The 144,179-nt window shown below is 44.7% G+C and overlaps 1 protein-coding gene across 6 annotated transcripts; it reads right to left on the reverse strand.

The window, feature by feature from the left end:
• Positions 1–62,216: 62,216 nt before the first annotated feature.
• POSTN (periostin) lies at positions 62,217–118,212 on the reverse strand. 6 transcript variants are annotated; one of them, XM_084835463.1, is made up of 25 exons: positions 118,039–118,211; positions 115,350–115,448; positions 109,917–109,981; positions 109,187–109,344; positions 106,407–106,571; positions 105,294–105,440; positions 100,484–100,625; positions 92,751–92,963; positions 92,386–92,520; positions 91,115–91,263; positions 89,731–89,867; positions 85,508–85,638; positions 82,923–83,053; positions 82,692–82,794; positions 81,508–81,575; positions 79,804–79,849; positions 78,563–78,643; positions 76,477–76,533; positions 75,451–75,546; positions 74,495–74,584; positions 73,687–73,767; positions 72,856–72,936; positions 69,167–69,253; positions 65,645–65,686; positions 62,217–64,201 (listed from the first exon to the last, which is right to left on the reverse strand). In XM_084835463.1, exons 1-25 carry the CDS (start codon positions 118,161–118,163, stop codon positions 64,113–64,115), a joined length of 2,718 nt encoding a protein of 905 aa, XP_084691589.1. In that variant the 5' UTR covers positions 118,164–118,211; the 3' UTR covers positions 62,217–64,112. The 6 variants fall into 6 exon arrangements, with proteins under 6 accessions (XP_084691589.1, XP_084691591.1, XP_084691590.1 ...); XM_084835464.1 differs by having other exon boundaries at positions 62,218–64,198; XM_084835465.1 differs by lacking the exon at positions 78,563–78,643 and having other exon boundaries at positions 118,039–118,212.
• Between the last annotated feature and the right edge of the window lie 25,967 nt (positions 118,213–144,179).

The raw sequence follows: 144,179 nt of genomic DNA on the forward strand, positions 1-144,179 counted from the left end.
CCCCCGCTCTCCCGGGACGAGACTTACCTTGGGCGGATCTTCCGGGCGGCGGCAGCTCCGGCAGCGGTGCGGTGGCAGTGCGGCGGCAGCGGCTGCTGCGGCGGCCGGTCTTCCGACCGGCTGCCACCACCGCCATTTCCAGTTAAAAAAAAAAAAAAGTCGTGATAGGCTACATAAAGATTTACATAGCCTATCACGGCTAGGTTTTAAAAAAAAAACCGTGATAGGCTACGTAAATGTTTACATAGCCTATCACGTCTGACTTTTAAAAAAAACAAAACACGCGCGTACGCAAATGGCGGTGGCCACAGCCGCCGCCATTTGCGTTCGTTATTTTGGCACGTCTTTGTCTACGTACGCAGACGCTATGCTATTTGCGTTCCCCTTATTTTCGCCGTCTTAGTTTACGTAAATCTTGATGTAGACTAAGACGTGCCAAAATAAGGAATGCAAATGGCGGCGGCCGTGGCCGCCGCCATTTGCATATGCACGTTGTTTTGGGGGGGGTTAAGTCAGACATGATAGGCTACGTAAACATTTACGTAGCCTATCACAGCTGACTGCAGGGACGCAAACGGTGGCGGCTACGGCCGCTGCCATTTGCATCCCTGCTAGCCAGCGGCCGGCGAGGATTCCGGGGGGACGGATGGAACACCTCCCCCCCACCATCAACATAATCCACGAACAGGTAAGTGACTTTCGTACATCCCTAGGGTTTTTTAAAAAGGAAATTCTAAAGGCACCATTACAAACAATTCCAACAAGAAGAAAAGGTGGAAGACAACAGAAGAAGCCAAGGTGGCTTCACAAAAAGCTTAAAGATGACCTGAAAACGAAAAGGCACACAAATAAGAAGTGGAAGAAAGGCCAAGCTACAAAAGAAGAGTACAGGCAGGTAGCACAGAATTGCAGGGATGGCATCAGGAAGGCTAAAGCTGAGAACAAGCTGAGGTTAGTGAGGGATGCTTAAAGCAACAAAAAGGCTTTCTTCAGATACATTCATAGTCAGCGACAGAGGAAAGAAATGGTGGTTCAACTATTAAATAAAGATGGCAAAATAATAACAGATGACAAGGAAGTAGCAGAAGTGCTCAATTCCTACTTTGGCTCAGTCTTCTCCCAAAAGAGGGTCTATGACCCCCCTGGCAAAGGTGAAGTACAGGCTGAAGGGGCAGGATTGCAGCTTGAGATCGATAGGCATATGGTCAAGGAACACCTCATTACTTTGAATGAGTTCAGCTCTCCAGGGCAAGATGAATTGCATCCCAGAGGAATAAAGGAACTGGCAGAAGAACTCTCAGAACCACTGTCTATCTTATTTGAGAAATCATGGAGGATGGCTGAAGTGCCAGATGACTGGAGGAGGGCTAATAACCAACTCCATCTGATACGGCGGCTGCACCCCTACCTTCCCGACCATCTGCTCCCATTGGTAATACATGCCTTGGTCTCCTCTTGTTTAGACTCCTATAATGTGCTCTACGTGGGATTACCCTTGAAGATGGTTCAGAAGCTGCAGCTGGTACAGAATGTGGCGGCTTGCCTGATTAAAGGCAGCCGCCAGCGAGATCACATCACTCCAGTGCTGAAGGAGTTGTTTTCTGGGCCAAATTCAAGGTGTTGGTTTTGACCTTTAAAACTCTATACGGTTCCAGCCCAGCCTATCTTAAGGAGCGGCTCCAGCAATACCAGATAGGCCAACAAGATCAGCCTCGGATGGCCTTCTCTCTGTCCCATCAGCCAGGACAGCTAGGCTGGTGAGGTTGAGGGACAGGGCCTTCTCTGTGGTGGCCCCCACTCTGTGGAACCCCCTCCCTAGGGAACTCCACCATGCCCCCTCTTTAATGAACTTCCGTCATGCATTAAAAACATGGTTGTTCAGGCAGGCATTTGGGGTGGGCTAGGGTAATTTTAGAAATGTGATGTTTTTAATGTTGAATTTTCTTGTATAAACTGTTTTTATTGTTGTACATCGCCCAGAGTGGCTGGGTGATTGGCCAGATGGGCGATTAATAAATAAATAAATAAATAAATAAATAAAGTTGTCCCTATCTTCAAAAAGGGTAAAAAGGAAGAACCTGGGAACTACAGACCGGTCAGTCTGGCATCAATCCCTGGGGAAATTCTGGAGCAGATTGTAAAGCAATCCATCTGGAAGCACCTTGACAACAATGCCGTGATTACTCGAAGCCAACATGGATTTGTCAAGAACTACAGGATCAGACTCAAAGAGTGCTTATCAATGGGACCTTCTCAAACTGGGGAGAGGTAACGAGTGGAGTACCGCAGGGCTCAGTCCTGGGCCCAGTGCTTTTCAACATTTTTATTAATGACTTGGAGGAGGAGGTGCAGGGAATGCTGATCAGATTTGCAGATGACACAAAATTGGGCGGGATAGCTAATACCCTGGAAGACAGAAACAGAATTCAAAGTAATCTGGATAGACTGGAATGCTGGGCAGAAAACAACAGAATGAATTTTAACAGGGATAAATGCCAAGTTCTGCACCTAGGAAAAAGAAACCAAATGCACAGTTACAAGATGGGGGATACGTGGCTCAAGGACAAGCGAGAAGGATCTTGGCATTGTGGTAGATCACAAGCTGAATATGAGCCAACAATCTGATGTGGCTGCAAAAACGACAAATGCTACTTTGGGCTGCATTAATAGAAGCATCACTTCCAAATCCAAGGAAGTACTAGTTCCCCTCTACTCAGCACTGGTTAGGCCTCATCTGGAGTACTGTGTCCAGTTCTGGGCACCACACTTGAAGAAGGATGCAGACAAACTGGAGAGGGTTCAGAGGAGGGCAACAAAGATGATCAGGGGACTGGAAACAAAGCCCTATGCGGAGAGACTGAAAGAACTGGGCATGTTTAGCCTTGAGAAGAGACGACTGAGGGGAGATATGATAGCGCTCTTCAAGTACTTGAAAGGTTGTCACAGAGAGGAAGGCCAGGATCTCTTCTCAATCATCCTGGAATGCAGGACACGGAATAATGTGCTCAAGTTACAGGAAGACAGATTCCAGCTGAACATCAGGAAAAACTTCCTGACTTTTAGAGCAATACAACAGAGGAATGAATGTCCTAGGGAGGTTGTGGGCTTTCCCACACTGGAGGTATTCAAACTGAGGCTGGACAGCCACTTGTCAGGGATGCTCTGACTTAGATTCCTGCAGTGAGCAGGGGGTCGGACTCGATGGTCTTATAGGCCCCTTCCAACCCTACTATTCTATGATTCTATAAAGTACTTAGCACAACAGATAATTAAGTTATGGAGCTCTCTGCCCACAAGATGTAGTAATGGCTATTGGCTTAGATAGATTTAAAGGGGAATTACACAAATATATGGAGGATGTTACAGGGGCACTTTGAATTTGGCCTGGAAAGGGGCTTAGAGCAGTGAAGCATCAATGTAATAGGATGATAATGCTCCACTTAGTAATGTAGTAGCTGTGTGCAGCCCACATACTATTATTATCACAGCATTCTAATCTGGAGATGATCAGGGCATGGATCACTAATCCACCTGTCTGGGAGGGATCTTCATGACAACAGAATGAGAAGCGCATATCAGTATTACCCCAATTTTCATGGAATTCCTTTGGTCCATCAGGGACACACGAAGCAAGGTAAGCCGAGTGTACCATACCTTTAAAATATGGTTTTCAGGGGTCACACAGTGCTTAAAAGGAACTTACTTCCGGATCAGGTGGGGGGACTAGAACTGAACATCATCAAACTGACAGGGGCTGCTCAACCAATGAGAGAGGTTTGTTTCCCGCCCCCGTCCAGGCTCCCCCCTGCTACTAGATGAATGCTACTATAATTTTCCCAATGTGTATAGATTTCCCTGAAGGGGCCAAAATCCCCACTTCTCCAGTACAGCATCTGAAGTCTCCCTCTGAGAGCTTCCCTCCACCCCAATTTTGCCACATTCCAGCAATCTGCCGAGGAGTTATTGCTCCCACCCCATTTCCCCCCATGTGCGCACTTTTGCCTTGAAAAGCTGAAAACCCATTTCTCAAAAGCAGCTTCTGAAGGCTCCCCCTGACAGCAGCCCAGCCCCCCAATTTCGCCACAATCCAGCACTCTGCTGTGGAATTATTGCTACCGACTCCCTCTTTCTCTCTTTCTCTTTCTCTCTTTCTCCTTCTCCCTGCTCACAGTGAGAAGCTCCGGTAGACAAGATCGTTATAGACAAGGAACTTTAAATAACAACAGAGAAACAACTTCATCAGTGCTTTAAGGTGAGTTACTAAAGTTAGCCTTTAACTCTTTCACTGCAGGGGAGAGAGATTTATTTCTTATTTCTGAGTAAACATGCACAGAAAGCGGGGGGATATGTTAAAGATTAAAAGGCTAGCTAAGGTGCATGAGTGTCCCAACTACTGCGATAATGTGAGGGGTTGCTGCTGCACTCCTGGGGATTTTCTCAGTGGGAAAAACTACTTCCATTGGGAAAAGAAGAGGGAATGGGGCATCCCACCCCCTTGACCATGTCACTGCCAGGTCACAGAGGCACGCCCAGGATTTAATGCGGGGTGGGGGGGACGGGACATGGCACACTGTGGTGAAACCGCCAGGGAACCACTTGCAGTAAAAAAACGTCGAAGTAAAAGGAGTTTCAGAAAATGCGGCTTTTCAAGAGGGAAGCGGCTTGTTGGCAGTGGATTAGTGACGATGAAGGACCTCAAACTGCTGTAACTTCACAATGAATTGTTTATGAAGACAGTCCCTAGGGAGGGCCACGACTGGCATACTGGCCTAAACAGGTAGAAAGTGCTTCATGTTGCTCCTTCATGTGAACCTGTCCCTTGGGGGGGGGGACCCTGTCCAGTGCAGGACAAAAACTGTCGCAGTGTAGATGCAGGTATCAAGGTAAATGTTGGGGTAGCCCTCCCTGAACGGCCAGCAGTGGGTGGACTTCACGTCTGTGATGTTCCTTCTCTGATTATGCTTCCTGTGACCAATTTGTCTCATTTGCACCAATGCTCAGTCTTGGAATCTCTTTTCAGAATCTCAGCCCTACAACATGTGAAGCACTAACAGTGCTGAGCATGTACAAATTTCCTTTCCCTCAGCACTCTGTAGCCACTGTTAGCTACCACACATCTGGACTTAGAGGGAAGGGTTTCCACAGCCAGACGTTGTGTCTGCCTTTTGGTCTGGTCACAGTCAGATGTTGCTTGGAGAAGAAATCTCTGTAGGCAAGAGTCTGCTTCCCATGACAGATGAGTGTCCAGTCTCTGTTTAAATATATCCAGAGGCAAGGAGCCCACCACTTCCCCAGGCAGTTGGTTCCATTGTCTGACCATTACAAAGTTTTTCTGATGTTTAGCTGAAATCTGCCTTCTTGCTAGGGATGTGCGAAAGTGACTTAGCTGTTCGTGGATTATGTTTATGGCAGGGGGGGAGGTGTTCCATCCCTCCCCCTGGAATCCTCGCCGGGGGGGAGGCACTCCATTCCTCCCCCCCGGAATCCTCGAACGGCCGGCTGTGCTCCGCGGCAGCTCTGTGGAGCAGCCGGCCAGGCCCAGCCAGGCCAGAGCCGTCTGCAGCCGGATATCCGGCTGCGGAGGGCTCTGGGTAAAAACAAAAACAAAAACCCGCATACGGAAATGGTGGTGGCTACGGCCACCGCCATTTGCGTTCCTTCTTTTTCACCATCTGAATCTACGTAAATATTTATGTAGACTATGACGGCGAAAATAAAGGGGAACACAAATAGCGCCCACTATGCTATTTGCGTTCCCCTTTTTTTCGCCGTCATAGTCTACGTAAATATTTACGTAGATTAAGAGGGCAAAAATAAGGAATGCAAATGGCAGTGGCCGCAGCCGCCTCCATTTGCATATGCTTTTTTTAAAAAAAAAAATTTTACCCAGAGCCCTCTGCGGCAGGAAATCCGGCTGCGGATGGCTCTGGCCTGGCTGGGCCTGGCCGGCTGCTCCGCAGAGCTGCCGCGGACCACAGTCGGCTGCGGAGGATTCCAGGGGGGAGGAACGGAGCGCCTCCCCCCACGGTGAGGATTCCGGGGGGAGGGACGGAAAGCCTCCCCCCCCACCATCAACATAATCCGCGAACAGGTACGTGACTTTCGTACATCCCTATCAGTATGTGATTTTGTTGCGGAAAACGATGTAAGGGAGTCACCTATAAAAACTCTCATATCTGCACATTTTAAAAACTTGGAAACGGAATTTTCTAACTTGTTTAAAAATCTTCCAAACAAAGAGGTCCAGGGGTTTTTAAATCCAATTGTTAAAAATATAAAAATCCAACACCTTCCGATTAGTTTGCAAGAACAACTGATTGACATCAGGGAAGATGGAAATTTACTAGCGGAATTTCAACAAAAACCTTTGCATAATTGGTGGATAGGATTCAAAAACGAGTATTATGATTTAGTAAGTGCAGCCAAAGATGCAGTTCTTCCATTTGGATCTACGTATCTTTGTGAGGTGTCTTTCAGCTATGACAGCCATTAAAACCAAGTATCTAAATAAACTGTACTTAGAACCAGACCTTCGAATTGCTGTATTACAAAGTGTTAAACCAAGATTTTAAAAAATAATGAAGCATATTCGATCACATTGCTCTCACTAAAAATATTATTATTAATAATACATTTTAGTGAGAGTATAAAGGTTTTTTGTACCATTAATAAATAAAATAAATTATTTTAAAAATATTGTTTATTTCATCTTTATCTCATCCTTTTTTAATTTCTATTTGTATATGTTTTATAATGCACATAAAATATTAGTACAGTAGTACATGTATATCATTTATAAATAAATATACATATATTGGGGGTGCAAAATTGTTTTACTGATAGGGGTGCGCAAATCAGAAACATTTGGAGACCACTGTTCTAACTTATCAAGATAATTTTGAATTTTGTTTCTTTTTTCTGAGGTATTAGCTATCTTACCCTATTTTGAGTCATCTGCAAATTTGATCAGCATTTCCTCTTCCTACAAGTAGGGATGTATGAAAATCACTTACCTTTTGGGGATTATGCTGATGGTGCGGGGGGAGGCATTCCGTCCCTCCCCCCGGAATCCTCGCCGGGGGGGGAAGGCGCTCCGTTCCTCCCCCCCTGGAATCCCGGCCGGCCGGCTGTGCTCCGCAGCAATTCTGCGGAGCCGCCAGTCTGCTCCGCCAGCAGACAGACATCCGGCCGCTGGCTAGCAGGGATGCAAATGGCGGCAGCTGTAGCCGCCGCCGTTTGTGTCCCTGCAGTCAGCCGTGATAGGCTACGTAAATGTTTACGTAGCCTATCACGGCTGACTTTAAAAAAAACCAAAACAAAATGCGCGTACGCAAATGGCGGCGGCCATGGCCGCCGCCATTTGCGTTCCTTATTTTGGCACGTCTTAGTCTACGTAAACATTTACGTAGACTAAGATGGCAAAAATAAGGGGAACGCAAATAGCGTAGCATCTACGCGCGTTTTTTTTTTTTTTTAAGTCAGCTGTGATAGGCTACGTAAAGATTTATGTAGGCTATCATGGTGTTTTTTTTTAAATCACCGTGTTTTTTTAAAATCACCGTGTTTTTTTAAAATCAAGGTAAGTCCCGTCCCGAGGGGGGCGGGGGGGTGGGCCATTCCGCCACCGATTTCGGGGGGCCGAATGCACTGGCATTCGGCCTCCCCGAGATCCGTGGCGGAACTTTCGTACATCCCTACCTACAAGTTATTAATAGAAATGTTTAGAAGAGTACAGGACCCATGAACGAACCCTGCAGCACCCTACTCAATACCTCCCTCCATTTTGATGAGGAACCATTGGCGAGCACTCTGAGTACGTTCTGCAGCCCGCTGTGGATCCACCTAGTGGTCGTGCCATCCACACTTAACTAGCTTGCCAATCAGACTATCAAGGTGCACTTTGTCAAATGCCTTGTTGAAATCAAGATATATTATGCCCATAGCATTTCAGCAATCTACTAAGGAAGTTACCCGACTGAAAAATGAAGTAAGATTAGTCTGGCAGGAATTGTTCTTGACAAATCCATGCTGGCTTCCAGTAATCACTTCATTAGTGACAAGCTGCCTACAGACTGAGTACTTTATAATCTGGGGGTGTCTCCACGAGTGATTTACTCCGAGCTGGCTGCTTCTGGAGGTCGTTCAGGGCACATGCAGGCTGCCATCCCACAACCACCCTGGAGCTTTTTGTGGAAAAACTGAATTCCCTGAGACTGCTTAAAGTCCAATTATTTCCCTTAAGTCGGGTTCTCCACGCTATAGTTGTGTGCCCCAACCCCTGCATTTACTTTGGGTGTGCTAGCCCTGCCCAGGGATGTGCCTTTCACTGTGACCAAGGTCAAGGGGTGTTTCCTGTCCCTGTTTTTCCCCTCCCTGTCTTTCCCAGCACAAACATATGTGCATCTACTCAGAAGTAACTCCCATTGTGGTCAATGAGGCTTGTTCCCGAAATGCACACTCTTGAAGTTACTGAGATTCCCATGAGTCAAAATAACATATTTAGGAGCCTTAAAGCTGTGTCGAAGTTGCATGTCTTTAATATTTGCTTCCTTGTTTTGGGGAAGTAATTAATTCTCAGCTTCAATCTTCACAGCATCGGGAGCTTCAGGAGAGGGAGAAGGCTGCAGCTGTGTTTCTCTAATGTTTGCTTAGCTGTAAGGAAGGACTGGGGGGGGGGAGGGGAGCCCATTGCATTGGTTGATCAGCCCCTGCCAGTCTGATGATGTTCACTCCAACCCCCCCCCCACCTGAATCTTCCTAAGTATTGATGTCAGACTGACTGGTCTTCGTTTTTGCCCTTTTTGAAGACATTCCTCTGGATTTGCCCTCCTCCAGTCCTTTGGTACTTCATCTGTTCTCCAATTCTCAAAGATGATGGATAGAGATTCTGAGAGTTCATCCACTAGCTCCTTCACCACCCTAGAATGCAATTCATCTGGACCTGGGGACCTGAACCCATTTCAGGTGCTTAGATATTCCTTGACCATCTCCTTATCAATCACAAGCTGCCACACATGCTTGATGGAACACAGGTCCTCTTTTTATGAGAAGACTGAGCTAAATATAGGAGCTGAGCAGTTCTGCATTTTCTTTATCACCTTATAAGCATTTTGCCATCTTCGTTGAGCCATTACTATTACTTTGGTCCTCCTTTTACTATGAATATATCTGAAGAAGTCCTTTTTGTTATTCTTAGCATCCTGTGCCAACCTCTGCTCATCTTGAACTTTAGCCTTCCTGATGCCATCTCTGCAATTCCAAGCTATCTGCGTGTACACTTCCTTGGTGATCTTGTAAGGGAAAAACTGGAGGCTAAAATTTCAGGGTGCCTGTTATTGAATACCCAGGCACACCTACTTTAAACAGCCTCAGCTTGGCCCTGATGCTGTAGGTGAGGTTCCTTTGGGGACTGAGATAGGGTGTCCACATTCACGCAGATTTACTTAGAATGCAATCCTGTGCATGTTTAGACAGAAAAAGGTCTTACATCCATGGCTGGCTGGGGAATACTGGGAGTTGTAGGACTTTTTTCTGTCTCAACATACATAGGATTGCACCCTTAAATTCTACAGATAAGGACTAAAACGAAGACATAAGCTAAATGCATTTAATAAAGAAAGATAGAGAAAAATGAAGTTTAACAAGCACACAGACCTTTCACCCAGCAACAAAGGCAAGGCATACTCATACATCCTACAGCTATATGCCTACCAATTGCGCTTGTACTTTACCAGGAAAGGTAAAGGGACTCTCTCCTTCTCCAAGCGTGACCAGGGAGTCACTGAGGCCTAAGTGATATGTTTACAGTAACGTCTCAGGTTCGGGTGAAAGAAGAAAGATAGACCCAGATCTCTTCCATGTATCACCTTAATAAATACCCTCCCATATTGGTAATCTTGGCAATACATATTCTGAAATTGTTACATCTAATTGGTCTATGTCACATTATAGGTCATCCTATTCCCAGAAAATCCATCATTTGGTCCCCAAAGTCACTTCTCTCCTTGAGTAAGGTGTTGACTATGAATCAGGTGTAAGTTCTTCTTTTATGTGGTTAAAAGCTCTGTTCTTCTTCCCTTTATTTCCAGACAGGGGAATCCCAAACCACAGTGTGTTCTTATCTATGACCCCTTACTTTTTACCCAGTTTCCTTATAAGGAAGACACAGTTGATAAGGTTGGAAGGTTATCAAAACATCTCTCATCAGCATCTAGCAATCTTCTAATACAGTGGAACTTGCTCCCCTACTTGACCCATTACATATTAGCTTTAACTCCCCTGTAAGCACCATCTCTTATCCCTTAAACTCTAAACCCCCACACCCCATATTGTACCTAAATGTAAATTGAAAGGCCCAAGAAAATCCTTACAACCTGTCCCTCCTTCCACCTCCCATAGGTGTCCTTTTTGATTTTCAGATTGTCACTAAGTTTTTTGTGTAACCACACTGGCTTCTTCTGCTGTCTTTCATTCCCCCCTCCCCCACCCCTAACTGGGATTGTTTCTGATTGTGCTTTTCATATCTCCTTTTTTAGGAACACCCATCCCTGTTAAACTCCTCTTGTTTATTAAAATCAGCATTCCTGAAGTTCAAGGTACATGTTTATCTACACTCCACTTTAGTTTTCCTTAAAATAATATAATCATAGAATGGTAAGATTGGAAGGGGCCTATAAGACCATCGAGTCCAACCCCCTGATCAGTGCAGGAATCCAAGTCAGAGCATCCCGGACAGATGGCTGTCCAGCCTCGTCTTGCTGAATGTCTCCAGTGTGGGAGAGCTGCTGACCACCTCCCTAGGTCATTGGTCCCATTGTCGTATTGCTCTGACAGTCAGGAAGTTTTTCCTGCTGTTCAGCCGGAATTTGGTTTCCTGTAACTTGAGCCCATTATTCCATGTCCTGCATTCTGGGATGATGGAGAAGAGATCCTGGCCTTCCTCTCTGTGACAACCTTTCAAGTACTTGAAGAGTGCTATCATATCTCCCCCCAGTCTTCTCTTCTCAGGGCTAAACATGCCCAGTTCTTTCAGTCTCTCTTCATAGGGCTTTGTTTCTAGTCCCCTGATCATCTTTGTTGCCCTCCTCTGAACCCTCTCCAGTTTGTCTGCATCCTTCTAAAAGTGTGGTGCCCAGAACTGGACACAGTACTCCAGATGAGGCCTAACCAGTGCTGAGTAGAGGGGAACTAGTACTTCCCAGGATTTGGAAGTGATGCTTCTATTAATGCAGCCCCAAAGAGCATTTGCCTTTTTTGCAGCCACATCACATTGTTGGCTCATATTCAGCTTGTGATCTACCACAGTTTCAAGATCCTTCTCGCTTGTAGTGTTGTTGAGCCACGTATCCCCCATCTGGTAACTGTGCATTTGGTTTCTTTTTCCTAGGTGCAGAACTTGGCATTTATCCCTATGAAATGTCATTCTGTTGTTTTCTGCCCAGTGTTCCAGCCTATCAAGACCCCTTTGAATTTTGTTTCTGTCTTCCAAAGTATTAGCTATCCCACCCAATTTTGTGTCATCTGCAAATCTGATCAGCATTCCCTGCACCTCTTCCTCCAAGTCATTAATAAAAATGTTGAAGAGCACTGGGCCCAGGACTGAGCCCTGCGGTACCCCACTCGTTACCTCTCCCCAGTTTGAGAAGATCCCATTGATAAGCACTCTTTGAGTCCAGTTCTGTAGCCAACTATGGATCCACCTGATCGTTGTTTCATCTAGCCCACTTTTAGGTAGTTTGCTCATCAGGATATCATATCATACTCTGAGGGTTAGTATGAAGGCATTGAAAGCCATGGACTTTATGCTCGAATAACGTCCCTGCATTTTTATTAAGAGGTTTAACAGGCCCCATTACAGCTGCTATTTCAGTTCCTATTAAGGTCTCATGCACTGTAATAGGAATCTGTAGTCCTTACCTCAGGGCTTTACTTCTCCATCAGTTGAATTCCCAATGCATTTTGACATGGGTCTTTATCAAGGAAACTGAAGAATATAAAATACATGATAAATAACATATAATGTACACCAAAGCATTTAAAATACAATTTTACATGTTTCCAACAATTTTATTAAATAATATGAATTAGCTAATTAAAAACTTCAGAACATGCTGAACTACCTTAAAAATAATGTTAAAATTCTCTATACGTAAGTTTTATAATCTGACAGAAGAATTAAAAAACATGATAAAACACACGCACACACACACACAGTAGGCATTTAAAATACAAATTTATATATTTTCAGCAAAATCTCTGGATACCATAAACTGACTTGGTAAAAACTGCAAAACATATCAACTGGCTTAAAAATGTTGATGAGATCAGATACCCAATGATGATCAAGCAGGAGAATTTATAAACTTACTTGCAAACTCTTCCACATTTTTCTGGAGAATTCCCTCTCCCTTACGTCTTCCAAAGAGGACTGAAAGGTATTTTACCTTTGAAGGCATATGTAGTGTATGTTCTAATAATCTAATTTCAATCAAATTAAATTGGGCTTAATTAAATTCTTTTTTTTCAATCTCAACTCTTAAAGACAGAACGGTAAAAATCCTGTTAAGACATACTACCCCTTGTATTAAGATCAATTTCAAGATGCAAACAAGAACAAGTACTGTATATTGTACAGCCTATTCCTAAAAGGACATAGAGTCAATATTATCATTTAACCTTGAAGGGGTTTCAGTGTCAATCCTCAAGCTCCAAATTGGCCGTGTTTCCATGACAACGGAAGGAGAAGCGAATGGAGGAGTACCATTTTTTTTTTAAGGAATCAGCTTTGCTGCACTTTGGTCCATGCAGGGTTCCATGAGCAGGTTCTCCACACCAGTAAAAATAGCTTCACAGAACATACTTCCGGGTTGGGGTGAGGGTTGGAGTGAACGTCATCTGACTGGCAGGGGCTGCTCAACCAATAAGAGAGGCTTCCCCCCTCTCCCCCCTTTCTCCTTCCCCCTGAAAGTTCAGATGCACCTGCGCTTCAGGAGCAAGCCTCACTGAGCACGATGGGAGTTACTTCCGAGCAGACACACATATGCTTGTGCTGGGAAAGTGGCGGGGTGGGGGTGGGAGAACACAAAGATGGGAGACCAGCCCCCATTTGAACCCGCAGGATCTCTATAGCGAAGGGTCGAAATAGTTACTTCCTTAGGCAATAAACCAAACAAAGGAGACCTGGAGCCTCGAGATTGCGCTTTACCGCATTTCGGGAAATGGGCTTTAAACTGTGCCATGTCTATTAAGGGGGATCTCTGTAAGTTTTGATAGGGGCATTCAGAGGGCAAGCCTCATTGACCACAAGGGGCATTACTTCTGAGGAGACACTAATGGGTTTGTGCAGGGACAGAAAACACACAGGAAACACCCCTTGACCAGGTACATGGTGAATGGCACACCCCTGGGCAGGGCTAGCATACCTTAGGTAAATGCGAGGGTTGGGGCACACAGCAACTATACCGCAGAGAACCCAACTTAAGGAAAAGAATCGGACTTTAAGCAGTCTCAGGAAATCTGGTTTTTCCCTGATAAGCTCTGGGTGGTTGCTGGACAGCCATGACGTCATGTATCCCTAACAACCTCCAAACGCAGCCAGCTCAGAGTAAATCGCTAGTGGAAATACCCCCATTGCTTCCTTTCTGAGTAGTTTCTTCCTACAAAGCTCTTTCCTCTTCTCCAGGGCAATCTGCTCTACGGCCCAAAATAAAATATCCCCTGCTTTATGCCCATGTTATAAGTCATGTTTGACTAAGAGTTCAGCTTCCCTTTTTTGCTTTATATTATTAAAATGCTCTCCAATTCTTATCATCTGCTTGTGAGTAGCCATTCCTACATACATCAAATTGCATGGACAATATAAACCACACCCTGACTGACACAGGTGGTAAAGCGTTGCAAGAAATACTCCTGTTGGCTGTTGGGATCCATGGAGGACAACATCTCACATGTGTATTTGCAGTATACACAATGCCCACGGGGGTGGTGGCTGGGTGGAGTAGTGCCTAATAAGGTTCTCAATATTGTTCCCCTTCTGTCTCTCAAAGTGGTGTCACTGTGCACCAATACGTCCTTGAAAGTATTAGTTCTTTTGTAGGCAAAGACTGGTTTCCTCTGAAAAATGGACATGCCTCCCAAAAATGCCAATAATTCAAAATGCTTCTTCTTATGGACATACTAGTTTTATTATAGTTCAAACTACATAGTTCAAGCTGTCCCGGAAACCACCATCTTTGTAGCCGGTTCACATGCAGAATTCTTTCCCTTTCTAATCCTCTTCCATAGAATGGAAGGATAGATGACAACACCACTTGAGCCTCAAAGTCCTTGAGCTTCCTTCTTAGAGCTTTGTCTGACACAATGCGGTCATTGCACTTGGCAGTATTGTTCATTCTCACAATCATGGCTCCCGGCTGTGTGTTCCAGAGGACACATGTTTTCCCTTCACGAAACATGCTTCAGGACACATGTTTCCCCTTCACGCTCTATGTGCTCACCATGGGGAAGCACTGGTGTAATCTGGCTGCCATGTACAATGTGATGTGGCCCCAAGAGGAACCAGCAAGGTGTCCAGTTACAGCCAAACTGCTGGAAGCTCCTGTAAGGGATGTTTCAGGGAAGTGTCGTGAACCTGGTTCTAAGCTCACCTCATCCAGGAATGTACTAGGTGGCCTTTCGCAAGCCACTCACTCTAAATCTCAGCCCCCCCCCCCCAGTATGGGGACAATAATACGGATGGATTTTACCACGTTGTTCTAAGGATTACTGAAATAACGCACATGGCATTCTTTGATCACTCTCGATCAGCTTTCCTCAAGCTGGTGCCCTCCAGATGTTTTGGACTACGACTCCCAGCATTCCTGAACACTGGCGATGCTGCCTGGGGTTGATGAAGTCCAAAACATCTGGTGGGCACCAGCTTGGGGAGGGCTGTGCTATATAAATGCCAAGTATTATTACTAAACAATTAGGATTTGTTGATCTCTGAAAGGCAGTTCTCCTCCATCTGGGTTGGAATAGCTGTGGCATCCAGAAGAATCCATGACACACTCTTTGGTAAATCTGTCTGGCACCCTACAAAAGAGAACATCATACTACTAGCCACTATTGTTCCTGTGACACTGGATCTGTAGAATTACAGAACACACAATGTGGCTTTTTTGTTTATTAGTTCATTTGTTTTGCACAACAGCAAGGATTTGGAACATGTCACTTACCAGCTGTTGATGTCTTTCACAATCTTAGCTTTTGTTTTATCATCATCCCATAGGCTATTGTAGGAAGGCAGGATTTCATCACTGAACACATGCAACGGATGTGTATTGCTGTTGAGGGGCTTTCTAATCATGTTTTCTAATTTCTCTGGAAGTCATTCACACAGGTGTTTTTTTTTAATTATTAAAGAGAATCTAGACAATATCATTTTTACCAGCCCAATGAGTACTTACTCTCCAGCCACCCAATTTTTGTAACCGAGAAAAATATTAATCTGATTTCAGTGGCACACTTTGCTTTCATAAATTGGTGGTGTTAATGTATCAAACAGTGGTGTTAACTGCATCCCTTTAATTTCCCTGTTATTCTCTCATCTTTTTAAAGACCTGGTTTATAGATTTTTCTGGATTTGTATGGCATGGCAGCATCAGACTTCCATGTTGGACTGGCAAAGTGCTAATACATTTCTGCCATTTCTGTCTCTTCCCCCATTACATTTACAGCCCATGTTGTTGATTTTCAAAACATATTTTTAATTTTCATTACTTTGTTGTTGTGCTGATGTGCAAGTGTTTTAAAAACTTTAGAAACGTTTAAAAGCAATAATTAAAGGGCGGGGGGTTGCTGGTTGTGCCAAGAGCTCTGAGATGGGAGCAGAGGTGTTAACTAGTGATGGACAAATCTTTCAGTTTCTCTTTCTCCCACATTTGAATATTTTAAATCTAAAGTTCATTCTCTCCTGAATATGAAGAACTTCGGAAATTCTGGTGAATTCTTATTAAAAAATGAACTAAAATGAATTTTTCACCCATCTGCACCAGTCCAGTTCAAGAGGTACAGCTGTCCCCAGCATGGATGTTACTGCCTGCCATGTAGCTATTGAAGATGTCAGAAAAAAGAGCTGGCAAAATCACTAACATGATTGAATACATGGGGATTCAAATCTGGTATTTTAAGAGGCAAGCATTCAAAAACCCAGTCCGAATCTAGGCCAAATGGACAAATCTATCTGTTTCCGTTTCTCCCATCCAAATTTTGTAAAATCTCAAGTTATTTTTGTCCCAAATATGAAGAACTTTGCAAATTTTGGTAAACCCTTAACCAAGTCAAACTGAAATGAAATTCTCACCCATCCCTACAGCTAATGGTGGAAACACAATGCCTTATCAGCTCTAAAGAGCCCTACTGTAGAAGCAACATAAGAACATCAGAAAAGCCCTGCTGGATCAGACCAAGGGTCCATCCAGTCCAGCATTCTGGTCACACAGTGGCCAACCAGATGTCGACCAGGAACCCACAAGCAGGGCATCAGTGCAAGAGCACCCTCCTGCCCATGTTCCCCAGTGACTGGTGTACATAGGCATATTGCTTCTGGTTACTGGAGGCATCAGGACTAGGAGCCATTCAGAGCCTTCTCCTCCAGGGATTTGTCGAACCCCCTTTTAAAGCCATCCAAACGGGTGGCCCTCACCGCGTCTCATGGTAGCGAATTCCATAGTTTGACTATGCGCTGTGTGAAGAAGTACTTCCTTCTATCTGTCCTGAAACTCCCACCAATCAGCTTCATGGGATGACCCCAGGTTCTAGTATTACGAGAGAGGGAGAATATAGTCTCCCTATCCACATTCTCCACACCATGCATAATTCTGCACACCTCTATCATTTCTCCCCTTACTCGCCTTTTTCCCAAGCTAAACAATCCCAGCTGTTGTAATCTTCCCCCATCTTTTTTTAGGTGTGGTGACCAGAACTGTACACAGTATTCCAAGTGTGGTCACACCATAGATTTGTATAAGGTCAGTATGACATTGGCAGTTTTATTCTCAGCTCCTTTCCTAATTATGCCTAACATGGAGTTTGCCTTTTTCACAGCAGCCATACATTGGGTTGACCTTTTCATCAAGCTGTCCACCACAACCCCAAGGTCTCTTTCTTGGTCAGTCACCACTATCTCAGAACCCATCAGGTTATACTTGAGGTTGAGATTTTTTGCCCCAACATGCATCACTTTACACTTGCTTATACTGAAACGCATTTGCCATTTTGATGCCCATTCTCCCAGTTTGATGCCCATGAACCTCCTCATAATTCCTTTTTGTTTTAAACACCCTAAATAAGTTGGTGTTACCAGCAAATTTGGCCACTTCACTGCTCACTCCTAAGCCAGAGACTATCTAGCTGTGTGAGCCCTGCAGTACTTGGACCCTATTCCTCTGTCTGACTTTCTGGTGGCCTGAGTATGTGCCTGGGAGGGAGGATATTGGGCCAATTTGGGGGACCTGAGCAGGGGGCAATCACTGTAGTGACGGGTAGAGGGAGATATGGCATTGTGAGGAGGACTTGCCACATAAGGGGAACACAGCCCGGACAGTTAATGGCCGTGCCTGTTGAAGTCCTCCCTGCACCCGCATGTTTGGTGGTTGCCCTATCAGCCTGCCCTCAGGTCTCTGGATGCTGCTTTTAAATGCCAGATTGGTTCAGAATAAGCCCCCCGCCATCCATTACTTAATAGTGGATGAGGTGGTCGATCTGGCATGTATAACCGAGACCTGTGTGGGTGAACAGGGAGGAGTCAGTCTCTCCCAGCTATGCCCACCAGGGAATTTGGTCCAGCATCAGGGAAGGCCTGAGGGCTAGGGTGGGGAGTTGCTGTGGTCTATAGGAGTTCCATCTCCCTCTGCAGGCTTCCTGTCCATGTGACTACTGGTCTGGAAGGTTTGTACCTTGTGTTGGGTCAGCAGGACAGATTGGGGATTCTATTGGTGTACCCGCCCACCCCGCTGCTCAACAGACTCCCTAGGTGAGCTGACGGAGGTGGTCTTGGGTGTGCTGCTGAGATTCCCCAGACTGTTGGTTCTGGGGGATGTCAACATTCATGCTGAGGGCACCTTGTCTGGGGCAGCTCAGGATTTCATGGTCTCCATGACAACCATGGGACTGTCCCAACATGTCATTGGCCCAACGCATGTAGCGGGGCATGCTCTAGACTTGGTTTTCTCAACTGGACATGGAGATGGTGATCTGAAGGTGGGGGACTTTTGCATCAGTCCCTTTGTCATGGTCAAAGGTCTCAGCACTGCCTGCTGAGGTTTAGACTTTCAGCAGCTTTTCCCCTCTGCAAGGGTGGGGTACCTATTAAGATGGTCTGCCCCCAGAGACTAATGGACCTAGATGGTTTGCAATTGATCCTGTCAAGCCCTGGTCGACCTGTGGAATGCAGAAATGACCTGGGCTGTTGACACGATCGCTCCTGAGTGCCCTCTCCAGACTAGGGCTCATATGACTCCATGGTATACCCCAGAGCTGAGAGTGATGACACAAAGTAGGTAATGGATTGAGTACAGGTAGGGATGTTAGAGAATTCCGCCACGGATACCAGGGAGGCTGAATTCCAGTGAATTCGGCCCCCTGGAATCCGTGGTGGAAAGGAGCAACCCGCCCCACCACCCTGCGAAAGCCCCGCGAAATGGAGCCTACCTGGCTGTGGCTCTGGCGGCGGTGGTGGCTCCGGCAGCAGCAGCAGCTCCAGCAGCTCCAGCCACTGCCGGGCTGCGGCCGCAAATGGCGGCCACTACGCCGGCCACCATTTGCATCCCTGGCAAGCCATGATTGGCTACGTAAGTATCTACGTATATATCTATGTAGCCTATCACGGCTCAGGGCAGGGACGCAAATGGCGTAGCCACCGCCATTTGCGCCCCTGTCTTTTGCCGTGATAGGCTACGTAAATATATACGTAGCTTATAGGGATGGCAGAGAATTCCGCATTTGGCCCCCCGAAATCTGTGGCGGAACGGCCTGCCACCCCCCCGTGGATCCCCCCCGGGATGAGACTTACCTGGGGCGGATCTTCTGGGCGGCGGTGGCTCCAGCAGCGGCTTCGGCGGCTGGTCTTCTGACCGGCTGCCGCCATTTGCAGTTTTTGGGTTTTTTTTTTACAGAGACGTGATAGACTACGTAAGTTTTTACATAGCCTAAAACGACTGGGTAAAAAAAGAAAAAAAAAAGGCGTACGCAAATGGCGGCGGCTACAGCCGCTGCCATTTGCATTCCTTATTTTGGGCCGTCTTAGTCTACGTAAATATTTACGTAGACTAAGACAGCAAAAATTAGTCTATGTAAATATTTACGTAGATTAAGATGGCCCAAAATAAGGAACGCAAATGGCGGCGGCCATAGCCGCCGCCATTTGTGTACATGTTTTTTTTTTTTCCTCAGAGCCCTCCATGGCCGGAAATCCAGCTGCAGACGGCTCTGGCCTGGCTGGGCCTGGCCGGCTGCGCCGCGGAGGATTTGCGTCCCTGCGGAGGCCGTGATAGGCTACGTAAGTATTTATGTAGCCTATCATGGCAGGGACGAAAAATACCCAGTGTATGCAAATGGCGGCGGCTACCGCCATTTGCGTACGCTGGTTTTTTTCCCCCTGCTGTGATAGGCTATGTAAATATTTACGTAGCCTATCACGGCTAAGTACAGGGACACAAATGGCGGCTGCTACAACAGCCGCCATTTGTGTCCCTGCAGGGCTGCCCAGTGGCCGGATGTCTGGCTATGGGTGGCCGGAGCTGGCCGGCGGCTCCGCGGCTTGGCCGCGGAGCGGAGCTGGCCAGGCAGGATTCCAGGGGGGAGGACCGGATCGCCTCCCCCCCACCGCAGAAACAGAACAGAACAGAAGGTAAGTGTTCTGTCCATCCCTACATATGCTGCCCAGCAGAGCTTTTTAGGGCTGTCCAGGGCCTTTTACATTCTGGCTCTAAGGACACTATAGGACACCTGCTGTAATGCACTGGCTAGGCACTTCCAAAATAAAATATCTTGCATCCCCCGGGACTTAGACTCCAGTATTACTGCAGGTGAATCTCGTGAGGTATCCAGAGCACTGTCTTGTCCAGTTTTCTTGGAAGAGTTTCAGTTGGTACTGCTCGAGGAGAAGGACAAGGTGCTTGGACAGGTTCATGCAACCACTTCCGTATTGGATCCTTGCCCCTCTTGGGTAATAAAAACTAGCAGGGAGGGAACAGCCAGCTGGGCCAGGGAGGTGCTTAATGCCTGTTTGTGAAAGGGAGGGGTCCTGGGCCACCTGAAAGAGGCGGTGGTGAGACCACTCCTGAAGAAATCCTCCCTACAGCCGCAAAACCTTAATAACTCTGGCCGATTCCAAATGTTCCATTCCTGGGCAAGGTCCTTGAGCGAGTGGTTGCCAACCAGCTCCCAACATTCTTGGATGAGACTAGGGATGGCGGAGAATTTCTCCCCGAATCTTCGGGGGGCCAAGCGCCAACGCATGCGGCCCCCAGAAATCGGCGGTGAAATTCTCTGCCCCCCCGCCACCCCCGGGACGGGACTTACCTTTGGCGAATGTCCCTCCCGGCAGCGGGTCCCGGTGGCGGATCGGCGGCAGTTCATCGCAGGCGGGGGCGGTGGCCGGTCTCCCGACCGGCTGCCGCCGCCGCCATTGCAAAAAAAACCACTAAAGTAAAAAAAAACACACACACCCGTGCATAGGCTATGTAACGATTTACATAGCCTATCACGGATAGATTTCCAAAGTCAGCCATGATAGGTTACGTTAATCGTCACGTAGCCTATCTAGGGGTGTCAGAGAATTTCTCGCCGAAACTTCGGGGGGCCAAGTGCCAATGTATTCGGCCCCCCGAAGTAGTTTCGGGGAGAAATTCTCCCCACCACCCGCCCCCCCCCCCCGGGATGGGACTTACCTTTCCCGAATGTCGCTCCCGGTGGCGGGTCACAGCAGCGGTTTGGCAGGGCTTTGACAGGGGCAGGGACGGCAGCCGGTCTTTTGACCGGCTGCCGCCGCCACCAATCCAAGAAAAGTAAAAAAAAAAACAAAAACCGCCCCCGTGATAGGCTACGTGACGATTAACATAGCCTATCACGGCTAGATTTGCAAAGTCAGCCGTGATAGGCAACGTAAATCGTCACGTAGCCTATCACGGGTGACTTTAAAAAAAAGCGCGTACGGCTAATGGCGGCCTCCATAGGGAGCCACCATTCACGTTCCTTATTTGGTCGCTGTAGTCTACGTAAAGATTACATAGACTACGGCGAAAATAAGGGCAACGCTATTTGCGTTGCCCTTATTTTCGCCGTAGTCTATGTAAATCTTTACGTAGACTACAGCGACCAAATAAGAAACGCGAATGGCGGCTCCCTATGGGGGCCGCCATTTGCGTATGCGCTTTTTTTTTTTTTTTTTTAAGTCACCCGTGATAGGCTACGTGACGATTAACGTAGCCTATCACGGCTGACTTTGCAGATCTAGCCGTGATAGGCTATGTAAATCGTTACGTAGCCTATCACGGGGCGTTTTTTTTTTTTTTTAACTTTTCTGTTGAAGTTTGCGGCCGGGGAGACAGGGCACTTCTTTCAGCCGGGCGAGGCAGGAAGACATCCCCCGCTCACATGAACTTCGGGGGGAGAAGCGAAGCGCCTCCCCCCTGCCGCGAAAAAAGCTGCGGGACAATGTAAGTCCCTTTCATACATACCTAAGCCTATCACGGGTGACTTTGAAAAAAAAAAGAAGCACGTACGCAAATGGCGGCAGCCCATGGGCGCCGCCATTTGAGTTCCTTATTTTGGCACGTCTAGTCTACGTAAACATTTACGTAGACTACAGAGAAAATAACGGCACGCTATTTGCGTTGCCCTTATTTTCGACGTAGTCTACGTAAATCTTTATGTAGACTAGACGTGCCAAAATAAGGAACGCAAATGGGCCGCCTCCATTTGCATACGCGCTTTTTTTTCCCCCCCAAAGTCACCCGTGATAGGCTATGTGACGATTTACGTAGCCTATCACGGCTGACTTTGGAAATCTAGCCGCGATAGGCTATGTAAATCGTCACATAGCCTATCACGGGGTCTTTTTTTTTTTTTTACTTTTTATTTCACGGCCGGGGAGACGGGGCGCTTCTCCCCAGCTTGAATTTCGGCCGGTTGAGGCGGGAAGCCTCCCCCCCTTTGCCTGAACTTTGGGGGGGAAAGCGAAGCGCCTCCCCCCCACCGCGAAGCCAAGCTGCGAAAAGGTAAGTGACTTTTGTACATCCCTAGATGAGACCAATTATCTGGATCCATTTCAATCGGGGTTCAGGCCAGGTTTTGCCACAGAAACAGCCTTGGTCACAATTCATGATGGCCTATGTCAGGAGAAAGAGAGGGGGAGTGTGACCCCGTTGATGCTCCTTGATCTCTCGGTGGCTTTAAATACCATCACCCTTCTGGGACGGCTCTCTGAATTGGGAGTAGGGGGCAATGCATTTCAGTGGTTTCACTCCTACTTGGAGGGTCAGCTCCAGAAGGTGTGCTTGGGGAACACTGCTCAGCCCTGTGGATTCTCCAATATGGGGTTCCACAGGGGTCAGTTTTATCCCCATGCTGTTCATCATCTACATGAAACCACTGAGTGCAGTCATCCGGAGTTTTGGAGTGCGTTGTTATCAGTATGCTGTTAGGGATGTCAGAGAATTTCGCCACGAATCTCAGGGAGGCCGAATGCCAGTGCATTCGGCCCCCTGAAATCGGTGGTGAAACGGTCTGCCCCCCCGCCCCCCCCCAGGACGGGACTTACCTTGGGTGAATCTTCCTGGCGGTGGCGGCGGCGGCGCAGTGGCGGTGCGGTGGCAGCTGGTCTTCTGACCGGCCGCCGCCATTTCCAGTAAACAAAAAACAAAAAAACATGATAGTCTACATAAAGATTTACGTAGCCTATCATGGCTAGATTTTTTAAAAATACCGTGATAGGCTACATAAATGTTTACGTAGCCTATCACGGCTGATTTAAAAGGGAAAAAAAACCCCGTGCGTACGCAAATGGCGGCGGCCATGGCCGCCGCCATTTGCATTCCTTATTTTGGCACGTCTTAGTCTACGTAAACATTTACGTAGACTAAGACGGTGAAAATAAGGGGAACGCAAATAGCGTAGATGCTATGCTGTTTGCGTTCCCCTTATTTTCGCCGTCTTAGTCTATGGCGTTTTTTTGTCGTCTACAGCCATTTGCGTTCCTTATTGTGACACGTCTTAGTCTACGTAAACATTTACGTAGACTAAGACAGCTGACTGCAGGGACGCAAACGGTGGCGGCTACGGCCGCCGCCATTTGCGGACCTGGCCGGCCAGGATTCGGGGGGGGGGGACGGAGTGCCTCCCCCCCAGCCAGAATTTCAGGGGGGGAGGGATGGAGCACCTCCCCCCCACTGCGAATGTCACCCTTCGAAAAGGTAAGTGACTTTCGTACATCCCTAATGCTGATGACACACAGCTCTATTTCTCCTTTTCAGCTTCTTCAGTTGAGGCTGTGGATGTGCTGAATCAGTTCCTGGCTGCAACAATGGACTGGATGAGGACTAATAAACTGAAGCTCAATCCAGACAAGAGTAAGATGCTGTTGGAGGGTGCTCAACCTGTTCTGGATGGGGTTGCACCCCTCCTGAAGGAGCAGGTCTGTAGCTTGGGGGTCCTCCTGGAACCATCCTTGTCACTTGAGGCTCAGGTGGCCTCAGTGGCACCGAGTGCCTTCTACCAACTTATGTTGGTGGCCCAGCTACACCCTTATCTGGACAGGGATAACCTGGCTTCAGTTGTCTATGCTCTAGTAACCTCCAAGTTAGATTACTGCAATGTGCTCTACGTGGGGCTGCCTTTGAAGATGGTTCAGAAGCTGCAGCTTGTGCAAAATGCAGCAGCCAGATTGATAACGGGGTCCTGAAAGTCTGAACATATAAGACCAACTTTGGCCCACTTGCACTGGCTGCCTATATGCTTCTGAGCTCAATTCAAGGTGCTGGTTTAACCTATAAAGCCCTACATGGCTTGGGACCGCAATACCTGACAGCACACCTCTCCCGAAATGAACTGACCCATGTGCTACGTTCAGCATCTAAGGTCCTCCTCTGAGTGCCTCCTCCAAGGGAAGCTTGGAAGGCAACAATGAGGGAGAGGGCCTTCTCAGTGGTGGCCCCCCATCTGTGAAACAAGGTCCCCCATGAGGTCTGCCTGGTGCCAACATTATTATCTTTTTGGTGCCAGGTTAAGACCTATCTCTTTTCTCAGGCATTTGGCAGCACATGATGAGTTTAATCAGTCCTGGATGTGTCTTTAGTTATGACTGACTGTTCAAAGTTGTTTTTCATTATACGTTGTTTGTGTATATTGTCTGTGTGCTTTTATATAAATGGCTTTTAAACTTTTTATGTTGTATTTAATGTTTTAACTTCTGTAAACCACCCAGAGAGCTTCGACTATGGGCAGTATAGAAATGATGATGATGGTGATGATTCCAGATCATTTCTGAACAAGTTGGAAAGCACTGTTCCCAGTACAGATCCCTGTGGGACCCACTATTTACATCCCTCCATTGGGAGAATTTACCATTTATTCCTACTCTCTGCTTTCTGTTCTTTAACCAGTTACTGATCCATAACAGGGCCTCTCCCTATATTCCATGACTGCAAAGTTTGCTCAGGAGTCTTTGGTGAGGGACTTTGTCAAAAGATTTTTGGAAGTCCATGTAAACAATGGCTACCGGATCACCCCTGTCTACATATTTATTGACACTCTCAGAACTCTGAAAGGTTAATGAGAAAGGTGAGACAGACACCTTTGTGGAAGCCATGTTGATTCTTTTTCAGCAGAGCTTGTTCTTCTATATGCTTACTAATTTTATCTTTAATGCTTTCAACCAATTTCCCTGGAACAGGCGTTAAGCTAACCAGCCTGTAATTTCCCGGATCCTCCCTGGATCTCTTTTTAAAAATTGGTGTTACATTGGCCATCTTCCAGTCCTCTGGTATAGAGGCTGATCTCAGGGACATGCTGCATATTTTGTTTAGAAGATCAGCAATTTCATATTTGAGTTCTTTAAGAACTCTAGGATGGATACCACCTGGGCCTGGTGATTTATTTACTTTCAGTTTGTAAATGAAGTTGAAAACTTCATCTTTTGTCACCACTATGAATAAGAAAAATGGGAGCAGGTTATTTTCTACAGGACCACCCCAAGCCTTCTCTCAACCACTTCCCCCTTTCTAGCAAATTCTGAGAACACCAATGTAGGCATAATAAATAAAGGTATTTTGAAAAATTATGGGAAAGGGTTGATAATTCAGCACTTGTGATTAGACTGTACTGGAGAGGCTCGAAACATCTTTAAAATCACCAAATGCTAGACTTGATGAACCTCAGTAGCCTTGCTGAATGGCAACCACCTGGGAGACTCTGCATGGTTACAGACCATGCTCATCCCTCTGAGAGTCACTTGAAGCAGCCCCTGAGGAGAGGAAGGCCTGGACCCAGTGGAGGCTGGTGGCTCCGATTTTGGTGGGGCTGTGATCCATTCTGGATTTCAGTCAGAAGCAGCCAGACCTCTAAAGGAGCTATCCAAGGTGCAGCTCCCTACCCCTAAAATAGGTTCAGCACTTTGGACAGCTCCTTTAAAGTTCTGGCTGGTTCTGACTGAAACCCAGAATGGATCAGAGCCCCACCAAAATTGGAGCCACCAGCCTCCACTCCTGGACCACTGCAGGTGAGGCCTCTAGCATCCAACACAGATGGATGACATTCACTAGTTCATGCTGGCACTGGCCACTCAGAGGCTCTGCACAGATACAACAGGGTTGCATTCGGACCTATGCAAAACGGGTTCTCAATCTTCCCGTTGTGATAGTTTGTTCATCAGGACTGGGCTCCACATCCCTGCCATCCGCACAGGAGGGAAAGCTTCAATTTGCTTCAGTGGAGACTATTTCCTATGCAAATGTGGGGAGGGGGGTGATGTGGATCAGGACTACAACAGGGAGCAAAGGATTAAAAAAAACCCCTATCCCATACTAGGGTCCCAGTTCTTCTGATTGGGTCCCCATGCTGAGCTTCAAGGAGGAGAAATGAACAGATGTAGCAGCTTGGTACATATTAAAAGTAATGTGTTGTTTGGCTCTTTGTCATCCGTTTTGAGACACTGTTCTAAATTACTGGAACAACTACATTTTTAGGTGATTTTTTTTTTTTTTACAGAATACAACTGCTTTGTACAAATATTCCCTTTCTTATAAATATGCCCTTTCTTATCTTTGCGGTTTTAATCCCCTAACCTTTTTAGTTACACTAATTTATTTTCTTAATTTGGCACTCCACTCAAAAAAACCCTTTTTATTATTTAAGAATAAAGCAAAAACTCATACCTTGTCGACAATTTTTAAAGGAACACTTCTTTTTTTCCTTCAGTTTTCAGATTCAAAGAAGAATAGTAAATTATGCAACACAATTAATTGAGAACATATGTTTATTCTTGAACCCCCTGGCCAAAGTCTTGTTTGACAGTTCTTAGATCAAGTACATGTACCAATCCTTTGTTCTCTCTCCAGTAATGTCTGTTCTTTTCCAAATTTGAGTAAATTCTGGGTAAATCAGGAGCATTTTAATCCAAGCCAAAGAAGAGTTTAGCATCCTCAGCATGCTGGCCTCTTCTTTGAAGCAAGCATTATGAGCCCACAAAGCTGATATCCAGGCCCAGCCCAGTGAGCCCTGACCAACATCAAGGCTTCAAATAAATTCAAGTCAAGGCAGGAAGAATTCAAGCTGAATGTTGAGGCTTGATATCAACTTGAACAGAATTAGGCTGAAAATTCAGAGACTCTGGAATCTGTAAAAGCACAGGTTGAAAACTGTGACTAGGCCTTTAGGTTCTGGTGGGGGCTGATGCCCTGACAGCCCCTGGAATCCTTGACCCGGGCCCAGCAAGCTCCACTGCGTTGCAATTATCTACAAAGTCTGGCAACTCTCTATCCCATGTTGTCCACTCCAGGTCCCTTATTCCCTGCATGCCCGAGAAGTAGAGTCCTACTCCTACAACTGGGCATTGGGTATACATTTTCTTTGAGAGTATCTCAGCTCACCAAATACAGGGGTTGGACCTCGATAAATGCTTGGAGAAGAGCTGTACCGGCAGCACAGTCCATGAAAAAAATTGTGCAGGTGGTGGCACAACATGCACAGATTGAAATCTGGCCTTAAAGTAAGACCACATGCTATGTTGTGCATAGCCTAGTGCTTGCAGAGCCCAATATGTTGGATCAGGATCATAGCGTTAGAGATGTTGTGCAATGTTGTGCTTGTGCAATATGTCTTCCGCTTACATGGGATGAAATCTTGATCCAACCCCAGGCATCCTTTTATCCATCATGACATGGGCAGATACACATGCTTTTTCTCCAGTTAAATATTTTAAGTATCATTTATTTCCTTTTTGGTATATAAGGTGTTACTAGAGTGCAAATCATTAATTCCTTTGCAAGGGGGAGTGGAAACTTATACAGAGGCTGCTCTCTTGACACAAGATTCTTCTTTTCTAAGTATACAGCCTGAATGAAATAGTTTTGTCCAGGAAAGAACACTGTTTCCTCCTCAAGTACTAGTTCTGCTTGCTGTAATCCTTGTTGGCTCTTAACTTGCGTCATTGCTGCTCCTGAATACCTTTCAAAGATCCATCAATTTACTCCCCTAGCCTTAAAAATTAGGAGGTGGACACTGCCCAAAGGATGTTGAAAACAAAATCTAAGAAGTAAAGCTGATTTTGACACTGGATACCTTAAAAGACTCTAATGAAAATAGCTCTAAGTGGTACACTTTGCTCAGGAAAATGAATGTTCATTGCACTGTCTCTTCCATTTTAGGATGCTGAAAAAAGATCTACCTAGGAAGGAAAAGTGCTTTCCCAATTTAGAAAGACTACATACCAGTTACATAAGTCAGCGGGGCTGTTTATGAAAGAGACCTGAGCATTGGAAGGAGCCCAGTGACCAGTGGGATATGTGGGCTGAAGCAGCCTCATTCCTAAGGCCCTAATTCACATCAATAGTAAGGCTATCAGAAGGCCCTTGACATCAAGCCAAGTGGCAATCCAAGGGGCCAGGCAGAGTTCCTTTGCAGGTCATGGATGGAACCAACAGCTGGGTCCCTGACAGACAAACTCACACCAGTGTATCTCCTTGTCTTTGGAGAAACTGAAATTATTTGCATCTGTGTTTATGCTTACTTCTAACAATTTGCACATCGGTTTCACTGATGTTGGTCTCACTATTGGTAAAACTGTTAAATTCAAGTTGACACTGGAACAGAGGCAGAGAACTGGGTGCCTTCCAGATGTTTTGGACTTCGGGAAGAATCCAACAGGGCACTTCTGCCCCTGCCAGTTCTCTTCCAGCCCACCAATGCCATTGTGTGAGCAGCCCCCACCACTTGTTTCTGGAAGGAGGCAGGTCAGTGGAGCTCGCATAAGACAGCCTCCTTCCAAAACCAGCACTTCTGCTCATTTCAGGTCTTCCCTAGGAAGCGCTAAACCTTCCTTGCGTAAGCGGTGGGTCCCAGAATTGGGGGGACCCACCGCTTGTGGAAGGGAATCAGCAGGGCGGGAAGGAATTGGTAGGACATAAGTGCCCCATTGGATTCTGCCCTATAACTCCCATCAGCCCAGCCAGCATGGTCACTGGTTAGGGATTATGGGAGCTGTAGTCCAAAACATCTGGAGGACACTGATTTGCCTTCCCTTGCACTAGAGCAGGGGTCCCCAACCCTTTTCGACCTGTAGGCACTTTGGGGGATTTGAGAAACTGCTGTGGGCACCACCAGAAAATGGCTCCCATGGAGGATGTGGCTAGTCACATAATGGCTGCGTGGAGGCCTGGCTAGTCAAAGTGAGCTAAAGAGATGATGAGGGAAGAGGAATAGGAAAGCTAGAGGCTGGGAGGGAGGAGAAAGAGAAAGGTAGAAGTGGGGACAGAAATAGCAATGCTAGAGGCTAGGAGGGAGAGGGAAATAGCAAGGCAATGGGGTAGAGGGGAGAGAAAGGGCAAGGCTAGAGGCTAGAAAGGGAGAGAAAGAAGACTGCCCTAACATATTCCAAGGGTTTACTTGATATATATATATATATATATATATATATATATATATATTAGGGGCCGGGAGGGGAGAACTTTGTGGACACATTTGGAGGCCCTGTGGGCACTGTGTTGGAGACCCCTACACTAGAATGTATGGGTTGAATACAGATATCCCATTGACTTCAGTGAGTCTACAGTAAGTACGACTAATCGGGATCCAACCCTATATTTTTATTAGGTGTAATTAACATACCACATGCTTTAGTGTCTTATCTTGTCTGTCCTTGTAGCAGCCTCTGTTAGTTGGTGTGATGAAGCCTCCCTGGTCCAGGGAGCTGGCCCAGGCCCAGTATTCACCAAAGCACAGGGGAGGTGAAGATGATTTCAGCTCATTTTCTGGACCCTGGTCTTCCTTGAGGCCTCACTAGGGCATGCCAGATAATATCACAGGGGATGTTTCAGTGCCCGGAGGCCACCTTGACGTGAGGTCTAATCCACAGTTCCGCTGTACTCAGTAAAGTCTTCACTGTTTTGAAGCACTGGATGCCTATGGGATCATTTGGGGCTGAGAAACAAATATGCTTCCCACAAAGAGATGTAATCTGAAGGGCTCACTGGCAGAAGATGCAGCAGAGTTGTTCTCTGTTGCTCCAGAGAGCAGAACAAGAATCAAGGGGTGGAAATATCAGGGAAGTGAGTATCAGCTAAACATTCGGATACACTTCCTAATGGCCAGAGCTGTGTGACAGTGGGGCAGAGTGTCTTGGGAGGTGGTAGGCTCTCCTTCTCTGGAGGTATTGAAGCAGAGGCTGGAGAGCCACCTGTCAGGGATGCTGTGGTTACAAGATTCCTGCATTGCACAGGGGGATGGACTAGATGACCTTCAAGGAACCTTCTAATTCTATGATTCTATGATTAATTCAACTTGGTAGGACTGCCAGGGACTAGATAAAAAAATTGGTGTGTTGTTGGATTGGTTGAACATGCATACTTTTAAGCACGGGATACAGGGGAGAAAAGTCACTGGAAAACCTGATCAACATCTGAGAAGAACATTAATTGCTACATGGAAGGGGAAAAGGAATGAGAGACAGGGTAGAGACACTGACAGGGCGGCTCTTCCATTCCTCCCCTCCCTGTGGTCCTGTATTCATCAGTAGTCAGTCCTGGATACTAGTTGGGAACCATCTTTCTTATCTTGTATTCCATTTTAGAAGGGACATTTTCAGGTATGCTATGTAATGCAGCACCAGCACTGAACCTTTGCAGGCTGCAGTGTCAGTGCTGCTGCTGTTCCTTGGGTCTTCACTATACATTCCTCTGAAAAGTTTATTTTAATTAGTCAGAAATCTATAAAATGAAGCTTTAGCTCTGTGATATGTTGGAGTTGCCAGGAAAAAAACCTAAAACAACAGTTAAATAAATTATGACGCTAGGAATACATTGCTTATAGAAAAAAAATGTTGAGGATGTATTCTATGGAAGAAGTAATCAGGATTCTTTTCACAGGGTGGCTGATGACAGATGGCCCTGTGTGTGTGTGTGGAGACGACGACGACAGGCCTGGAGCAAGTCCTGGAATCTTTTCCACAGGGCAGTTGGTGGCATAAGGCCCTGTGTGTGTGTGTGTGTGGGGGGGGGATAGTCCAGCTTAAGCAGACTCTGAGGTAGCCTTTGCCTGCCTCCCTTGCTCTCCTGGAATCCTTGCCATAGGGCAATTGGTGGTAGATGATGTTGTGGAGGGAGAGGCTAGCTCTTACATACATTTAAGCTGTCACATAGATTTTTAATGCTTTCATTGAAGCAACAACCACAAAATATGGAAAGCACTTCAAGAAAATATAAGAGCACTTCAAGAAAAATCTTGCACAAGGGGCATGCCTTGCCAGAGGGCAAGATGGTGCCTAGCTCTGTCGTTCCTTCACCTATTGACCCCCAATCATTAAAAGGAGTGGTGACGGGACTTCTGGCAAGGATTTTTGCAGATTAGAAAGGGGATGCAGCAAGGAAGACACTGGTGCCCAGTGAAAGTAGGTAAGTTCAGTTTTGTGCCTTGCAGTCTGTCAGATGGCTCAGAACACTCACACGAGGAAGAAACTGTCATGGTGTGAGGAGATGGGAAGGCTTTAAAAGGTGCAAAAGTAACAAGGGATGGGGCAGTGGAAAACTTCATAGCAGCACATTTAAACTGATGTGGAAAGACCTGGCTTCTGACTGGCTAGGTATTGCCACTGGAACATAGGATGAATGAAATTTCAACCCAGAAAGCAGCCATAGCCCAAACTGCTAATGCAGCCAAAGGTCAAGAATCTAATGGTGGTGATGACAGAATTAGAGCTCCTGCTGGAGGAGCAAGGGAACTGGAGTCATCATTCAAGTATTCTTATAAGAGCCATACAGGAATTAGAGGGAGGAGGAGCTATGGCAAAGATTTTAGCCCAATGCTTTTCAGAGTTCGATCTGGGATTTGAGATTTCAATGGAAGAGTTCAAGAACACACACAGGTCCCTGGGGCAATGGACACAGAATGGTGGGCAACCATACGATATAACAGCTCACTTTGAAAAATATCATCTAAAAGAGAAGACATCCCAAGTGCTATGTAACTTTCTCATGCTCTGGTAAAAAGGAGCAGTAATACCAATCTTCGAAGACATCTGTCCCACTCAGGAAGCACAAACAGTTTATGCCAATCATAGAGATACTGCAGAAAGTATGGGAGTACTGGAGTACCGTGCCCTATCGGGGGGCGGGGGGGGGGGAAGGAAAATTCTGTACTAAAACCTTGATGAAGCAAAAAGCAAAAGCAGTGGAGGGTGGTGCCCACTGAGAGTGGTAGGGTGGAGGGTGGGGCAGAGCCAAGAGGACACCAGAGGCTGGCTTGCCAGCCACACCCCAGCAACTCATACAACACTCTCCACATTTTGCTACAATCTGTTGCACAGGAAATGAAAACTGAGGCATGCCACCCGAAGCCTTAAAAATACAGCCCCCTGCAGAACCTAGACACCACCCAAGCCTTGTTGTTGTTGTTGTTGTTCAGTCGTTAAGTCGTGTCCGACTCTTCGTGACCCCATGGACCATAGCACGCCAGGCCTTCCTGTCCTGCACTGTCTCCCGGAGCATGCTCAAGTCCATATTCATCGCACCAGTGATGCTATCTAGCCATCTCATCCTCTGCTGTCCCCTTTCCAGAGAGTTTTCTCTTCGCATTAGGTGGCCAAAATATTTCAGCTTCAGCTTCAGTATCTGTCCTTCCAAGGAGCACTCAGGGTTGATTTCCTTTAGGATGGACTGATTTGACCTCCTTGCAGTCCAGGGGACTCGTAAGAGTCTTCTCCAGCACCACAGTTTGAAGGCATTGATTCTTCGGCACTCAGCCTTCCTTATAGTCCAGCTCTCACAGCCATATGTTACTACTGGGAAAACCATAGCTTTGATTTTACGGACCTTTGTCGGCAAGGTGATGTCTCTGCTTCTTACTATGCTGTCTAGCTTTGCCATAGCTTTCCTCCCAAGGAGCAAGCGTCTTTTAATTTTATGGCTACAGTCACCATCGGCGGTGATCTTGGAGCCCAAGAAAATAAAATCTGTCACTGCTTCCATTTCTTCCCCTTCCATATGCCAGGAAGTGGTGGGGCCAGATGCCATGATCTTCGTTTTTTTAATGTTGAGTTTCAAACCAGCTTTTGCACTCTCCTCTTTCACCCTCAACAAGAGGCTCTTTAGATCCTCTTCGCTTTCTGCCATTAGGGTGGTATCATCTGCGTATCTGAGGTTGTTGATAATTCTCCCGGCAATCTTAATTCCGACCTGTGATTCATCCAACCCGCCGTTTCTCATGATGTACTCTGCATATAAGTTAAATAAGCAGGGCGACAATATGCACTAATAATTGCAGACCCCAGACACCACTTGAAGTCTTCAAACAAATTGCAGACCCCAGAGACCACCCCGGACCATAAAAAAATTACAAAACATAGAGGTCACCCCAAGCCTTAAAATCAAAATCAGAAATTTACCTTCTGTCTGGATGAGTCTCCTGTCTGAGGAGACAAGGAGGAGAAATGCATCCAGAAAGAGGTGCAGAGGTGGAGGTGGGGTAAGATGTGAAAATGGAGCAAAGGGGCTGTCTTCGTGAGTGATTTACTGTGAAGTTAGAGCAGTCTGACCTCATTCGTGACAGATGACATTGTCAGCAATCCACTGCCAACCAGCCACTTCCTTCATGAAAAGCTGCATTTTCTGAAACCCCTTTTACTCCGACTTTTTTTTTTTACTAAAAGCTGCTCCCTGGCCGTTTTTCTACAGTGTGCCATGTCCCACCCACCCCCACCCTGCATTAAATCCTGGGTGTGCCTCTGTGACCTGGCAGTGAAGTGGTCAAGAGGGTGGGATCTCCCTCCCTCAGTCAAATATGTAGTTGCTACATACATGAGCTAGCCAGGATGCTTATTGGCTCACGTGAGCCACATGATTCTGCCCATTCACCCTCAATGATGCCCATTCCTACCCATCCCTAAGAAAGCATAGGGTTGTTTCTGACTGGCAGACAGAGGCAAAGGGAGCTTGCCAAGCCGCCACTTCTTCTTTTAGACTTTCCATGAGAATCAGGAGATCATGCCGAAAGTCACCCCCCGAAGAAAGCCCTTCCCCATGCATTCGAATGGGGGAAGATTTGCGTGTGCATGTTTCAGACAATGCCAATGCTGCTGCCAGGAGCTCCCCCTCCACAGCATGCTGCTGCAGAGATGCCCAAACAGTCCGGACTCAAGCCTCTGGCTGGGACTGAGAGCAGGGAGAGGGGAGACTGGGGGTGCTGGGGAGAGGGGGGTCTGGGGGGGAGGGGGAGGGAAGCGCTAGGGGTGGTCATGTGTGCCTCTGACTGTCTCGCTGCGTGGACAGGCAAGGCAGGGGGCTTCTCTGAGGGGCTTGTGACCAGCCATCCCTGAGCAGAAGTGCTGATGGTTTCAGAGTTCTCCTTGGATGAAGAAGTCTCCACCTGCCATGGCAACAATCTGCAGAGCTGGAATCAAAAGAAAAGGAGGGAAATACAAGGTAAACAGAATTTGTCTGCTGAGTTTCATGTGAGGGAGAACCAGGTCCTGTTGGATTAGCGGTCTTCAAATGAGGGGAAGAAAGCAACGTCGTCGCTGGTGATCTAGAGATGCTGTCTGTATCCTTTGTGACTCTCTGGATGCTTCTTAATTGTCAGGGGGAGGGGTCTATAGGGAAGAGTATTTACTGCACCTGAGGATCCTGATCCAGGCTGTTCTTTTCTCCCTTCCCACTAGGTAATAAAAAAGCTAGTTACTGGATGGAGGCATGAGCCCTTGATGTGAGGCAAAGGGCTCTTTCCCTATGGCTCTTAGCCTGTGGCTCGTCTTGGAACAAAGCGTTCTCTACCAGCTTTTACACTACAGTAAGGATGCAGAACCAAGGCCTGGGGGCCAAATCTGGTTCACCAGGTGTCCCAAACTAGGGGCCAATCTACATTGCGCCCGCCATCGCAATGAATTCGGTGTCCCGTCGGGTTAAACGCTCTCGCATTAAAACGTGATTATTCACACTCACCCATTTTCCCCGTTGCAGTGCTTCATCGAATGCGCAAGCTCGGTTCACACTCGAGCGCTGTGCTGTTTTCCTGCTGTTTTCCTGCGTGCGCTTGTCTGATCTTGAATGCTAAGCGGGGTTGGCCCCGGTCAGTAGTTGGATGGGCAACAGCCTGGGAATCAAGCTTCCTGCACTGAGCAGGGGGTTGTTGTATCCCCTCAAATGAGACTAAGTTTTACCCCCTCCTATCCCCCACTCCGGATGTGAAGCTTCACAACTTTGAATCTTCTAAGATCATGCCTGAATTAGAAAAAAAAAAAAAAAGCAATGATCTTTGAATAACGTCTCCAAGGTGAAGTCTGCATTGCAGGAGAATTTAAGGCAATTTTTAGAAAGTTAACCCCTGAAGAAAGCCCAAATGTATGGCAAAAGGCTGAAACACCGCTAAAACTAAATATACAGTGGTGAGAAAAAGTTTATGAACTCCTTAGGACTGTCATGTATTTCTTACCTAAAATGTTATTAGATCTTAATCTAACCCCATAATCCTAGATAAAGAACACTAGGTAACCTGATTAAACAAATGACACACAAACATGATGCTTTTTCAATATTTATTTATCCACAACTTATTCAACATTCAATATCCATGTGAAAAAGTATGTGAACCTTTAGATCCAGTACCTGGTGGCACCCCCTTGAGCAGCAATGACTTCAAGTAAGCGTTTCCTGTAACTGTTGGTCCATCTCTCACATTAGTTTTGAGGAATTTTGGCCCATTCTTCCTTACAGAACTGCTTCAACTGAGTCACATTTGAAGGCTTCCTGGCATGAACAGCTGCTTCAGATCCTGCCATATTTCGATGGCGTTTAGGTCCAGACTTTGACTATGCCATTTTAAAACACAGAATTTCTTCTTCCGCCGTATGAATAATAGAACTAACATATTAGAGCATTCACTAAGTTTTAACACTTCAACTGTTGCTCCTAACTCAACTGAAATTAAGATTGCTAGCCCCCCACTAGCATACCCCATCTTTTCTGCCTTTATTGCTGGCACTATGTATGTATTTTGGCCACCCAATGTGAAGAGAAAAGACCCTGATGCTGGGAAAGACTGAAGGCAAAAGGAGAAGGGGACGGCAGAGGATGAGATGGCTAGATAGCATCCCCGATGCAATGAATATGGACTTGAGCACACTCCGGGAGAGAGCGCAGGACAGGAAGGCCTGGCGTGCTATGGTCCATGGGGTCACGAAGAGTCGGACACGACTGAACGACTGAACAACTGAACAAAAATAGGAGACTGGCATGGAACAAATACACATACTGTTTTCGTATTAAAGCTTGAGCTTAGAACTCTTTCAAAGTTTCAAAATTGTCTGCTCAAGCTTCAGTTTATTTTTAAAATGAGCAAAATCGGTCTGGTAGATCTCTAGGAATAAGCGTTAAACTACTGTATTTTTTATATAGATTCTTAAAGTGCAAAGTAAAGGACCAATGAATTATCAAAAGGAATAGAGAGAAGATCTGGGAAAAGGATCCTTCACAGAAAAAGTGTGGTATTGGCTAGGAGAAAACACTGTATTTGCAAGTATTGATTGCATCTCAGGACAATTGCCTGATATGTGGAAAACCTTATTTATTATTTATTAATTAATAAATACTTATATATTGCTTAATATAACAAAATATCTAAGTAGTTTACATATAAATATTAAAAATCACATTTAAAGTACACTATTAAAAACCATTTCAAGTACAATAACAAAATGCAAATATATATATGCATTTCGGAGCTAAAATTAAAACCTTTTGGCAGCTAATATTGTATTATAGTGAACACATTACAGGGTATAATATTCCAAAAGAACCATTAAGAGTTTTATTAAATTATTTGGAAGGATGCATTGATATAGCCGAAGTTGAGGTGATTACAAATTTATTAACAGCAGCTAAAATGTCAGTTTCTATGTACTGGAAAAAGAAAATGGCATCACCTCTATCAAATTGGTTCTGTAGGATTTGGGATATAGCTATAATATATAAACTTATATATTATGTTCAGACTAGTGAAAACGAAATGTATGAGGAAGTGGTAAGTTTTTATTAGTTTCTGGAATGATAAATTTGAAGATGATGTACCTCCCTCCCTACTCATTGTTTATGTTAGTATAAGGAATCACTCTCCTTTGTATCCCCCCTCCCCCTTTTATAAAAGAAAGAGAGAAAAACCGGCAAACAGTATTAGAAAGGTTTTGTACAGGAGGGGAATATGCATTAGTAGGAAATGGAGGCGCCTCCTCTCTTCAAACCATATGTCTGCTGTGAAAAGAATATCCTGAGCATGCCACATTCCTAAGGTGCACTTTGGTGATGTGCATGTGCTAAAATTCAGACATGTTCCCCAAAGTTCAGAATACAGGAGAGCATTCATAGAAGTTTATACTGTGGGACTTGTAAATCATCTGCCTGATTCTGAATTACAATGGGATTAGTTTATCCAGTAGTTGATACTATTCCATTTGTTGCTACTTGGTGAGGGGTGAATCATGCTGGACATTGGTCTAATTCAAAACTGCTGGTCCAAATAAATATTTATTTAGGTTTACCATTAAATCATATCAAAGGCCTTCTCAGCATCTAAGGACACTACTGCATAAGAAGTGTCTGGCAATGTTTCTTGCTGAACCAAGTAGAACATCTTCCTCATTGCAGCAACATAAATTCTTTTAGTTGTAAAACTGAAGGTATTATCATTTGTAATCACACTAGAATTTAGCAAGATTTTGCCATCTGTACTCTGGAGAAAGAAGTGGGAAAAGTCCCCACTATTCTGACTACCTTTATTTTTTTTTAAGATGAATTAATGCGGTTTTCCTGGCATAAGACATTGTTGCTTTCTGCAACATTTCATTGAATACTTTTGAAAGAATGGAATACAACTGCTTATGACATACATTGTGAAAATCTGCTGTCCTGGGTGATTTGCAAATCTATGTGATTTATGGCCTGCATTGAGATGCCTTTACCTATTAATAATGATTACTCTGAGTTTAAAATATTAGAAGGGGCACTAATAATACAAACCAATTGTCTGATTCATGTAGAATTTGATAGGCTTTCTTGCATGTTTATAGCACTGAGGATAGCACTCCCACCATTTTGTACTAGGGAAGAAATGGTATTACTAATTCTATACGGAACCTCCTGCAAAGTACTTCAACCACATCTCCTCAGTGATAGTAATGTTGATAGGCAGACATTTGCTCTGCCCTGCTGAGCACAAAAACCACTTGGAAGGACAAACTTTTTATTGTGCTCACCTCTGGCATTGATTAGAGGATACAGAAGGATTTCAGTTATTCTGGGCAGTTTTGTGAATTGTCTCCAATTCATTTAGCTGGAGAATCCAGCCATATCAAATGGTCTTTCTTTGTTGGGGTGGGGTCAGAGAAACACGGTAGGGCTTTTTAAGTGTCCATTGAAAAGAAAAGCTGGGCCACACATGAATATTGCGAAATACTTAGCGTTCTGTATATGCCTGCAGTATTCCACTGGATCTTTTCAGACCTCATTAATGTTAGACGGTTTTGAGGAAAACTACTGGCAACAATTCTGCATTAGTTCTGGACATGGTTTTGTAAAGGAGAACCAAGGTCAGGAAGAGGGCAGGTTTAGCAATTTGTAAAGGGAGTGTCAGGGCCCAGCTTCAGCACTGCAGTGAGCCTTGTAGGCTAAGACTTGATTAGAATTAGCCTGGAAGGGCTTGGGCCTATTCAGCCTCTGGAGCTTCTCTCTGTCAGCATTCTCAGAGCAGAGCCACGGGAGTCACCCAACTCCCTGTCCACCTGCTGGTCTGGCCTTGGCAGGCAGGGAGGCTCAAGGCTGTCCGTGAGAACCTGACAGAGGTGGGGTGGGGTTTGTGGAAGGGTCGCCCAAGTTGAAGCATCGATGCTGGGAGGCTGAGCAGTGATGCCCTGTTTGGATAGGGGCCCTGATGAAAGGCTAAAGGCCCTTGTCTGTCAAGGGATCTGGAGGGGGTGTCTTACAGTCACGCCTTCCCTTTTAAGCTGATGCAAAGGCAAAGAGCCTTTGCTAGGAACATCTCGTCTTCATTGCCAGAGACTTCTCTGTTTTGAGCCATCATTGTCTGGGTTTTTGGAGGCACTCTGCACATGGACTCCCCTTTAACTGGAACTTTGGATTGCTAAAGACTTGCCATAAAAAGTACTGTGAGGCTTCTCATAGACTTGAACTCTCCTTTGTTGTGGATTGTGTGTTTGTCATCAGCTCAGTATACTGGCAGGCTGGGTTTGATCTACGACTTTTGGACATTCCTCTACCTGGACTCAATGCAAAAGCGATGGCACGGAACTCCTTGCGTGCATGGGTTTACCCTTGCCTTGGTCTTGATAGGCCTCGACTATGTAGCCTGGAGTTATCAACAAAAGATTCAGAGTTAGACTAACTCTATGTGGGTGTGGTTTTGTTTAGGCCTTTCAGGAATTTACCCCTTGATTGCCTGAGGGATCATTCCAGGAGTCATTACCATTCCTTCTCCGGGCCTTTGAACCTCATTTATGGATTGCCTGGGTTAGATACACCAGGAATCCCGAGTCCCTTAAGGCCTCACGGGGCCGAAGATATGGTGGGAAAGGGTTAATTTTGTATTGCATGATTTTAGGTTGTGTTTTAATATTTTATGGTAGGAGGGAGTAGGATCCTGCTGCAAGATTTGCAATTCAGGCCACCTGGAGGGAAGAGATGTGGGCCATTACAGGGCTGAAGGCGCCAGGCTGGAGGTCTTATAATATCTCAAGGTTGTAAACCAGCTCGGCCTGCCAAAGGGCCAGCAAAGCTGGAGAAATGTGAAAAACCCAGCTCACCCCCCTTGGGAGAAGGGAGGGGGGACAAAAGGATTAGAAGCTGGGCAGTGACTAGATAAAACAGACAAGTAGCCACCCTTTGAGCCACCAATCATGGTGATAGTGTGTAGCTTTGGACTGTTCTGGAATATAGAGGCTCTACATATCAGACTATCAGCTATATTTCTGAATAGTGTAACCATTAAGCTTTTGCCATGGGATTTCCTGCCATAAAGAAATCTCACTGATTTAGGTGTCCGGTGTCAGAATGCCTAAGCGTATATGCTGGGGGGATCGGGAAACCTGACAGGGAGTCCCCAAGGGTTTGAAAACGTTACACCACTTTTTAAAAGTACTAAACACATCTACAAATGCAAAGAACAGAGTTATTACAATGGAAGAAAGCAAAGCACGCATGGAATGTGGATAATACAACACCAAGGGTCATGGAAGCACAACAGACAGGTTGCACTGGTAGAAGAACACACAAAAGAAGACAGAACACGAACCCTAAGTCTTGTGATGGACAAACACCACTACAAGCCAAGGCAATTAAATCAACCGGTTTACGGGCGTAGCCTCCTTCTGCGTGTGGAACTGCTGTAGCAGGCAATTATGGGGCAGAGGAGGTAGATAAGCCCTCATCAACCAGTCAGGCTTTCCACTGGGGAGCCAGTATGTGAGATACATACTGTTCAGCCCATGGCTGTTAAACATGAGACTGGGGCTTTATCGGGCTTGTTAGGGTTCCCAGAGTGCCCCATGGCATTGCTGCACTAGATCACACAATACAGCTGCGTGTGGAATTTGCAGTCATAAGGGAAGGTACGGTATGGGTTGTGTTAACCTGCAACCAAGGGAAAAGAGGTTTGAATAGCAGTGTTGTTGAGCCTGGCAGTGAGGGGTACGTGTGTGTGTGTGTGTGTGTGTGTGTGGCTATTCTGACACGGGGTGGGTGGGTTCAGAGCAAGACATGGCATGTGGGAAGGGAGCTTAGATAGTGAGGAGGTTGGAACTGCACGGGAGGTGAGTGGCTGAGGCCTAGGAGAGGAGAGCTGGCTATTGGGGACTGCAGGGGCATAGGTAGGTGGAGGGAGCTGGAAAGGTGAGGTGATTCATTAGGACTACATAATGACGGGTATTTTGTCACTAGCATCCCCAGGAATAGGGGAGTTTGGCTCTCCAGTTCATCTGAGTTTGACTGACCCCTGGATTCTGTCATTTGGATACAGAGACCGCAAGTTCCCTAATCCAGGTTAGTATCCCATTCTGTCCGTGTGCTGTGCTCGTGGGAGTGACTGTTGGTGTCATGGGGCTTTTGCACTTCTAAAAATAACCTGAAAGAAATGGAAATGCTCGTAACTGGGACGGGGCAGGCCATTGGAACTTGCAGGAGGGAGCACCACTGACCTGTCCTGATCTGGAAATGAGTGTTTCCACTCGTTTCCAGGGTGCAAAAGCTGTGTTCTGCGAGAACTCACTCCTGCAAGCAAAAAACAATTTTTGAGAGGTTGTAATTGAGAATGAAAGAGTAGCAGGGAGAGGGCCTTAAAATAAATTCTTGGGCCAGTCCTGTTTGAATAGGCACAGAAGTCGTATGTGGAGGACTCCCACAGAGCTCAACTATCTATGGGAGAATTTATACACACTTCCCATATCTCGATCCAGGCCTCACTCTGTGCTTCGTGCAAGACACCCTCACTGCACATGAGGACAGGGGAGGTATCAGTGACTGGCATGTGAATAGGCAGGGTGGAATGGAGAAATGGGAAAATACACTCTATTGACTCCTGTAGAAATGATCCATCTGTGGGCACTGTGACCACTGAATAATCCCCATTCAGGCTGGATCAGGGCCCAGGTTAGGAATAATTTTCCCTTTAAAAAAAACACCAAAAATAAATAATCCCGGTGTCATAATGCCATTCTGTGTGGTATGCTCACCTTTGAAACACTATGTTCAGTCTGGCTATCCCATGTCTAAGAAGATGTGATGAAAGTAAAAAAGATAAAGAAATGGGAAACACAGGAGGGTGGAGTGTCTTTCATATGAAAACAGCCTTTAGAGGGCATTTTTGCTTTGAGAAAGGTTCAGCGCAGAGCTTTATAAAATTATGGCTAGTGTGGGTCAATAATGGATTAATCTCTCTGAAAAGCAAAGCAGAACAGTAGAACCTAGGGTCACCCAATGAAACTGACTACATAATTGAACCATGTCCTTGCAATAAAATATTGCTATGGGCTAGCATAGACTTTACACTAAAGACGCATTCAGCAAATGGATGGAAGATGGATCCCTCACTGGCTATTACGCATGACAGCTCACTGGAACCTCCATGTTCAGAAGCAGTATTCCCCCAAGGAACAAGTGCTGGAGGAAAACCGCGCGCGGGGTGGTGGTGGTGGCGCTGTGGCCTTCATGCATTGTGTGTGGATTTCCTAGAAGCAAGACTGACAGTGCTGGACACAGGAAGGACACAATGTGCACTCCATCAGCTGATGATCCTGTAATAGTCTTTTGTATTAGAAGTAAATAAAATCATTCATAAGGACGCATATATGGCAATTTCATGCTGTAATTATTGCAACTTTTTGGTGTAAATTGAACCTTTGAAACAGTTTGTTCTTCATACAGAAAGATAATCCAAGAATTAATACGAGCCACGTTTCTCAAAACAAAAAAACCCTGGAAGTAAAATCCCTTTGCCCAATTTATTCCCCATGTAATATAAATTATGGACAGTTGTGTGACATAGTTTTGGTGTTTACAAAAACCAAGTGAACTGGAATAACATATTTGGGCTGCAATTCTCAAACCACAACTTTACTTCAGAGCAGGGCTATTTGAAACTCACAGTGTTTGACGAGAAGAGATGATGTGGAGATTTCTCCCTTGTTCTTTCAGAAAAATAAATTATTATTTCAGTTTTATTTGTGGTTGCTTCTGCAGTTGTGTGTTTGCCTTTCCAAGTAATGCCTTCTACTCCATTACTCTCTCCCTTTTCCATTAGACTTTTGTTCCCAGTAGGTTTGTTCAAGTAGCATTGGAAGCTCCAGACAACTCCATCAGTTGGCAAGAGCCTTCTCGGTCCTGTGGCGGAAGGGACATAGAGTGCCCTTCAGACCTGGCATTCCAAAGCGGAAGTCAGAACACAAGCCATCATAATTAGGCCAATGCAATTATGCCAAGACTGTTTGCACAAGACATTTTATAAGGTCCTATAGCATCTCTAGATAATGTGGTTAAGAGGAGGTTGGGAGAAGTTCGGCCCTAAGTAGGGCTCTACCAAATGTTTGCCTGTTTTTATTTTCATAGTGAAAGTAGTGCTGGGGAGGGGTTATTTCCCAGAAAAACCCTAATGATGCTAAAACGTCTGCCTTTCTTCCAAGCCTGATTGCTGTTCCAGTGTTCTGGTGCTGCTTTGAAATCTTCCCCACGCCATTTATATTTACTAGGTCTTTCCTGGGATTAGTCACATCAGGGATCCGAGCCAGTCAGGTACCATACAGTGAATGGGTCGTATAACAATGATTTGTAGTGTATTCAGTTTAATTGCCTTTACTCACAACCAAGCACAACCATCCCCTTCTATTGTAATGCCAGAAAAATTGCTGAATGTGCTTTTTGGCATTGCCAGAAGTGTTTGCAAAATATGCCACCCCTTTCAGCTCAGTCCCAAATAGCCTGGAGTCACTGACTGCTAGGAGGAGATGGGACTTCACCAACCCCCCTGCCCTTGGAATGAGTTGCCTGAGGTGGGGTGGCAATGATTGTGTTTCCATAAGCAAGACACATCTTTTTTGGAATTACATCTGGAGTGCAACAAAATATAAACTAGATGCTGTTTTCAAGGCAGAGTTTCATTCTGGTATTTTATTTATTTAGATATGTAATCGGTAATATTCTGGAACTGTTTCTTTTTTATGATGTAAACCATACTGAATGTCAGAGAAGGCAGGGTGCATGTATATAAATAAAATGCAATAAAAAGGACTGTCACAGGACAATTGTTTATTCTGTTTCAATGTGTGCACAACATTCCACAGAAGCTCCACTGAAATTAATAGTGGCTGTAGAGATTGGGTCATTGTGCTTTTGCTAACAATCTTTTATTACAGGGATGAAACTGAACCATATCTGAGTAAATGAATTAGACTGTTGTGTGGATCTGGGCAGAATGACGGCTTGCTAACTGCCTACAATAAAATTAATGATCTCCTATCTATGTAGCAGTGCTGGCTTAATGCTTTTGCAAGCAGGACAGTGCCCACCCATGTGTCTGGCCCATTACCCACAGTCTTACAGTCTCTCGCCCTTTGTAGGTTACATATTCAACTTCCTGGCTGGGCTGTTGCCTGGTGGCTGTGGATGCCCAGAGCAGTCCCACAAGGGCCCTACTGCTTGACAAGGAAAGGCAGTGAGGCAGAACTTCCGGGAGGGCCTCTTCGCTTAGCTGCCAAATGTGGTCATGGTCAGCTCCCTCAGCCACTCACGAGGACCCAGATATTACTTGTGAACAGGGTGTCCATAGTTGACTCTCTATGCTGTCTGCTGTTGTTGCTATTTCAGTTATTGACATGCCTTTGCACCGCACCCTAGCAGACTTTTTGTTCGTTTTGTTCTTGGGTTCCTCTCTCAGCGAGGCCAGAACATGGGGAGAATATCCCCGAGCCTCAGCCTCCTTATACTTACTTTTACTAACTTGGGACTCACTGAGCAGCAGAGAGAGAGAGAGAGAGAGAGAGAGAGAGATTTTTTTGTTTGACTTCGTGTTTGTCCCAGAGCTATGGATCTGGAATCCAGAGACTGGAGGGAAGCAGCAGACAGCACAAGTACATTGCTTTGGTTTGTGGGGTGTCTCAGGAGTCCTTCAATATGTTTCTAATTAAAAACAAAACAAAACTTTTTCCCTTAAGCTGATAGCCTGGATGACAGGAAGCAGTTGCAGGGAATGTGTCCTTGCCATTATTTAAAATTTATTTTTCATTTTTCTATTTTTCTCAAATTCCCCTTCAATTTGCCTGATCTGTGTGATGGGTTACTGCAGTGAGGCAGAGAAATGTGGGTTCAAAAGAGTGCTTTTGTCAGGCGGGTCAGGATCTTTCCCCAAACCTTTGCTTTGCGCTCATGATCTTAAACTTAACTTCCCTTAGTTTGCCCTTTCTGGGTAATGAGCTACAGAACAGTGAAATGTGGGCTCTAAGGAATGTTTCTCAAGTGTGCCAAAGTGTACATTTAGTGTAGCTGAGGTACTTTAGTGTAGCTGAGGTAACATTACTTTAGAAGCCCAGAAGAAGTCATTCATGGGAACAGAGTATGCCTTGGCCTTCAGTGAGTCAGAAGAGTCAAGTCCAGTAGTAATGGGCTAGCTATAATTATAGACAAAACCTCTTGGGCAGGACTTCATTTGAGCCAGAGTTCACTAGGAACCAGTTTATCCATCGAACCTGTTCTGAGTATACATAGGAAGGATTCTGGGATTTCTGGAAAGGCCTGGCTTTTGCTACATTGCTGAAGCCTATGGCAAATTTCAGTGCCTCAGTGGTTGAGTGAGCGTAGTTGAACCGTGGGTTAGCATGTTGTCTGAACCCAGGACATTTTCTGCAGGGTGGCTTGTTAACCATGCAGTGTGCCTTATTTTTCTTGAACAAGCCACCTTGAGAACCCATGGTTTGTCGTTGGGTTCTTCGGGGTGGTTAACAAGCCGCACTGTATGGTTAGCATTTTCTGTGGAAAATGTCCTGGGTTCGGACAACACACTAACCCATGGTTCAGCAACAACCCACACTCAACCACTGAGTGTGGGTTAGCTTGTTGTGTAAACAGCCCCAGTGATGAGGGAGCAGAGGAAGAAATGGCTCTGTTGCTGCCCTGGTGGAGGTTTGGAATACAATGTTAATTGCAGAAAAAAAGTCACCCTCCCCCAGCATCCTCCAATCCTCCCTTGTAGAAACCTGGCTCCTTGGATGGGTACCATTAAGCAGGCTGTGAAATGATGGGGGCAGAATTAAGACAAAGCTGATTGGGCATCTTATAGAGCCCATTTTCAGGTCTATGCGGTGGCAGTGATAAGTGGAAAAGAAATCATACTTCTTTGCCTTCTGTATCAGCTGGATTGCATCCAGAGACTCTCTTGTAGGTGGTGAGTGGCCAAATATGATCTGCTGGAAGGTGAACTGCTATGACATTTTTGCACATTCAGCTCTGTTCCCACTTCAGTGTCACATTTCACACAGAGGCGGTGTCAAGACTCCGTCAGTATATCCATTTCTACAAATTTGTGGATTTGCCCAATTTGGGGAGCATTTTGGGGGCCATTATTTCATGGGGTGGGGCCAAAACAATTTGACTGGTTTTGGAGGAAGAGGAGGGGCTGCTTACCTTTATTTTCTTTTGTTTTCTTTAAAAAATGCTTTTTACTACAGTGATAAAAGTTTGTCTAGTATTTTTCTTTTTTACTGTTTAAAACTGCCACCATGCTTTCCCCTAGGATGCCTAGGAGAATGATATTAGCATCACCAGGCATGGTTTTAAAAACGATACAAACAAAAAAGGGAAAAGAAGGGAAGGGATTGGCAGTAGGGATGTTGTGGGAGTCTGAGGGGGGTGGAGTCCAGTGGTCTCCCCCCAGTTGGCCCCCTGGACCCCACTCACTGAGCTGCCACAACTTACCAGACCTGTTTGCCGGGCACTTGTGCTGTCCATAAGCATCCGGTGGCCTCCTGTCCTTTTATCAAGCCACAATTTTGTGTAAAAATGGCAGCTCGGGTTTCTCTGTAGAAGTAATGTTGCGTAAATAGCAGCCATAAAGGGGCCATTTACACAACATTACAGGGGTAAATGGATCATTTACAGGGGTAAATGGACCATTTATGCCTGTCAGAGGTCTGTCTCTGGGAGGAGTCCTTCTCTGGGAGCCCCTGCCAAAAGAAGTGAGGCAGGTGGCTACCAAGAAGGCCTTTTCTGCTGTGGCACCCCAGCTGTGGAATGAGCTCCCTAGAGAGGTTCACCTCGTGCCTACATTGTGCTGTTTCCAGCACCAGGTAAAGACCTTTTTATTTTCCCAAGCATTTTAGCCTTTAGCTCAGCTGTTTTAAATCTGTTATTGTATTTTAAATCTCTGCATTGCTGCTGGGTTTTATTTTGGTTTTACTTTTATACTGTAGTTTTAAACTTTTAAATTTTATATTGTATTTTATGCTGTATTTTATGGTTTTAATTGTTGTGAACCGCCCTGAGAGCTTCAGCTATTGGGTGGTATAGAAATACAATCAATCAATCAATCAATCAATTAAAAAAAATAAATAAAATAGTAATGGTGGGCTACCATTCTAAATGGGCTGAAGTTATGTTTGCTGCAAAAATAACATAGATGCAGTGATTAAATTCATGACTTCCATATTTGCCAGGGAATGGTTCCTGAATGAGCTTGTGACATATGATGGTATTTTGTTAACTACCCCAGAAATGTAGAAGCATCTCCACAGCAATGGCATCAAACCCAAAACCATTTCCTTATACCAGGAATGGGCAGAGAGTAGATCCCTATATGCTTTGGACTTCAACTACCAGAATTTCTGATCAGTGACCATTCAAGCAGAGGCTTCTGGGAACTGAAGTCCAAAACATCTGGCACTCTACCTTCTGCCTACTGCCTTATACCATCCAAGAGCTAATGGACTGGTTAAGAGAATGAACAGACTAGTAAAAATGAGCCCACAAAAGGCACCATGAGAGGATTGTTTAAGACACACCCTGTAGAGCTACTTGAAGACCTCCTGATGTTAGGGATGGACGGAACACTTACCTTCCGTTCCGTTCTGTTTCCTCTGTGGGGGGGAAGCGCTCTGTCCCTCCCCCTGGAATCCTTGATGGAGGGGGAGGTGATCCGGTCCTCTCCCCCGGAATCCTGCCCGGCCGGCTCCGCTCTGTGGCCAAGCCGGCCAGCTCCAGCCACCCGCAGCCGGACATCCGGCCACTGGGCAGCCCTGCAGGGACGCAAATGGCGGCTGTCGTAGCTGCCGCCATTTGCGTCCCTGTATTTACCCATGATAGGCTACGTAAATATTTACGTAGCCTATCACGGCAGGGGGAAAAAAACCCAGCGTATGCAAATGGCAGTAGCCGCCGCCATTTGTTTACACTGGGGTTTTTTCCCCCTGCCGTGATAGGCTACGTAAATACTTACATAGCCTATCACGGTCTCCACAGGGACGCAAATGCGTTAGCCATGATAGGTTACGTAAGTATTTATGTAGCCTATCACGGCTATGAAGAGGAAGCAAATGGCGGCCGCAGGACGGCCGCCATTCGCAAAGCAGCACGGACGGGAGCAGGTAAGTGCTCTGTTTCGCGCACCTTTTGTGGGTTGGGGCGATGGGGACTTAGTCCCCCGCATGTTTAGTGGGTTGGGGGGGCGGGAGCTTTGTTCCACGACGGATTTCGGGGGGCCGAATGCACTGGGATTAGGCCTCACCAAGATCCGTCGCAGAATTCTCTGACATCCCTACCTGATGTGGCCCTTTATGAATGCATCACAGACAAACAAAAGTGATATAAACAGTACGTAAATCAAAAGAAAGCTCATAAACTTTAAACTGGAAATTTTGTATGAGTGAAACTCCCTTAAAGAGTCAAGCAAGGCACTTGTCTTTATAGTTGTAGGCATATCCTTGCTTTGAGTTGTTGAAAGGTTTATCCCTAGAGAGTCCCAGGAGAAAAGTGGGAGGTAGGAGTGGTGGGGCAGGGGGGAGAGAAGGAAAGGGGAAGTGAATAAAGTAATAAGGAGAATTTGGAAATACAAGGAAGATCTCTTTGCATTCAAACTGTGTTTCTGAGTTGTCCTTCCTGAGAAGATACAAAACCCTATTTTTATACCCTATGGAATGGATATAAAGAAAGTGGTGGTTCTTTTTCACTCATCTCTGTTATTGAATAAGCGTGTAGCTGCAGTTGCTAACCTCCGGGCTCGCTTAGCATGCTCTATGTGGTGCATTCCTGGGGGGAATAACCACAGCAACGAGTTTAGGTTGCTCTAGGGATGTTAGAGAATTCCGCCACGGATCCCAGGGGGGCCGAATTCCAGTGAATTCGGCCCCCCGGAATCCGTGGCAGAACGGAGCAACCCACCCCACCACCCCACGAAAGCCCCCTGGAACGGAGCCTACCTGGTGGCAGCTCCGGCTGTGGCTTTGGCTCCGGCGGTGGCTCCAGTGGCAGCGGCGGCTGCTCCAGCCGCTGCCGGGCTGCTGCGGATGCAAATGGCGTCCTGAGTAGGGGACGCCATTTGCGTCCCTATGGTAGCCCATGATAGGCTATGTAAATATTTACGTAGCCTATCACGGCTAAAGTGGGGACGCAAATGGTGTCCCCTACACCATGTGCGTTCCCATTTTCTCCGTGATAGGCTACGTAAATATTTACGTAGCCTGTGACAGCTAAAGCGGGAACGCAAATGGCGTAGGGGACTCCATTTGCGTCCCCGCTTTAGCCATGATAGGCTACATAAATATTTACATAACCTATCACGGGCTACCATAGGGACGCAAATGGCGGAGTGGAGCTGGCCAGGCAGGATTCCGTGGGGGAGGAACGGATCGCCTCCCACCCCGTTGAGGATTTCGGGGGGAGGGACGGAGTGCCTCCCCCCCACTGCGGATGTCACTGGACAAAACCAGGTTAGTGTTTCGTACATCCCTAGGTTGCTCTCCACTTTGTTGCGGTTTTTACTGCAGTCAAATCTGCTCTGTTAGGAGGGCACATGGGGATGAACACCTGGATTATCCAACTGCTAGCCTGGGGCTCTGGGCAGGTCAGACACAGTTTACTGCGAATTGTTTGGGTGGCTACTGGGAAGAATCTTGTCCCATCATCATTTAGAGAGCCTGTTCCCTCCCTCCCACTGTCACCTTTTTCCGCCCCTTCTGCTTCCTAGCGCCCAGTCCCTCCCCAACCTGTTTACAACACTCCCATACCCTCTCTTCTTTTAACCTAACCTCTAATACCACAGTAGCATAATAGCGATCGTAAAGGGCATACATTTCTATGGCCACTAAACCACAACTTCACTTTATTGACACAGCAAGCTTACCCTAGGTCCCTATCATTCTATTTTGCTATCACACATTAGCACCTTAGCAAATGCATAGACCCATGGAATCCTGTATATTCGGGGCTGCTTGAACTACGATGGAGAGTAGTTGATCTGTCTTCCTTTCTGGGCTTCCTTTCTCCATTCTCCATCACTTTCGGTGGTCTGCCTAAAGTGCTATTTCAGTTATTTGTATATAGGGGTCAGTTGTGTTCAGTGGCTGAATTACATTGCTCTGATGTATTTTCAGTATTGCGCAGCAACGAGATAAAGATGGGCAGATGTGCTACTTTTATGTTATACAATACTAGTGCATTTTTACTAAAGAATGAAGCCAGTGCCAGTACCAGTACATTACTGCTTTGAATGGACTGTCCTGGAACAGCTCCCCCCTGCCACAGGTAGTTTCCTGCCTGTGCAGATGTGGGGAAACATACTGCTCATGTGCAGAGCAGCCATTCTATCGTGGACCCTCACTGCATGCAGATGTGTATCTCCACGACCTGCCTGTTGGTGTCCAACATTCGGGGTTTGGTCTCCCTTCTGCTGCTCTTACAGGATCGTGAGCCTGCTTGAAGACACTCCGGAGGGACATGAGGCACAGGCGTAGGAGAGCAGCCTTATGGCTCTATGGGAAGGGGAAGCTGGCTGTGTTCTGCATGGCCAGACCCAAAACAGAACGGTGGTGGTGGTGTTTCCCTATCAGTCAGGATTGGTGGGAGAATTTTGTTCTCCAAATCTCGGATGACGAGCAGTGGATTGCTAATTTCAGGATGACACGGGGGACCCTCTTTGAAATAGCAGAGGCTCTTCGGCCAGCACTGAATACCCCCCCACCTTCTACTCAAATTTTTATTACCCCTACCAGTGTAAATACCGTCACCCTCCCCTGCGCCTTCCATACACTGGCCCCAGTATTTTTATTTTCTAAAATTTTTCAAATTTTAAGAACTAAAAAATATTTATTTCAAATGAAATCTCTGCCTCCCAGCGTTTCTTGCAGTGCACTCAGGGACAGGATTTGGACGGGGTGGGTTTTGGAACTGCCCAGAGGGCAGCATTGGTGGGTGGCTACAGAGAGAACTTCTTTAGTTTCTTCACCCGATGTTGTTCCCCACTCCGGTGGGGTTGAGGGGACTTTTGGGGGTGGGGGCATGCCTTGGCAGGACAGCAGCAGTGGCCACTGGAGCTGCATGTGGGGCTGGAGATCACCTGCTGCTTGAGTGAGAGGGAATGCTTCTTCCTCCTCCTCCTCGAAGTACAGGTCAGGGGTCACATCCTCTGTGACGGTGGGAGGCTCTGCCTGACCACGCCGGCCCCCTTCCTTCACAAGCTCCCCGACGGTGTCTCAAGCTGGTCCTATTGCCTGTTGATTTCTGCCAGGAGTGCACATCTGTCCCGCCTGCACTCTTCCTTGTCTGCTGCTGCATGCTCAACACTTCGGTCTCCTGCTCACACACCTCGGTGTCCCACTCAAAAGCACGGAGCAGCCTGTTTTCTCTGAAGTGGTGTGTTGGAGCAGCCGATCCAAGCCGCTAGAGGCGGAGCAACCTGTCCTCTGATTCCGGGACACTGTCAGGCGTGTGGTGGGAGACAGTGCAGCTGTATGGTTTGGGATGCTGGGGTCTGCAAGAGGAGGAGAAACAAACAGTGTCAGTGTCTTGCCATAGAGTTCCTTACCTAGGGTAAGCCCCCCCCCCAGTCTATGGAGAAGGGGAGCCCAGGACTGTGGCCTATGAAAGCACTTCTCTGTTTCTGGGGAGGCTTCCAGGTAGGGATGGGCGGATTCCCTACCTGCTGGTCCGGGTGGGACCAATCGCCCTTGGGGGGAGGCGATTCGTCCCTCCCCCTGGAATCCGTCCAGGCTGGCTCCGCTCCACGGCAATCCTGTGGAGCTGGCCACTGGGTCCGCATCGCTGGCGATGCTGCTGGCTGCCATTGCCGTGCCGTATCACTGGGCTAACTCCAGACACAAATGGCATCCACTATGCCATTTGCAGCCATAAAGCTGTTAGGTTAACCTAAATGCAGCCATTTACAGCTGCATTTAGGTTAATCTAACAGCTTTACATCCGCAAATAGCATCCACTACGCCATTTGCATCCCTGTTTTTTCACGTGATAGGCTACGCAAATTATATTTACGTAGATATTTGCGTAGCCTATCATGTGAAAAAACAGGGATGCATTCAGGCTGAGGACTATCTAGTTCAGAATAAAAAGACGTATTAAAAGGCTCAGCTACTCATGCCCAAATGAGGCGGTATAAAAAGGGTAATCACATCAATCATATCTGGCAAGGGCTCCAAAATTATCCCCTCCTTATCTATTCCCCCCTTATTCTGATCAGACAAGCCTAATCTATGATCATTAGTTACCACTGCCTCAGAGCATGTCTCTTCCATACTCTCAATATTCACAATTATCCAAGGCTACGTCTGCTTCTTATTACCAGATTCCTTACTTTTCGGAGTCCCTTCATTAAAACTAGCTTTATGTCCAACTTGTTTGACAGCTACTTTAAACCTTTCCCCACTCAGCAGTGGGGTTATCAATCTGTTCTTAAAGACATGTGTGACCCAAATATTATGTCTTATCAGTAAGTTCTTACACTTCAATATAATTACAGGTAATTCGACTGAGATGAAGGTTACAAGACATCTCTCATTCCCTCTAGAAGCTGGAAGCACTTCAGGGAAACGAACCAAAGACTGGCAAAACCACCTGAACCAAACAGCCTTGACACTGTAGATAACAACAATGGTGCCGGCGTCCTCAGTTCCTCTGACACTCAATCAAGAATAGTTAATTGTACTGGCAACATATCAAGCTCAGGATAAAACTCCCAGAATGCTATGGATGTGAGCCAATGCTCTCATTAACCATAGCTAATTACACTTGCCAGAAGAGAGATACAACCGTTTCAAAAATACAAAGGATGGAGCACCTCCTTTAGATACCTGCTTAGGACGCCATCTTCCTTCCCCAGCCAGATCAGCTGCCAGCAGGTTTTGCCAGAGAATGATCCATTATTTCCTCATACTTCCAGGATACCCCATGCCCCTTGCTAGCAGACTCTGCTGAAGCCATGAAATAGTTGGGAATAGTACCAGAAATCCTGGGAAGAGAAAGAAGGGATGATACAAGAATTCAGAAAACATCCCCTAGTGCGCAATTTCTCTGGCTCATGCATGCTTCTGCATTGACTACCTCAGAGAACTCTTGGGCCAGCGAATAGGAAACATGTAGTGCAGGATTTCCCCTGCTCATGCATGCTCATGCATTAACTACCTCGGAGAACTATTTGGCCAGTGCAAAGTCCGTGTTAGCACACACATGCACATAATCATCACGTAAAAGAACTTTCCACTCCCAGGGACCAGTGGTAGTTGGAAGCAAAGTGCTTACTTTGGGTTTGCAATAAGGCACTAATGAGATATCTTGATATTGTGATTTAGCACCTTACCAATCCATAAGGAATGAAAGACTTACTTTTGCTAGCTCGCCATTGCGTTTTAATATACTAGCAATTCAAACCCAATTCAAACCTTGGGTGGAAGATGGCCAGGGGGTTCAAGCAAAAGCTACTTCAAAGGATCGTGATTAATTACCTTCGATAAACTGGTGCAGGCAATGATGATGGTCCAGGCTGTAGTGGTATTAGTTACTTCATGTTTGTGATAGAACACTAATGCACTATCCTGATTTTGTGCTTTAAAGGCCCGGTTTTTTAAAAAGGTAGTGGTTGAGGAGCCAGCTGCAAAATGGCAAAACATCGGGAAAGAGGGAGGAAAAGCCTAGGGGGAAACACCCCTTGACTGGGGTCAGTGAGGTCACGGCCAGGTGAGAGACACATCCCTGGGCAGGGCTATCATGCTGAAGCAAATGTGGAGGGTTGGAACACACCACAAGAGGACCACCGTCAACCCGAACTAGGGAAGAAAAGTCAGACTAAAAGCAATCTTGGAACAACTGGTTTTTCCAAGAAAAGTTCCAGGGCAGCTGTGGGATGGCCCATCATGTGCCCCAAACGACTTACAAGTACAGCTAGCTCACAGCAAGTCGGTCATGGAGACACCGCCCTGGAGACAACCCGGAAGCTTCAGCTAATGCAGAACATGGCCGCTTGCTTCTTTATGGATGTTTGGAGCCATGAACATATTTAGCCTGGGCTATAGCAGTGCACAGGTTGTTAGTATGCTTCCAGGCCAGATTCAGAGTACTGGCTTCATGAACTGGGATCCACATATTGGAGGCCACCTCTCTCTCTCTAAGCTTTTAAGCTAGCTGTATTCTCCTTATCAGGCTCTGCTTCTTATTCCAGTGGAAAGTGAGAACTATAGCTCCTAGAAAAGCATTCATGTGACTGCCACAAGGCTGTGGAATGAAGGATCTATCCCTTCTGTCTGATGGTTCACTTCTGTATTTGTTTTCAGAAAGGTTTACAAGACACACCTTTTTAAAATGGCTTTGGATTAGCAGGTTACATGTGATGACTTCCATTGGGTAATCAGATGATATTGGGTCCCATCCTCATCTATTTTTGTATTTAATTATAGTTTTGTGATTCTAATTATTTTATTTCTGTTTGAAAGTTGCCTTCAGCTTTGGAAAAGATAGATAAATATGCAGAGTGCTCTACCCCATCATAAAATAATCACAGCCATCTCCCTAGGGATGGACGAAACTCCCTTACCTGGTCCCGCAGCTTGCTTCGCGGTGGGGGGGAGGCGCTCTGTCCCTCCCCCCAAAATTCTGGGCGGGGGGGGAGGCACCCCATCCCTCCCCGCCGAAATTCTGGCCGGGGGGGGAGGCGCCCCGTCCCTCCGGCCACGAAACCTCTTCTCCTGCAGGGACGCAAATGGCGGCGGCCGTAGCTGCTGCTGTTTGTGTCCCTGCAGTCAGCCGTGATAGGCTACGTAAATGTTTACGTAGCCTATCACAGCTGACTTTGGGGGAAAAAAAAGTGTGTACGCAAATGGCGGCACCCATGGGCGCCGCCATTTGCTTTCCTTATTTGGGCACATGTAGTCTACGTAGACATTTACGTAGACTACGGCGAAAATAAGGGCAACGCTATTTGCGTTGTCCTGATTTTCTCTGTAGTGTACATAAATGTCTATGTAGACTACATGTGGCCAAATAAGGAACGCAAATGGCGGCGCCCATTGGCGCCACCATTTGTGTACGCGCTTATTTTTTTTTTCCCAAAGTCAGCCATGATAGGCTACGTAAACATTTACATAGCCTATCACGGTGTTTTTTGAAAATCTAGCCGTGATAGGCTACGTAAATCTTTACGTAGCCTATCACATTTATTGTTGTTATTTTTTTTTTACTTGGAAATGGCGGAGGCGGCAGGTGGTCGGAAGACCGGCCGCCGAGCCGCCGCCGGGAGCCGCCGCCACCAGGGACATTCGACCAAGTTAAGTCCCATCCCGGGGGGGTGGCGGACCATTTCTCCACCAATTTCGGGGGGCCGAATGCGTTGGCATTCGGCCTCCCAGAGATTCGTGGAGAAATTCTCTGACACCCTACTTCTCCCCCAACCAAATTCTCAGGGTGCAAAGGCATGCCATACAGTCCTCTTCAGTAGATCACTTTCCCTTCCACATCTAGTCTGTCCATCTCTACGGTAGCCATGTGCTCAACTTCCAGAGGACAACCCTCTATTTGAAGGGCTATCAAGGGACAGTTGGGCCTTGAGCGTGGATCTTGAGTGTCTGTACCTTGTGTTGGGTACCCGGGACTACGGATGGCAGAGAATTCAGCCACGGATTACAGTGAGGCCGAATGCACTGGCATTCAGCCCCCTGAAAACCATGGCGGAACGGCCTCCCACCCCCCGCCCCCACGGATTCCCCCCCAGGACGAAGCTTACCTGGGGTGGATGTTCCGGTGGCGGCAGCGGCGGCGGCTGGTCTTTCGACTGTCTGCTGCGGCCGCCATTTGCGTCTGCTGTTTGCCGTGATAGGCTAAGTAAGTATTTATGTAGCCTATCATGGCAAGTAAAACAAAAAACAAAAAAAACAACAGCGTACGCAAATGGCAGCGGCTACGGCGGCCACCATTTGCGTTCCTTTTTTTTTCCGCTGTTTTATCCTACATATTTACGTAAGCTATTGCGGTGAAAAAAAGGGGAATGTAAATAGCGTAATGGGCACTATTTGCGTTCATTTTTTCTGCCGTAATAGCTTACGTAAATATTTACGTAGGCTAAAACGGCGGGAAAAAAAGGGATGCAAATGGCGCCCACTACGCTATTTGCGTTCCCTTTTTTTTCGCCATAATAGCCTACGTAAATATTTACGTAGGATAAAATGGCGAAAATAGGGAACGCATATGGCGGCCACCATAGCCACCGCCATTTGCAAACACTATTTTTTTTTTTTGCCTGCCATGATAGGCTACATAAATACTTACGTTAGGGATGGCAGAGAATTCCGCCATGGATCTCGGTGAGGCTGAATGCCAGTGCATTTCGGCCCCCCAAAATCTGTGGCGGAACGGCCTGCCACCCCCCTGCCCCCCTGCGGATCCCCCCCAGGACGGGACTTACCTGGGGCGGATCTTCTGGGCGGTGGCGGCTGCGGCGGCCACAACTGGCAGCCACCGTAGCAGCCAGCATTTGTGTCCTGCTGGGCTGCCATGATAGGCTACGTAAGTATTTATGTAGCCTATCATGGCAAAGAGCAGGGGCGCAAACGGCGCCATTTGCATGGCCGTCTTTACCATGATAGGCTACGTAAATACTTACGTAGCCTATCACGGAAAGAGCAGCGGTGGAAACGGCATAGCGGCTGCTGTTTGCACCCATGCTCTTTGCTGTGATAGGCTACGTAAATACTTACGTAGCTTATCATGGCAGCCTGGCAGGACACAAATGGTGGCCACTACGGTGGCTGCCATTTGCGGCTGCAGCAGCTGGCCAAGAAACCAGCTGCCACTGCCACCGCCGAAGCCACCGCTGCCAGAACATCCGCCCCAGGTAAGCTTTGTCCCGGGGGGGATTCCACGGGGTGGCGGGGGGGTGGGAGGCCGTTCTGCCACGGGTTTCGGGGGGCTGAATGCCAGTGCATTCGGGCTCACTCAAATCCATGGCAGAATTCTTCGCTATTCCTACTTAAATCTCTGCATTGCTGCTAGGTTTTATTCTGGTTGCACTTGTATACTGTAGTTTTAAGCCTTTGTATTGTTTTATGCTGTTAGGGATGGACGAAAGTCCCTTACCTGATCTCGCAGCTTGCTTTGCGGTGGGGGGGAGGCGCTCCGTCCCTCCCCCCAAAATTCTGGCCGGGGGGGAGGCGCCCCATCCCTCCCCCCGAAATTTCTGGCTGGGGGGGAGGTGCCCCGTCCCTCCGGCTGAAATTCTGCCCAGGGGGGAGGCGCCCCGTCCCTCCGGCCGCAAAACCTCGTCTCCTGCCGGGACTCAAATGGCGGCGGCTGTAGCCGCCGCCGTTTGCATCCCTGCAGTCAGCCGTGATAGGCTACGTAAATGTTTACGTAGCCTATCACGGCTGACTTTGAAAAAAAAAGCGTGTACGCAAATGGCAGCGCCCATGGGCGCCACGATTTGCGTTCCTTATTTGGGCATGTGTAGTCTACGTAAACATTTACGTAGACTACGGCGAAAATAAGGGCAATGCTATTTGCGTTGCCCTTGTTTTCGCTGTAGTCTACGTAAATGTTTACGTAGACTACATGTGCCCAATTAAGGAATGCAAATGGTGGCGCCCATGGGCGCCGCCATTTGCGGACGCATTTTTTTTTTCTCCCCAAAGTCAGCCGTGATAGGCTACGTAAACATTTACGTAGCCTATCACAGTGTTATTTGAAAATCTAGCCACGATAGGCTACGTAAATCTTTATGTAGCCTATCATGTTTGTTGTTGTTTTGGGTTTTTTTACTTGGAAATGGCGGCGGTGGCAGCTGGTCGGAAGACCGGCCGCCTCCGCCGAACCGCCACCGAACCGCTGCCGAACAAGGTAAGTCCCATCCCGGGGGGGTGGCGGACCGTTTCTCCACCAATTTCGGGGGGCCCAATGCGTTGACATTCGGCCTCCCGGAGATTCGTGGAGAAATTCTCTGACAGCCCTAGCTGTACTTTATTATTTTAATTTTTGTGAACTGCTATTGGGTGGTATATAAATGTGATAAATAAATATCTGAAGGGTTTCCCTAGTTGAAGGGCTGTCAAGTCCAAGTCCAGTTCAAACATAAAGAACTAGAAGAAAGGATAGCAGGGGTTTTGAAGCCCATCCACAGTTAGCACCTGGACAGCCAACTGAGTAGGTGGTACACAGGTCTCCTGGAGCCAATCTACATGGCCGATTTAGTGCAGAGGGAGAGCACATCAGGGTTGTTTGCAACAGATGATGCTGTTGCCAATCTGCAGCAACCCAGCAGCTTCCCTCTAGAAAAGGTGCATTCTTGAAAAGTCGTTTTAGTGCGTTGTTTTCCTTAAACGAGGCTCCCACGCATTAAATCCTGGGTGTGCCTTGTTTCTGTGACCTGGCTGTGGCCTGGCAGTGACCTGGTCAAGGGGTGGGGCCACCTCTTTTTCGTCCCAGTAGGGCACTTTTGGACACAGACTCCCTTTCCCACTTAGTACTTCTTTGCAGTAGCACTGTTTTTCCATTCACAATAGTGGAGTAGCCTGCTTTACCCATGCAGAAAGGTAGCCTGTTTCCACCATTCACAATAGCACAGTAACGCTGTTTCAAGCATTCACGATACTGGATTAGTCTGCTTTACCCTTTCATACTCGGCTATGATCTCTTTGTCCTTTTTGGATCTGCTTGGGGTTGACATTATCTACACAGTTCTCCTTTAAGAGTGAGACGAAAGACTCTGAGAGATTTGTATTAACAATATTGCCATCCAGTGGAGACCTTTCTTGAGAGGAAGAGGGAGGCAGGGGCAGGTGACACACTCTGCTGTGTGTCCCACCCTGGATCTGCCAGTACTCAGAGTGAAAGGTGGGGCACCCCGCCCAAAAAAAAGCTGAAAGGAAGACTTTAGGCTAGCCACCAAGAACTGGAAAAGAGAGAGGATGAAGTGGCAGGGTGAACTATTTCGCTGCCCTTTGGCAAGTGCTCTTCTCTTGTTGCTTGAGGCCTGGGGACCCAGGCGAGGTGCCATCACTCCACAAATCAAGACTGAGAGCAGAGTCCTTCTCCTGTGAGAAGGGCTTGTGATATTATATGGTAAATTCTAACTCTGGCTGAATCTACACATAGCAGTTATGTGCTTTCAGCATTTTGCACACCATGGTCTGGGCATGTGGTAGGCCTGGCATTTTCCCAGACCTTGCCTTTACAATGCTTTTGTGGAAGATGGAAGGGAGAACGTAAAAGTGTGTATTGGTGTGTTTCCATTTTTTAAGGAACCTTTTTCATATAGAATCATAGAATAGTAGGGTTGGAAGGAGCCTAAAAGGCCATCGAGTCCAACCCCCTGCTCAGTGCAGGAATCCAAGTCAGAGCATCCCTGACAGATGGCTGTCCAGCCTCGTCTTGAATGCCTCCAGTGTGGGAGAGCCCACCACCTCCCTGGGTAATTGGTTCCATTGTCGTATTGCTCTAACAGTCAGGAAGTTTTTCCTGATGTTCAGCTGGAATCGGGCTTCCTGTAACTTGAGCCCATTATTCCGTGTCTTGCGTTCTGGAATGATCGAGATCCTGGCCTTCCTCTCTGTGATGACCTTTCAAGTACTTGAAGAGTGCTATCATATCTCCCCTCAGTCTTCTCTTCTCCAGGCTAAACATGCCCAGTTCTTTCAGTCTTTCTTCACAGGGTTTTGTTTCCAGTCTTCTGATCATCTTTGTTGCCCTCCTCTGAACCCTCTCCAGCTTCTCTGCATCCTTCTTAAAGTGTAGTGCGCAGAACCGGACACAGTACTCCAGATGAGGCCTAACCAGTGCTGAGTAGAGGGGAACTAGTACTTCCCGGGATTTGGAAGCTATGCTTCTATTAATGCAGCCCCAAAGAGCATTTGCCTTTTTTGCAGCCACATCACATTGTTGGCTCATATTCAGCTTGTAATCGACAACAATTCCCAGATCCTTCTCGCTTGTCATGTTGTTGAGCCACGTATCCCCCATCTGGTAACTGTGCATTTGGTTTCTTTTTCCTAGGGGCAGAACTTGGCATTTATCCCTATTAAATGTCATTCTTTTGTTTTCTGCCCAGCGCTCCAGTCTATCCAGATCACTTTGAATTTTGTTTCTGTCTTCCAAAGTATTAGCTATCCCACCCAATTTTGTGTCATCTGCAAATTTGATCAGCATTCCCTGCACCTCCTCGTCCAAGTCATTAATAAAAATGTTGAAGAGCACTGGGCCCAGGACTGAGCCTTGCGGTACCCCACTCATTACCTCTTCCCAGTTTGAGAAGATCCCGTTGATGAGCACTCTTTGAGTCCGACTCTGTAGCCAACTGTGGATCCACCTGATTGTTATTTCATCTAGCCCACTTGGAGCTAGTTTGCTCATCAGGATATCATGGGGGACTTCGTCAAAAGCTTTGCTGAAGTCGAGGTATATTAGGTCTACAGCATTCCCATGGTCCACAAGGGAGGTTACTTGATCAAAAAATGAGATCAGAATGACTTGTCTGGCAGGATTTGTTCTTGACAAATCCATGTTGGCATCGAGTAATCACTGCATTGTTTTCAAGGTGCTTCCAGATGGATTGCTTTATCATGTGCTCCAGAATTTTCCCAGGGATTGATGTCAGACTGACTGGTCTGTAGTTCCCACGTTTCTCCTTTTTACCCTTTTTGAAGATAGGGATATTAGCCCTCCTCCAGTCATCTGGCACTTCACCTGTCCTCCATGATTTCTCAAAGAGAATAGACAGCAGTTCTGAGAGTTCTTCTGCCAGTTCCTTTATTACTCTAGGATGCAGTTCATCTGGCCCTGGAGATTTGAACTCATTCAGAGTAATTTCTTTCCTCTGTCTTTTACTATGCATGTAGCTGAAGAAAGCCTTTTTGTTGCTTTTAGCATCCCTCGCTAACCTCAGCTCGTTCTCAGCTTTAGCCTTCCTGATGCCGTCCCTGCAATTCTGTGCTACCTGCCTGTACTCTTCCTTTGTTGCTTGGCCTTCTTTCCACTTCCTATATGTGTCCTTTTTTGTTTTCAGGTCATCCCTAAGCTTTTTGTGAAGCCACAGTGGCTTCTTCTGTTGTCTTCCACCTTTTCTTCTTCTTGGAATTATTTGTAATTGTACCTTGAGAATTTCCTTTTTTAAAAGCTCCCACCCATCTTGGATTTCTTTTCTCGTTAGAGTCGCTTGCCATGGGACCTTACTGATCATTGTTCTGAGTTTATTAAAATCAGCTTTCCTAAAATCCAGGGTACGCGTTTGACTACGCTTGGATTTTGCTTCCCTTAGAACCAAGAACTCAAGTACAACATGGTCGCTTTCCCCCAGAGTTCCTGTAGCTGCTACTTTATCCACTAAGTCATCTCTGTTGGTTAGGATCAAGTCAAGGATAGCCGATCCTCTAGTTCCTTCCTCTACTTTCTGTAGGAGGAAGTTATCCACCACACAAGACAGTAATTTCCTGGAGGGGCCATGTTTTGCAGAATTTGTCTCCCAACAAATATCGGAGAAATTGAAGTCCCCCATTACTACTACACCATGCTTCCTTGAAACATTGGCTATTTGCTTTTCAAAAGTTTCATCCTCGTTTTCTCCTTGATTGGGTGGGCAGTAGTAGACTCCGACCACCAGGTTCCTTTTATTCTTTGCTCCATTTATTTTGATCCAGATGCTCTTGATGGGGCTACCAAGCTCCTCCTCCTGTATTTCTGTGCAGAGATATGTATTTTTCACATACAGTGCAAGCCCACCTCCCTTTCTGTTCCTCCTGTTCTTTCTGAACAAGTTATATCCTTCAATTGCTGTATTCCAGTCATGAGAGTCATCCCACCAAGTCTCAGTTAAACCTATCAAGTCATAATTTCCCTCCTGTATTAAGAGTTCAAGTTCGTTCTGTTTGTTTCCCATACTCTGGGCACTAGTAGTATATAGACATCGAAGACCATGTGCTTCATAGACTGGCTTTCTTCCTACATGTGTCTGAAGACTATCAGCAAGCTTGAGTTTTGCTGATTCGCACATCCCTAATATCAACCTGTCTGCCAAATAACTCACTGCCTGACTGCCACAGAATTGTATGTGTTGCAGAGGATTCTGGAGCATATTCCAGGGCATATGCTCAGTCTTTGCAAGGCACTACCCAGCCCATGGGCCTCACACTTGCCCATGTAACAGAGTCAATCCTAGAACACACCCAATGCCCTCCCATGACTGCACATTCTAGGTAGTGACTGGCAAGCTGTATTTCAAAGAACCTTAATGGCCATTACTGATCTCACTGAGGAACCCAGGGTTGCAAGGAACACAGTTTGAAAACCACTGGCATGTGTGTGTGTGTGTATTATATATACGTGTGTGTGCGTGTGTGTGTGTGTGTATCTCTCTCTCTCTTTCTCTCTCTGTGTGTGTATTTATGCAATAGTTATTTTTTATTATTGCCCATCATTCTGGGGATTTGCATTTTTCTCATCAAATAGTTACTACAAATAAACAGCATAATAATTCAGCCAATTTATTTAATGAATATTTGTTTCGAAATGGAAATATAAAGGCACACTCTGAATTCTTTCTAACAAAACATTAAGGCACCTTGATGAAATTTTGTTACTCCCTTCACAAGGTTTCTTACATAGTTGACATACAAATATGGCAGAAGAAGCAAATAAACTAGTTATAAAAACAACAATTTACAAACAAATCCACATTAATAATGGAAATTAGCAGAGCATTTTTGATACAAAAGCTTCCAAACCAAGTCCAAATGAAGTATTTCTTCCCAAACAGGAATAAGTTTTTGCATTCATTTCATTGATCTATTCTGTTTTCAAAAATTCAGTGATTCAAATAAGGATTTGTTTGTTTTTATAAAGGCTAACATTTTATCAACCTTATCTTTGGTGCAGCAATGGTCTTCTGTACAGAAATACTATAGTCAATATATTTTTATTTTCAACTTTAAGATTCATCTAGATGATTTAATACAATGGCTCATGAATAAGACCCCTTGAATTCAATGGGGCTTACTTTTATTAGGATACTTATACAACTGTTGATTTCAGTAGGAACTAACACACACTCCATAAAGCAGAGGTCTTCAGACAGAGTGTCAAATGCACAATGCAGACAAGCTAGAGGTCTTGGATTTAAACTGACTTAGCCCTACTGAAATCAGCAGCACTTCTCTCTTTTGGATTCAGGTCGTTCAGTTCACCTGGCTGTAGTTCAATCTGGCTAAACCTTCAGTTTACATGTTCAGCCAAGGAAAGTGGCATCAGCCATAATTATTCTTAAATGCCAGTTCTGTTGATATCCACAGAACTAATAGCCACGTTGTGCTTTGTACAGAGCTACAGACACCCAAGTACAAAATGCAAGAAGCTTCAGCTGAGAGTGGGGAACATGAACTTCAATCACTGTTTTCCTCGGCAAAATACATGGATGTAGCAGTCAGGAAAGGATCTGGCCCCACATCCATAAAGAAAAGTGGTTATTGTTAAATGCATGTCTTTTCTACTTGGGTATCTGCATTTGGGTACAAAATGGACAGGAAAAAGATTCAACAAAGGCAATCCATGAACAGGTTTCTTTGCGCAGATGATCCTTCTGGGCTAGTTCCTTAATGTACAAAAGAATACAGCAGGTGAGGGAAGAATCCCCGTTCAGCATCCCCACATGCATAACACACATATGGAGAATCTGAATCCAGGCCAGGCAACCTCCCCCACCCTTTACTCCTCTAATGCCTCTAACAGGTGAGCAGGAATACTGATCATGTTTGAGAGGAAGCTCCTTATGTAGTACTGTCTGCTGCTATGTGCAAGATGTGCAAGATAGGAGCAAATGTCTTTGCTGTGTGTTTTGGTTTGGAACATTAGACAATATGTAACCAATCCAGTAACATGCCTGAACATTTGTATTTTCAGATGGTAGTTCTATGCAACGATGCAAACAAAGATCCTATGCCAATTCTTATTATGAATTTTAAAGGTAACATTGTAAGAGTCACAGTCACATTTAATGTCATTAATGTTTAATCAGATGATGTCATAATGACATAATCCTGAAACATTATGGTTTTGCTAGGTTTACATAGCTTTTACATTTTGCCACTTAAAATTTTATTTACTTCAGATAGGATGTAACTTAATTTATGTAGTTCTGATTCATAGAAAATGGATACAGTCTGAGTTAATCCCTGATTATTAGGCATATTTTTAGGAAGTGCTTTCTACCACATGTACTCCCGTGTGATTTTATGGGTTAGTGGATGGTACGTCCAATGGTTAATGAGAGCACAGGTTTCAGTAAATGTTTTTCTTTGTGAAACAATATTCTCCCTTGTGACCTTTTTGTTTTATGAATTCTTTTCTCAAAGCCTCAGCTCTTCAGTTCTCTTTCTGTGAATTCTCTTTCTGTGGATTCTGTTTTCTTGCAGAAGGACGGACAAGCCTTGTTCTTCTCCGTGGTGATCCTGCTGAACCCAAAAAAGATGTGTGGATGTTATAACCATACATGTATGTATGTATGCATGTATTTTTAAAAAATTAAACCGCCTTTCATCCTTGTGGATAGCAGGGCGGTGTGCAACAGTATGAATAATTATCATACAAATAAAAACAATAAAACCACATAATCAGAAATGAACGCTTCCCTATGGGAAACCCCCTCCCCCCAATCCCTAAACATAGTAAAGTAGCATGCAAATCAGTGAGAAGACTCTTGATATCTAGTTATGAGGGTGGGTGAGGGAAGGGCTGAGCTGATCCTCTCCTATAGATGATGCATCTATCCTTGCTTTACAAGGCAAGCATAAGACTGAAAAGCCTCTGCTCTTTTGTGGCTCTGCCCATAGTACATTATTGTTTCATTCACTGATAGTATATGTTCAATGCGGTACATCTGAAGTTCATATTTTGTGGAAGGAGCTTTTCATGTATTTCTGCCATGAATTAATTTCTCTCTAAACCAGAGATGCAAAACCTCCCCCTCCCCCTCAGGGTGCCCAGACCCCACCACCACCGCTGAATTCCTCACTGCCTGTACTCTCCCTCCCCCAGAGATCCTCTCTTTTCCCACTGTTACTAGCAGCGGGGAAAGAGCAATATATAACAGGGTCACTGGGGAAGGGGTGGAGAGAAGGCTCTCTATTCCCTTCCTCAGAGACCTTTATACAGATCGTTGGTGTGTGTGTGTGTGTGTGTGTGTGTGTGTATTACATTTCTATACGCCCAATAGCTGAAGCTCTATGGGCAGTTCACAGAAATTAAAACCACAAAATACAGACTAAAAACAGTAAACAATATAAAAGCTTAAAACTACAGTATAAAAATACAACAAGAATACAATCTAGCAGCAATGTAGAGATTTAAAATACCGAAAACAGCAAAGTTAAAAGACTATAAAAGCTGGGAAAATAAAAAAGGTCTTTACCTGGCGCCTGAAAGATTATGACGTAGGCACCAGGCAAACCTCTCTTGAGAGCTCATTCCACAGCCAGTGTGCCACAGCAGAAAAGGCCCTCTTCCTGGTAGCCACCCGCCTCACTTCCTTTGGCAGGGGCTCACGGAGAAGGACCACTGAGGATGATCTTAGGGTCTGGGCAGGTGTGTGTGTGTGTATAATAAAGCAATTGGCAAAGCATTCTTTAATGTATATGCTTTAATTTCTATCAAATGTTTTGGTTTCTCTCTTCATCAGTGACAGTCAAAGTGACACATATAATGTGTGCATGTGTTTGTTACGCGTCTGTATGTGCATGCACCCCTGTTCTAAATGCCTATTAAAACATTACCAGCTTTTGTAAATTAGATTGTCCACAAAGGATCTCCCAGCCTGCATTGAACTGCAACCTGTTTATCACTTCCAGTTAAGCACTGAAGTTATTTTACAGGTAAACATAATAGGGCCTTCTTTGTACCTTGTACCCTTCTGGATGTTTGCACTTTCTTTACAGGTGTTTCTAAAAAGAAAAAGTGTTGCAGTCATACATAATTTATCATAGGCATTTGAAACAGAGCAGTAACATATCTTCAAAATTACAATTTTGACAAATTGTAAAGTTGAATTACTTGTTCAGTTATGTTGAGTTTTAGACCACTGGAGAAATAACTAATTTTTATATATTTTCCACCAATTCATTTGCTGTGTTTTTTGTGAACATTATTCAGTGACAAGAAGTACAGTCCACAAAATGCTATTCCCTGTTCATAGAAAACTAGCATGTCAAGCAGAAGCGCACCCCAGCCTAGTCTCATTCCTGACATGCAAGAAATCTCCCCACCCCCACCCCAAGGAGGCGTATTCAGTCATGTGGGTCCCTATCTGCATTCAGAAATAGTATCAGCCAGACACAGGTTTACCACCTCCGTGAGATATGGGCCAGTGTGCGCATTTAAAGATACAGACTGGGATCTGAAGAGCTACTTTGAACATGCTCAGGCGCTTAGGCATGCACAGTACAGAACTGTCTTGTTATGAGGCATGGGCATTGGTGTTCAGGAAATAAAAACCCAGCCTTTTGGGGGCACATGGCACTAGCTGACCAGTTCTTTGGATCCTGGCCACACTCCTAGAACGTGATAATATAAGAGTGTGATCCAGCCAACGTTAAACACTTTTAAATCACATTGATTTCAACAGAAGAGATTTAAGCATGGCCCCATAGTTTGGAAAAATAAAATATATTCAATGACATGGCAGTCTGAACTTTACTGCAAATAAGAGAAGAAATACATGAACTGGTTGCCCTATGCACATTATTTCAACAAACTACTGTAAGAGGATCTTTGTTTCTTCTTCCCAGCAACCTTGGGAGGGTCCTGGGTAGAACCTGATACCATCTCTATATCTGGTAGAGCCTCATTTGAATGGGTTAGGTCTAGATTTATATTGGATCAACTGCTCTGGCAGAAGTGGCGTTCTCCACTCCCTCCTTCCTATGGCAGCCCCTCCAGCCCCCTAAAAATACTACACAGAGAGTAAAGAGACCCTGCTGAATGGGGAAAGCTGTGGTGTGTATATGTGGGGGGGGGGTTTTCCCCAAAAATCATGTGGGGGCCTTTCCATGAATAGAGCCCTTCCTATCATGGAAGATTTCTTTCTCTTGTGGAAGCCCCTCCTCCTACTTTCCGTCTTAAGACTGTAAACAAATACAGACTCCGTGGCTTGGACATTCCCCCCGCCCTTTCCCACCCTTTGTTTACCATCTTGCCTGACAGAGTTCTGGAGAACTCAAAAGCCTGCATCGTATTTTGTGACCTTTGAGTTGGCTTAATAAACAGTGATATTGATTTTGGTAATTTTCTGTGATTTTTTTTCTCTTGGCCAACACAGCTACCTTTGCAGTTTGTAGTAGAACTCTACAATTTAACAGGCTGAGGCTAGAAGTACAATTTTTGGATGGAGATGCTGCCAAAGATACCTGCTACACACACATAATGCTGAGCTGTTTTTGAAACCTTTCATCTAGGAATATGCGAAGGCACTATAGAATTTCACACGTCCCTCACACACCCATTCTGGATACCAGCTCCAATGTCTCTAGTTTGCTTGGATTTATGCAACACCTAAATATTTGAACAGATGTTCTACATATGCAGTGCCATACTGCAGTTATGAATATGATTAGGGATGTAAGAGAATTCCGCCACGAATCTCGGGGAGGATGAATGCCAGCGCATTCGGCCCCCCGAAATCGGTGGCGGAACGGTCTGCCCCCCGCCCCCCCCGGGACGGGACTTACCTTGGGCGGATCTTCCTGGCGGCGGCGGCTGTGGCGGCGGCTTGGCGGCTGCGGGTCTTCCGACTGGCTGCCGCCGCCGCCATTTCCAGTTAAAAAAACAAAAAAAGTGATACGCTACGTAAAGATTTACGTAGCCTATCACGGCTAGATTTTTCAAAAACACCGTGATAGGCTACGCAAATGTTTACGTAGCCTATCATGGCTGATTTAAAAGAAAACAACAACAACGTGCGTACACAAATGGTGGCGCCCATGGGCGCCGCCATTTACGTTCCTTATTTTGGCATGTCTTAGTCTACGTAAACATTTGCGTAGACTAAGATGGTGAAAATAAGGGGAACGCAAATAGTGTAGTGTCTACGCTATTTGCGTTCCCCTTATTTTTTCCGTCTTAGTCTACGTAAATGTTTACGTAGACTAAGATATGCCAAAATAAGGAATGCAAATGGCAGCGCCCATGGGCGCCGCCATTTGCGTACGCACTTTTTTTTTTTTAATCAGCCATGATAGGCTACATAAACATTTACATAGCCTATCACGGCTGACTGCAGGGATGCAAATGGCGGCGGCTATGGCCGCCGCCATTTGCATCCCTGCTAGCCAGCAGCTGGATGTCTGGCCACTGGCGGAGCCAGCCGACGGTTCCGCAGAATCCCTGTGGAGCGGAGCCGGCCGGCCAGGATTCGGGGGGGGGGGGACAGAGCGCCTCCCCCCGAGCATCAGCATAACCCGCGAACAGGTAAGTGACTTTCGTACATCCCTAAATATGGAGACCTATTTTAAATACAATTTGGCATTTCCTTTAATTGTGTAGTATGTCTTGAACAAAACCTTCACATGCTATGTTCAACTAGCTCAATTCACTCAATTATTTTTCTGGTAAAATAGATATATTGTAGCCTTCTTATAAGAAAGAAATCTAAGGAAAGGAACTGACATTTTGCACTCTAGACTAAGGGCACAATCCTATGGTTGCTAGACAGCGTCTAGACAGCCATAGGATTTTTTGGTTTCTGGGAACTGAGCTTGGAGCCAGTGCTCCAAGGCTGGTTCCCAGAAATTCAGCTTGCTGCCTGCACCTCCTCGTAAGAGGTGTGATTCGTCCCTGGCTCTGTGCTCAGAAGAGCAGCACGGAGTGGCTGAAAAGGGGGCGTTCCCAGGGGTGGGACGGGGACTGCGGAAGCACCATTATGACACTTCCTATGCGCCATCCAGCCTCCCCCCTCTCCAAAATTGGCTGTGTAGCCACCAATGCAGAGTGGCAGGAGCATGGAGAAGATCCCCTCCGCGCTCCGCCCACCCTGTACTGGATAGTCAGCTGCCTCTAAGTTCAGAGGTGGCCAACTATCCCCATAGGATTGTGCCCTAAGATACAAGAAATGAATTAATAAGGCTTCACTCATTCCTTGTATTGTACTTAGAACTTGTCATTGAAACAGAGAACTATTCTGTTCATGACCAATCACATTCTTCAATGACTAAGTCATAACTATACAAAGCACTGCTACTTTTACTTAGGGAACAGAACAGACATTCCATGCAACAAAACCACATAAACAACTGGGTACGGTGAGGTGAGAATTAGAAGCTTTGCCTGTTCTGTTTCTGGCCCTAACTGATTTCCATGCAAGTAATTATAAAGCTTCACCTACAGCAATGGTTGGATGTGAGGATGGTTCATGTAACTGCATAACTAACCTTCCAGACGAATTTTCTTTATTTCTGTCTCGATAATCTGTGGGTCTCCCTCAATTACTTTAGTAACCTTGGTGTACTCAGATCCAGCTATGGTAAGCATTAAAAAAAAGCATCAGTTATCGATAGCATTTTTGAGAGGAAAGGGATCCAGACTTGAAAGTCTTACAGTGGATGGGTGCATCTTTATTCAGGAAAGCCATGGACAAATGCCAAAAGGTTTTCTTAAAAGTGAAGTGATACACTGAGGGCTATTCTAGGGCAGGCAGCTAAGCACTGCCAACACCTGGCATGTTGCACAAAACATGTAAAGTTCACGGTGCAATAATCTTAGTGCTTGGTGTGTTGCTTTAGGCAAGGGGAGGATTTTGTTTCATGGGCTTTGGGCATTTTGGACTGGAAAAAGGAAAAATCTGAATGCTTCCAAAATTGCTATCATTATTGCAGCACCAAACGCAAGTACGGGGCGTATGTGTGTATGGCTACTCAAGTATCAAAACATTACATGGGAAGCCAGTAAAAAAGGGGCTGGAAGAAGCAAGGAAAAGTGAGAAAACAATGAAGGTAAATACATCTGTTCAACTGATTCACTCAGTCAAGGATAATGCTTTTAGTAGTTACCTCCCAAAAGCAAGAAGAAGAAGAAGAGAATTCAATGGTTCATTTTACAGCATTTCAGGACGTATGGGAGAGGTTCCAATTACTGCAAGTGCTCAGAGCCTCATCAGTTGAACACATGAAAGTGTTTCATTAATCCAGCTAGCCCATTACTGCCCACTTCGACTGGCAGAGGATCTCTGCAGTCTCAGGCGGGGGCATTTTTCAACCCTGCTACCTGAGATGCTTTTAAATTGAGGCTGGGGAGTGAGTCTGGTATATCTGGCATGCAAAGCATACATTCTACCACTAAGATAATCCATATCCATGATATATAATTTATTAGAACTGTAATTTATCACACTCTTGGTGATCAGAGTAATGGTTTTTGTTGCACATGTTTGTATCAAAGAACCAGAAGCAAAGAACTGAAGGTAGGGTGGGCTTTCTGGCACCTCAAAGCCTATTTGTTTTTGTTTTTAAATTACAGCATAAGCTTGAATAAGCTACTTCAGGTATATGAAAATGGAATTATTAACATGCAGTACTTAAGTTAACAATGAGAGGCAGAGCCACTGTCTTCAAGGTCCCACCTGCTAATGGATTCACATTCTACAGCCTAGGACAACTTATCCTCTAGAAATTAAAAAAGGAGTTGGTCTTCTAGGTGCCACCAGAGCCCCTTCACTCATTCCTAATGCACAGCTGTGAAACCACTGTCTACTGGATCCACATTTTGCACAGGTGGCCTATGGAATGCTAAAACAATGGATGCTTTTTGGTATTTCTTTCCTCTACAGCAGGGGTGGGCAACTTGTGGCTCTCCAGACGTATCCCTCATCACTGGTTATGCTGGCTAAGGCTGATGGAAGATGTCCACCCTTGCTCTAGTTAGGACTCTTGTTTTGTTTTTAAATACATGTACTTCTTAATACATTTAGGGAGCAATCCTATGGCCGCTGGATGGCCAAAGGATATGTTGTTTTCCAGGAACTGACCTTCCCCCATTTCCACGCTGCCTTGGAGGCAGCATGGAACAGCCCCCTCCTCGCAAGAGGAGCACAGAGCGGCTGAAAATGGGCATGCCTGGGGGCATTCCAGGGTGGGGAGGGTGGAAATGCCTGTACGACACATCCTATGTGCTGTACATCAGTCTCCTCCCGCCTGCAGCTAGACAGCCGCAATCGATTGTCTAGCCAAAAATGCAGGGCAGGAGAAGTGCAGAGGGAACGATCCCCTCTGTGCTTCTCCTGCCCTGCATTGGGTAGGCGGTTGCCTCCAAGTTTGGAGGCGGACGCCTATCTGGTTAGGAGTGCACCGTTAATTTAATATATAACAAATACACAGCTATTCTCTCCTGTCCGGGGGGGGGGGGGGTTAACACCTGTTCTTACAGTTTTGCTAAATTAAGAGGACATGTGCTCTGCTCTCCTTCTCGCTCTCCCTGCTCTTTATGAATTTATTATGCAGGTGAGACTCTTCTGATTAATTTTGCCTGAGAGGGATTTCAAGATCTAGACCAATGAAGAGCCAGCTGGCTGTGATCTACTTCACTGGCTTCCAAATCTGACACTTCGTTAATCGTAACAGGAGCTAAGATGATGTGGACTCACTTCAACTGGAACAAGAATAAAATATGTAGCTTGGGGTTCGAAGTCAGGCTACAGTAAACTTTGCAAAAATACTTGAATTCTTTTTTCCTTCATTCTTCATATACCCCAGATATTTCTAATCTACACAACAAGCAAAAACATTCCAAACTGATGAATAAAGATTAATTTCATAGGCATCACATTTTTTAAAGTTGCACACCAGTTTCTTCTGGTTATTTATTGGAGAAGAATAGACAAGGTGAAGATGCGGAAACCATTCCTGGCAATACAGTGCACTCCACTTTATACGATGCAGTGATTTATTATGCTCAAATGCTATTGGCCAACAAAGCTGGCAAGCATATGGCAATGAAAACCTCATCCTACAAGTATGCATGGCTGGGACTGGGTGCAAAGCAGCACAGACTGATGTAACTATAGTGGCATCCTATGAGAAGCAATTATAGAGGATCTGTTTTATTAGACTTGTTGTGAGTTGAAAGCCCATAATACCCATCCCTCAAACCCATGGGATTGTCACAGAGCCAAAATGGCTGCCTCTTAGTAGACAGCATGTTTTAAGGATGTTGCATGGAGAATTCATGCATTCTCCAGTTCCACACAATCATTCCTCATTTGTACCCAACCTCTGTACCACATAACAGTTTTCCGTGATAGTGCGATGCCACTTCTAGTAATGGCATCTGCTGCTGCCACAGTTGCACTGAACACTGCCTCTCCATGGCTTGGAAGTGGTCAGCCAATGGTGCTAAGTTATAGAATCATAGGGTTGGAAGGGGCCTACAAGTCCATTGAGTCCAACCCCCTGCTCAATGCAGGAAGCCTGATTCCCAGGCAGTCTCCCTTCCAAGTACTAACCAGGGCTGACCCTGCTTAGCTTCCGAGTTCAGACGAGATCAGGAGGGGTGGTCCACACGATATTGCACTGACTGTGACGGTTGTTCAACCTGATAGGGCTGGGTCCTGACACTTCCCCTGATTTATGATTTGATATGAGTTTGCATCAACCTGCTCAGTATAAAGATGAGTGCACTGTACTGTACTCTTGAAGATAATTATAATTATTAAAATTTAGTGCATATAAACTGCAGTCATTTCCAAAGAAAGATGCTAACATGCCTTTGTTAACTTATAAGCAATGAATATTCATTTTTAATGAATAATGCAAAAGATCTGGACTTTTACCACTTTATACTTCGTAAGTATTTGTTAAAGTTCAAAATGTATTGTAGAATATTTGTATCAGAAATAAATCTTCATTGCTCATTTGAAACTGTTTAAAGACTGAGCAAGACACGCACAAATGTTTATTTTTCTCCAGTGTGGATTCTGAATGCTCAAAAGTAAACATTGCATACATCATTCTTTGTTTTTGTTCCGTAGATTTTTGCTTAATTAAATCAGTCTTTAAAAAGTTGAGAGATCAGTTTGTCAGTTCTCAAAGCTCATTGCGATGAGGTTAGTTGTCTTGTACTCACTAACCTCCCTGGAGGAGTCTTTTGATTTCTTCATCATCAAGTAAATGACCATCACCTTCAATGAGTTTGGTCACCTTGGTAACCTCTGATAGGACACATGTTTATGGCATGAAACTGATTTATACAGGACACTGAGAAATTGCAATTGCAGCACATTCAAGCATACTTTACAATTACACAATCCAACTATTACAGTAATAAGTATCACGCCAAACATCTGGTTGTTTTCATTAAAAGAAAGCAATGGTTGCAGTGTGTTCCTAGTGTAGAATAAATATTTGCAGTTTCACTTGAACAGGCATTAAAGTATTAATGAGGTATATATTGAATGTGAGATGAATCACAAGCAAAGGTAATTGCAGCAGACCTTGAATATGCCTTCCATGAAGCCTGATAGCAGATTATGTGAATGTCAGTACTGAATATTGACAACTGCTGATTCATTTTGTTAATATAGAAAATAGATATACATTTCCCTGATTTTAGGTGCTTTGTCAACATTCACAAGTGTGTCTCCTGACTTTTGAGAAATTCACAAAATTTACTTGGAGTCAACAATCAATAATCACATTGCAGACATTCACTATAACTCACACACTCACGTACATATAGATAAACATCGTGATTCCTGGAAATCTGATTCCTATCAAATATTGTGCATAATGTTGCCATGATCAAATGCTCAGATTTAAACACATCCAGACTCAGCAGTGTGCAATCTAGATTTCTGTTGCATGGTCGCCATGTACCCATTAAAGTAGCCACTATGTAGCCACTAAAACGATGAATATGTCTCAATGCAGTCCATACTTCAGTTTGTCAAAGGAACACTAACCTTCTTCCAGCAATTTCTTAAGGGTCTCCTCAGTATCTGCTCCATCACCTGTAGTGATTCGGGTATATTTCAGTTCAGGACCTGAAGTAAAAAAGGCTCAGTGAGGTGTATTTGAAAACAAAACACCTAACTCTTAGAATTTCTTTTCTACTGTCTTCACTGCTGTGTTATTAATTTGAACAGGAAGATAATGTTCATTATGATCACAGACAGTCATGGAACAGGGCCCTAGCAGAAGCTTTGGTGTGTTCAGTGTCACTTACAGAGACTGGTATGCCTGGTGGCTGGTGTGATAGATGCAGAGATTTGAACAAAAAGAAGAGCGAGGCTTGTGAAGGTGAATGAAAATGTGTTGCAATGCAGGCACTCTATGAAGTACTGTAGATGTCCAACTACCACATTCCTCCCTCCCACAGGCTGATTTTTCACAGCTTCATCAGGATTTGATTATGAGGTTTGGAAATGCTATACAATAAACAACTATGCAGTAAAACAACAAACAAGAGGCTCATGAGATGGCAATGATGAAAGTTGTGGACATAACAGCAGATTTAAAAGATAAGGAGGGAATAGGGCTCCTCTAGAGTAGTTAAATTGGATGACAGAGAACTAGTAAATCATATTTCTTCTCATAAGACCTTTCCTCAGGAATTAAGGTACCGTCAGGCTATGGTTTGTTCTGTTGCTGGCAGCTAGTCTCAAATATCCCAGAATCAGAAGTGGGCTCCACAGGAAAAGATTAAAAATGGTGCACGTCCTTTCCCCCTTCCTTTTGGTAAAAAGTTCGCATACTTGTGACATGGTTTACCTTGAATGATTCTTTCTTCGGTCACTTCTTTCTCAGTCACTTCCACAGGATGGCCATCAATTATTTTTGTGTATTTTTTAATTATAGGCTCTAAAAAGATGTTTTTAAAAGTTAGAGACAAGGTAATGGACAACTCACTGGATTGTTCCGACATCTCCCTAAGCAGCTAAGGGCTTTTCATTTCAGAACATGGGCAGAGAGGACAGATATTAGAAATGGTTAGATCACAGAATCATAAAATAGTAGGGTTGCAAGGGGCTTATTAGACCATTGAGTCCAACCCCCTGCTCAGTGCAGGGATCTAATCCAAGGTTAGATTAGATTCCAAGGTTTTCATTCAACCATTACATAAGGAAGAATGGAAATAGGGCCATTTTCATTTCCAAGCATGCCAGTTGTGTCAAGGCCAAATATTCACAAACTATGAACATCATGATTGGTTTTTTTTAAAAAAAAAATCAGAATATATAGGGTTCTTTTTATTTAAATGTATTGAGTTTTTGGATAGACTGGTAGTTCCTTTTCAGGGTTTGTTCACAACCCTGATGACAACAATATAAAAAGTTTCTCAAGGCTATGTTGGAACATGAATATGTTGGAACATGAAGAAATTAAAAGAGCTGGCAAAACTGCTTGTCCACATTTCATCTCATGATTACAATTCAGGATGCAGGCATAAAAATATTAAGAAAAAGCAACATTTCAACATGCAAAGTGAAAAATAAGTACATTGCATTTGATTTCTTTTACTGGCATTAATAAGAAGGAAAAGAGAGGTAAATAGTTTAATAATGAAGAATTGAAGTGTAACACATCATTATCATTATAACACATGCTAAAAGCAAATCCAGCAGCTAACAGAATTGCTCTCTTCTGCCTTGCAGAAGATCTGAAATTGTAATTGCCTCTTCCAAACCATTCTAGTTAGTAATGTCCAGCCCATAAGACATATTCACCTCCGTGAATCACTTTAGTTACTGTCTCGCCTTCCCTGACCAGCTTAAATTCTGGTTCCCCTTCAATCACTTTGGTGAGCTTTGTAATGGATGGCACTGCAAAGTATTATTTCAAAATTGCAAAGTGTGTTATAAATATGAAAGACATATTGCATAATTTTCAAAGTATCTGGGATAAACATGCATCTAAAAAGTAACACCTAACTATAACTTCAGGGCAAATTCTAAAGCTTCTGGGACCAGGATGAAAACTTTACAGTGATGCAGCAATGCTATGACACTGCTGTAGATAGAGACTGACGCAGAGGTTTTGGGTTGAGTTGCCAGGTTATCTGTGTGCATTGTTATTGATGTATGTCTGCATTGATATCCATCAATATAAATGTGCAATCTGACATGCTGTACATTATCTAGAACTACAGAAGTCTGAGTATCTGGGAAATGAAGGGTGTCTGCTACCAAAAGCTATGTGGTGGATTCAGGGGTTTGCCATTTCTAATCTGCACTGTTGCTACCACATTTCTGCGGCTGTTTTGAACTGAATAGATGTGCACCAGTCGCTTGATGGTATTCACATTGAAATGACAGCAGCTATTAAGATCGCATCAGTAGGTAGTACAGGAGGAAGCTTTCCCTAATCCCAGCTCAAACTAAGTATAACAACCCTGCCTTGAGAGATGCTCTGGGAGGCCTTGAGTGGTCCTTGCTCCTTGGCTGTGTGATTTTTCTGCAGTTTTGATTTAACTTAAGATCTGCATTAAGAAAACTGTTTTATGAAAACCTTCCTTTAAAAAAGGGTTGGTGCTTTGCTTCAGTTCACAGCTAGACATTATTGTATTGTAAACCAGGGTGAGCTATTTGTGGCCCTCCAGATGTTTTGGCTTATAATTCCCATCATCCCTCACCATTGGCTATGCTAGCCTGGGCTGATGAGAGCTGTGGCCTTCCAGATGGTTTGGCCTACAAATTGCCCACCCCTGCTGTAAGCCAAAATAGTTGCTATTTGGTCTCTTTTATGGCACTTACCTTCAATCTGTTTTCGAACTGTGGTGCCACCAACTACTCTTGTTATTTTTTTAACATCTGTGATAAACAATTATTTTAAAACATTGTTTTGGAGAGTCAGACTTTTAAAGATGCATTTGAGCTCTAACAGACTTCATAATCCAAACATAACTTCATAAAACATACAACAAATTTAGAAAAAAAGTTATGGGCATAATCTAACCAACTGTAAGCACTTCTAGGAACCACTGAATTTGGTAGTAGTGATTTACAGTGCAGTCCTATACATGTCTACACAGAATTAAATCCCACTGAGTTGAATGGGTAAGCGGGTATAGGATTGCAGCCTAAAGCACAGGCTCAACTTTTCTACTGAATTCAGTGCCACTTAAAACTTGCGAGCATTGTACCTACCATCCTTTACTTATTTATTCATAGTAATTGTAAAGTCTCTTCCATGTTTCCACACAGATTTGTGTCTAAAATACACTGCATATTGAAAATATAGGGCTGGAGCTAGATTTAATCAGACTAAGAGTAGACCCACTGAAATCAATGGGATTTAAATTAATCATGGCTGGCTGAAGTCCCAAGAATTTCAGTGGGTATACTCTAAGAATGACTAAACCTGTATCCAACCCATAGAATATAGCACAGGGGCAGAACAAGTGCTGTAGCCCATGGTTTGCTAACAAGTCCCATTACACCATTTTCTACCCTAAGAGCTCAGTTTAGAAGAGAACATTAAGTCTTACTTTTGTATGAATGATCAGAATATGGCTTCCTGGCACTTTTCCTGGCTAAAATTATCTTTTGGTCTCCACACATTTTGAGAGGCAGTTCTAAAAAACGCTTCTGTGTTCTTTGGGGACTGCCACCGTTGCGATCATTGGCACATGGAAAAGAGCTGAAATTTGGCTTCTGAGGAGGACTGTTGCTGACTCATCAGTGGTGGGATTGTGAGCAATGTTAAGAAGCCTTTCCAGGATGAATCATACTCTGGGGTGAAGCCAGAGGTAGGGTTACTAGTTTGGCAACCAGTGATGATTTGGCTCCATGGAGGGAGTAATCATCAGCACTCACTATTTTCTGTGCTTATTTCATTCCTACGGGGGGAGTAGTTTTTCTGATCTGTAAGCCTGGCATTACTGAACATGTCATTGCATTGTAATTAGTTGTGGAACATGTCAGATCAAATCCCCTGTAATGAAGCCATCCTGAGCTGTAGCAAATAATTGTTTTATTAAAATGTTGTGCATTCAACTCTAGCCCTTTAGCTGCTTATATGGGCTTCCCATCACTTTTAGCTTGTTCAGGACAGGACACTACAAATATCTCAAGGTTTGGGAGACAGTGAGTACTGAGTATGAACAAACTGGAAAGCATCCACTAGAAACCCACAAAGAGAGAATGTGTCTCAGGATGCTAAAAAAATGGCTTTGTTCTTAAGAAAGCCTTAAGAATATCATAAGAAAGCCTAACGTTGAGATGCATTCTCTCCTCGAGGTTTAGGAGCCCACAATCATATTAAGCCCACCCTGCATTCCACTTCTAGAATCCAGGGTGAACCTTGCATGGTTTGGTTGCCTCATCAGTAAGCAACCGTCATTATATTGTGCTTTCCTTACATTCTTTCCATTGCCTGCCTATAAGGTGGCACATTGAATTCAAGGTTACAAGGTTTTAATTTAAAGGATCCTGAGAGGTTATACTCAGGAGTGAAACTGTTAATATTGTGGCTTGGGATGTGAATGCTCTTTTTTGCTTCCTTTGAAAGTCCCTGCCTGTTTAGCCCAAAGATAAACCTCAAAATATACTCTCAGTCATCAATTTAGGTGAAATCTAGCAACAACCTAGGAAATGTGTGGAATACACCAACATTTCACCATTCTTATCTAAACTATCTAAACCTTGAAATATTTCTTATCTGTTGCCTGAGGAGAAACCCCCGCATTTGCTTCGAATTTCACTGGTGATGGGAGTGGAATCTGAAACTGTGGAAATGTGAATACTGAGTGTCTTCCTCTTCCCCCACCCCTCCCCCGGACCTCTGTCCTTTCCTAAATTTATGGAAGTGAGCTGGGTAGTCAGGATCAACCACTTTTACCTTCTTTTCTGATGATAGGCTCAAAGCTGCTCTCAATTACTTTAATATTGGGATCCACAACTTTAGTAATAATTCGGGTGGCTGAAAGAGTATAGAGGATGAGAGATAGCAAACACTGATGTAATTTTTAAAATATCTCATACTACCTCTTTTTTAACAGCCTTGGGTGATCTACTGATTTGTAGGTATCAGTAGATATTGATATCAGTAGATACTGATTTACCAATGTTTCAGGAAAACAAAACTTCAAGAAATGGAGTTAAAGTGATGCTCTTGGGAAGCTCAGAATGACCATGTTTTTTATACTAGTGCCTGCTGTGTAACATATACAACAATATACCTAGTCCCCCAATGTAGCCTGCCTCATACTAATGAAGCCCTAGGCCAGTGGTGGGACATCTCTGGGTGGATGAGGCCTGCCAGGCCTCTCCATATGGCCTGCTGAGGCCCTTCCCGCTCCCTGAAGTCCCACCCGTCAGGGCTCCGGAGGACCTTGAAGTGGTGATTCCCAAAGGCTTCCTTTGCCCCTCAGCTTTCCCAACAGGAAAGGTGAAGGAAGTCTGCTCTGTTGGCTGCTGCTGTTGCCTTGAGGAATCTGGGGTATCTTCATGCAGTGGCTCCCATTGGAGCAGCTCCTTCATCATTGAGCAGCATGGGCAGAGGGAGGAGATTGCAGAGAGGCGAGATTTCAAACTTCCCTCCCCATGAACTTCTCCTCCTGTGCTGCTCAGATAATCGGGAAACAGCTGAAGAGTGGGGAAGAGGGGTCTGAGTCCCTCTCCCTGATGTTCAGTTGTTTTTACTGATCAGCGGAGCAGTGCAGGGAGGAGACATAATGGGGAGGGGAAGTTAAACCCTGCAATCTTCCCCACCCACCCACTGCTCAATTGTGAGAGCAATTCATGAATGGTATGCTTGTACGTTTGGCTTTGGGCCCGCCTGGTTTTGGCATTGGCCTGCCCACCACCAGTATGTGGGCCCTGATGACTTTCCCCTGAGGGAATACAGCCCTTGGGAGGGAAAAGGTTTCCTATACCTGCCCTATGGTAATAGCACCCCCTTTGTGACAAAGGAAACTCAGCACCATTTATGTCAAATTTAGACTGAAATTATTACAGACACCCACAGTTACCCAACAATCATTTCACAATCCTAATTATCCAAGATGGTCACTGAGTTCCCCCCTCCCCACCGCCATGTAGTTCCCACATAATTGTCCATGCTACTTTTAAAACACTTACTGTAAAATGTCAGTGGAATCTCTTTGAATGTGCTACCACGGACATACTAGGGGGAACGAAACAAGAGTTACATCTAGTGTATATATGAGAAACTAGAAAATAAAAACTGCTGTGTTACAATTCATCAATAGGGTCAATTTCTATCTCCTGTGGCTTGAGTCAGGATAAATATTGTTTTGATCACACTATAAGAGTTAATTGGCTTACCCAATGCCAGGATGTTTGTATTACCAGCAACGACTGTTTTGTGAATGGTCATTGTTAATAATGTGCTTGTCACTGTCTCTACTTTCTGATTTCATTACCCTTTGACCTCACTGTTTACAACGTCACCAAACATGTGTATCATCTGATGAAGTGGACTGTAGTCCACAAAAGCTTGTGCCATAATAAATGTGTAAGTCTTTAAGGTGCCACATGACTCTTTGTTGGAAAATAAAAGTTCACATATTACAAGACAAAACTATCAGTCACACCAGCAGCACAATAACACAAAGCATGGTGTCACAATGACAACATAACAAGAATGGCATCAGAAGTATGTAAGAGAGAGGAGCAGAGACTGTAGGAAGTTAATCTATGACTCTGACTTAAAACAAACTCTTTACTGCCAAGAATGAAATGTTACGATAAACATGGAGTTGCCATTAAAATGGCAGCACTGTGCTGAGTTCTCTAGCCCCCTTCTGTAACATCTAGTAAAACTTAGCCTGTGTCCTGAAGTCATCATATCATGTATTTCCCTGGCCTAGGATCAGCCAATATAATGTGGAGTGGAGGCAGGGAAACACAATGTGGAATGGCATCAGTGCGCAGGCTATGTTGCACAGAGCGAGAATGGGGAACTCAGCATGGAGTTATTGTTTTCAGCAGTGGCTCAGAGTTTACTGTAACATTTAGACCAAGCTCAAATGAGACACCTTCCTTCACTGACCGATTTTCTATTTTTGGCTATTTTTAAAGTGCACAATGTACCCTCTTAATTCCTTTTAAATTTGCAGTGTGGAATAGTATATACTGTAGTACAGAGCAAATTTCTGGCTGTCACCAAAATAAGACTCTGTCCACGCCAGAGCACCTTGCTTTTGAATTCTTTTTTCCTTTCTTTTCAGTTTGCCTCTTCTCATTCCAGTCTGTTTCCATGCATGTGTATATTTGCCACCCAACTGTGCAAAGAACAGCACAGGACTCACTTGTTAGGAAGGGCTCCATGCTGCCATGTCAAGTAGATTCTACTGGTGAGGAAATGCCCAAGCTGGCTCTTTCAGGAGCACCAGCCCCAGTCTACCTATTTAAGGGGAGCATGTGCAATGGGACAAAGTTCGTTGCAAAGCCAGGCAGACATCAGGAAGTGGACCTGGTGCTTGGACCCTCTTCCAAAGCCTTCTGTGTCCCCTGCCCTCCCTGTCAGGGTTACCCTGGCTTGGGATGTAGTGGTAGGTAGTGGCATTGGGAAGAGGACCTCATGGAATCTACCATCATCAAAATCAGGTGAAGTTGATATGCTTTGTGGGGGAGCAATAATAGAAGTGTCCCCTGGGTGCTTAATTGTCCCCACATCTTATTTACGACTGACATCCCTATAATTTCTAGGACAAACACATTGGCCTCAAATGAAATGTTGTTGACAGGAGGAAATAAGGCCACCAGTCTGTTCTGGACTTTGGTCTAGGTCTATCTCAATGTACAATCACCTAATCATACCTTGATCTGAATGTACTTAATCAATTTTTTGAGAATTGTGAGGAGCTGATCATTTCCAACAGGCACATCTACAAAAACAGATTAAAAACAGTAAGAGTGTTATTCTTGCAAGCTGCCTTTTGAGCATTTTAATAGAACGGTGGGATAAAAATAATTTACACACACACACACACACACACACACACACTTCAGCTTATTTAAATCCACTATATTTCTCCCATCAAGATACTCTTCCTAAGTATGTCACATCTGGTTTGTTCAAAACTGAAGATTAGCCAAATGTTGTGGCTATTCCCTATACATGACTAACTTGTCCTGGAAGATGGAGGAACTGGGTTTGAGAGCAAAGTTATAAAGATTTCAAGTAGAGCACATTTTCTCAGTGTAATTATAATCATAAATATTGGGGGTTTCAAGTACTCCTGTCCTTGAAGTTAAAATGATTTTGGCATGGATAAGACAGCCAAATGCTCTTTCATTTGCAGTCAAAAAACTTGGCAAAGTGCTATCAGGAGTAATTAACTCTCCATTGAGTAATACCCCCCGCCCCACCCCCAGACATACTCGCATGGACATCTACATATCTGACACTGGCAAGTATGCGATATATGGCTACAGCTCATCATTTGCCAAGTTGCTGTTTGCAAACATCCAGCAGTGTGCATGTGACCACAAGTGAATCACATTAACAGTAGTGTCTGGCAGCATGTTTCAGGCTCTTTTTTAGCATATTCTGGCTTCCTCAGATTTCTGATTAGCTCTGTTGTGGATGCAGTGGTGGCTTGTGCAGGGGTGAGGGGAGCGGCACATCTGACTCAACCACTGAAAGGCAATCAAAGATCCCAAGCCCTTACTGGCAGGTGTCACAGGGTGCTGTTGGCCGTTCAAGAGTGATGGTCCTACACAATAAGGCCGGCTTGTCCCCTGGCTCCCAGAGATGTCCAGCATGGAAGCTCTCTCTTCTGAGAGTCACCACTCAGTGCTAGCAGACAAGTACTGTATTCACCCACCCCTTATAAATTGCCACTGTGTGGATGAGTGTTAAACAGCAGCTTACCTCACTGACAGATGCTACACAAAACCATCTTCCCTTGCTATTGTGATATACACCACAGGAGCGACCAAATATGTGACAAATGGTCTAAGCAACATGCACGAATATGTTATAATAATCCGCAACCCACCTGCAGGATACAGAAGCTTGTCGAGGACATGAATTACACCGTTGGTTGCCATCAGATCAGATTCTCTTGATTGCAGTTCATTCACCAAAAGAGTGTCATTTACCTACGAATACAATAATATGAGAAGAAAATACATCTCCATTACAGTTGAAATCAATGTTTTCATAATGTCAAGTATTTTATATAGTAGAATCCTCATCATGAAATGAATTTGGAAATTTCAGTACTCACCACTTTCAAGTAGAGTTTGCCACCCTGGATAGTTTTCAGAATGTTGGTCACACCAGGTTCAAATCCATTTCCAATGAAAACTCCTCGAGTCAAGTGATAAAGCAGAATATTCCTGAGAGCATTTTGGTCCCCTGGGGAGGAAAAACAAGGACATAAGCACAATTGGATCCATGACTCATCAAGCCCAGTATCCTGTTTCCATGGACAAATGCTAGAGAGAACCTGTTTGCCTTTAACCACACAACCCTTAAATTCAAATTCTGGTTTCTTTACACATCCAAGAGGTGAACCAGACTGAAGTTAGGATGCAAAACCTCTGACAACATCAGGGACACTTTCACTCTAGGAAAAGTGAAAATATTATAACCAATAGCAATGGTGTTATCTCTAGTAGGATTCACTATTCCATAGAGAGCACAGTAATCTGTGAGTAATCCAATAGATTATAAACAAGGGTTACATCTGGAGTTCATATATCTCACCATGGGAGAGCTCTATGAGTTCCTGCTTTGTACATTAACCAAGAAGGATAAAAAACAGGAAGCATGAATCATGTGAAAAGGAGCTTTTAAAACTTACACTTCCCACTTCCAGCTGCCAGGTAAATAACAGCTTTACTGAGGGCTGCATATCAGGGTGAGAAATGGCTAAACTGTCCCTAAACCTGTTGCAATCAGGGACATAGTTCAGGTGAGAACAAAATCTGCTGCAATACCACAGACACTGGTGACCCCAGTGTCAGAGGATGGGACCTCAACCGTCTTCCTGATGGCAGTGCAGGAAGTTCAACAGGAAACAGTGGGGGAAAGCATCCCCACCACAGGCTTGCTGTACTTGTGGTACGTGGACTGTGGAGTTCAGGAGCGGACACTGCTCTGGATGTGCAGCATGCCTGACAGAAGGCATGAAAGGGACAGGACGGACGGATGGACGGACGATCTATCTATCTATCTATCTATCTATCTATCTATCTATCTATCTATCATCTATCTATCATCTATCTATCATCTATCTATCTATCTATCATCTATCTATCATCTATCTATCTATCTATCTATCATCTATCTATCTATCATCTATCTATCATCTATCTATCAATCATCTATCTATCAATCATCTATCTATCAATCATCTATCTATCAATCATCTATCTATCTATCTATCTATCATCTATCTATCTATCTATCATCTATCTATCTATCTATCATCTATCTATCTATCTATCTATCTATCTATCATCTATCTATCATCTAGGGTGGCATCCAATGGTGTCACTCCACTGATGGAAGTAGTTCCCACAATGTAACAGGGAGAGGGCAATTTCCCCTCGCAGCCCTTCCCTACTGCAGCCCCCTGCACACCCTCAAAATCTGCTCTGGCGGAGTGGAAACCCTTCTGGATTTTCAGGTACTGTGGAGGGCTGCGAGGGGAGGGGAGAGGAAGGAAGTTCCATCATGCACGACAACTTCTGCTAGTGTGATGTTGGATTTAACCACAGTGTATGTGTGTGCGTGTGTGTGTGTGTGCGTGCGCATGGCTCATTAAACTGCAAACACAAGCAAAGTGGGGCGGATTGTTCTCTCACCTCACTGCAATTGTATCCATTATCAGTAGTGCTGCCTCACACAGAGCAATGAGCAGTGCCAGGCTTGCTTTTGCAGACATGGCTGTACCCCAAACCCAGTTATGCTGTGTGTGTGTGTGGGGGGGAGACTGAAATGTCAGCAGTGTTCCTCCCCACAAGTCTAAAATGACTTTTGTCTCAGAGTTCTGCCTGATGTTTGGAATCCCACCCTCATTCCCAGGAGGCAAAATGCATCTCTAAAGGTAAAGGTGAAGCGCTGGTTTCTTGAGTTTGTTTCTGCATTGACCCTTAACAGTGCTCACAAAAAAAGGGGCAACAAAGATTCTTGTGACACCTTGAAGTCCAAGTAAAATGAATTGTGGCATAAACTTTTGTGAGTCACAGTCCACCTTGTCAAATACATGAAGTCATTATCTAAGTGAGCAGGAAAGGATATAAATCCATTAAATAAAAAATCAAGCAATGAAAGAGATATCTCTTTCACTCACTCACTCACCCACCCACCCACCCACCCACCCACTCACTCACTCACTCACTCACACACATCTCTTTATTTGGGGTACTCTTGGCCTCACTGTGCAAAAAAGAAGTCTTCTCTCTGAACTAAGGGTTAGTAGTGGTTGGTTTAAAGTATGGTTTGTTGAAACAAATCAATATTCAGCAGTGGTTTCTGATCCTCTTGTCTTGTTCCAAAGGACCATAATTTAAACTAACTGCAGTTTCTGGTTCAGATGTAATGACAAACTGCAGTTAAACAACGTCTGAACCAGGCCAGTTGTTTTTGCTGCAACAGATGGCCATTGCTACTCTCTAGAATTTGTTAAAATCAAAAGGTGTCTTCCCTTTTAGACACTAAGGTGGCCAAGAGAAATCACGATAACTCACTCACACAGTACTGAAGAAGAATATTGCAGAAAGGCCAAAGGTTTGGCCGGTGCTGATATTTATATGAAAAGCACTTAAACAATTGTTATCCTCCACCTTTTTAAGACTCACTTACTTTTCAAGGTCTCTTTCTCTTGTTCAGTCAAGCCTTTAAAAGCATCATTAGTTGGGACAAACAAAGTCCAGTCCCCAGGTTGGGACAGAACTTCTTCTAGGTCTGCAGCCTTCACTAGGCTGAGGAATGTGCTGAGAAGGAAAACAAAGCGCAATATAATAAATAACCTAGTTTTGCCATGAGGATATGAACATTTTATATAATATTAACATGAAATTGCACAGAGGCAGAAGTGTGTGCCCTGAAAAGCAGGTCGATATGATGAACTTATTAGTTTCATACCAGTTTAACTGTCATGAGAACTCCCAGAGAACCATAAGAGTTATAGTTTGGTGAGGGTGCTAAGAATTCTGTTAAGAATCTAGCCTATGTCACAGAACTGCAGATCTCTGAGAATGAACTCAACTCTCTGAGTGCCGGCCCTTATGCAGCCAAAATGGCATCATTCACACACAAGAGGGAGATATCAGCAGGCTTCGGGGACCCCCAAGGTTTGCAGAAGTAGAAAAAAAGCTAAGGAAAAATAAAAGTGGTGGGGATGACAACCCAAATCAGCACAGTGAGATCTGAGCATACTCAGTTGGCATGAAATGTTGACTGACAGTTGGGGTGCAGTGGGGAATGGAAAACAGGGGAAAGGGCGGATAGAATGGAGTGCCTGGAAACCTGAACCAAAACACTCCACACTGCAACTTTTTGTTGCAGATCTCACTTGTCCTTCTGTAATGTTTATCAGAAGTTAATCCTGTTCAGCAAAGTTCCCCTCCAATTTTAATTAGAAACTTCTTCATTGTGGCTTCTGCGACCACATGCTTCCTGTTCACTATGGTGTGACATTCATATTGGTGCTGCTTAATTAGCTAGTTTGTGTTATCTGGGGTGAGGTTTAATAACTTTTTTATTCTCCAACCTTTTTTAAATTGCCCCTTGATCTTCCTTCAGTTAATCAGGTCATGTTCCCCACAGAGGCTGGGGTGGGTGGGGAGACTCCAATTAATAGTTTCCTGTCATTTTTAAAAATTTCCTTTTTAATTGCAAAATAGTGCCTCTTCACAATAAAAAGGAAGAAAATGTGTAATTAAAGGCACAGTACCCACAGTGGTGGTGGCTTCCCACCACTGCTTTTAGTTTAAAGAAAGGGTGGAGCAAAAGCAATTTGCCATTCCAAACGTGGACAGGCAGACAACGCAACTTGCTCCCAGGTAAGCATGCTGAAGATTCAGTTAAATAATTTGATGAACATAGTTGGGGGAGGGGCCATTTCATAAAACTGTTTCTCCTCCATAAATGATCCAGAATTACTGGATCATTTGCATGAATTTTTGGTCAAATCACTCCTTCTCCCCAGCATAGTAGTATACCAACTTCAGCTCTCTGAAAAACTGTCACTTAACTCCAGCCGAAGACAAAGCCAGAGGTGGGGAATCTGTGGCCTTCCAGATGTTTTGGCCTACAACTTCCATCAGCTCGAGCCAGCATAGCCAATGGTGAGGAATGATGAGAAATGTATGCCAAAACTTCTGGAGGGTTACAAGTTGCCCACCCTGTTTAAGCCATGGATAACAATTGGATAAGGTTTATGTGAAAGGGCCAAGCTAGCTATTAAGGGCCAAACTACATATTTCACAGTGTTCTGCATAATTTTCTTACAATTCTTTTTTTAAACAACAAAAGTAAGCAAACAAAAAGCAGCTTCAGAAGGCTGCACCCTTGAGTGGAGGAGCAGCAAGTAGAAAAGGGGTTTCTGCTTAACCATTTTCCTTTGCCTTCAAACATATTTCCCTTGAGTGGAAAAGTCACTTGTGGGAAGGGGCAGTTTTGAGTGGAAGAACAGCTGGTCTTTCATTCCTTCTCACTCAAAAGTTGTCCACTCAAGATGACAGCTTCCCACCACTGCTTTTAGTTTACAGAAAGGGTCGGGCAGTTACACAGAATGCTACAATGTATACGTTGGTCCTTAGAAACATGCGTGGAGACCCCATTTCATTTTATCATAGAAAACAGCAGGCCTTATTTTAAGTGTACAAGTGCATGTACACTTTTGCATGTAGCTTTTTCCTGTGTGATGGAAGTCTCACCTCCTTTTCAAACTCTGCCCTCTGTTCTCATCTGAGTTAAGTATAGTCGAGTATTTTCATAATAAATCAGCAACTTTGCCTGTTTCCCCTTGATGGCCCAGCCCTCAAGGCTGACATCTTGTGTCCAGATGTGTGACAAAAATGATTCACATCAAAATAATTCCCTTCCCTTTTTGGTTCCCTATAAGTAGGGCAGGGAGTCTTGCTTAGCTTGACAGAATTCTCTCTGGAAGGGGAAGTTCACTGTCATGCAGGTATTTTGGTTCATCTGTGATAGCAAATCCGAGAGGACTATGGAAACAAGGAAGAACCCTTTGTTTCCTAAAGAGCAAGGTGAGGCAGGTGGCTTTAAAGATGGGTTAGGATTTTGAATTTATCTTGTCTGTAATCTTAGACTCTGTGCATACCAGCTAGGTGCATATGAATTTTGTTATGTTTGCCTTTTGAATCCTTTTGTTTTATTTTCCCATACTTTAAACGTATTCCTTATTGAACCTAATTTTACTTTTTTATACTAAAGACCGTGTCTTTATTCTACTCACTGTGCTACCTAGTCCCTTCTAGGCGTATGCTACCTAATGTTTTGGAATTCTCCATTGCACAGGGGATATTTTTATGTGTCTAAGAATACCCACAAATATCTGGGGGTTGTATTTTATAAAAGAGGCCCTGAACATGAATTATCTTTTAGTGTTTGAAGTGCTTTGCACCCTAAAGAGAGGTGCAACTTTCACCCTAAAGAGAGGGTGAAAAGATCACTAAATACCACTAGGGACCTCAGAATCTCCAAGATGTCTTCACAATATGGTTCCATGAGGTGCAGAATGGAGAGAAAAAGAAGGAAAACTGAGGGATAAAACAAATGTTCTTCATGCACTGTGAGGTGAATATATCACACTGTAATTTTAGTCCTCCTAATTGTCCTGATAAGGGGTTTGGTGCCTTTCCTTCCACAGTTTCACTAATCTTGCCACTGTTCACCTTGTCACTGTGGAGAACAGGACAGATGTCTATCACTGCTGTACCCTGACTCATTTGCACTTCCTTGTGTACACTCCATTACGCATTTCACTTATTGACATTACATGTACATATGTTCTTCCTCCAAGGAGCTCAGGGGTGACAGGCATGGTTCTTCCCTACCACACTTCATCCTCACAACAACCCTGTGAGGTAGGTTACTGAGACATGGTGACTGGCCCAAGGTCACCCAGTGGCTGAGTGTGGATTTGAACCCAGGTTTTCCCAGTCCTAGTCTGACACTCTAACCATTACATCATGCTGGTTCTGCCCCACTATGCTATCTAAACTATTGAAAAGAAATGTAGTGCCAGAGGGGAGTGGTACTGAGCTCTGCAGGGAGTCATGTGAAATATTATTTCATACAAAATCTGAATTTCTTGGATTAAAGTCGATTGCACCCCAAGTTAAGTCAACAGCTTGGGGAAAAGCTTCAGTGTTTCCAAGCTTAATTGGGTTGTTCAGAGCCAAGATAGATCATCCAACATTTCTGGCTCGTAAATGTGGAAATGGAGAAGTGATGCATTCCTCCTAGCCTGGCTTCTCTGGACAACATTATATTTCTGTGTAAATTTGCAGTCTTGGCTCTAGCTTTGATTAGTGCAGACATGCCATTTCCTGGTCATCACTGACATTTATGTGCATGCTTAAAATCTATCTGGGCTGTAAGCATGCCAAAATAAATTTTAGAGATAATGTATATTTAGGGTTTCAACTGCAGGCACTGAGAGAGTGTCTGTATCTTTAAAAGTTACACAGACAGGGACATTCCCACAGATGTGGCTTCTCTCATCAGTACAGAGTTACAATGGGAATTCTTACTGCTAGGCCACTGTGGCTTTGTGTTTTCCTTTTAAAGTGATTGTTTCAGTTTTTGATCCCCCAAATCTGACATATTTCATATACATATGCCATAACACTGGTGAATTGAGCCATCCAATCAAGAAACAGTGGGTATTTCATTGTGTTTTTATATGAATTTTCACGACACAATGTAAAAAAATGAATCTCAGAAATGTCAAATTTCAGAATGATTCTTAACATCTCCCAATCTCACTGTATAGAGCCCAGATCTCATATTTCTGTATAGTTTTAGTTTTGATATGGTTAAAAACCTTGGCATACCTGAATCGTTTATCGGATCTCAATGCTTCATGTAGAGTTTTGTCTGCTGGTTTGATTATTTCCCTGAAAACGTGAATAAATCCATTCCTTCCCTCCTTGCTTCCTCGGATCATGCATGAATTCTCAACACACGCAGCCTACCAATAAAAAAGTAAATACAAATAACATAACAGTGGAAAAACATCAACACACATCTTGGATGATTAGACCTTCCCAAACTTTGTGTTGTGTAAAATGTAATTCATCCAGTTTCCTTGCAAGCAATTTATTTATACTCTTTACAGGAACAAATATGTCTAAATATGATATTTTCTCAGTTGGCTGTACAAAATGTGCCTTGAATATTACATCCCACCAATGTGAATGGGACAGCTTTTTCCTGGATTTGTGGGGAATCCCTCATTGCCTTTGCTTACCTGGGGCCAAGGGGCTTGCTTTGGGCCACAAAGACTTGCAGCTGCTGTGGCATTTTTCAAGGGAGGGATTCTGAAGCAAGGAACCTTTTCCTAAACTGTTAAGGGGCCACATGGAAGTCATCAAAATCTATCTATTTATTTTGACTGATAGCCATAATAAAATTATAGCCAGTAATGCCACAGAGGGAAATAATACAGCAATTTGTCATGCATGAAATATAAGTTTGCGCTCAGAGGATTCACAAACTAAGTTTGACGCACATGAAGAATCCTAAGGGAGGGGGAAATAGGACAGAATTTAAAATGAATTTAAATTGAGTTAAACACCCCAGTATCTAAATCATTTCACATATTTTGAACTCGGCTTTTTAATTGTTGTTATGGCTTAGTATGTTTTACTAAGTTTGTATTTATATTTTTGGTTTTTATTTTCCAAACCTTTCAGAACCTGCCTTGGTTGGCTTCCAGAAGGTGGCATAGAAACACAATCAGCCTATCAGTCAGTCAATCAAATCCCAACTCCATTGAATGTGGCAACATAATTGACTCCTGTTCCCCAAACAGGAGAGTCGATCATACATATTGGAAAATACACTCTGAATATATTCCAAACCCAGCACTTACCAGGATCTCAATTAGCACACACATATTTAATTGTAACTTCGCTGGCGACAGTTGTAGCAAGAACTGAACTTTGGTGCCCTGATCATTATTTTACAGTGCAATCCTATGCATGTTTATTCAGAAGTAAGCTCCACTGTGTTCAGCTGTGGAGCTTACTCCCACCTAAATGTGTGTAGGAATAGGATTGCAGCTTTAATGTTTTTAATAAACCATGGTGAAGCAACCTTAATTGTGTAGATTTTCAACATTAACTTGGGGAATGTTCTATCGCCATTTTAAACAGTTTGGGCATGTTGTAGTCTTTTGCTAACACAAATATTTTCCAAAAATTTAATTTCACTTACTGTACGATACACAAATACTCTGAGCTTCTTTCCTCCCAACGTCTCCAAGAACTGTCCGTTGTAAAGGTCATTCAGGCCAACTTTCACATTCAAAATGTGATTCTGCAGAATCAGTTTGAGGAGCCGCTGGTCTGTTCTTAAGGTGTCATCTTACCATTTGGACAGAACATAATGCCAGTATTAGATTTTCTTTAATGTTATTTGATGTCTATAATATATCATGATAATGTCAAAAACAATGAAAATGTTGTTAACTCTACTCATAATTTTGGCCTCAGTTATTTGCCCAAAATTTTCTCCATTTTAGCATGCCATTGCTTGACATTAGTTACATGACATATGGTCTCCCAACAACTTCCAACCCACAAATTGCCTTTAGAATGGCTAAATGAACACACTGATGATAGGAAAGGCTCTAGTGGAGTGTGGAAGGAGGCCTGCTCCTTGTCCTGCCCCATGACCCTTTAACCAATATATGTCTCTGACGGGCCTCTTTTAATGATGGTAGTAGCAGGCCAGTGGTGGGTGAGAGAGATTCTTCTCCTCAGCCAAGCCAGCCTCACCACCCTACATCTGACTGCCTATCTGGAGCACGTCCAGGCATGTGCTGTGGATGCGGCTCAGTCACAGGCTCGTCTGGGGGTAGAGGGAGATTCCCTCTCTTTCTTACTCCCATTAAAGCAAGCTCTCACCAGTCACTTCCACTTTTGTATGGCTTGCTTGGAGTTTGAGTGAAACAAGTGTGCTTGTCACCTTTTACAAAGCCCCTGTTGCTGTCCTCAAAGCCTATGGTGGTGGTATCTCAGTCCGGTGGCTGTGTGTGAGATAGAGAAAGAGAGGGCCTCTCCTCCGCCCACTCATCCGATGTTAGCCTAAGTTAGCCACTTCTGTGCTGCCACCAGAGGCTGCAAAGACTGACTCCCTGGACATGCCACATCCCATGCAGACATTAGAGGAGGTCCCAGTATTCCTTAATCACACTGGACATTATGTAGGACTGAGACTGGCTTTTATGCAATAATAGAATTTTGCCTACTCACAGACCTATCTCTGTCTGTCTGTCTGTCTGTCTGTCTACCTACCTACCTACCTACCTATCTATCTATCTCAACATGCATTTGAGCATCTTAAGTCTATTCAGGGGATTTCAGTATAGGTATTCCATTATTTTAAATACTTTCAAAATCCCCATGTAGGACTCCTTCACAAAACTGTACAAAAGGATGAAATATCTCTTATTTTAATGCCACAAACTCTGTTGGTCTGCCTACCAGAAAAAGCCCCATTCAGTGGAGCTAGCAGGGTGTATTCTTCCGCTGGCTTGAGAGAAGCAGCCAAACCGAGCTGAGACACCAAGTCTGTGAAAGTAGTTTGCTGGGGACCAGCAAGCTCCATAACTTGCTTAGCTGAAATTGAGAAAGGAATACATGGACAAATGTTAATTTTTGCTCCAGAATTCTCACCTCGCGGACAAATATTTTCCACAGCAAAATTCATAGGAGTTATATTTATCAATAAAGGCTATAAATGGGTTCTTTCTATAATAGAAACAAAGGTCAAATTCGCTGCTGGTCTAATCCAATGGCCAGTCAACGTTAAAGTTAATGAGAGGAGAAGTCACACATGTGTCACTCACCAGAGTCAGGTATAAGCACTTGGTCTACAAGGTGAATGACGCCATTACTTGTCACAATGTCTTTTCGGTTTACCATTTTGACTCCATTGATTGTCAAGCTTTCGCCATCACAGCCGACTTCAATTGTATTGCCTTCCAAGGTCTCAAAGGTGGCCCCACCCATGATAGCTTCAGCACACTGAAGAGTATTCAGAATGTGGAACTTTATCAAAGCTGAACAGAGGAAAGAACAAGAAGAAAGAACAAGAACAAAAAGTGCTCAGATGCAATTTGAGAAAATACTTGAGAAAATATGTAATCATGTGCAGCTAATCTAATGAGGTAGATTTTTTGTTTTTGTTTTGCCAGCCAGAGAAAACTGTACAATAAATATACTTAAAGCTATAACAGTGCGATCCTATCCATCTTCGCTCATAAATGAGTCCCACCGTGTTCAGTGCAGCTTAACTCCCCAGTCAATGTGTTTATGATTGCATCTTTAGCAGTGGATGCATTTGCACATGGGAATGCCATATACAACATTCTTAAGTATTTAGAAAAAAATAATTTTCAAGTGTCTTTAGTAGCACCCATGTTTAAACTTTTATTCATAAGTAAATAAGGGAGCAATCCTATGGTCGCTAGTCAGTGGCTAGATGGCCATAGGATATGTCGGTTTCCGGGAACCAATCTCCCCCTCCCTCGCGCTGCCTTGCAGGCAGCTCAGAATGGCCCCATGCTCTGTGCTTGGAAGAGGAGCGCAGAGTGGTGAAAATGGGGCGTTCCTGGGCGGGGAAGGCGGAAATGCCAGTACGACACACAACAGCCGCTTCCCCTGCTCTGCCTTCCCGCAGCTAGACAGCTGAAATCGGCTGTCTAGCTGCAAATGCAGGGTGGCTGAAGAGCGGAGGGGACAATCCCCTCTGCGCTTCTCCTGCCCTGCATTGGATAGGCGGTTGCCTCTGAGTTTGGAGGCAGCTGCGTATCCCGATAGGATTGCTCCCTAAATATATCACATGAAACTTTGTTGTAACTCAAGTGTGGCCTGTACTTGAACAAGACATTAGCAAGTTTTCAATGTCTCTGGATAATGGACTTTGCTCTTCAGATATATAACAAGATTTACGTTATGTATTTATTGTAAAATTTATCATATATCTTTCAACCCATTCATGGCGAACTCAGTCATTGCCATAATGATAGTAAAACGATTTAAATAATAATAGGCAGCAAACATATTTAAATTGCATCATCACATACATTATTGCAGTAAATTGTTTCAGCAGCTCTGCATGGTATGCCAGCATTATCTCGATAGTGTGGATGGGGCAGTGGCGGGGAGGGTGGCAGGTAGAATGAGAAAATAATGGTTTGCCAAAGGCAAATATTGAGTTTGTAGCAGAAGTATTTGAATGAGGGACTTGCTGGTTCATAGCACAGTCTGTTAGGGGTTATGTACACAGGGCCTTTACTCTGATTTTACTGCGCCCTGAAGACAATCCTGGTAGACAATGCATGCCCGTCTCAGTAGCCAGCCTGGGTTTTCTTGCTGTAAAATCCAGATTTTGTGAAACTGGTTTTCTGACAAGATTTTCCTGTCGCGATGGTTTCAGCACATTTTGTAGTCACATGTGAGCTGAACTGTCCTTGCTGCACATGTCTACCCAGAAATAACTACAAATTGCACTTTGTCGAGTACAGGAGCAGAGGGGTCAGGATTATTCCTCTTCCTGCTACTTATAATATTCATTGAGCATAGGAGTGGGGAGAGGGAGTGGTGGAGAGCAAGCCTCAAGCCCGCGCTTTTAAAACTATGCATCCCTACTTGGAAGTACCTCGCCCACTTTTACAGTTCACTGCCTGGCGGGGGGAGGGAGACAGGGAGAGTGGCGGAGAGCAAACATCAAACTGCAGGGTTATGGAAGTAGAATAATAGAATAGTAGGGTTGGAAGGGGCCTACAAGGCCATCGAGTCCAACCCCCTGCTCAATGCAGGTATCCAAGTCAGAGCATCCCTGACAGATGGCTGTCCAGCCTCGTCTTGAAGGCCTCCAGTGTGGGAGAGCCCACCACCTCCCTGGGTAATTGGTTCCATTGTCGTATTGCTCTAACAGTCAGGAAGTTTTTCCTGATGTTCAGCCAGAATCTGGCTTCCTGTAACTTGAGCCCATTATTCCGTGTCCTGCACTCTGGGATGATCAAGAAGAGATCCTGGCCTTCCTCTCTGTGACAACCTTTCAAGGACTTGAAGAGCACTATCATATCTCCCCTCTTCTCTTCTCAAGGCTAAACATGCCCAGTTCTTTCAGTCTCTCTTCATAGGGCTTTGTTTCCAGTCCCCTGATCATCTTTGTTGCCCTCCTCTGAACCCTCTCCAGTTTGTCTGCATCCTTCTTCAAGTGTGGTGCCCAGAATTGGACACAGTACTCCAGATGAGGCCTAACCAGTGCTGAGTAGAAGGGAACTAGTACTTCCCGGGATTTGGAAGCTATGCTTCTATGAATGCAGCCCAAAAGAGCATTGGCCTTTTTTGCAGCCACATCACATTGTTGGCTCATATTCAGCTTGTGATCGACAACAATTCCCAGATCCTTCTCGCTTGTCATGTTGTTGAGCCACGTATCCCCCACCTTGTAACTGTGCATCTGGTCTCTTTTTCCTAGGTGCAGAACTTGGCATTTATCCCTATTAAATGTCATTCTGTTGTTTTCTGCCCAGCGCTCCAGTCTATCCAGATCCCTTTGAATTTTGTTTCTGTCTTTCAAAGTATTAGCTATCCCACCCAATTTTGTGTCATCTGCAAATTTGATCAGCATTCCCTGCACCTCCTCCTCCAAGTCATTTACGTAGCCTATCACGGTAAAGGTAGCCACGCAAAAGGCGTAGCGGCCTCCGTTTGCGTTGCTGCCTTTATCGTGATAGGCTACGTAAGTATTTACGTAGCGTAGCGGCTGCCATTTGCGTCCCTGCTGTTTGCCGTGATAGGCTACATAAATACTTATGTAGCCTATCACGGCAGCCTGGAAGGACGCAACTGGCGGCTGCTACGACGGCCGCCATTTGCGGCCACAGCAGCCCAGCCGTGGCCGGAACTCCGGCTGCAGCTGGCCCTGGCCGGTGTCTCCGCAGACCTGCCGCGGAGTGGAGCCGGCCAGGGAGGATTCTGGGGGGAGGGACGGAGCGCCTCCCTCCCACTGCGGATGCCCCAGCATGGAACCAGGTAGGTGTTTTGTACATTCCTACATGGAAGTGGATTTTTCTTAATGTACAAGCTGCTTTACTGGGTACGTTTGCCCTGGGAGGAGCTAACCTGGGGGGAGTCTACCTGGAAACAGAATGAGAAGCTCTTCTGGCATTATCTCGATGTTTATGAAATTGCTTTTGGTCTGTCCCAGGCATATGAAGCAAAGAATGCAGTATAAACACTACCTTAACACCCTCAAACTACACTTTAATCTGCCTTACTTTGTGGTTGGATGGGCAGAGTCCCGCTAGTAGAAGTGAAGGTCATCAACCCCATAGATGCTGCTCAGCCAGTGAGAGAGGCCTGCTGCCGCCCCTCTCCATGCTGCACTGCTCAGGGAAGTTTAATGGAAGAGATGAGTAATGTCAGATAGTTCACCCTACAGCTCTCCCCCTTATATCCATCAATACTGAAGCCTGGGGACAGACCAATGGGCAGGCAGACACGAGGCACCTGCGCGAAGAAAGGGCTGGAATTGTCTCCCTGTGATAGCGCTCTGGGCGAAGGCAGTGGCGGCTACTGCTGCTGCTGCCTCCACTTCCCGGAGTGGAACTAAGCCTCCTCCTCCACCCCACAAACACATAAGAAAGTCACACAGGGGGCTATTTTGAAGGGGAGACATGAGTGAATCAGTGGATGCTACCTGTGAATGGAAAGGAAACAGCAAACTGCTGCATTACTCTGAAGGGGCAACTCAGTGAGATTTCGTGATTGGGGAGGTTTGTTCCCAGCCCTATCCATTCTCTCTTGCTCTCTGGCCGCCCTCTTTCCTTCCCTTCTGGGTATTCCTTAGTTGTAGGTGCAAAGTTGTAGGTGTGTCGCAGTAATGCAACCGCAGCGTCCTGCTACTGGCTGCCCTTTCTCTTCAGCTCTGTGTATTCTTTATTGTGCACCACATATAAATGGGCTACCCCAATATTGGGAATGAAACAGCGCTTCTGCTATAATGAATGGGAAAATGAGGCTATTTATTGTGAAAGCAGCCCTACTGCAAATAGGGAAAAGAGGGAATGTGGGGGGAGAGGTAGCCGCACATCACTTGCAGGTCACAGCCAGGTCAAAGAGGCATGCCCAGGATTTAATGTAGGGGGACGGAGCACACTGCTGCGGAACCGCTCCAGAGCCGCATTTAAGAAAAACAACAGAATGAAAGGACTTTCTAAAAATGCGCATTTTCAGGACGGACGCTGCGGGATAGCAGCGGATTGACGACAGCGTTATCTGTTGCAAATTACCCCAATGCACTCTACTACTGCATTAAATTGGCCATGTAGATTGGCCCCTGCTTTCATTCAAATCCGTCTTTAAAGGGAATCACCTCAAAAGCAATCTCCATGTAGATTTGGCCTTAGTCATGACACTATACATCAGTAAACCAAGTTCATTCCTAATTGGCAAGAAGCCCTTGATAATCATACAGTAGATTTTTCAAGAAGTAACACAGTTGTTCCAGCAAGCTTTTACAAACCCAAAACATAAGAAAAATGTCAGCAATGACACTCAAAAGCAGGAGCCACAGCAGAAAACAATACATCACTATCTTAACGGCTCACCCAAAGGCCCTGTGTGACGTACAAGGCTTTGGCCGATGTCTAAAACAGGGAGATGGTCTAATGAGATTCTTTGAGCAGGGAAATCTATAGCAGGGATTTGTATTTTTTTTAGTTTGTTGTCTTTCAGCAAGTAACAGAAACCAGTCTATGTAAAATGCTGCCAACATCACAACATTGAAATTAGCTCTGAATGTATAAAATATTGGCTGTGAACTCATGAGCCCTTAATCAATTGATCTGATACCTGTATTTAATATGTGGATCCCCTGAAGATTAAATCCATGTCCTGGACCTTGTTTAAGCTTTAAGAACAGAGATGGCGACATTCTGATGCCTGAGGCCGGAAATCCAACCCCCTCCCCATTCATGCACACAGACTAGTCAAACTTTAATAAGCTTAATAAGTGACCAGTTTCTGCCCTTCAGTGCTACAGCAAAAAAAATCTGCTGCCTGAGACAAGATGCCTCATAGTCAAGTCAGCCCTGTAAAAAGAGGTGACCATATTTCTATTTTTGCTCGCTGCCCCTTCTCCCAAAGATATAAAAAGTACAGGGCTAGCCCAGTGGTCAGAGACATCAACATAGTTCAATATGGAGTTCCCTGTCTATTCTGTTTAAAATATGTAAGTACTGTGATAAAATGAAAGAGAAAGCTTTACACTTTTCTTCTTTATGCAGCATTTATCTGGTGCCAAGTGGGAATAATTGACTAAAAGACCAGTTGGGAATTCTCTTCCTGTATGGTTATTCTCTGTTGGCATACTGTAAAGCAGGTGTCACTGCAGGAATGGCAAGATTGGAGGCATTTTAAGTATTTTCCTTCCAATCTTCAGCTAGCATGTGGTCTCGCTGAGATCAAAACCAACAGGAATGAGTTACAATTGCAGCTAGACCAAAGTAGGCCTACTGTGATGCTTAGTAAAATCATCCAGGCCTTTCTCTAACTTTAGTGTTGGAACTTGTTTCTTTCTTTCTTATCTGTTTGATTTGGAAATTTCAATTTCAAGTCCTTTTAGAGAACTCAGGGGCAGGGGAAGAATTGTTCCCCCCAAGAGTTCTAAATTGACATATGCACAATCTCATTTTCCATTCCAAGTTCTGGAAGAAGTTTGAGAGAAATAATGTTAACTAAGCAATTTTTTAGTCTGAATTTTATTCTGAATTATGGGTTTTGATTGGTTTGCTTATGGTTGTTTACACAGTAACTCTGGCAAGCAGGCCTACACAATCACACTGTAAATTTTTCAAGTAGCAGCTTGAAAAGGACAGCTTTTCAGTCCTTTTCAAGGACTGCAGGCTGCTCCTGCATTGCCCTGTTTCTGGCCTTGGTGCATCCCACCAGCTGTCGACCTGCTGAGTCACTGCTACTTTGCTTTCTTTTTCCTTCCTCCTTTTAGCTTCTCATCCATGGGATCCTGAGGATAAAGTTCTGCTCTTAACACTTTCCTCTTTTCTTTTTATTTCCTAACTCAAGGAAGTTTGAATTCAAAATCTGGCACATGTGTGTAAGGAGACATGATTCCCTCCCATTTTCTTTCTTTCCTTCCTTCCTTCCTTCCTTCCTTCCGTTCTCCTTATCTATATCATGTTTTATGACTGTACTTTTGTGTCACTCCCATTCATTTCAATAGAGCTTGTGCACAAGAACATCCTTTTACCCTCTGTGTAAAAAAATAATCAAATGATTTACACATACATCCTTAGAGACTGGTGGTGGGGAAGGCTGAGAGTGTATGTTCAAGGGTTGCAGACTTACAGCACAATCTTACATTTTATGTCTACTCAGAAGTAAGTCAAAGGTTTCCTGGGGGCTGCGAGAAAACACTCCTGCAGAAGTTACCTTAGGAAAACAAGACTCCCCTCCGCCCTTGCACACATGCCAGGGAGAGAGGGACGGAGGCGCTCCCTCAGTTCAAAGCACGTGGCTGCTGTGTAAAGACACCCTTCCCAATCCCATAAAGAAACTGAAAGCAGGAAGCTCCGGAAAGGTTGTGGGTTTTTGAGGTTTTTTTGCTTAATGTAGAAACAGCCATGGTTTCTTTCTAGTGATGACTGCCAGACATTCTGTTGTTAGAGCTTAGTATGACTCCCTTGATACCCCTCCTTTCTTTTCTCTTTTTGTAATATGAAGCAAGAGAAATTCTCACTCCTACATGTTCTATGTATCAACTGCCCTTGACAGGACAGATGTTCACTGTGACTCGTTTACAACACTGATTATATTGGGACTTCCTTTTTCTTTTTATAGAAAGTAAATGTTTATGGGTACAAATGCATGCCATTTGATTAGCACTGCACACATTTAAATGAGGAAAGTTTAATTTACTAGAGCTTGGTTGGTGAAGGCTTCTGATCCTCAGTGGGCATACTCTTTACATCGAAATGTGCTGCACGTTTTAGCTTTAAACAGTACATAAGGTACATTCACGAGCTGGGACCTTGTGATCAACATTAACTTCTCATTGCTGGGGGTTGGGGGATGTTACCAGAAAACAAAGGGGTGGGGTGGAGAATGGGGAGACAGCGATAGTGAATGGAGTTTAGGTGGGAGGAATTCCTTACCTGCGGGGGCTCCTGTCCTGCTCAAAGTTTAGAAGGGAGACAACTCAAAGGACTTGGATGTGCTGCTGTAAAGGGGAGAGCAACATCTTAACCTCCCCTACAGACACAGCAAACAGAGCTGCTACTTACGATGATCGCTTATCTCACAGGAAGGGGGGAGGGGGCGTTCTCATGTAGCAGCACCTTCCATGAAAGAATTATAGCATGGAATCGATCCTCGGACACTCTATTGAAAATTGTTAGATACAGTTCTCGATCACAGAGTAGAATTCAAAGTGATGGTGCTTGCACAATTTAATTAGGGGCTTTTGTTATTCCTATTTATGGTCTGATATAAACAACTATCCATGATAAAACATTTTCTTTTTTCTCCTACATAAAATTTACTGAAATACCTTCAGAAGCCACCTTGTCACCCATGATCCTTTCCAAGACTCCACGTGGAAGTTTCTCAAATGCTTCATTGGTAGGAGCAAAGAGTGTATAATGGCCAGGCTTCCCAAGAATATCCATCACATCTGATGTAAAGGCAGCAGCCTAGGAAACAAATGTGAGCCCTTATTAAGAGCATCTGACAGGACAGTGACTAATGGCAGGTACAGGAAAGCAATTTTGTTAATATTAGGAGCTAAGTATGGTAGCGTCATTCCCACAGCCTCTTAAGTCTATTTCCCTTAGTATTATATTTTGATTGATTATTAAGGAATTAGAAGTAATGAACTGTACTCTGCCGGAGCCATTTCTAGTATTTTTCTCAGTCACCAGACTGGGCAACCCATTCTGAAACACATTTACCACTATTTCTTCTTCCAAAGTGGTTTCTTAGGATAATACCTAAAACATTACAGAGTTGTGTGTGTGCGCGTATGTGTATACACATACACACACACATATACACACACACCTGCAAGCTGCAATCCTATGCATAACTACTCAGACGTAAGTCCCTTGGAAGTCAGTGGGGCTTACTTTTGAGTAGACATGCATAGGATTGCACTGTAAGTACATCTACAAGTAGAGTCATGTATGTTTGCATTGTTAGGAAGCTCCCTCCCCCATGATGTGCATATGTGGCTACTCATAGTACAATAGAAATAGATGTTTCTATTTGTACTAGTTATTCAGAGTTTTCAAATCCATGACTTTCTGATTTTGCCATCAATAAAAAGACTAGAATGCAATATTTCTTCACTGATTTAAATTCAATTTCAAGGGGATATCTCTAAAGTAAGTGAATGGAGAAAGGAAGGGTCAACTTTCTGGTTCTATTCAGGAAGACAAAATGCTTATAGTCATAGAGTTGGAAGGGGCCTTTTAGTCCATCAAGTCCAACCCTCTGCTCAGTGCAGGAATCTAGTTTAAACAAAGCATCCCTTACAGATGGTTGTCCAGTGTCTCTGCCTGAATACCTCCAGCAATGGAGAACCCACCACTTTGCTAGGCAGCTGGTCCCATTGTCTGACTGCTCTGATACTGATATGTAAAGGATTTTAAAACATGAATCTAGTAGCAGTTCAGCAGGTACCTTGGGGGGGCGGTGGGGGGTTCACAGATGGAAGGTTGTACATCAGTGTTGGCAAGTAGTGTTATGACTCATTGTTTGAAATAAAGTGGATGTCCCCTTTCATCAAGTCTTCAAGGGAGGCGGGGCTGCATAGATAAGAAGTTTGCCCATTTTGTCTCGGGGGGGGGGGACAGGGGGAAGAGAGAGCTTCCCTACATTGCCAAGGCAACTGGGTAATGCCCCTACATTCCAATGTTGCCTAGGTAATACAGTGAAGGACATCCCTATATTCTGGCACTGTGGAAAGATTCACCCAGTTGTCTAGGCGCTGTGCTGTGCCCACCAGGAAGTGTCCGCCACAGAAGAAGAGAACAAAGGTAATGTTTTGGTGAGAGTTTAGGGGAGCATTTCATGCCCCAGACACAACTCCCAAAATTTGTTCAGGACTAATTTAAACACACCTTAGTTGATGGTTGATCCTTTACCCAGAGATTTCATACTTTGTAATTACTATTAGCTAGTTCAACTTCTCAGCAGCAAGAATAGAATCCAGCCCACTCTCCGCCAACCCTACTATTCTATGATTCTAAGTGGCTCGCCAGAGATTTGTGATAATTCCATAATGAACTCTGGCATCAATTGCTTCTGACTGACAGAGATCCTGATTGGGTTCTTATTGGCTAGCAGTTGCTTCTCCCTGTGAGTTTAACCTTTCTAATCCAAGTTTTTTTAAAAAAATAACCCCCTGAAAAAAAGAAACCTACTCACCACTGCTTGAAAAACCACCGTATCTCCAAAGGGCTACTAGACAGAAATATACCTCACTAAATGCACTGAAAAGCCACTACATTTAGTGGAGGAAACAGCAATTTGGCAAAAATGACATTGACACAGGGTGCAGTGAGATGCAGAGGGTGGGGGCTGAAATGAACTTTCAGGCCTCAGGCCTTTGTGAGTCTTAAAATGGCCCTGCAACCCAACAAGACGGACTTTCTACGTAGCACAATGCAGCATAGCAAGTGCCTACTACTTTAGTCTCATTCACTCAGCAGCTCTACGAGATCTCAATGTGGTCATCGCTTTCAGGTCTTCAGTAAATGTTAGGTTTGAAAGGAAGTGAATATAAGCAGCTATTCCTTGAGGAAGGCTTCTGGTCCTGGGCACTATGAAACTTGCAGCTTGCTACCTTTTTTTAACATGAAAGAGATGTGCTGACAAGTGGCGTGTGATGGGTCGTCTTCTGCATCAGTTCCACAAAGGCCTTTTTTTCATGGCCCCACAGAATGATTGTTAAACAATCTCCACCCACATTCCAAAATACACTTTTGTTCTGTTCTGTTCAACTGACAGGACCAGCCCTGCCATTAGCAGATTGAGGTTGTGGCCTCAGGTGGCAGATGCTGGGAGGCAGCAGCAAGGTGTCGTTGGAGAGTTGCATGCCACGCAGCCTCCGTGTACCCCCTCAGCTAGCCTTCTGCCTTCAGATACAGTGGAGAATGCTGTCCATCAAGGGTGCTGAAGAAAGATCGACCTACTCTTGCACATGGAATAGGAGAGAGGCATCATTTTGTTCTATGCCTCAGGCAGCAAAATGTCTTAAATGTCAAAATGCCTGGATCAATCTGCAATCCTCCCCCTCCCCCACCTTCTGTGTCATTATCAAAGGTGAAAGAGCCCTACTCAGTATTAAATCTGGCAACCCTGCTGCTATACAAGAGAAAACAATGCATGACTACCAGAACTTATACATTCAAAGCAAACTTCGTGGGTTTTACATTAACAAGACAATGTATGTAAGACAATGATGTCTTTCATATAATAAATTGGTTTCGTTCATTCTTAATTTGCAATTTGTGTCTTGAAAACTCAACATGCAAAGCTCCTCCTGACTTGATCAGATTCAGATTTGTGTATATCGAGTAGATGATCTGGCATTTTGCCTGAAATCCTGTCTGTTTGGTGCTCACCTAATGATGAATACGCAGGCCAGGTTGTCAGATTTTAGAGACCAGAAGTGTGAAACTATCTAGCTAGGAATTCCTCATAGGGCAGGTTTTCAGATTTTCAGCATCAGGCATCTTTAACATGAATTGCACTTGATCATCTACAGTTCTGAAGGCGCCCCACAAAGACTTCTCCAGATGAATCCGCCTTTCGAGGATCATTGTGTAGTTTCCCTGAAAGTGCCTCTTTCAGCATTGCCTTTATGAATCTTGTGCTACGGGCAGATGCCCCAACAGCAGATGCTTTCCCAACACCAATTCTATTTCTCACGTGCATTCTTTCTCTCATCACTGAATGGATTCTGCTTCTCTAATACCAAGTGTGACAACTTTATATTCTCTAATATATTTAAAATCCACATTAAGGACGAGATATTATGGTCTACATAATGAAGTAAGAAAACTTTTGTTTTAGCTGAGACTAGTAAAAAAAGGTTCTCCTCTTTTTCAATGTATTTCAACATAGTCAGTACTAGCCTTTACTAAATATTAATTCATTTTTGTCAACTGTGTTCACTGTATAGCCATTTAGAGAAGCACTGATGTAATTATACTTATATAATCACTATGTAATTATAACTTAACCTAAATTCCTCCCCTCCTCTCCCTCAGCCGGCCGGGAACGATGTCCTGTTTGTAGGCTGCATTGAGAAATAAAAAGGTAAAGGTGTCCCCAACCAGTCGTGACCGACTCTAGGGTGCGGTGCTCATCCCCGTTTCTAAGCCGAAGAGCCAGCGCTGTCCGAAGATGCTTCCGTGGTCATGTGGCTGGCATGACTGAACACGGAGGTGCACGGAACGCTGTTACCTTTCCCGCCAAAGCGGTGCCTATTTATCTACTTGCAATTTCTTGCTTTCAAACTGCTAGGTTGGCAGGAGCTGGGACTGAAGACGGGAGCTCACTCCGTCACGCAGCACTCGGGTCTCGAACTGCTGACCTTCCAGTCTGCAGTTCAGCGTCTTAACCACTAAGCCACCGCGGTCACATTGAGAAATATCCCTTGGTAAATTATTCATAAATCACTGCAAAAACCAAACCAAAACAAAATGTTGATGTGACTGTATGTGCAACTATATCAAGATTATTTTTGTGTGGTATCTTACCATTGTGCCTGAGTGCATTTGCGCACCAGCAAAACATCATACAAAAAGAGCCTAGATGCAGTCATATGTATGATCATTATCAAGATTGTTTTTTAGCAGAATTTTATCAATATGCACATGCACGTTGGTTAACACAGAGGACGAAAATGAAACGAATGAACTGAAAGTTACAGCAAACCGTACATGCTCCAATTTGGAATTAAATTTTAGACATTTTTCTAGTTAACCTTCCTCAGGAGTGAAACCCATGCAGGGCAGAGTGAACCCACAAATCAATCAACCTGCCTGGGGAATGGGGAAAATCCACACAACCCTAGTTGGCACATCCCTAGTTTTGAAACAAACAACTGTTTTATTAAAAATGAGACAACTCATTCATCCCAAAATATTGCACCTCTGAAGGGACATGAGTAGAAAACTGAAAATTTGGAGCAGCTACTTCTTTGAACAATGATTACTATCTTATATATGTTATCACATCAATTCCCCCTCAGTTTATTTTGGTGTTCAGCTGTGTCCTTCTCACATTTAAGAACACAGCTACATCTGTTTGACTACGGAGATTCCTAATTACAAAGAAAATAGAAAACTTGCCCTGAGGGATGAGAGATCATCTTCTGCTTCAATGAAGTCTTGAATGGTATTTCCAACAGGGGTCAGCACACGGTCAATGACGTGAACAACACCGTTCGTAGCAATCTGGTTGCCATGGATGATTCTGGCACAATTAACAGTAACAACCTATATTTGAAAAGTAGTGCAAGAAAATGTTAAGCACAGAACTTGCTGTAAATTTGGCTCCCTGTCTCTTCGTATAGGCAACCTACCCAGGAAGCTTTACATCTTCTTCATTTTCATTCTTCGTATAACTTGTTTATGAGACATGCAATGTCTGCTATAAAATGTTCTGGACACGATCTAGCTATCACTTATTTTTGCAATAGAATGTACTGGCCTTTTACATTTTCAGTTGCTTTCAGACAGTTCATATTACTGAATGTTTGATAACAGTCATGGTTTTCCATTTAAGTTGCTTACATTTAAAGATAAACATATGGCTTTTGTATCATGGGCAATTGTTAGTAGCATTGGGGATTTTAATGGGTTGGATCCAGACTAAGTTAGCTGGAATCAATGGGACTCAACCTGCCTGCATGCTAAGGCATTGGCCAATGCCTTTCTTCAGATATCACCTCCATCAGAGATGAGACCTGTTGCAAGAAGGGAGAGGGCCTTTTCAGTACTGGTGCCCCAGTGAAATATGCCTGGCACCAATTCTGATGTCTTTTAAGCACCAGGCAAAACCGTGTTTGTTTACCTAGGCATTTTAAAACATATATGTTACGTATTTTAAACTCTGACTTTTAATTGCACTTTTGTCTGCTGGTTGTTTTGTTTGTGTTTAATTGTTATTTTAGTTTTAATTTTTGTATACTGCCTTGAAATCATTCATAGTAGGCAGTATGTTAATGTTTTAAATAGTCATTAATAACTTCTCATATTGATTGCAATGGGACTTAAATTCAAGTAACAGAAGTCCAGATTCAACCCAATGTTCATAAAAATGAAATTCTATCTAGAAAGTTGATGTTTACAGCTTTTTGCAAAGCCATATTTACACCAGAAATGGCACATGTTGTCCTCTTCATTACGCTAAGGTCTAAAGTTCATGGTTCCATATTAGGAAAAATAACTGAACAAACTTACACCATTGGGATAGTGATTTATATGCAGCTTTTGATTGTTGTACATAGACACCAGAGACATGCCATTCCTAAGGTCTTTTGTCAGCATGCGTTTGTTGACCATGTGGTTATGGAGAGCATTGTACAGTTCAATGTTGACATTCTCTATCAGGCCACTGTGGATTTCCTGCGGGAAAAGATTCAGTTAGTCTTCACATAGACATTGTTCCAGACTCCAGTCAGCCAGATATGCAGCAGGGCTCTCTGCCACAAGTGAGGTAACCCCTTCTAATGTTTATGAATGCTATTTTTTTTTCTCTGACAAGGAACAGTGCTTATCCTGGAGCAACTTCAGTTTCCTTGTACTATTTGCAAGTTCCATTACTCTCTTACTAAATGTATGTAGTCTTTTTTCCTTGCAGCTCACTTTCTTGGACATCTTGCTTTCTTTCACATCTACCTTTGTTTCTTCTTCCATGTTTTTTCCTTACTCCAGGAAAAGCCTTCTCCACATGCAACCAGCCAGCTCCTCCTGCTGCTTAAACCTGCTCTTAAGGAAAGGAAAGGTTCCTCCTGCGCAAGCACCGAGTCACTGCTGGCTCCTAGAGGGATGCCACTTTCGCTGGCGTTTCCATGGCAGACTAGAGCGGGGTGGTTTGCCATTGCCTTCCCCAGTCGTGGCTACCTTTCCCCCAGCAAGCTGGGTACTCATTTTACCGACCTCGAGAGGATGGAAGGCTGAGTCGACCTGAGCCAGCTACCCGAAACCCAGCTTCCGCTGGGGATTGAATTCAGGTCATGGGGAGAGCTTCGGTTGCAATACTGCTGCCTAATACTCTGCGCCACACGAGGCTCATGCTCTTACATGGGGCTTTTCTACATGAGGCTTTTAACCTGCACCATTATCAAAGCTTCTGCTTCCAGATCCTTTGCGGGATTAAGGTCAGCTCCATTACATGTGTGTGTTTTTTCTGGGGTCTCTCTTTCTCTGCCTTTCTCTATGTTCCATTACACAACTACTAGGTGGCACTGCGGTATAGTGGAATTGCAGAAATAGGCTTCTATAACACCATTCAGAAAAATACCAGACTTCTCTTGTTAGGAAAAAAAACATGATAATGGTTGTAACGCATGAGAGAGGCTCTTACGACATCACGTAAAGGACCTGCAAACTACTGTGAGTGAGGAATCTTGAGTGCACAATAAAAGTCTCGTGTAGAAAGACTCACGGTCTTCTGGGGCTTCTCACCTTATGTGACAGCAGAGGAACCCGTAGTGGGAGGAGAACCCACAAGTTTTTAATATTCCTTGTTGCTTGGCCCATTAGGTAGGGGTTGTTTGTTGCCACAAGAGTAATTTTCCTTACTATGATAAAGTAGATTACCTTACTGGAGACCAGATTTTCTCTAGGTTCTTCCTGTTTATTTGTAAATCTGTCAATATCTTTTTTCCCTTAGGCCAGAAGGAGGGAAGCTTTTTTCTATCAAGGGCCAAATTCCCTTGAGGTTAATCTGTTGGAGGCCACATCCCACCAGTGATGGGATGCATGGCCAATCTCTGGTGTGTGTGTCCCCCCGCACCCTTTCTGCCACTTTCTCTCTCCTTCCTCCTCACCAACCAGGTTGCTGGGGGAAGGGGCAGATCGCTCTTGTCAGAGGTCTCAGCTGATCACTTAGGGAAAGATTTTGAAATCAGGGCGAGGGGCACCTAGTTCTTTCAGGCTCCTCTCACATATCCTTCATTTTCAACCCCAAAGGGGCATTCATGCATTGGTAAGGAAAAATAAATTCTCACATAGCCCCACCATACCTCCAACTTGGTGTGTGACATGGCCATATGTCTGTATGGTTAAAGTAATGGTTCCACTCCTTTCTTAAGAGCAAAGATTACAGATATGATACAGCTGTGTACACGTTGAGCTGGAGATGTGGTGGGGCCATGTAAGAATTCATGATCCCCTACCAAACATATCAAGGCCCCTTTGTAGGGAATGTACGACCCAGGCCTTAGACTGTTTGCTTTCTTTGAATTTTCTCTGGTGTTCTCCAAAAGCTTCTAACATGTGTTCAAAACTGAACACAATGGCCCTGTTCAGACACAAAAGGGGGAAGGGTGGTTAGGGTAACTACGGAGCAGGGAGGGTTAGGTTAACCACAGTGCGCACGCCTGTCACATGACTGCGAACTGTGCAGTATGCCACAGTTTACCTACCAATCCCTGCTCTGTGGTTACAGCACAGTCCTCCTGCCACCAGTGACGGTTATCCCAGCAGCCATTGCGCTGGGGAATGGTGCGCGCCAGCTGCTTCATTCATTGCTATGCGACAGCAGCCGTAGAGTCTGGTTGCACTGCCTACAGCATCTCTAGAAGTGGTGGATGCTCTAGGCTGTCATCTCTATGGTTGCTGCATTTTTATGCGGAGTGGCCGTTTTTAACAATGGAGACATGCCACATGACATGGAAAGCCACCCCAGGGCCCCTTAACCCCACTGCACTTGATTTTTTTCAACCCCACTTGAAAAAATTCAAGTTTTTAGTGTAGCCAACATCTCCTGAAAGTTACTACACTGACAAACCCAGCTTTCAGTGTTTTGCCCCATACCTGATGTTATACTTGCAACACTAAATACTGGTAAATTGGATTTAGTTAGTTTTTCTTATATTTAATAAGCTAGAGTAGTTTTTGTACCATGTTCAGCAGCTGAGTGTTAATTTTTCTCCATTAACAATGTATTTATGTAATTTGATTTATATGTAGCAAAATCACTTATAACACTTTTAAATCCATATTGATATAGTTACACGGTCCAGAAGTTCCCAGGCTTCATTGCTTGGTGCAAAGAATGTATAGGAGCCATGGCCTTCAATCTCTTCTCTCAGTTTTGACAAGTCAGAGTATTGTTGAGTGGAAGTAGCTCCCACGATGCCCAAAGTGCCATAGACATGATCTATGGGAGCAACTGAAAAAGAAAAGAAACGAGCACACGGTGCAGTCTGTTTACTTATCCTGTCTTCTAAAATTATTGGCATTTCATCCGGTGGAAATTATTAATGGGATTTGTTGAACTAAATACTGCTTGTTTTAGTGCCCCTCAATTTAGCATGTGATAAACTTTGTAGCAGTATACCAACTATGGAGCTAAAAAGATATTCAAAGGAAAGAAATCCTTCACTTCAACTTGGCTGGGAGACTGTGCATTTTCTCTAAGGAGGCAATGGAAACTGAGGCGCTATTAGCTGATTCACATTTAGTACTCAGGTGTACTAAACATGTACTTCTGTATAGTTTTCCATCAGTTCTGGATTTTACATATTACACCATTCATGTTAATAGACTGTGCTCCTGTCCTTAAAAAAATAAATAAGAGAAGTAGCTAGTTTTAACATGCGAATCTTCCATAAGGTAACGTTTCCTAACATAACATTAAAGATCCCCAAATGTATCTCCGCTCCTCCGAGGCCCTTTACTTTGGAACAAAGGCAGAGAACAAGTTGCATATGTTTGCTTGGACATGTAGTTGAATGACATTACCTGCAGGGCATCCTCGCTCGCCTTCCATCTTCATGTAGCCAGGGCAGCATTCATATAAGACAGTTCTGCAGAATAGCAACACAAATATCATTTCATTTCCCCAGTTATTGTCTTCTTTTTTGTCATTATTTCCAGTTGTTATCAAAATAAACTTGAAGTAGTTTACAAGAATTATAAATATACAAGGAAACATAAAACAACAATAAAAGTAGACAGTTTTAAAAGCCTGTAGTCAAATGAAAAGCAGTTAACAACAATTGGGAGACTGAAGTCAAATACTAAAAGCAAGCTGAAATAAAAAGGCATTCAGCAATTGCCCAAAGATTAAAAGAGAAGGGGCTCTGGATCTCCACAGATAAGGAAATCAATCATGGTGCCATTACTGAAAAGCCTTGGTCTCTAGTACCCTGCCTGTCTATTTTCTTGTAATGATGGATCCAAGAGTAGAACCTATGATCCTGATCTTAACTGCTAGGCAGGATGATGCGGGAGCAGATAAAACTAACCTGGCTGCCAGACTTTTAGGGCTCTAAAGGATAGAACCACTTCTTTAAACTGAGCCTAGAACAAATAGGTAATCAATGCTGATCTTGTAAGATTGGGATGGTATGATCCAATCTTTCAGCTCTGGATAACCATCTGGTGGCCACATTTTGGACTAACCAATGTTTCCAGACCATCTTTAAAGGCAGTCTCAGATAAGGTGGAGTTACTGTTTCTCCTCCTAGTATTTGTGGTAAGTCTTCCATCTAAAAATAGCAGCCATCTTTCCATCTCCCGATTCCTAATATAAGCTCAAAGCACCCATAAGCTTCATTCTTCCTGCCCATATGCACAGGAGTCCTTCAACAACCAGGAATAATTGCTTGGATTCATTCCCCTGCTGCCTTGAGTTGCAGATCTTTTGATCTTTTAGCAGGTATCTAGTAGCAAGAATAAATGGGACTGGATATAATGGAACCCAGATGACTGGATCTCACTCAGAAAACATATTTTTCATCTGTAGTTAAGAACTGATCAGTATATCACACCTAATTAGCACTTGTCTCTTGGGTTAAGACAATTCTAGTTGTGATAGTTGCATTCAACTACAAGGTTAGAAGATACAGTTGTATCTTCCTATATAAAGGTAAGATCTGTGTTATAGGCTATATACATTTGACTGAGTGTGAAAGACTAGTTTATGCCTTTATCAGTAGTATTAGGAGACATAGTAAAGCTGGGTTGCTCTTCATGGACAGCAAAACACATACCTGGAATCAATTAGGGATGGATTAATCTATTCCATTTTCTATAACTTTTGCATTTTATCTCATACAAGTTTGTTCTGTCCCATTTCTGCATCAGTTTGCAAATGCTTTAAAAAAAGAGTATACACAAAAATCTGTATACATTATATACCTATATCCCCCTAATATACATATTTTTCAAGTCCTTTCCCCAAATATATGCCTTTTTGTATGCAATTTTTCCTAATATATGCATTTTTCATCTTTATTGTAGAACTACATTGCAAAATTCAGAGGAGCTCGAAAACCAAAGGATAATTACATTCCAGTTCATGTATTAAGTTTTGAAACTGCAAATTAAGTCAGTTCACATTACGATGCAAATCAAATGATTTTTGTCCCCCACTAGAATCAATTGCTTGTTACATGGAATAGGTAAAGAGCAACCTGCCTGGCTAAGAACCAAGATTTCTTAGGATGTCAGAGCATGCTGAAAAGGAGAGGATGGGGCCCTTCTGAATCAAGAAAGTGAAGACTGACCAATAGCCCCAGTGAGAGCAAAAATGCAGTCATCTAGCCCACGTAAAAGGCAGGCTACTTGGGCTCTGGATCTTTCCAAAGAGCACATGGATACAACAGAAAACCTTTTGGACTATCAGCTTTCCTACTTAATGCTGATAGAATAACTGGTGGTCTAGAGAAATTAGTAGGCATTCTCCACTTCTATGTCCTAAAGAAACTTTGCCTTGGAATGAGAAGAAGGGTGGCCAGGCTGTTACAGCGGTGAATCTGGTTACGGGGGTGGGAGAGGGAGAGGGGATGGGAGTGGGGAGAAAGGCAGAATTGGAAGCAGCTCTGCTTTTCACTCCCTTTCTTCTTCATATCCAGTAAAAAAACAAAATCAGGTTAACACAAATTTAATACAGATGAGCCATAAAATTTGCTAGGGTGTAAAGGCTACAGCTAAAAAGTTATTCGAGTCCATTTTAGATGATCATGTTCCTTTAAACACATAACACACTTCCTCTGGAGACTTGAGGGATTCTAGCCAGCTTTTGGCTTTGACTATGCAAACTGGAAGCCGATGTATTACATACATGTGAAATGCGGGGGCTGTTGTGGGGGAAGAGCTGGTTCCAAGAGGTGGCTGGAGTCTCCAGCCTTTGCAAGCATCCATGGTAAAATCTAGGCCCTTATCCTTCTGCTTGAACCAGTGCGCTGCCCATATATGTGCACTAGTATAAGACCCCAACAAATTTAAGCCTTTTGAAACACTAAATGAAAAAGGTTCTGAAGCAAAGCTCAGCCATCACACTCATCTATCTCCCTCTGCAAAAGGAAAGGTGTTTTAGAGGAGTTAAAGCTTAATCCTGTTGGGTCCTAAGCACTCTCATCCTGTTCTCCCATAAAGGAAGGCAGGAGCTGGAGAAAAGGCAGCGGAATACTGTGATCTTGCTCTTGTTCATTTGCTCCAAACCCCACCCATGTACGGGAGAGAGATCACACAGTGTAGTAGACCTTCCTTACCCTTTTCATGGGTGCTTTTAAAAGTTCACTCTTTAAACTTCATTTCACTGAGACTCTTGTGGGTTTCTGGATTGTTGTTTTAGATGACAAATTTGGCAGCTGCATAAGAATCCTATCACTAGCTGCAACATAATGCATTTCCTCAAGTACAAACAGTACTGTTGCTGTGAGGAGAGCCATGTTTCAATTGGGCAAGACAGCAGGTGTCTTTTCCCCAGGGATGTATGGCCTAATTTGATGGTTGAAATCAAAGGGCTACAAACACTCCATGCTAAAAAGTAATGATTCAGAACTGCATACCCACATTCCATTCTCACAATCGTTTGTTTCTATCATCTCTACACAAATGACATATACCTGACTATTTCTCTCTGTTTATCCTACTTTTATAAGGAATGGAAGTATGCAGGGTACTGAAGTTGCCTCACAAACGGAAGCCTATGTTCAGTCATTTCCTGCCCACTTCCAAGCCTATCCTTGCAGCCACAGGGGCCAGAAACTTGTGTTGTCATTTTAATGAAACAACAACCATCAAAACAGCTGATGTTCTGAAGATGCTGAATGCTGTGCCAAACGTAGACCTCAGGGATCATGTAACTATCAGCCCAGGTGGGCATTATAAGTAGTTCAGACAAAGGCAGCTGCCTCCTGCATACAATATTTTCCTCCCAGAATACCTTCATCCTCTGCACAGACAACCCCTTGTCTCCAATGTGCCAGCAGAGGCTGTTAACCACCAGCAAATCCCAGGCACACCTGAATCCAGACACCACACATTTCATAGCCCCTGCAAACACAGAGTCCACACTACATCCTGTTCTTGATCAAGGGCATGTTTCCATGCAAAGGCTTCACTTCGTTTGCAACTTTGTTGCGACGTTTCTCCAATCGCATTGTCTCCTTTTCCAGTTTCCACAGTCCTTAAAGACCAGGCTTATCATCGCTGTAGCCTGGGGCTCTGTGCTGTTTCCACTGAGCTCTAATTGAATTATTTTCTTGATGGCTGGGTGGAGCCTGGGTTGGGTCTGATTACCTCATCAGTGTTCCTGCCTCCTCCTGTTGCCGATTCCCCCCCCCCATTGTTGTTGCTCTTCCCCTTATTCTGGCTTCCCAACAACCCTGCAAGGTGGGCTAGGAGAAGAAGTAGGGGCTGGCTGGCTTCCCAACCGAAGGCACTTTTAATACCCATTGAAATCCTAACTGTCAAGCCTTTCTCCTGCATGGCTGAGAAGGGAGACCCCAAGGAAATGCATTGAAGGGGATGCAGTCCTATGCATGCCTACTCAGAAGCAAGCCACACAGATTTCAGTGGCACTTACTCCCAGGAAAGGAAAGCCATACAGCCCATGAGTTTACTCAGAACTAACACCCCCTAGCACATGCCCACATGAAGTGGGACAAAGCTCTAAAGGGGAAATATATAGGGAGGAAATGGCAAAGAGAGCCAGTGGATGAGATACTACTAGTTGTGCGTCTCTTCATCTCTGCCTCTCTCACCACCACCCCTTCTGCTCCACTCCAGCCCTTTTGTTTTTTTCCCCCTTAAAAGTGAGTTTTAAGTGCACTTTCACTTTAACGATGGAGTGAAAAAGCTGTGTGCACCATCTCCTCCCCTTTTAAACCCTTTCTTCCTCTAAAGCAGGGATGTGACTTAATGACTGTGAAGCTGTCTTTATGGCTCTCCTGATTTCCCTGTCAGCACCTTGACTGGGAACTTCACAGGGATACCCAGGGCAGGCATGGACACTGTACTGGTATGCCAGGGGTGCTTCTGTGTGCATCTCTTCATCTCTGCCTGACTGCTCCCTCCAGTATCATCTCCCCCTCTCCTTCACACGCAGCTGCTTCCGGGGAGGACAGAGGCAGGTGAGTGACACACCCACAAGGGCCAGGCTACATGCCCCAGGGGCAGGACTATGATAGCGAACCCAGTGCAGTTGTGAAAACAGCTCAGTAATGGAGCTGAAGTAAGCAGGAAAAGTCAGACTATAAGCAGTCTCAGTAGAAGCGGTTTTCTGCGATAAAATGTGGGGCTGGGGCTGAATGGCCATGACATCATGGGAATACAGAGACCTCACCGCGCAGCCAGGTTGGAGTAAATCGCTGGTGGAAACGCCGCCCAGGAGGTTTTGTAATTGGCCTCTGGAACCAGACTCTGAGCTATGTATGCAATAGTGGAATAGGATCAGCAGGAATTGACTGGGAATTTGTTAGCTCTCCACTAAAAAACACATTCTGAGTTATCTAGGTTAAAAGTGAATTGTTGAAATGTACTTCAAAGGTACTAAAATGTGTTTGTAGCAAACAGAGAGGTACATGAGAAAGGCAGGTAGGCTATCCATTTTCTTAAGTACTCCATGAAGTGATGACCAACCATTTTGGCAAAGGTGCCACAACTCGAGGCCAAAGTGTGGGGTAATGTCAGTCTAGTGCAGACTACATGACACAGGCAGTCCCCCCATGCCTTGGTATAATTTTGCCCCTAGGTTCTTGGGTCAGCAAGCAGGAAATAGCACAGGCAGTTCTACAGCCTTGACTCTATGCCACAGCCAGGCACACAGGCCTTCTTACTCCCATCCAGATGGCGCCATAAACTCTTGCTGGCTATGCCACTTGTGGCACCCATGGCAAAGGTTGGCCACCCAGGCTTAGCAGTCACAAAAGACACCGGACTTACGCTTTCTTCCCACAGATGGCTCCCTGGTACCAGTTCCTGCATGTGCTGAAGTATTTCTTGTTGGTCCCCATAACTTGCTGGAGGGCGCAGACATTTGGACTGGGTGCGGAGAAGAAAAAGGTCAATATAGAAAGTCCTCTGTAGTTCTAATGTTTAGAATTGACAGACACACTGTAAACAGCAGTGCTTTGGAAGGCTACAACCAGGAATCTATTTCTTACATAGTCATTTACTACAGTTTATGGGACTCCATGCAAATACAAGTCAAGTGTGTAAAGGGTTACTTGACAGACAAGGCTTGCAAGATTTCTCCTACTGAGAAATGAGCAGGAGGCTCCCCTTGGAATCTGAGTGTAACCGCGTTTCCTAGCTCAACTTGCAAATAACCACTGGCTTGGTCCTTGTTCCCAGAGGAGAAATTGTAGCCTGCTTGGATTTCTTTGACCTTCCAACTGTTCCCTAAATTTAGTTCGATTCCTGCTCACTGAGCTGACTCACACTTGAATGGCTAAGGCTGGAGACAGACAGTAGTGTTTTGTTTTCTAAGAAGAGCCATTGTTGCCTGTAGTGGATAAGTTTGTCACGTTATTCTCTGCTCACAGAGTTCGTAGGTTTTTGTAGTGCTTCAAAAACCTGCAAAACATATTTGACCACATACAATAGTAGAATCAAAGAAATGAGTGTACATATGCCACAGGCAACATGGCTGGGTTCACACAACATAACAACCTATACTCAAGGTCAAGTGTGGATTATTGTCGAAACATGGGTTGTTGAAATGTGGGTTGTTGTGTTGTGTGACCCCAGCCATGCTAACAAACCATGGTTTGTTAACCACGAACAACCCACAGTTCACAATCCAACAACAAATCATGGGCTCTCTTCATGGGTTGTTTGTGGTTAACAAACCATGGTTTGTTAGTGTAGCTGGGTTCACACAAGACGACAACCTATGATTCAATAACAATCCACAGTTCAACAACAACCCACACTCAACCTTAAGCATGGGTTATTGTGTTGTGTGAACCCAGCCAATCTCTTTGTGATTCCACCTTCTGTTGTCATACAAACTATTGTTTGCCTTCAACCAAAATGTTAATTATCCCCAGTAGCTTTGCTCTGAGGCCATTCTTGGCATCATTCTACTCATTTGGCATTGTTCTGTTAATTTAGGAGGTGGGACCCCCTGCTCAGCAGCCTGGGAGAAGAGGGGACTTCTGAGACCTGGTCTTGCTTTCACAGACAGAGGCTCCTATCCTATTATGACTCTCTACAATCTTCATTATAAGAAATGGCAACCATTTTTTCCTGGCACAAATGGAATGAGTTTTCACCCTGTTTGGTGTTATCTTGCTCACAGCTGCATAGCTTATCTTACAGACAGGATTTGGTGTGTGGTTATGGGAGAAAGTTAAATATTTTGTTTCCTCTGACTCCTCACGGGAAACTCTCATCTTCTGTATTTTGATATGTTATTTTGATGACCGCTGTTTGGAATGCCGTAAGAGCACCTAAGTAAATAATCCCATAACTAAATGAGAAAAAAGGGGAGAAACAATGCAACCTTTTGGCTAAAAATAACAACTCCTTCTTTTGATTTGAGGAGAAGGCTCTTCACAATCCATTCCATAATCTGGGCACAATCGAGGGATAAATTTTCTTGAGCAAGCCTGAAGGGGAGCTATACAAGAGCAAGTCCGGTACTCTTGTGTGGCTCCCATTCATTGTAGTACACCTCGTGCGGGAGAACTTTCTGCTGCACTGTGGGGTTCTATGTTTTTCTGTTATTGCACCTTCAACCAATAGTATTATGAAATATTTTAGATGAGAATGCTTTCAATTTTTAAGCATTGTTTACTTTTACAAAATCTTTGATCATTAATATTTCATCATTTCATTGTGTGTATGCATATAGACACAATTCATTCATACTGAACTGGATTATTCAAGCATACTGTTTTTAACTTGGTATGCATTGTTAACCAATGTTGTTATTACCACATGGCTATAGCTTACTTAAGTGGTTCATTTGAAATGCAAAACAAAGAAACAAAAATATTTCATAAGCATACTATAGCATGTCTGAGCACATAACATTTAGGGGACAAGTAATTTAGTCTGGACTACACCAAATGGATAACGGAATGAGTACCTTATTGTGAATCTGAAATTAAATCTTTAATTTCTAAAGAAAAAGGTGCCAGGGCTCATGTGGAAACAGTGTCCTTTAATCTGGCAGCCTTCCCCACAATCTCTGATGGGTGTGCACTCTTACTGGCTCCATGATAAGGGAAACGTACTCTGAACCTGCTTGGGGACACATGTGTCTCTTCTAGGGTTGAACCCTAACATTGAAACTAGATGCCTGAGCTGAGATCTGATGAGCCCTGGCACAGCCTAAGCCCTCTTGAAAAGTCCTGTGAAAAGAAAAACGTGTTTTATATTTATTTCCTGATGTTACTTTGTTTTAGCAGTCAGCTATTTTATCAAATTAACAGGCTTCAACCTTCTCGTACTTTTTTTTTTTTAAGGGTTGTTTTAGGAACACAGCAAATATGTTTATCAGAGCACACACAATGCCCTCATCATTGGAACATTCTACTTTTGCTAAACAATAGCCTTTGTTATGGCACGGCGTTCCATTTAAAACACCAGTTATAAATATTATGGAGATAAAATTCAAACTTACCCTTGATCACGTGCCCTGATCCGGCTGTGGGACAAAATCTTGTCATAATGAGCAGTAGAAGATTCTGCAGGATGAAAAGTGGACAGAAAACAAATGGTGACTGTGGCAACCAAAAGGAGCTCCATCCTTTTGTCTCTCTCTGTTGCTCCTGACTAGTTTGAAGAGAACTGGCAAAAGGCTCCAGAGAGCTCAGAGTTTATATACATGCTACAGCACAGTGGGAGGGGAAAATGTATCAACCTGAGACTTCAAACCACCCTCCCAGAAACAGGAACATCAGACAGTTTTAACCAGCCCTGCATGAATGTGAAACACAGCAGCACTTGTGGGAGCTCTCCCCCTTTTTCATGTCTATAAGAATATATGTACATATGTATCATGTTTCTAAGGGGGTTTTACCCTCCACCCTGAGCAGCCAGAGAAAGTGGATTATTAACTATTGCAGTACATTCTTTATGTTGTAAACAGAACAGACTATTCTTTATAGCAGTACCCTTAGGATTTAATTAGACTTTTATGTTGCTAACCCCATTTGTCACCTGGAAAGGCACTTGGACTAGTTTCATAAAAGGAGGCAAACCTGTTTCTAGACTCTCTCATGAGGACTTCACATGAGGGGGTACTTCTCTCTGTCACACACACAATCCCCTGCACACAGAAAGCTAGATATCAATCAGTCTATTCCCTGATATGCTTGTTTTCTATGAGCAGAAATGCTTTTGGATGGAGGAGCGTTCAACCACGCAAGCCTCTGCTTGCAGTCTGCCTGGGAAAAGGGTTACCTCTTTATTTGCTGTTTGTGAGAGCTATGCCTTGGTCTCTGCCCCCAGCAAGGCATACAACACTACCTGTTCATAAGCAGTTTTCAGTACTCCCACAAAGTAATGCTTGCACCCTCAGGAAAATAGTAATTTACAAATATAATCCATTCAGCTGGATCATGGTAAAGCTTATCCTGTACTATTTCAGGCTGCAGGAGGGGGATTATATGTTATTCTGGACCTGTCCTGCACATAGAAAATCAGCAAGGAGAGGCTTCCACCTAGTGTTCTCCCTGACATGTTATTTTTCTATGTGTGGGGAATATCTTACCACAAGGGAGCATAATCATGAAACCCCCTCCTCCCCCTTCAGCCTGAAATGGTACAGTGTAGGAAAAGCTTCCCCATTTAATTTTGTCCAACGTATGAAATAGCCCTAATGCAAATATTCATGAGTCTTTCAACATGGGCAATAAACACCTGGAGTGGAATCCAGGGGGGTATCTCCACCAGCGATTTACTCTGAGCTGGCTGCGTTTGGAGGTTGTTAGGGATACATGACATCATGGTCGTCCAGCAGCCACCCTGGAGCTTATCAGGGAAATCCCGGATTTCCTGAGACTGCTTAAAGTCCCATTTTTTTCCTTAAGTCGGGTTCTCTGCGGTATAGTTGCTGTGTGCCCCCACTCCTGCATTTAGCTCAGGTATGCTAGCTCTGCCCAGGGGTGTGCCTTTCACCAGTCAAGGGGTGTTTCCTGTCTCCCGTCCTGTGTTTCCCAACACAGACCAATTAGTGTCTATGCAGAAGTAACTCCCATTGTGCTCAGTGATGCTTTCCCCCAAATGTGCACATCGGAAGCATTTCACCCCTGTCTTAAAGTGCTCCAGCGCACCAACGGCTAAGGAGGCTTGGGGCTGGTTGCGAGGCTTCTCTCCCTAATGTGCACATTGAAAGCAACTATTTCGCACCTTTGTTAGGAAGAAAGAGGGGGGAGCCTAGAGGGGGGAAGCCTCTCCTATTGGTTGAGCAGCCCCTGCCAGTCAGATGATGTTCACTCCAACCGCCCCCCCCCCCGGAAGTGAAGTGACTTAGAATGGTGCGATGCACACCTTCATGGAGCCCTGCCCAGACCAAAAATGGCTCATAGAAAAATGTGGGTAAGCCACTCCGCCCTTCTTCTTCTGTTGTCGTGGAGACATGGCCCAGGATCTGCCTTCCACAAGAGGAAGAGAGTTTCCATGAGAGAAGGGCTCCACTCACAGAAGGTCTTTCTACTGATTTTGGGGGATCCCACCCCTCACAGCTCACCTCATTCCACATGGTCTCCTGAATCTTTGTGTAGCTTTTTCAGGGGTCTCGAGGGGCTGTTGTGGGAAGGAGGGGCTGGGAAATCCACTTGCAGTGTAAACAGAGCCAGCCCAGGACATTTTGCTGCCTGAGGTGATGGACAAGATGGCACCCCCTCCCATTCCATGTATGAATGGCTGACTGGAGTTGAATCTTTCCTCAACACTGGTAATGGGCCAGCATCCTCCACCACACCAGAAGGTTGCAGGCTAGCTTAGGGGACGTAGGGCAGGCCATGTGACCACAGCTCTCCCCTGCAACACTTTGCTGCTACGGCCCAGCATCTACTTCCTGAGGTGACCGCCTCACTCTGCCTAATGGTAGGGCTGGCCCTGAGTGTAATCTGGATCCAAGCCTAAGAAATATATTCCAAGATGCACAGACGTACAGATCAATAATGAATCTTCACAGCATCCTGGTAGGACTGTGACAAAGGAGATGGTAAGACTAATTTCACCAAGGCCATTGAGAGAGTGAGAGACAGAACTAGCATTAATCACAGGTGTTTATGGTCTTTGTGTCAGGGGAGAGAGGTTTCCAGGTCACATGGGAACATCTTTCATTATGGGTATGAGATTACTGAGCCCCCCAACTCATCTGCCTTACAAAGGTGAAGTGGAATGAAGCTCAGCCTCCTCTTGCTTGACCCGCTCTCCTCAGGTGGGCAGGTGAACAAGCCAGCAAGCAGGCAGGTGCTGAGGAGGCATGGAAGCCGCCACTGGCTGCTTGCTCATTCACCCGCCCTCTCCCTCCTGACAGTAGCAGAGACTGGTCAATAGAGTGGCCGTGTGAATCGCCAGAAGAGGAAACACATATCAAAGGATGTGACCCCTATTTGCATGTGCTAATTTATATGCATAGATGCATTTTTAGAAATGAATGTTATAATTTGAATAGAAATACAGAACATCTCACCATAGTGGGTAATCCAGTGACCAGGCAACCCATGTGCCTTGCTCAGTCTGCTGTCCAGGCACTGTCGATGAGCAACTTCAAGGCCCAGCTCTTCCTTCTGATGGCTCTTTATCTTTATACTAGCCTTGAACTTCAAATAGAGGGCATGTTCAAACCAGAGGATAGATCTCTGGCAGCCCTTCAAGTGGAGGGCTGTCCTCTGTAAAAAAACAAAACAAAACAGGACACATGGCCACCCTATGAGCAAGCAAGCTGGTGAAGATGGCAGACATGAGCATCTGGTTCTCATCTTAAGGCAGAGGAGGAAGTGGTGGGAGGCAACAAGTTGGACCCACACTCATGCCACCTCTAGAGTGCCATGGTGTTATGCCACAGTGGAGGAAATGCAGCAGCAACAGGGAGCTCCTGGTGGTCAGCAGTGCCCCTGCCCCAGGTTCCCAACCGTGTCAACCACTGACACCAGGTCTGCACATAAAAGCCAATCCAGCAAAAATTACTTGTGACTAAGTCCTGTTGAAAGTGATGTTACTTTAGATTAGTAAGGGCCACCTTCTTCCATTGTGTGTCCATCCCCCCTGCCCTGCCCCCGGGACTTACTTATGATTAACTTTAGCTGAATTGGGCTCAGAGTGAGAAAACGAGGCATAAACTGTGAACATGGGAACCATGGATAATTAGTTTCCCAGTGTATCTTTATTCTTATTGATTTATATAACTGCCATCAGTATACAAATAGCACTTTATAGAGTAATATAAACGAATTCTGATCCAGATCACCTCCCCACACTTGTTATTTATCTTTTTTAAACCACCCATGCAATTTGCTAATTGCTTGAATGGCGTCATGTCTAACTTGGCCCTTAGAGATGAGACAGAAATTTAGAGTTGGATAGGTCAGTGAATTCTCTCCTGAAAATGAAAAGCAAGCAAATTTAATCTTGTTGCCATTCACACATTTTGTTTTCATGCATTCAAATATTTCAGACTGTCCTGAGGGGTTCCTGAACGGTGCAGATCTGTGATAATGTCTGCTCAATTACCTGAAAAAGGAAAAGTTTGCATCCAAATGCATGTTTGTCACTAGACAAGATGAGGTATAAAGGGAAAAAAAAGTTTAAGGACACGATCCTATCTGGATAGTCGCCAGCCTTTCCCTTTCTCCAACATTCATATTTTTTAAAATCACAAGTTCTTTCCCTTCCGATGAAGCATATGTATATAGATCTGCCAATTTCAGGTTAACACTTAATGCATCTGATGAAGTGGCCAGTGTCCACAAAAGCTTGTGCCAGAAAATATTTGTTAATCTTTAAGGACCCGCAAGACTCTTGTCATGTAAGCTTAACAGTTAAGCAAAAGAAAGAAAGAACAAACGAAAGAAAGATTGTGGCTGAGGTGTGTGAATATCTGCAGGCTAAAAAACTATTTCGCATAATTAACAGCCTACTTTTGTACAGATGCCAGATTCCTGTCACTTTCAATAGGAGCTGGATTGGGGCCTTTATGTGTTTCCCACAGTTTGCCTCCCTATGAAATGTCAATATTGATGATCTCATGAGATGGTTGGGAAGGAAAGTGAAAAATTGTAATGCCTTTTGCTATAGAATTTGTGAATTGTTCACATAGGGTGACTAAAACAATCCCCCTCACGTGCTGAACGCAAGTGTTAGGGGCTTGAGGGGCTCTCAGCAGTCACCCCAACGTCTACACATGTGCTGGCAGTGCGTCACCAGCTGCATGATTCACAGCAGTGTGAAGGGGCCCCACGTCTGTACTGACAATGACATACACAACTCGGGCTCTTCCAAGGCAGGGGGGAAATTCTCCCACCCTGACATTGGCATGTACGTAGGGCCCCCTTCATAATGCCACCAAATGTGGGGCTGTGCACATTGTCGCCAGGGGCAGGGCTAGCGGGTGCAGCGCCCTTATGCACGCGCCCCTGTAATATCAACGTGTGAAGGCAAGGAGGGGGTTTTGTGAAGCCCTCTAGTAACTTCCTCTGAACTGGGTCAGCCGTAGAATCAGCAGCACTATGCAGAATCAAGTGAGTACTAATTTATAAATATATACTACAAACCTACACTCCTCTGCTATTAAATATTACAGCTTTATTTGTTTTAATCATTGCCTTAGGATCCTTCTGAGTGGCATTTTTGGAAACTAATATTCACGTAAATTAATTTAGCTAGACTTAATACTTTGCTGAAATAACTTCAGTGTCCTTTCTAAATATAATGCAAGCCTAATTTTGAAGGGTTTTGAAGGGGAAGGGTTCAGGGGCTTACAATGATATTATTTTTGAATACTGGAATGGACTTCCATCCAAAGCTTAGCTGTGGATTTCAAATTCCCATCCAAAGAAACAGAGAGGGGAGGGCAATGAAAAACTGCACCCAAATTAATTCCTTATCATTTAGATATCTCCCACTCCACTCCAAGGAATGTCATATTTAGAGCTGGGTTTGATTGTCTGCTCCAAATTCACCACACATTTTCAGGTGGTGAATATGGGCAGTCATTTTGGCAGTTTTTTTGGAAGGGGGATAGAAAGTTCTCATTATTTGTGGGAGAGGAGATTACTTGGAGAGGTGGCCTTTTCTTTTTACTTTGATTTTTTAAATGGTAATTTAGCTGGTGGTAGCGCTTCCATTGGGAGCTGTGCACTGTGATAAAACCAATGGAAGATGCCAGAAGGCAGCTGCCAATGCAAGTGTCATCACCACTGCGTGTAGCACATACAGGGTGTTGTTTTTTAACCTTTTGAAATCAAAGAGGCCACTGGCACTGCTCCTAGTAAGCCTCTTCCTCTGAAAACTAATGAGGATTGTTAACCTCCTCCCCCAAGTGGCCTGTAATTTTTGGGCTCCCTTTCACTCTCCCCCACCACCCACCCCAATCTCCATGGAATAGCTGCTCTAAAATCTTTGGATTAGTCCTTAGATAAAAAGTCTTGTGTTGTCGTCACTAACTTTCACCAATTGCTACTTGCATTTCTCTGGAGACCTCTAGTGGGGAAAATCTTGTAAACATTTCTGTTCAACTCTTTTAAGTGAGCTTAGGAATGGATGAATCTGTCAATTTTGGTTTCTCATTTTTCTAGTCTTTAACTCATTCCACCCTCTTTCCACATCATTATGCAATTTTTTTTTAAAGGTCTGCACAAAAGTGTATATGCATTTTCGCTCACATTTCTCCTAAAATATACATTTGCCTAATACACACTCCTATGGTAAGTTTATGGCAAAACTTTTTTGTGCATTTTTTCACTAACATACACATTTTTGCGTACACATTTACCCAATATATGCATTTTTGTATGCATTTTTTGTTCTGAGAATTGCATTGCAAAATTCTGAGAAGTACAAATACTTCAGTTCCAGTTCACATTCAGTACATGTGAATTTGGAAGTTTGTATCAGATGATACCACTTTAATGGCTGAAAGCGAGGAGGAGCTGTGGAACCTCATGACGAAGGTGAAAGAAGAAAGTGCAAAAGCTGGGTTGCAGTTAAACCTAAAAAAAAACCAAGATTATGGCAACCAGCTGGATTGATAACTGGCAAATAGAGGGAGAAAACGTGGAGGCAGTGACAGACTTTGTCTTTCTAGGCGCAAAGATTACTGCAGATGCTGACTGCAGCCGGGAAATCAGAAGACGTTTACTTCTTGGGAGGACAGCAATGACAAATCTTGATAAAATAGTGAAGAGCAGAGACATCGCACTGACAACAAAGGTCCGCATAGTTAAAGCAATGGTCTTCCCCGTAGTAACCTATGGCTGTGAGAGCTGGACCATAAGGAAGGCTGAGCGAAGGAAGATAGATGCTTTTGAACTGTGGTGCTGGAGGAAAATTCTGAGAGTGCCTTGGACTGCCAGAAGATCAAACCAGTCCATACTCCAGGAAATAAAGCCAGACTGCTCACTTGAGGGAATGATATGAAAGGCAAAACTGAAATACTTTGGCCACATAATGAGAAGACAGGATACCCTGGAGAAGATGCTGATGCTAGGGAAAGTGGAAGGCAAAAGGAAGAGGGGCCGACCAAGGGCAAGATGGATGGATGATATTCTGGAGGTGACGGACTCGACCTTGGGGGAGCTGGGGGTGGCGACGGCCGACAGGAAGCTCTGGCGTGGGCTGGTCCATGAAGTCACGAAGAGTCGGAAGAGACTCACCAAATAAACAACAACAAATCAAAATGCTAATTGAATTAAATTCTTCCTCATCCCTAAACAGATTGGCTTTAAATTCAATAAGAAACCCACTTATTTTAACTTGTACATTTGCTTGAAGTGATGTTCCTTTAACTCCAGTCTTTCAGAGATGCTCATTTTCCTTCAACAGCAATGCCAGAGATCTATATGCAATGATCTGAGTGTTCCTTTCAATTCAGTATGTGGATTTGAGCCTTCCTCACATCTGGGGCTCTTGGCTATCTGACCTCTGCTTGTTGCCTATTGTCTCCCCCAGTCCAGCTTCCCCTGTCAGCCCTCTCCCTTTGAGCTTCTCTTCTGCCATTATGCAACTTGACCACTCCCTCTTTCAAACCTTCTTTCCTCATCCTCTCTGCTTCCCATAATCTTAGATTAATCTGATATTAAACTTCATAGAAAATATTTGTATGACCAATGGGCTTTCACTTTAGAAGGGACACTCCCTTAATTCTTATGACCAGTGTTAGAGAGGACATTCCCTTAAAATTAAAGCAAATGGATCACTATTTGGCAATATATATTGCAGTTGCAGAATCAGGATTGCAGCAGACGGGAAAGGATTAGAGCTCCCACCTCCCACGCTAGGGCCCTGATCTGGATTGGAACCTCTGAGTTTACTGTAGAGTTAAAACAAAAACAAAGAACTAGCAGCTAAGGGTTGAATACAACTCCCTCATTGTACCCATGGAATGGATACTGCAGGCAGAACGGGACTTCCACATCCTCTCCTCCTCCCTGCAGTCCCCTGCGTGCCCTCTAAATGTGCTCAGGAGGACTGGGGACCTTCCAGAGATTTGGAGAGCATGTGGGGGGCTGCAGGAGGCAGGAAAGTTGCATTCCACCACTCAAATGGCAGCCCGTTTACGCCTGTAATGTTATGTAGATGGGCCTTTACGGCCGCCATTTGTGCAATATTAAATTTACGGAAGTTCCCAAGTCACCATTTTTTTTAACCAACTGGTGACTGCGGTAATGACAGGTGCGCACATACGGCTCCAGGTAAGTGTGGGCGGCTCGGCAAGCTTGGAGGCGTGTGCTCATGAGTGGCTCCAGGGGCACGCTAGTGGGGGCAGTGGCTCAGCGGGTGCAGCCCAGAGGCGCAACCAGGGAGAGCTTTCACGGAGCTTTCTATCAATGGAATTTGCCAGAATCCCCTGTTGCCATCCAATTTAGAAAAGAATTTGGCATTGTCTTAACTGGGTGGGTGCTCAACTACTGGCATGTGATCTAGTTCTAATTTAATACTTCTATTCAATTGTAGCAAACAGAATCTGTAGCTGGGAAAATTTTGTTTTTCTGTTCCTTTCACTTTATACCACTGGCCTTGTCCCTCCCTGTTTTACAGGCTTGTCTTCTGGACTGCCTCAGCAGCCACACTTTCCTTGGGGCTGGCTCTCTCCCTCTGGCTATGAACACTGTCCCCAAGGCAAGGATGCAGGATCTCAGGCCTGGGGGCCAAATCTGGCCCTGTGGGGTTCCCCTTCCTCTGGCCCTGCCTCCTTTTCCCCAACCACCAATCACTTGGAGGTTTCCCATCTCTTGTGTATTTCCACCACCACTCTCCCTCTAAAAGGCTGAAATGCTTCTCCTAAGGCTTAGCTACTGGCAGTTAAGAGCTTTAGAGAGCAATCCTATGGCCCCAGACAGCATCCGGGGAGCCACAGAATAGTTCACATTCCTGGATCCGAGGTTGGAGACAGTGCTCCAACTTCGGCCCCAGGGGTCCGAGCCCCCCTCCCGCTCGCAGCTGGCGTGGAGAGAAGGACACCAGCTGCCTCTCCAAGGTCGCAAAGGTGACCTCAGAGGGAAGGGAAAGGGAGTGTGCTGGAGGGCGGGAGGGCTTGTGCTGTGTCCCCAGGGCCCTCCTGTTCCTTCTGTCCCCCTCCCTGATGCCTCAGCTAGATGGGCAAAAAAGCCCATCTAATGGAAATGCAGAGTGGGAGGAGCACGGAGGCAAGGATCGCCTCCACATGCCTCCCGCTCTGCTTTGGATGGCTGCAGGCCCCTGAGTTCGGAACCTTACGGCCACCCACATAGCACTGCATTCTCAAGCTCAAATACACCGGTGTGTGTGTGTGTGTGTGTGTGTGTGGATTTTGGCCCCACCCCTTTTACCTTTGTCCTTGCCCACCCCAGGAATGCAGCTCCTGAGAGCCTCTCCAAAATGGAATTCGGCCCTCCAGCTGACAGAGGTCCTGCCCCTCGGCTGCTATGGAGGCCTAACTGGTTCTTCTTAACACTCTCATGGTGCCTCACAGCAGTGGCTGCTATGTCCAGGGTGAGCCCGTCATCTAGTTGTAGCCCCTTAGCATGACCTAAGTGTACAGACAGTATCATATGGGTGAAGGCAGCCCTTTAGAGAACCTAGTTCCAACCATGTGAGGTTTTAAAGGTATTAACTAACACTTTTTAATCAGCCCAGAAATGAATCAGTAACCAATATAACTGTTGCAAAAGAGGTGTCATGTGCTCAGATTTTCTGAGTCCCATCAGCATTCTGATGCTTGCATTTTGCACCAGTTGGAGTTTCCAAGCTAGCCCCAAAGTAAGGTGTATTACAATAATCCAGTCTAGAGATAACTAGTGAGTGGGTGACTGTGGTTTGGTCCAACAGTTCCAAGTAGGGATGTGTCCGGGGCACCATTCTTAGGTGATGAAAGGCATTCCTTATCACTGCAGATAGCACCAGGTTCAAAGCCCTGTGCAGGCATTAAGCCCAAACATGGCACAGAAACATGTGAGTGGGGGCGTGGAGGTGTGCATGCTGGCTCCTCCCCCTACATCCCAGCGCACACTGCTCCCTCAGTTCACAGCAAGGTCTGCAGAGGAGCTCTGCTCACATCTGCTTGAACTTGAGCAGTACACTCCATGCGAATGGGGACCCTGCTTTGCTCTGGAATCCTTCCCCAACAGGCTGCCGTTGCTAGTGATAAAGGAGGGCATTCCACATGTGCTTAGGCACTGTTCTTAATTATTACTGCACATATCCCAGGGTGCGCTTCCGGCATGCTGCTGCATGTGTTTGCAAGTGGCACACTCTTGTGTTTGTGTACGACATTCTCCTGTCTGTGTTGATGTGTGGCGTGGTCTTGCATGCTACTGTGCTTATCTGTGAGTGATGCACTCCAGCCTGTGTTTGTACTGGGCCTCTGCCTCATCCAGACACTCAGAACAATAAATAGGAGCATATGCCAGATGCAAAGACATGCATAGCAATATGCAGCAGGGGGCCACATGCAAACACTTAGGAGCACACCAGATGCAAACACACACATGCGCACATGAGCATGCTACACCGACAGGCTTGTGCCATACATGCTGCAATATGGCACACACAGACACAAGTATGCCCCCCCCCCCACGTTTCTCTCTGTGGAAAACATTGTTCTTAAGCATCTCTCTATTAGATTATACTTTCAGTTATTTGGACACAAAACATCAACATTTCTACATGTCCTCAGTTGAGTAGCATTGCAGATAACAAAAGAAAAGAGATTAGCCTAAGAAGAAATCAAGTTAAGGCTCTGGCTTTGATGAAGAGTTGATCACAGCTTTTGATAAAGCATATCTCTAAAGGCTGCAGCAGGCTTGTGTTTGTTGCACATGGTAGCATGTCGTTTCAGTTAATGACCTTTGTGTGTGCTAACCTTGTACAGGACCGAATTATTCATAATCCCCCAATAAAAAACAAATAACCAAATGTTGCCTCTTAGCCTGACAGTAGGTGATGCTCTTGCAGAAGGCAAGTAACTCGTTATTGTCAGAAGTTCTTGTAGCACTCAGCCACTGTTCCTTTCTAAGTTAAGATCTGCAAAGCACACTGAAGCAGTAAAGACAGCTAAAGAATGTATTAATTCTAGTGGTAGTAGAGTAGAAGGTTCAAACAGGTGAATAGAGCTGTTTACCTTCTGGCTTTAGTGCAGAGCTCACAGAATCTCTGTCATCTGAGATTTTAAGGTGTAATACTTGTGCTTTGAAAGGCTTTAATAAAGCTGCCTACAAAATGTATATAATGTGGAATTGCTTTTCCTAGCATTTCCTTTTATTGTTGCTGTCAAATGGAGGTGAAAGAAAAGGCACCCTGACAATATCGGGTGTCAACATTTGCAATAATCCTGCTGCTTTCTTAACTCTTTACTTAGGATCTTGGTCTAATGAACCATGGTTCATTACACTGAGAACCAGCATTGTGCCTTCATGCTCCCTCCTCCCTTTTCTCATGCAGCATAATGCAAAAAGTCTGTAAAATCAGTTTCTTGTTATATCAGAATCAGAACTAGAAAAATATGCTTTAATCACTGGCTGACCTTGATCAAGAAAAGGATAGAGAAAGCGCAATGTCGCTCCTCTTGTTGTTGTTAAGTTGTGTCCGACTCTTCGTGACCCCATGGACCATAGCACGCCAGGCCCTCCTGTCCTCCGCTTTCCCCCGGAGCGTGCTCAAGTTCATATTCATTGCATCGGTGATGCTATCTAGCCATCTCATCCTCTCCCTTTGCCTTCAGTCTTTCCCAGCGTCAGGGTCTTTTCCAGGGAGTTTTCTCTTCGCATTAGGTGGCCACAGTATTTGAGCTTCAACTTCAGTATCTGTCCTTCCAGTGAGCACTCAGGGTTGATTTCCTTTAGGATGGACTGATTTGACCTCCTTGCAGTCCAGAGGACTCGGTGCCTTTGGTACCATCGACCATGGTATCCTCTTAGATTGGCTTCGTAGGCTGGGTATTGGGGGCACTGTACTTCAGTGGTTCCATTCCTACTACAGTGTCGGTCTCAAAGAGTGACGTTGGGTGTGTGCACTGCACTTCAGCCCCCTGGCACTCGTGCTACCGGGTGCCGCAGGGCATTATTGCTATTCAACAAGTGCTATTCAACATTTATATGAAGCCACTGGGAGCAGTCATCTGGGGATTTGGAGCAAGGTGTCATCAGTATGCAGATGACACCCAGCTCTGTTTCTCCATAACATCTGAATCAGGTTTGGCTGTGCAGGCTCTGGACCAGTGCTTGGATGCACTGGTGGACTGGATGAGGGCCGGCCAATAAACTGCATTCGAGCACTGTGGATGGGTGTATCACAGGTCCGGGAAACCGATCAGTTGCCCGTTCTGGATGAGATTGCATGCCTCCTGAAAGAACAGGGGCATACTTTGGGGTACTTCTGGATTAATCTTTGTCACTTGAGGCTCAGGTGGTCCCAAGTGCCTTTTACCAGCCTCAGCTGGTAGATCAGCTACGGCTGCTCCTGGACCGTGATAGCTTAGCCACAGTGGTACAGGCACTGGTAACCTCAAGACTGGATGACTGTAATGCACTCTGTGTGGGGCTCCCCTTAGGCCTAGTCCAGAAGCTGCAGCTGGTGCAGAATGCAGCAGTGAGGCTGCTCACTGGAGGCTCTTTCCAACAGCGAGCTATGCCCTTGCTAAAAAGAACTGCACTGACTGCCAATAAGCTACTGAGCCACGTTTAAGGTGTTGTTAACATATAAAGCCCCAAACAACTTGGGACCAAGCTATCTTAGGGAGCACCTCATGGCTTATGTCCCTGCCTGATCTCTACGGTCCTCAGAGGAAGCACTTCTGAGGGTGCCACTTGCAGTGGACCATTTAGTGTTGTGGCACTCGCCCACCCTCTGGAACGCTTTCCCAATTGACATTAGACAGTTCAGATATTTAGATGTCTTCTTAAAACCCACTTCTTCACAAAGGCTTTCCCTGAAGTGTGATCCAACAAGCTATGGTTTGCAGCACACAGAAGACTGTGCGGTTTTACTGGTGGAGAATTGTGTATTTTGTTTTATTGTTGTTCTGATGTCGTTGCATTTTATGTTCACCGCTTTGATACCTCTATGAAAAGTGGTACAGAAATGTGAGTAATAAATAAATAAATAATCTCTGACTACAAACCAGTATACCAAGCCATAGTTTTATGCTGGTTTGTACTCTGCGATTAAACCATTTTCTGTGTTTGGAAGTAATGAGAAAACAATGGTTTAAAATTTTAGATTGACACTAAATTCTAAAATCATAGAATCATAGAATAGTAGGGTTGGAAGGGGCCTATAAGACCATCGAGTCCAACTCCCCGTTCGGTGCAGGAATCCAAGTCAGAGCATCCCTGACAGATGGCTGTCCAGCCTCGTCTTGAAGGCCTCCAGTGTGGGAGAGCCCACCGCCTCCCTAGGGAATTGGTTCCATTGTCGTATTGCTCTAACAGTCAGGAAGTTCTTCCCAATGTTCAGCCGGAATCTGGCTTCCTGTAACTTGAGCCCATTATTCTGTGTCCTGCACTCTGGAATGATCGAGAAGAGATCCTGGCTTTCCTCTCTATGACAGCCTTTCAAGGAAACCCCTCTTTCCTGATGCACTCACGCACACAAATAGAGAGGCTTCGGTCTCAGGCTTTTAATTCATTATTAACAGGTTCATTACAGATGCAAATCCTTCAAGACTCTCAGGCTACAAAGGAATGCCTCTGGGGATTCAAATGGGAACACCTACGTTGCCTACAGTTTGAAGTGAGGCTTGCTGGCTAGACGGACTTAGACGAGGGGTGTCCCGCCCTTCCAGTGATGCTTCCCTATGTAGGGATATCAGAGAATTCTGCCACGGATCTCAGTGAGGCCAAATGCCAGTGCATTCGGCCCCCTGAAATCCATGGCGGAACAAAGCCCCCCGCCCCACCACCCCGTGAAAGGCATGAGAAACGGAGCACTTACCTGGTGCCGTTCGCGCTGCTTTGCGAATGGCAGCTGCGCCTGTGGCTGCCATTCGCTTCCCCATTTTTGCCACGATAGGCTACGTAAATACTTTTGTAGCCTATCACAGCTAACGCAGTTCCGTCCCTGCGGAGGCCGTGATAGGCTACGTAAATGGCGGCCACCGTAGCCACCGCCATTTGCGCCTTTGTTTTTTTCCCATGATAGGCTATGTAAATATTTACGTAGCCTATCATAGCAAAAAAACAGGAATGCAAATGGTGGCCGCCATAGCTGCCACCATTTGCGTCTGCAGGCTCTGCACGCCTGTGAATGCACCTGGTTGGCGGCTCCGTGGAGTTGCTACGGAGCGGAGCCGGCTGGGTTAGGATTTCGGGGGGAGGTGCAGAGCGCCTCCCCCCCACCGTGAATCACCCCCTTTGAAAAGGTAAGTGACTTTCGCACATCCCTATCCTTATGTCACCTTTCATGCATTGCTAACCGGATCGACCGTCTGAGCTCCGACCCTGACGTTTCCCCCTTAGCTCTGCGCCGTAGTCTAGCATCTCTTAGGTCACAGCCCAAACTCTCCTCCTCCTCCACCTCCTCCCGGCTTCTCACAGAGGGGGGCAAGGGGGGGGATTTAGGCCCAGCCATCTGGTAGTTAGTAACCTGAGAAGCACACCTACCCATATCTGAACTGACTTGGGAAAATGCATCCACCGGTTCTGGCTATTCCTCTTCTGAATCTGAGCTGCTAACTATCTCCCGACACTCAGAATCAATCATGACACCACAATTCCAAGATCCTCCTTGCTTGTAGTATTGTTGAGCCAAGTATCCCCCATCTTGTAATTGTGCATTTGGTTTCTTTTTCCTAGGTACAGAACTTGGCATTTATCCCTATTAAATATAATTCTGTTGTTTTCTGCCCAGCACTCCAGCCTATCAAGATCACTTTGAATTTTGTTTCTGTCTTCCAGGGTATTAACTATCCCACCCAATTTTGTGTCACCTACAAATGTGATAAGCAAATTAAATTGAAACATAGATACTCAGTCAGGGAAACCCGCATATTATTATGGGAGGAGATTTAAATTCTTGGTTGGGACAATCAAATTTGGAGTCATTTAAACACTTGGACATCTGCATGGAGGATTTCCATTTGCTGGATAGGTATTTTCAGGATAAGAAATTTAATAAGAATGGTCAGAATATTTTTTTGTGAATTTTGAATGGTAGTTTGTTGGATTATCTGCAGGTCATTATACATTTCTCTCATCGGGGGGGGGGGGTAGTGGATTATTTTCTGATTTCCCTGATCTTATTTTTGGGTGTAATTTTTTTTTCAGAAGATCAGTCAGAAAGTGATAATTGTCTTATTAAATTAATTATCCAGCTGGCTACTACCTCAAATCAGAATAAAAGTATATATTCCCTTGATATGGTCATTTCCAGTAACAGACCCGTTTAAATGGTCCAAGACCCTGAGCACAGAGGTTACAGATTAGCTACATGGCCCTGCCTTGAAGGAGATAAGAAACAACATTTTGGTAGGGATGTACGAAAGTCACTTACCTTTTAGCAAAATTGATTCGAGGTGGGGGGGGCGCTCTGTCCCTCCCCCCGAAATTCTAGCTGGCCGGCTCCGCTCCTCAGGGATTCTGTGGAGCCGCCGGCCGCCTCCGCCAGCGGCCGGACATCCGGCCGCTGGCTAGCAGGGAGGCAAATGGCGGCGGCCATAGCCGCCACCGTTTGCGTCCCTGCAGTCAGCTGTGATAGGCTACATAAATGTTTACGTAGCCTATCACAGCTGATTTAAAAGAAAAAAAAAATTGCGTGACCTAAAATAAAACGTTCCTTATTTTGGCAAGTCTTAGTCTACGTAAACATTTATGTAGATTAAGACAGAGAAAATAAGGGGAACGCAAATAGCATAGATAGCTATTTGCGTTCCCCTTATTTTCGCCGTCTTAGTCTACATAAACTTTTTTTTCCTTTTAAATCAGCCATGATAGGCTACGTAAACATTTACGTAGCCTATCACGTGTTTTTTTTAACTGGAAATGGCGGCGGTGGCGGCCGGTCGGAAGACCAGCCGCCACCGCTGCCGCTGCTGCTTCTGGAGCTGCTGCCGCCCAGAAGATCCGCCCCAGGTAAGTCTCGTCCCGGGGGGGATCTGCAGGGAGGCGGGGGTGGCAGGCCGTTCCGCCACAGATTTCAGGGGGCTGAATGCACTGGCATTCAGCCTCACCGAGATCCGTGGTGGAATTCTCTGCCATCCCTAAATTTTGGCAGGTAATCTGAAGGTCATGGAGGGTTACCAAAAAATTGTAGATCAGTTGAAACCCCACTCAGGCCATTCACAGGCCCCCAGGATGCATAGTGTAAGTTGGTATGATGGGGAATGTAGAACTAGGAAAATAGAATGATCTAGGCTCATTTGCAATGCTAAATGGACTGGATCAGAGGATCTAATTAAGATCTTGATCAAGAAACGGTCATTAGATAAGGCCTTGCTGAAAAGGAAGAAGGACGCATTTATTATACAAAGGTGGATGGACTTGAGTTTGGCTGTGAGGCAAAAGGGTGATGTTAAATTTTGGAAGATGGTCCATTCAGGTTTACATATTTCCAAGTTTCATCGAGAAGCTCAAATCCCTGCCCTTAAAAGGCAGCCATATTTTGAGAGTATCTTCCAAGGCCTGCTGGGGAGGATTCATTTGGTAGAGATCTTCCTGACTGGGTGCCTGTCTCTTCACAGGAGATTAGCTGTTTACTTTAAAAACGTAAGTTTTTACGTAGCCTAAAACGCCTGGGTTAAAAAAACAACAACAGGCGTATACACATGGCGGCGGCCATAGCCGCCACCATTTGCTTACGCCTGTTTTTTTTTTTTTACCCAGACGTTTTAGGCTACGTTAAAACTTGCATAGCCTATCACGTCGGTGTAAAAAAACCACAAAAAAACTGTAAATGGTGGTGGTAGCAGCCAGTCGGAAGACCAGCCGCCGCCGCCGCCGCCCGGAAGATCCACCCCAGGTAAGTCTCGTCCCAGGGGGATCCGCAGGGGGGGGGACGGGGGGGTGGCAGGCCATTCCGCCACAGATTTCGGGGGGGCCGAATGCACTGGCATTCGGCCTCCCCGAGATTTGTGGCAGAATTCTCTGCCATCCCTAATAGAAAGATCCAGACATTGTTGTATGCTGATGACATGGCACTTCTATCAATCTCCCAGGTAGGTCTAAGGAAGCTTCTAAACAAGCTAGGCAAGTGTGAAGGGTGGAGGCCTACACAGGCAAGGAAAAGAAAAAAGTGAGGCCTAGAGGCCTGGAGTTTTTGTTGGAAGGGCATCTCTCTGAGAGGAGGAGTTTCATTTCCCCAGTTAAGTTTCATTTTCTCAGTTAAGTTTCATGTCTTCAGGTTTGAAAAAGTACCTTTTGTTTTGAGGGGGGAGGGTATAAAACGAGAGATTTGAAGAGGCCAGAGCAGTACAAGCAGAGTCAGGGACGCAAAAGCCTAAAGAGGAAGCAGGAAGAAGCAGCCTGGAGAAGTCTAAGTACAGCTAGGGTAAAGGAACTTGTGTTTTGTAACTTTTATTTTCTCTTAATGACTTCTGTATCACTCAGCTCTATTGTGTATATATCTTTAGTTGTGATTTGCTTGCTTTAATGTACCAGTATACTGTTGTGGCTAAATCCTGTGTCTAGAGTGTGAATCACCCCACTTCTACAGTTTCCAATAACCCCACGTTGGAAAAGGGAAGGTAAAAGAAGGAAGGTGGGACTCTTAAGGAGGCAAGAGATCCTTAAGGAGTTGCTCAGGGGGTCCAGGTCATAAGGGGAACCCTGACAACAAGCTTCGGGAATTTGGTTATAAATGACTCCAAATGGTCCTTTCAAAGAGGAAGCACCTTCATAAATGGTGCATAGATGAGTACATGATTGAGCAATGTTCCAACTTCAAATGCTTAGGGATACACTTTTCTTCTAGGGGCAGTTGGAAATCTCATATAGAAGCAGAAAGACTCTAGAAGTGGCTTGGAGAACAGCAAAGGTAATTCTAACTTTTGGGAGGCTTAAAGGGAGTTCCTTGGTAGGTCCTACACTAAAAATCTATAGATCCAAGGTACTCCCTCAACTCCTATATGGGGCTGAGATATGGGGACAGGGACAGGACTATGTAGTTGAGACCATCCAGAATGGATTCCTGAAGGAACTGTTACCTCCAGGGGTTCCTTCCTCCTTGCTGGGACTGGAAATTGGACTCCTGTCTATTAAGGCAAAAATCCTTAAGATAGCTATTCTGTATGTCTGTATGGCAAAACATTGCTGAAGGCCGAGGAAGGAAATCTAGCAAAACAGTGTTTTGTTGAGCAACTTGCCAAAGGCCCATTATTGGCTATCATTGTCACTTTTCTATTTTGGAGAGGCTCAGACTACCTTAGTTCATAAGGCTAAACGGTTCAGCAGAGACAGACTTTTTGAGGTAAATTGTCATAAAAAATGGTTTTTATTGAAATGTTATTCAGCCAATTTCAAGCATTTTCCCCATGGTTCAGCCTTTCAAGAGAGGACAATACTTCCAGCGCTACCTTCAGAAGTTGACTTTTGTTGCCCTTAGAAAGACATTTACTGCCGTTCTTTTCAACCAATCGCTTCAGCATATTTGGAGGGAAAGTACAATTGTGTATCTGTGAGGAAGTAGAAGGTGCAGTGCATTACCTATATTATCCCCTGTATAAGGAATGTAGGGCTTGTTTCTGTAGGGATGGATGGGCGCTGCCCCCCCCCCCCCGGTCTGGGTTCTTTGAGTGCCCGCCCAGCCCCTGCCCCTGCTTGTGCATCCCTGGACCTGCACTTGAGCCCCACACCTGCTCACCAAGCTGCCCACACTTACCTGGGCCCTGTCAGTCTCTGCTGCAATATGTGCACAATATTGTGCACATAGACTTATACGCAAAATGATGCTGTGAATCACCCATATACGCAAGATTCACGGTGCCATTTTGCATGTAAGTCTATGTGCATGGTATTGTGGTCACCATGTCTTTTCAAAACATGGTGATCGCAGTGGAAGCAGACGGCGCCTGGGTAAGTTGTGGGCAGCTTGGTGAGCATGGGAGGGGGTTGAGTGGAGGCAGGGGCTCAGCAGGAGCCGCTCGGGGGGCACAGGCAGTCCGCTGGAATCCCGGACTGAGATGGGTGCCTGTGCCATCCCTACGTTTCTAGGGGGCCTTTTAAAAATAAGAGCTGGGTGGCCTCCAGCTGACATGATCTGTGACTCGTTGGCAGACTATAGTAATTTCATCACAGAAAAGGTCAATACTGTTGCAGTAGCAACACAGAAAACCTGTCACAATTTTTTAAAGATGTTGGCAGTGGATTGTAAAAGAGAGGTTATAGATCTTTGTAACTGTGTTACTGTCTGATTTATTTTTATTGATATTTTGTATTTGGTATTGCTATATTTTACATAGTATTGTAGTTTGTGTCTTTGTGCCTCAAACAAATAAATTCAGTTCATATACTAATAAACAACACTCTGAACTACTGGCTCAGATGTCCTTCTGGATCAGAGAGAGAGAACTTGTGCAGGAAATTCTAGGTATTGTGTTTTGAGACATAGTGAGATGAGTGCCTCCCTATTTGATATGCTTTCTCAGGAACTAAAAGTCCCAGTTACTCGAAGCCAACATGGATTTGTCAAGAACAAATCCTGCCAGACGAATCTGATCTCATTTTTTGATCAGGTCACCTCCCTTGTGGACTGTGGGAATGCTGTGGACATAATATACCTCGACTTCAGCAAAGCTTTCGACAAAGTGCCCCATAATATCATGATGAGCAAACTAGCTAAGTGGGCTAGATGAAACAGTGATCGGGTGGATCCACAGTTGGCTACAGAGTTGGACTCAAAGACTCATCCGAAACTTCATCTGAAACTTCGATTCCACCTCGGATGCATGGCGTTGTTGTCTCATGATCCCAGACGAAGTGTTGATGTCCCTGCTCTGGTGGATGCAGCCATGCAACTTGGACTGAGGACTCCCTTTCGTCCAACTGTCTCCTACATGAATCCTGATGACAGATGCATTTCTCTTGGGAGGGGGAGCCCACTGTGGCCTATTGAGGACTCAGGAGATATGGTCTGAGAAAGAAAAGGAGTGCCACAGAAACTTTCTAGAGTTTCTTGCGGCTTGGAAGGCGATGAAAGCTTTCGAGCCTTACCTTAAAGGATGACATGTGCAAGGAACTTCTGGTTGGGACCAATGTCACTCTGGTAGCTTCCCATGGGGCTCTGTGGGAGCTTTCTCAAACAGCTTTTTGAAAGGTTGAAAAGCCTTTTCATCTCCCCCCTGGAATGGAAAGGGGGGAGCAAGGCAAGCAAGCTTTGGACAACATCTTGGAGACAGGTAACTCCCACGCGATAGTGGGGGGGCTGGATGCCAGGATTATCTCCCCAGAGCTTTACCAATGCAAAAAGCTGTACTGAGACTCCTATTTTATAGGAGAAAACAGGGCTGATGTGTCCCATATAATATATGCTTTAAGAAATATCAACAACCTTTGAGGGATGATTTTAACAATATTTGAGAACATCTGAGGACCTGTAAGATCTGCTTGACAGAAACATGTCTGCACTGAGGAGAAGAAAGGAACTTGCATCTACTCCCCCCAAACCTTCTGTGTCAAAAGTGTCAAGAAGAGAAGATATAGGTGAATTATTTACGCTGATAAAGACCTTATCTTTGCAATTTATGGAGCAAGTCAAGAGGCTGGATTTAATCCAAAATTCCATCACCACCCTGCAAGGAGCTGTAGATTTGATTAATGCGTCACGACAAAAAATGGAGTCGAAAATTAATGAGCTTGAAGACCGTGTGGCTGGAAACGAAACCATGACACAAATTTATTTTAAAAACACCTCTGATAGCATTTCTCAACTGGAGGCCTTCACGAAGAGATCTAATGTATGTATTTTGGGGATTAAAAATTTGCCAAATGATGTGAAATTGCTTGTTTTTGTGGATAAACTTTTGTATGAAATACTCCCTATTCCATCTGATTATTTACTTGATATTGAGCAGGCATTTCGTGTGCCAAATGCTAAAGGGACTGATTACACCATCATAGCTCAATTTGCAAAAGTCTCCATAAAATTTTTTATCCTGCGTTTGGCTAAGAAGGCAGGAAGCCTTTCTGGGAAAGAAGATAAAGTTATGCTATTTCCAGACTACATTAAAGAGGTGGCGAATAAAAGAAGGCAATTTATCAAAGCAAAGAACTTGGCAAAACAAATGAATTTACAATACTACTTAAAATATCCTGCTACTCTCTGTATTGTGTCTGAAGGTCAGCTGAAGAAGTTTCAAAATCATGAAATGGCAGAGGCTTGGCTGAATGTAATAAAGCGTGAGAACTTTGTTACAACCCCATGAACTGGAATCTTTAAACAAGCTTTGTTAATTGTTTCTATTTAGTCTATTTGATCCAGGCTAACTCAGAAGATAAATGATTATATATATATTTGCTTACTTTCTTTTATTTCTTACATTTTCTTGTTTTTTCTGGCTTTTATTTTCAAATAGGTAATATATCTAGTATAAAATATATTACTGAATGTTGAAGGTTTATATTAAGTTTTATTGTTATATAATATTATATATATATATATATATATATATATATACACATACACACACACACATATATATATACACACACACATATATAATTATTACTAATAATACTAGGCTTTTGGGAATGAATTCTAGACCTCTTGTTTGATAGAAGATTGATGATATGATATAGAAATGTAAGGTTGTATACTAAATTGTAAGATTGTTAAGGTTATAGATATAGTCTTTAAAATAGAATGACATTGGAGACCGGGGGGGTGCTGGAGCTTAAATTCAATTTGTTAGGTGGGAGGAAGAGGGAGGGGGGAGCAAGGGGGAAGGAATGTTCTTCTTTTTTTCTTCACTTCCTTTCCTCCTCCCTTTTCCCTTTATTTTTTTCTCTTTCTTTTGTCTTCTCTTTTTGTTACTGTGGTGTCCTCATTAGAATATTGTATTGCTGGGAAATTGAAGCATTGATGAGGTTGTTGGTAATTTTGAAACTGTTTATTTCATTTATATAGAATAAATAAAAATATATTCCAAAAAAAAGAAAGAAAAAGGATGACATGTGCGAATTCTGACTGACAACGGTCTTGTGGCACATCTGGAAGCAAGGCAGCACACATTCTTCCAGGCTTGTCAACCTCACCCTGGACATTTTCCAGTGGGAAATTCAGCAGGACATTGTCTTGAGTGCTCTTCACATTGCTGGACAAGACAATGTTCTGGCAGGTACACTAAGCCGGGCGTATCAGTCGTCTCACAAGTGGCAGATGGCGGCTTCTGTCTTGGATTGTCATTTCTTGGAATGGAGTCGTCCCAAGATGGACTTGTTTGTGACCCCAGTGAATGCGGTGCGTAGTCACTTCTGCATGAGAGTGGGGATCGCTTGATGGTCTGTGGGCGATGTGTTCCAGGTACAGTGGCGAGGGGAACTTTTTTATCTGTTCCCTCCATTTCCCCTCCTCTCCAAGGTGCTGCAGAAGATAACAAACAACAAGACAGACTGCATTCTAATTGCTCCTTGGTGGCTGAGGCAGCCATGGTCTCCAACCCTACTGTGTCTGTTGCTGAAGCAGTTCTTGCATCTTCTGCAAGCTCCAGATCTTATCTCTTGGAACTGCAGCAGGATCGGGCACCTGGACCTCGACACTCTGAAGCTAATGGCTTGGAGGATTCAGCAATGAATATCGTTCCTTGAGTTCCACTTGGAGTTTAGGCAGTCCTGGATGCGGCTCGGAAGCCGGTTATGCATCGGTCCTATGCTGCAAAGTGGTTGTTTTCTCTGATATTTGCTAATCTTCATGCTTTCGATCCTCTTCAAACATAGGTTCTTTTCTTTTGCATAGCTTGTTTCAAAAAGGTTTAACACTTTCATCGGTAAGAGTTTATTTGGCTGCTCTTTCTTGTTATAAGAGGGCCAGTTCAAGGTTTTTTCCCTCTTTACTCACCCTCCTACTCACCAGTTTCTGTGGGGTCTAAAGAACTTGGCGCCTCCAGTATGAACTCTGGTTCCTCAGTGGAGTCCCTCTGTTGTTTTGCACACTCTCCTCTTGAAGCCCTTCGAGTCTTTGGCCACGATGAACCTTCGCTTGCTATTGTGGAACTTGCCTTCCTGATTGCCATCACCTCCTCTAGGCGTGTTAGTGAAATCTAGGGATGGCGGAGAATTTCTCCCCGAAACTTCGGGGGGCCAAGCGCCAACGTGTTCGGCCCCACGAACAAGTTTCGGGGAGAAATTCTCTGCACCCCCCCGCACCCCGCACCCCCCCCCCCCGGGATGGGACTTACCTTTGGCGAATGTCCCTCCCGGTGGCGGGTCCGGCCGGCGGTTCGTCGGGTCTTCGTCCGGGGCGGGAGCGGCAGCCGGTCTTTTGACCGGCTGCCGCCACTGCCATTCCAATAAAAGAAGGAAAAAAAAACCGCCCCCGTGATAGGCTACGTGACGATTAACGTAGCCTATCACGGCTAGATTTGCAAAGTCAGCCGTGATAGGCTACGTAAATTGTCACGTAGCCTATCACAGGTGACTTTAAAAAAAAAAAAAAGCGCGTACAGATAATGGCCCCCATAGGGAGCCGCCATTCCCATTCCTTATTTGGTCGCTGTAGTCTACGTAAAGATTATGTAGACTACGGTGAAAATAAGGGCAACGCTATTTGCGTTGCCCTTATTTTCGCCGTAGTCTACGTAAAGATTTACGTAGACTACAGCGACCAAATAAGGAACGCGAATGGCGGCTCCCTATGGGGGCTGCCATTTGCGTACGCGCTTTTTTTTTTTTAAGTCACCCGTGATAGGCTACGTGACGATTTACGTAGCCTATCACGGCTGACTTTGCAGATCTAGCCGTGATAGGCTACGTTAATCGTCACGTAGCCTATCACGGGGGCGTTGTTGTTTTTTTTTACTTTTAATTTCGCGGCCGGGCGAGGCGAGGCGCCTCCTCCCCGGCCTGAATTTCGGCCGGGCGAGGCGGGAAGCCTCCCCCCCAGCCTGAACTTCGCGGGGCGAGCAGCGAAGCGCCTCCCCCCCACCGCGAAAAGCTGCGAGACCAGGTAAGTGACTTTCGTGCACCCCTAGTGAAATCTGTGCCTTACATGTGCATTACCCCTACTTGATTTTCCACAAGGACAAGGTTGACTTTCTACCGAAAGTGCTCTCTGATTTCCACGTCAACCAAATTATATCTGTACCAGCTTTGTTCCCAGACCCTTCTTCTGACCTGGAGAGAAAGTTGCACGCTCTTGATGTCAAGAGAGCACTGGCATTTTACAAATCTAGGACAGCACCATTCTGTACCATGCAACGCCTTTTCGTTTGTTATGGGAGTTCCAAGAAGGGTTCTCCTGTCTCCTCCCAAAGACTAGCTTCATGGATTGTGCAAACTTATGACTGGCTTATGACTTGTCTGGGTTGGAGCTAGGGATGTACGAAAGTCATTTACCTTTTTGCAGCTTGGCTTCGTGGTGGGGGGGATGCGCTTTGATTTCCCCCCCGAAGTTCAGGCGAAGGGGGGGAGGCTTCCCGCTTCGCCCGGCCGAAATTCAGGCCAGGGAGAAGCGCCCCGTCTCCCTGGCCACGAAACAAAAAGTTAAAAAAAAAAGACCCCGTGATAGGCTACGTGATGATTTACGTAGCCTATCATAGCTAGATTTCCAAAGTCAGCCGTGATAGGCTATGTAAATTGTCACGTAGCCTATCACGGGTGACTTTGAAAAAAAAAAAGCGCGTACGCAAATGGCAGCGGCCCATGGGCGCCGCCATTTGCATTCCTTATTTTGGCACGTCTAGTCTACGTAAAGATTTACGTAGACTACGGCGAAAATAAGGGCAACGCAAATAGCATTCCCTTATTTTCACCGTAGTCTACGTAGACTAGACGTGCCAAAATAAGGAACGCAAATGGCGGCGCCTGAGGGCCGCTGCCATTTGCGTATGCGTTTTTTTTTTTTCAAAGTCACCCGTGATAGGCTACGTGATGATTTACGTAGCCTATCATGGCTACCATGACTTTGGAAATCTAGCCGTGATAGGCTATGTATATCGTTACGTAGCCTATGCACGGGTGTTTTTTTTTTTTTTTACTTTAGGTGTTTTTTTTTGCAATTGAGGTGGCGGCAGCCGGTCAGGAGACCGGCCGCCGCCCCCGCCCGCGATGAAACGCCGCCGGGACCCGCCGCCGGGAGGGACATTCTCCAACGGTAAGTCCCGTCCCGGGGGGGGTGGCGGGGGGGTGGCGGAGAATTTCACCGCCGATTTCGGGGGGCCGAATTCGTTGGCGCTCGGCCCCCTGAAGATTCGGGGAGAAATTCTCCACCATCCCTAGTTGGAGCACCCACCTCACATCAGAGCGCATTCTACTCGAGGAGTAGCCATGTTCACAGCTTTTGTAAAAGGCATACTGTTGTCGGACTTATGCAAGGCAGTGACGTGGTCGAAGCCGTCGACGTTTGTGAAGCACTACAAACTCGATGTCAAAGCACAGGCAGACTGCTTTTGGATGAGCCGTGCTGTCATCATTCTTGGCGTAAGACACCTACCCACCTTCGGTAAGTGAGTTTGTTAATCGCCCGTATGTGTGATGCACAGAGACCACAAAGAAGAAATACAGGTTGCTTGCCTGTAACTGTAGTTCTTCAAGTGGTCATCTGTGCATTCACACAACTCTCCCACCACCCCTGCTTCAGTGTCAATGTTGAACTCAGTTTTGGTACTGAGGTGGATCCGAGGCCACAGTAGGCGGTCTCAAGGAACTGAGGGAACGGGGGGGGGGGAACCCCCTGGGACATGCGCAGTTGACAATCGGGGAGGGTTCCTGCCAAAAACATTCCTCAGCTATAGAAGCTTCCCAAATGAGGCTCAGCACAGGCGCAGAGCCCATATGTGTGAATGCACAGACGACAACGAAGAACTACAGTTACAGGTAAGCAACCTGCATTTGCTGCTGGCATTCCCTATGCACAGAGGAGAGGAACCAACAGGGTGTGGAGACAACCACATAATATTGTCAGAGATACTGAGATCCCAGGAGCAGTGGAGCTGAAGGAGCTTCATAAGGGCATCTCTGTTATTCCCTTTTA

This window comes from Heloderma suspectum, chromosome 2, assembly GCF_057233095.1.
Source record: "Heloderma suspectum isolate Gila_16-S chromosome 2, 16-S_ref, whole genome shotgun sequence".
NCBI lineage: Eukaryota > Metazoa > Chordata > Lepidosauria > Squamata > Helodermatidae > Heloderma > Heloderma suspectum.

Coding starts and splice junctions, on each gene's coding strand:
- POSTN (XM_084835463.1), bottom strand. CDS start 118,163: ATGGAGCTCCTTTTGGTTGCCACAGTCACCATTTGTTTTCTGTCCACT. Junction 115,449..118,038: donor ATCAGGGCACGTGATCAAGG/GTAAGTTTGAAT, acceptor CTCCGCACCCAG/TCCAAATGTCTGCGCCCTCC. Junction 109,982..115,349: donor GCCATCTGTGGGAAGAAAGC/GTAAGTCCGGTG, acceptor GCTATTCTGCAG/AACTGTCTTATATGAATGCT.